At 44.5% G+C, this 117,370-nt stretch overlaps 2 protein-coding genes and 1 pseudogene across 7 annotated transcripts; 2 read left to right on the top strand and 1 right to left on the bottom strand.

The window, feature by feature from the left end:
- Nucleotides 1-3,288: 3,288 nt before the first annotated feature.
- Nucleotides 3,289-4,819, top strand: LOC132239064 (large ribosomal subunit protein eL31-like; annotated as a pseudogene).
- A 6,222-nt stretch (nt 4,820-11,041) lies between these two features.
- On the top strand, nt 11,042-95,279 carry EPG5 (ectopic P-granules 5 autophagy tethering factor). Of its 6 annotated transcripts, none has more exons than XM_059707206.1 (44): nt 11,042-11,176; nt 18,390-19,331; nt 20,589-20,832; nt 22,171-22,307; nt 23,194-23,301; nt 24,675-24,748; nt 26,613-26,718; nt 27,562-27,676; nt 28,106-28,256; nt 30,759-30,914; nt 31,716-31,873; nt 33,645-33,799; nt 36,930-37,070; nt 38,367-38,531; nt 40,913-41,032; nt 41,645-41,904; nt 45,415-45,555; nt 46,164-46,308; nt 46,506-46,703; nt 47,079-47,189; nt 49,049-49,171; nt 50,704-50,870; nt 51,916-52,137; nt 54,723-54,846; nt 59,174-59,318; nt 62,897-63,068; nt 64,761-64,923; nt 69,220-69,362; nt 70,007-70,163; nt 71,217-71,411; nt 72,684-72,897; nt 74,858-75,006; nt 75,876-76,077; nt 76,891-76,963; nt 77,778-77,878; nt 80,508-80,683; nt 83,242-83,427; nt 83,896-84,105; nt 84,961-85,105; nt 88,009-88,251; nt 89,323-89,539; nt 90,048-90,263; nt 91,844-91,958; nt 93,297-95,279. In XM_059707206.1, the coding sequence occupies exons 1-44, from the start codon at nt 11,114-11,116 to the stop codon at nt 93,477-93,479; spliced, it is 7,731 nt and encodes a 2,576-aa protein (XP_059563189.1). In that variant the 5' UTR covers nt 11,042-11,113; the 3' UTR covers nt 93,480-95,279. The 6 variants fall into 6 exon arrangements, with proteins under 6 accessions (XP_059563189.1, XP_059563188.1, XP_059563190.1 ...); XM_059707205.1 differs by having other exon boundaries at nt 77,775-77,878; XM_059707207.1 differs by lacking the exon at nt 83,896-84,105 and having other exon boundaries at nt 77,775-77,878.
- A 4,808-nt stretch (nt 95,280-100,087) lies between these two features.
- SIGLEC15 (sialic acid binding Ig like lectin 15) lies at nt 100,088-116,493 on the bottom strand. The gene is made up of 6 exons (XM_059707204.1): nt 116,442-116,493; nt 106,900-106,959; nt 106,134-106,517; nt 104,697-105,077; nt 103,282-103,312; nt 100,088-103,089 (listed from the first exon to the last, which is right to left on the bottom strand). Exons 1-6 carry the CDS (start codon nt 116,491-116,493, stop codon nt 102,969-102,971), a joined length of 1,029 nt encoding a protein of 342 aa, XP_059563187.1. The 3' UTR covers nt 100,088-102,968.
- Nucleotides 116,494-117,370: the final 877 nt, after the last annotated feature.

Below are 117,370 nucleotides of genomic sequence, written 5' to 3'. Positions count from 1 at the left end.
CCTTTCTATCCTTTTTCCAGCTGCATCCTGAGACCGTGACACATATTAATAAATATGAAAGAATAGTGACCTAGAAGAGAACATTCCAGTGGAGAGAGAAATAAAGAGTGTAAAGGGAACAAAGCCAAATACATGTTAAATTTAGTAACTATGAGCTACTCTGCTGACTGTTGGTATCTTTTTAAAAATATATATATTTTTATTGATTTCAGAGAGGAAGGGAGAGGGAGAGAGAGATAGAAACATCAATGATGAGAAAGAATCATTGATTGGCTTCTTCCTGCATGCCCCACACTGGGGATTCAGCCCGCACCCCGGGCATGTGCCCTGACTGGGAATTGAACTGTGACTCCTGGTTCATAGTTCGATGCTCAACCACTGAGCCACATGGGTTGGGCTGACTGTTGGTATCTTAAATGTATCTGCAAGCAGTGTAGAAGTATCCTATCTAATAATAGAGAAACATGGTAATTAACCATAACCTCGCTACCCTTCCCATTGGCTAAGCAGCAAGATATGCAAATTAACTGCCAACCAAGATAGTGGCCGGCAGCCAGGCAGCTGAAGCGAACAGGAGGCTTGCTTGCTCCAGTGATGGAGGAAGCCAAAGTTCCCCGCCTGCCGCTGCTGGCCTCTGAGCTTGCACTCTAAGCAACTATGTTGCAATTATAGAACCTAAACAAACCCCAGAAACCTGCTTTCAGCCGTCAGAGCTGGAGCGAGCAGGACCGCAACAGTGTTACAATTAACCCAAACAAACCAGATACCTGCTTTCAGCAGCCGAGGTCTCAGAGCTGGAGCCAAGCCTCAGAGCTAAAGCCAGCTCTCTGCTCCAGTGACAGCCATAGAAGGTAAATAAATCCCAGAATAAAAAGAAAAAGAAAAAAAGGAGAGGTTGGGAGCTTCAGTCACTCGCCAGCCTGAAAACGGCCCTCAGCCCCTCACCCAGACTGGTCAGGCACCCCAGTGGGGACCCCCACCCTGAAGGGGGTGTGACCAGCTGCAAACAGCCATCATCCCCTCATCCAGGCTGGCCAGGTACCCAAGCAGGACCCCTATCCTGATCCAGGACACCCTTCAGGGCAAACCAGCCAGCCCCCACCCATGCACCAGGCCTCTATCCTATATAGTAAAAGGGTAATATGCAAACAGCAGAAAGACTGGGAATGACTGGTCACTATGACACACACTGACCACCAGGGGGCAGACGCTCAATGCAGGAGCTGCCCTCTGGTGGTCAGGGCGCTCTCACATGGGAGGAGCTCTGCTCAGCCACAAGCCAGGCTGATGGCTGCCAGTACAGCGGTGGTGGTGGGAACCTCTCCTGCCTCCTCAGCAGCACTAAGGATGTCCGACTGCAGTTTAGGCCTGCTCCCCACTGGCAAGTGGACATCCCCCAAGGGCTGCTGTGCTGCCAGAGGGATGTCTGATTGCCATCTTAGGCTCAATCCCCTGGGGAGCGGGCCTAAGTCAGCAGGTGGTCATCCCCTGAGGGGTCCCAGACTGTGAGAGGGCACAGGCCGGGGAGAGGGACACCCCCCCCCCCAAGTGCACAAATTTTTGTGCACCGGGCCTCTAGTATCTAATAAGAAGTTAACACTCCTCACCCTAGAGTTAACCATTATTAACAGTGCAGTGTACTTCCTTTCACACGTTTTCTACACATGTACAAATATCTGAAACTAGAGGCCCAGCGCCTGAAATCACACAAGACCAAGACCCACCCTGTGCGAGCTGTGGGACCCCAGACCTGCCCTGCACGAGCCACAGGCCCTGCCTCTACCGTGCGAACCACAGGCCCCACCTCTGCCACACCAGCCCTGCCAGCCCCGCATGAGCCCCACCTTGCCGTGCAAGCCGCAAGTCCTGGCCCTGCGAGAGGTGCTCCATGCACCTTCTAGTGATCGGTTGTTTGGTTGTTCCGCCATTACGGCATCACAACTACAGGCCTTTTATGATATAGATAGCCAATGTCTATGCATATATTACTGGTGACCTTTTTTAAAAAAATATATTTTATTGATTTTTTTACAGAGAGGAAGGGAGAGGGATAGAGAGTTAGAAACATCAATGGGAGAGAAACATCAATCAGCTGCCTCCTGCACACCTCCTACTGGGGATGTGCCTGCAACCAAGGTACATGCCCTTGACCGGAATCGAATCTGGGACCTTTCAGTCTGCAGACTGACGCTCTAGCCACTGAGCCAAACCACTTAGGGCACTGGTGACCTTTTCATTTATAAATCTTGGAGATATTTCCTTGTAAGGACAGATAGCTCTACTTCATTTTTCCTTTAATTAAACGTTCCATAACTTTATTTAAACCAACTTCCGATGGTCATTGTTATTTTCAATTTTTCCACTAATAAAAACAATGCTTGCAAGTGACCATACTTACATATTTTTGTGCATGTGTGCTTCTATATGGTAGCTGCCCTTCCCCTGAATCCTACCCTGACTCACCATAGATGAATAATAATTGTGATGCTTTATTTTTTGTAAGTATATTTTATTGATTTTTTTTACAGAGAGGAAGGGAGAAAGAGAGTGATAGAGAGTTAGAAACATCGATGAGAGAGAAACATCAATTCAGCTGCTTCCTGCACACTCCCCACTGGGGTTGTGCCCGCAACCAAGGTACATGCCCTTGACCAGAATCGAACCTGGGACCCTTCAGTCCGCAGGCTGATGCTCTATCCACTGAGCCAAATCGGTCAGGACTAATTGTGATGCTTTAGATTAGAGTTTCTTACCATTCTACTTCCATAAACAGTGAGACCCTTGTTACCATCTTACTGGGAATGAATCTAATTCCAGTATCTGATCCTGACATCTGAGCTCCATTTCTAATACTAACTGTCTTAGTTTGGGTTATCCCAGAAGGAGGCCTAGAGACAAGGACTTGAGATCTAGTTGCTTATCTAGGAAGTGAGTCCAGCGAACACCGGTGTTAAAAATGGGAAGTCAAAAAGGAAAGAGAAGTGAAAAATAGTGGCCACTGTGGGAAATGAATTGACTCCCCCCTGGGAAATAGCACAGAACACATGCCTCTGTTCTTCCACCGGGCAGGTGAGGGAGCCAGGTATTTAGTTTGCTAAAGCTGCTGTACCACAAATTAGGTGGCTAAAATGATAGACGTTTATTGCCTCACAGCTGAGAATTCTAAAATCAAAGTGTCAGCAGGGCTGGCTGCTTGTGTGGGCTGTGAGGGAGGGATCTGCTCTAGGCATCCTTGCCTGGTAGATGGCTGTCTTCCCTCTGTGTGTGTCTCGGTGTCCCAATTCCCCGCCCCCCTTTTTATAAGGACACCAGCCGTACTGAATGAGAGCCCACCCTTATGACCTCATTTTGACTTGATTACCCCTGGAAAAGATCTTGTTTCCAAATAAAGCCACATTCTGAAGTGCTGGGGGTTAGTATTTCAACATATACATATTTGGGGATACAATTCAACCTGTAACTATTTATACGCCAGCTCTCATCTGCCACTGGTTGAGCGTTGCTTTCAGTTCAGGGCAGTGCATTATTCCCCTGGCACTTTCAGCCTGTCTTACATTGGCCAAAGAGAGCGCTGTGGCTCAGAGGGCTAGCTGCTGGAATTTGGGTCTGCATACTCAGAAATAAGTGCTCAGAGGATACAAGCAGGACACCAGCAGTGTCTGATGTTTTGAGGGTGCAAATAACTGTTTCTATGACTCATTTAAACTTTTTTCTTAGGAAATAAAATAGTGAAAGGGAAAATAATAGGAAAATACAGTTTTATGTCTTTCTTCCTGTAGAAGTAAAAGATTAACAAAAGAGATCCCCTCTATACAAGTCTTTTTAAAAAATGTAGGTTGGATATTTTTGTTAATTACTCTCACTGTCAGCTAATTGTTTCAAGAAATGGAAATAATTTAGAAGTAACATGATTTTTAAAAGTAATTTTTAAAATGCATTTAATAATCATGAATGATGAAATAATGCCTCATACAGAATAATGTACAGGAAGTAATTAACTAGAATGAATGACTTCTTGGAAATTGTGTCATAGGAGGTTTCACCAATGGGGAGTTGCCACCAGATGGCAACAGAGATCCTTGGAATCTAATTTTCCTGAGCAAGTTTAAGGTCCGCCCAGGGCTCCTTCCTGGTTCAGCAGCTTTCACTGAAGCCCTTATGACAAGCGCTGTTCCAGATGCTGGCTGACTTAGGAATCATGGTCATATTACATTTGGGGATGCCATAATATAATATGTGAATTATACTCCTTTTATGGATGTCTGGTTTTCATTTTTAATTGATTGGAATTTTTTTCTGAGCTTAAAAATTATTTTAAATTATGAAAGGTGCAATAAAATTAATATAACCCATTGGAGGGCATTTTGATATTTACTAAAATTAAAAATGAGAGCTTTCCAACTTGGCCCTGGCAATAATGACTCCCACAAAGAAGGGCGGTGAGAAGAACAAGGGACATTCTGCCATCAACGAGATAGTGACCAGAGAATACACCACCAACCTTCACAGGCACATCCATGGAGTGGGTTTCAAGGAGTGCACCCCTCAAGCACTCAGAGAGATCTAGAAATTTGCCATGAAGGAGATGGGAGCTCCAGATATGTGCATTGACACCAGGCTCAACCAAGCTGTCTGGGCCAAAGGAATAAGGAATGTCCCATACTGTATCCGGTGCAGTTGTCCAGAACACAATAAGGATGAAACTTCACCAAACAAGCTCTATATGTTGGTCACCTACATACCTGTCCCCGCTTTCAAAAACCTAGAAACAGTTAATGTGGATGAGAACTAACTGCTAATTGTCGAATAAAATTATAAAACTGCCCAAAATAAAAATAAATGAGAATGTCTCTTTGAGCAGCAATGTAGGCATTTATCTTATAGAAGTACATCTATCTTATAGAAGATGCTCAAAAATATGTAAGTATGGTCACTTGTAAGCATTGTTTTTAATTAGTGGAAAAATTGGAAGTAACGATGACCATCAGAAGTTGGTTTAAATAAAGTTATGGAACATTTAATTAATTAAAGGAAAAATGAAGTAGAGCTATCTTCCCTGACAAAGAAATATCTCCAAGATTTATAAATTAAAAGGTCACAGGTAATACATGCATAGAGTATTTCAGAATGTGATATTTGTACATGGGTAGAAAAAATGTGAAAGGATGTATGCTGCACTGTTAATAATGGTTAACTCCAGGGTAAGGAGTATTAACTTTTTATTATTTGTACTTCTACACTGATTGCAGACACATTTAAAAGTATTATAGCCCTAGCTGGTTTGCTCAGTGGACTGAAGGATCCCAAATTTGATTCGGGTCAAGGGCACATGCCCGGTTGCAGGCTTGGTCCCCAGAAGGGGGCATGCAGGAGGCAGCCAATCAATGATTCTCATCATTGATGTTTCTATCCTCCTCCCTTCTTCTTTGAAATCAATAAAAATATATTAAACAAAGAATATTATAATTTAAAACTATTATCCTATCTAATAATAGACAAACATGGTAATTGACTGTACCTTTGCTACACCTCCCATAGGCTAATCAGCACAATATGCAAATTAACCGCCAACAAAGATGGCGACTAATTTGCATGCTGCAGGCGGAGCCAGCAGCGCACGACGCTGCCCGCGGGACCTGGGCCCTGGACCCCTGACCCAGCGAGGCGGGGCCAGCAGCGCGCGACCCTGCCCAGGGGACCCCGGCCTTGGATCCGTGACCCAGAGAGGTGGGGCCGGTAGCACCCGACGCTGCCTGGGGGATCTGGGCCTTGGATCCGTTACCTGGTGAGGGAGCAAAGCAGCGGAGAAGGGAGAGAGCCCAGGTGGCAGAGAAGGGAGGGAGCCGAGGGCTAAGTGGCGAAGGGAGGAAGCAAGGCTTCGCTCCCTTCTCTGCTTCGCTGCGGTCTCAGGAAGCCCTATTCTTGCAGGAATCTTCCTGCAACAGGCCTCTAGTTAAACAATAAAACAATTATAGAAAAATTTGAAGAAAAAAATAAAGCCAATATCCAATAGTCAACATTGTGACTACTATAAATAATCCAGTGTCTTTTAAACAAAATATTTCTAATATTCTTCTTGGCCTCAGTGTATAAGTATAGAGTATTGTAAAAATGGAGAGACCTAGCCTGACTTCCTATCTTAAAGTCCATTTATACTACACAACTGCATTGGCTCAAATCCGAGCTCCACCATTTACTAGCTGTGTGACCTTAGGCAAATAATTCAGCTTCTGTGAGCCTTACTTAATCTCTGCCTATAAAATGAGAACGATAAAAATTATTGACTTTGTAGGGTTGTTATGTGAATTAAATTAGTTATGTGAAAAGTTCTCAGAACAGTTTCTGGCTGATGGTAAAAGCTCAAGAAATGATAATTATTACCATCTAGAAAACAGCAGTAGCAAAGCCCTCACTGCTAATTAGGCCAGTAATTAACCTTGTTTGCTGTTGAAGTGATTTTGTATTAGAGTGACTGAAGAAAGCATTTATGTATAGAAGATATTTATCATTATTTTTTAAAGTAACTTTTTAATTATTTTAAAATGAATCTTCAATGTATTCAAGTTATACACATTTTAAAATTCAGTTTTAAGTTTTCAAGTTATCTTTATAACTTTCTTTTTGTATTTATAAATCTAATACATTTAACTAACCACTTTCAAAGGGGAACTTTAACATTTGGTCAACTCAAATTCAATAGACCAAACTTTGTTAAATGATCATTCCCATTTATGACTTATACTAGAGGCCTGGTGCATGGATTCATACACTGGTGGGTTCCCTCAGCCTGGCCTGCTGTCTCTTGCAATTCAGTACCCCTCAGGGGATGTTGGATAGCCGGTTTCAGCCTGATCCCCGCAGGCCTGACCCAGACAGGAGGGAGCCCAATACTGTGCATTAAGCATCTGTCCCCTGGTGGTTAGTGCACATCATAGAAACCGGCCGTCTGATCACTTAGGCTTTTATATATATATATATATAGAGAGAGAGAGAGAGACTAGAGGCCCGGTGCACAAAATTCGTGCACTGGGGGGTTGGGGGGGGTCCCTCAGCCCAGCCTGCCCCCTCTCACAGTCCGGGAGCCCTCAGTGGATGTCCTACTGACGGCTTAGGCCCACTCCCCAGGGCCTAAGCCACAGTCTGGCAGCAGATGCTTGGAGCAGGTGCCATGTGTGTGTGTGTGTGTGTGTGAGTGTGTGTCCCCGCTGGGGGCCTTCCTCCAGCCGCGTGGGAGGCTTGGAGCAGGCACACCATGTGTGTGTGTGTGTGTGTGTGTGTGTGTGTGTGTGTACTGGGTGCCTGCCCCCAGCCATACCACGGAGGCTCGGAGCAGGCGCCCCTCTATGTTGATCTCTCAGGCTCCCGGCCATGCCTGTGTGTTGTTCTCTACCTTAAGTGGCAGCCAGGGCAGGCTGGAAGCTTGGCTTCCTCAATCACTGGGGGCAACCCAAGCCTCCAGCTCCGTGGCTGCTGTCATCTTTGTTGGGTTAATTTACATAGTCACCCTGATTGGCTGGTAGGTGTAGCAGAGTGACACCAATTTGCATGTTTCTCTTTTATTAGTGTAGATTCCTTCAAACATTTAAACTTCAGTATGAAATATATTTTGATTTATTCTATTGCCTGAACTGACCAATAAACATAACTTCTTACACAATTCTACTAAGTTCTAAAAAATTCAGTTTATAAACACATAATATGCCTGCTTTTCCCCATAGGCTGTCATATATTTATTGCAATTTGTCTGTACATTGTGTCTGCTTCCCAACTAAGCTGTAAAGCATGGGGAGTGAAGGTAGGGCCAGTTCTGTTTTGTTAGTAGTGACAGACACTTAGAGAACTTTGAAGGCCAAAAGGATTTGAATTGGCAGAGGCCAGACAGAATTTTCTAGACCAGAAGAAATACCAGCAAAAATTGTGGGTAGTAATGGTGGTATAAACATTTTTGTAAATATTGGCCAAGTTTTGCCTGTGATAATTTTATATATACTTATACCCCCCCTCTCTCGCAGGGTATACAAAGTGCCTGTATAGTTTTAGTAGCTTTATTTTATATGTTTAACTAGGGGCCCGGTGCACGAAATTCATGCACTGGGTGTGTGTGTGGGGGGAGTGTCCCTCAGCCCAGCCTGCCCCCTCTCACATACTGGGAGCCCTCAGGTGTTGACCCCCTTCACCCTCCAATCGCAGGATCGGCCCCTTGCCCAGGCCTGACGCCTCTGGCTGAGGCGTCCGGCTCGGGCAGCGGGGACCCACAGCTGCAGTGGCCCCGCGATCGTGGGCTTCACTTTAGGCCCAGGCAAGGGGCCCCTAGCTCCTGGGACTGCCAGCTTCGACCGTGTCCAACTCCCATCGCTGGCTCCACCCTACTTCCTGCTATCACTGGCCAGGGCGGCAAAGGCACCTGATTCTCCGATCATGGCTGGGGGGCAGGGCAAAGGCGGCCCCAGGGCTGCCTTTGCCCTGCCCCCCAGCTCTTAGCTCCCCCCTGGGTTTCCGATCACTGTCAGTGGCAGGGGGCTTCTTCCTGCTTTCCCTTTCGCCTCCCTGCATTGTGCCTACATATGCAAATTAACCGCCATCTTGTTGGCAGTTAACTGCCAATCATAGTTGGCAGTTAACTGCCAATCTTAGTTGGCAGTTAACTGCCAATCTTAGTTGGCAGTTAATTTGCATATAGCCCTGATTAGCCAATGAAAAGGGTATCGTCGTACGCCAATTACCATTTTTCTCTTTTATTATATAGGATGAGCTCTTCAACAAGACACTATGCAGGTTGCATCTCTGAAGTCCTTTCCACTTTTCATGCCATATTCCTGGATTTTTCACTGGTGGATGAAAGGGGCCATATGCTAATCTGGCAAGTTCAGGGAAGGCCTGCATGGCAATCTTGTAAACTCTAAGACCTAAAGTAACCACAAGGATGGTCTGAAATTAAAACTTTAACTAAAAGCAGTCATGGTGGGTAGTCACATCCAGAGCCAGTATCTTCCCTGACAAGGTCAATCTTTAACTTAACTGAGCCTATTGTCTTTTTGCATCTATGATAACATATCATAGAAATGTTAAGGCTACCTGTAATTTCCCTTTTTTCTGGACCTCTCAGGGCACAACCAAATGCCCTGGGTGCCAGGACAGATATCACAAATTCCTTCATTGTTATTGTTATCATGTTTATTGTTGACTGTTAACTATCCTGTACCCACCAAGCAAATGAAGTATGTGTCTATCATTTTACTTTTTATCCAATCCCAGAGGTTAACACCCCCCCTCTGCTGCTTTCTTTCTCCCACCTCCCTAATCTATCACCAATGGATTTCATGTAACCCATTATGTCTCCTCCTTTGATTGTAAAGTACAAAACAAGGTGAAATACCACCATTCTCCGGAGCATTAATCCCAGTTCGTTGAGGTTCTGCTTCCCAGCAGTTGTTGAAAGTTTGGCTCAAATAAACTCACAAAAATTCTTTACAGGTTTGAATGTTTTTACATTAACACATTCTAGGGTATGCTACCAGTGAGTTCATAGTTGTTGTTTTTCTTTTCCTCCCATACACACCAACTATCTTATCCCACATCAGACAAAACAACTCACATTCATTCATTTGAATCATCAGATATTAACTGAGCATCTACTATGTGCTGGCCAGGGGTCTAGCAGCCCTTGGGATGCCTCAAGGAACAAAACGAAGAACACTGCCCTTGAGGACTTTATATTCAACCCAGATTAACAGACACAAACATTAAGCTAATTATTTAGTATTTTAAGAATTATTGCCGAAACCGGTTTGGCTCAGTGGATAGAGCGTCGGCCTGTGGACCGAAAGGTCCCGGGTTCGATTCCGGTCAAGGGCATGTACCTGGGTTGCGGGCACATCCCCAGTAGGAGATGTGCAGGAGGCAGCTGATCGATGTCTCTCTCATCGATGTTTCTAACTATCTATTTCTCTCCCTTCCTCTCTGTAAAATATCAATAAAATATATTTAAAAAAAAAGAATTATTAAGGGCTTTGGAAAAAAATAAATTGTAGAACAGGAAAAGGGAGATGGGGCCAAAATTTTCACATCTGGAATTTTAAATAAAGAGGGCGAGTAAAATCTATATAAAGAAATTTTTAGAGAAATGCTCTATTTTAAATTAGGGAAGATATATTGGATAATGTTTTTCTTCTTGATTAAAAATAAGTTCCTGAAAAAAAAAAAAGAATATTTTTATGGCCTGGCCAGGCGTGGCTCAGTGGTTGAGCATCGACCTATGAATCCCCAGGTCACGGGGCACATGCCAGGGTTGCCAGTTCGATCCCCAGTGGGGGGTGTGCAGGAGGCTGCCGATCAATGATTCTCCCTCATTGATGTTTCTTCCTCTCCCTCTCAGAAATCAATAAAAAATATTTTTTAAAAATAATATTTTTATGGTTCTTTTATTGCTTTTTCCTTTGCCTTCCTCAGGACGAATGTCTCTTTCCTGGGAATTTGTATAGTAATGATAATAACTACTATTTATTGACATGCCTGCCACTACCAAGCGCTTTTCACGATTAGCCCATTTAACCTTCATTACACCGGAAAAGGCAAGCACCGTCATTCTCCTCTACAAAAGAGGAAACTGAACTTCGATGGACATCAAGGTGCTTTCCTTAAGCGCTAACCAGAGAATGAGGCTAACTGGATCTGGTTATCAAAATAAGATGAACAGGCAAGCACCTTTCCCCGGGCTCCTTTAAGCCCACGTGGTGGACCTGTGCGAGCGCACCGGGGACCCAGACAGTGTGGCTCGGCAGAGCTCGGGAAACTGACGGTTCGCGCCTCGCCGCTCCCCGCGGCCCAAGGCAATTCAGAGGAATTAGCGCGCCCCTAGGGGCCTGGCGGCCAGAGCACCTGGGCCAGGGGGCGGGGCCTGGGCGAAAGGGGGCGGGGCCACCACATCCAGTGAGAAGAACTCCCGCAGTGGTTTGTCCTACGCGGCAGCCCGTAGAGTCTCCGAGCTGCCGCCCCTGCTCCGGGAGTGGCGGAGATTTGATCATGTGACAGCCCGGGGGGCGGGGCTGGGCAGGTTGTGGGAAGCACAGGGGGTTGACAAAAACAAACAGCGACGCCCGACGCCGTAGGGTCTATGGCTGAGGCCGTGAGACCCGCACGCCGGGCCAAGGCCAAGGCCAGTCGGACTAAAACCAAGGTGAGGCTATCCCTCCGCCCGCACCCCCGCCCCTGCGAGCCCCTGGCGGGGCTGTGTGTCTCCCTTTTCCTCTCTGGGCCTTCCCGGCCAACTCTCCCCATCCCCTGAGTCCTCCGCAGACGCTGCCCCCCGCCTCCCCGTGTTGGATCCCACCGCCTACTGACTCCATCCTGGCCCTCTGTTCCCCCTCCGCGTCCCCCTGCCGGACTGTCAGGAGTCCGCCTTTGCTTTTTGTTTCTCTGACCTCGCTGGGCTCTTCCTGACTTTCCTCCCTGGGTCTGGATTCCTGCCATGCAGCAGCTTTTCTCGTCCCAGCCTCCTCTTTGAACCTGTCTCTTTTCTCCCTTATAATTGGAGAACCTTTTCAGTGAAGGAACCTCTCCTCCACGCACCGATTGTCCCCTTTGGCTGTATGGATAGCGACAGACAGGAAGTAGACTGTAGTGGTGGGCCTCTTCACTTTTAAAATTCTAGGTGGTGGTGGTGGTGCTAGTTATTGATCATTATCCTGGTTGCTTAAGGGGGGAAGGGGCACGAACGCCCAGAAGTTAAACTAGGGCGAGACTCACAGGAATAGACTGACACGCGGTATTGGTGTGTTTGCAGGTTGACTTGTGTTTAGGTGTAATCCGAGTTTTCATTTTGTTCCCATATATTTTCTGAAATGACATTTATTTTACACTGAACAGCTTAAATGCTACCCCTGGATGGCTGGACCTAGGTAATTTTGGCTTACCTGAAACTGAATTTACGTTAAGGAAATCATGAGGATAGTATTACAAGTCCAGGATAGTTTCATTTCTTCAAATGGGTGGTGTTCCAGGGCAGGGGTAACTTAAAAATGAGACCCAGATCTGATTTCCTCGTGGGAACAAGGCTTGAACAGGAGACTAGTGTTCAAAGGTACCATATTTAATAAGCTGTACGTGATTTAGGTGAATCCCTTTCATTATGATGCCTTTTAAAAAGACTCTAGTGGTGTTATGTGCATCCGTGTACCCAGGTCTGTGAGGAGTTACTCTTTGTGGAGAAAGCCATCATGTTACTTAATTGCAGAAACATTTTCAAGAGAAATACTTTTGCAATTAATTGGGTAAGAACTATCAAAACAGAGGAGAAAGAAAAAAGCCATGGTCAGCCCTGCATAAGCTCCCTGAACCGAGAATATAATAGTGTTTAACTTGTAAACATCAGTCTGTAGAGAACACAATCTTAATTAATTCTTAATTTCTATTTTTTTTTAAAAGAACGATTAAACTAAAGCCTAGCTAAGTGAAATGGTAAGCCGAAGGCATGCAGTTAGTGCAGTTAGTGAGAAAACTCAAGTTAAAGCACCAACAACCTCCAAGGAAGTTTTTTTTGGCTAAACTGGCCTCTTCATGTTCATTCTTGCTGCCCATTCTCTGAACTAAAGCTGGATTGATATTTTAAAAAACGGATTACTCTCCTCCTGAAAACCTTTCAAAGCTTTGCTATAGCCCAGAGGCTAGAGTCTGTAAAGTCCTTAAGCATGGACTCAGGGCCCTCAATGATTTGGCTTTTTTTTCCTTTTTTCTTTTTTTCTCAGCTTCATGTCTGTTTCGTGCTCTTGCCTGCCCCCCATCCATCAGTACCACTCTGCATCTTTATGTCATTCATTTCACTTGTAGTTACTTTGTCCACATCTCTATTGTTCCTTAAACTGTGAACTCAGTGAGGGAGGGACCTATCTTGTCTGTCTTGTTCCTATTACCTTTCATAGCTCTTGTAGGCCCTTGGTAATATTTGTTGGATGAAGGAGTAAATATCAGTATTGAATAATATTTCCAAGCTTTGTCACTCAGGAGAGTTTACTCTGGTGGATTTCCTGAGTGGTGTGAGGAAACAAATAGAAAAAGTGCACAATACCTGTAAGGCCCCCATACTTGTCAATCTAGAAAGTTAATTCTTCTTTTAGAGTCAGTAGATTCATTTCTTAGCACTGGTTATGGTTTGGCATTGATCATAAAGTCCTGCATTAATGAAACCTTTGCCATCTGTGCTATAATTTGGCAACTATTTACAGAGTCATAAAGTAGTTCCAAGGCTCATTTCAGGAAGTGAGTAGTGTCATGTGCTATTGTCTTTGGAATACTTTGGGCGGCTTCTGGATTTTACCCAGTAGCTGACCTGCATTCTTCATTGTTAATCACCTGGTAGATGACCTCACATTGTTAGGTTGCGGTTATCACCTGATACCTAAGAGTTAGTCCTAATAACATTTTCATTAAAAAAAAAGTCATCTGCCAAATATATCCCCCACCTCAGAAGACCATGACTTTATTGATCTTGGTAGATTATAGGTTAAGAACAGTAGATTTTTAGATTGGACTTACTTTGTAGAAGCAGTGTATTTTATAGTCATAGAAAGTATTTTATAATTAATTTTAAATTCTGAATGCCAACAACTCATTAATAGTGAGAGTATACGGTGATTGCTAAGGATAGACTGAGATGTGGCCCAGAAGGCTGATAACAGAAAGACTTTTAAAACCCCTATCCCCTGTTGCTCTTCAGCCTAGATGATTTGTACCTCTTAGTCCCTCCCTTTCTTTAGTGATTATGGGAATGAAATTGGGGGATACTGTATATTATTATGTAGCTCCTTTTGTGCCCCTTAAGAGTCATTCATTTGTTGAAGAAACACTCTTGATCACCTACTCCTACTATGTCCCAGAAACTGTACTAGATATTTGGGACTAATAGAAGGAAAAACAAAGAACCTGATCTTAACGGAGCTTGCATTCTAGAGGGAGAAAACAAACAAACAAAAAACCCTATACAAACAAATGAAATATATCATGTTAGAAGGTGATAAGTGCTGTGGAAAGAAGCAAAAGAGCCAGGAAAGGAGTACTGGTGAGATATTAGGAAGGGATGGAATTTTAAATAGCTTGTTAAGGTGATCCTTAGTGAAGGTGACATTTATATAAAGACATGAAAGAGATCAGGCAGTTAGCTCTGTGAATATTGGGGGAGAATGTCCAGGTAGAGGCAACAGCTAGGGCAAAAACCAAACTTCTAAATGTACAAGAGCACATGGTAAGTATAAATATTTGTTGGATAATTCAATAATTTCTTCATATTAGGATGCTGTACCTAGGATGGAGCTCAGCATGTAGTTGGTAGTTAATTTTGTAAATTATAGGTCATCATCACTATCGTCTCAAGAAACATTTATTGAACACAGTGTCGAAAGTCAAAGGCAGATCAGATCCAAAGAAGCATAAGATCCGAAGAGGCATAAAATCAAAGGCAGATCCAGAGCCAAAGAGGCCTAAGAAACATTTATTGAACACAGTGTGAAAAATCAAAGGCAGATCAGACCCTTCAGTCCGAGGGTCAATGCTCTATCCACTAAGCCAAAGTGGCTAGGGCACTCTTTCCCGGTTTTAAAGCTCGTTACACCGATAACGTTACCATTGTCCCTCCTTCTCTCCCTCTGTCCTTCTCTGATCTGCTAGTCCATTTTTCCAGTTACATCTTCAGCTTCTTCTTTTCCCTCACCTTCTTCCCTGGGACGACTCTCTGTTAATTCCTTTTTTTTTTTTTTTTACCTAACTTTCGTATCTGCACAGGTAGAGAGTTTTCTTTGGTCCCACTTTTGAAACCACGAGAAGCATTAAGTTCTTCTCCCAGGGAAAATAAAATCTAAAGGCTTCTGGTTCTTCCCTGGAGGGGCTAGAAGCTTTAAAAAATTCTTTAGTTGATTATCTAACCACATTATCTGTTGCTATTATTGTGGTTATGATTATTCCTTATAAGGTAGATCTGATGGAAGTGGGCAGCAAGTTTGGGAGTAGCAGCTGGAGACTTTATTTTGTTTAGAGAGGGGGAGAATTTGAAATTGCAAGGGCAATCCTGCAATGGGGAGAGTGGAAGCGTGAGGTGGAGTCGGAGTGGGGCGAGAGTGACACGAGGAGGTTAAAAACTGCATGAGGGATGGGCTGGAGAGGAAACATGATGTAGCCTGTGGCTTGGAGGAGGTGTGGTTGTTTTCTGTGCACTTGATCATGTGGCCTGTCATGCGCCTGCTTCCAGCTTATCTTCTCTTCTGGTTAGCATTTATCCTCCCAGAGGTCTCAGAGTTTCAGAAAAGAGAACTAAAATTTTTCCTTCTATTCCCTAGTCCAGTCTCTACTTGCTTACTTTTCTTTATTTCTCAACTCAGTAAGTGTTTAAAATCTCTTAGGTTTGTTTTTAACAGCTTTATTGAGCTATTATTAATATACTAGTACTGCCGAAACCGGTTTGGCTCAGTGGATAGAGCGTTGGCCTGCGGACTGAAGGGTCCCAGGTTCGATTCCGGTCAAGGGCATGTACCTGGGTTGCAGGCACATCCCCAGTAGGAGATGTGCAGGAGGCAGCTGATCGATGTTTCTCTCTCATCGATGTTTCTAACTCTCTATCTCTCTCCCTTCCTCTCTGTAAAAAATCAATAAAATATATTTAATAAAAAAAATACTAGTACTATACAATTCACTTATGTAAAGTGTATAATTCACTGGTTTTTAGTATGATCACAGGGTTGTTCAGCCTTCACCACAGTGTATGAGGATTCTAATTTCTCTACATCCTTGCCACTACTTATTATCTGACTTTAAGTAGTCATCCTAGTGGCATCTCATTGTGAGTTTGATTTGCATTTCTCTAATGGCTAATGATATTGAGCATCTTGTTATGTGTTATTTGTATATCTTCTTTGGAGAAATGTGTATTCAGTTCCTTTGCCTATTTTTAAATTGACTTATTTATCTCTTTATTATTGAGTTAGAAGAATTCTCTTAAAGAAATTTAACTAGTAAATTTGAAGATCTAGTAGGCTTTATTAAGTGATTCGTGAATTGGGAAGTATTCCATCTAGCAACTAGAAGGGTCCTCTGAGGAGTTGAACAAAATGAAAGGCTTTATAGGCAGAAGGAGGGGGGGGACTAAGAAATTGAGAGGATTATTTCAACTCTGGCCCGTGTGACTCAGTTGGAGCATCATCCTGTAGTAGACCAAAAGGTGGTGGGTTTGATTTCCATTCAGGGCACATACCCAGGTTGTGGGTTTAATCCCAGGTAGGGGTGCATGCAGGAGGCAACTGATCTATCTTTCTCTCTCTCTCTCTTTCTCTCTCTCTCTCTCTCTTAATTCCTCTCTCTATAACCAATTTTTAAAAAGGAGTGGATTGCCCTCGCTGGTTTGGCTCAGTGGATAGAGCCTGCAGACTGAGGGGTTCCAGGTTCAATTCTGGTTAAGGGCACATGCCTGGGTTGCGAGCTTGATTCCCAGGAGAGGACATGCAGGAGGCAGCAATCAATGATTCTCTCATCATTGATGTTTCTCTCTTCCTCTCTGAAATCAATAAAAATATATTTAAAAAATAAGTAAAAAGGAGTGGATTATTTCAGGCAGGGACACTGTACCTGAGGGGGAAGACTGAGGTCTTATCAAGCAAATTATCTCACAGTATTGAAGAGGAAATTCCAGACTAATTGATTTGAATTCTACTCCTATGGGAGGATGAAACTGCACTTAGGATAGTTTTTAAGTCTTGATTTGAGATGTGGTTTAGCATTTTGACTTTCTTTTTTTTTTTTAATTCTTTTTTCATTTTGGATATAAACCCTTTATAAGATCACTGATTTGCAAAATTTTTTTCCCATTCGGTGGGGTTGTCTTTTCATTTTCCTCCTGGTCTCATTTTAAGCACAAAAATTTTAAATTTTTATAAAGTTCAGTTTATCTATGTTTATTTTTAAATTCTTGTCACTTGTACTTTTTGTGTCTTGTCTTACGAAGGTTTGGCCTACCTTAGCCAAGGTCATGAAGACTTATTGCTTTGTCTTATCTCTTATACTAGTGTCCTGGTGCACGGATTTGTGCACATTGAAAGGAAATTAATTAGAAGAAATATTTTAATAGTGTTATTTGCATCTTGCCAATGAAAAAAAAATAGGATTCTATCGAGTCTCCTGTCTACCTACTCCAGGACTTCTGTGAGGATCAAATGAGATGAGGCATGGGAAAACACTTCACAGACATTTAGTTAAACTGTAAAATGTTTGCACCTGGCTATAAAGCAAGTCAGGTTCCTGGGCTGAAGAAACTTCAAAGAGGCTAGTCGTCACTAGGGGGAGGAAGCCGGGCGTTGCTCCGTGACGTCATTACCTGGCATCCACAGTGACTGTTTCTGGGCTGGGCTGGGCTGTGGACCGCATTTTGCGCCATGGGGTCTTGGCAGCGTTGGCTGCGATTTGGTGGGTTGTCGCTCTGGGGTGGTGGCGGGGCCTGTGTCCCACTTGGGGGAAGCCGAGTGTTGGTTTGTTGACGCCAGGTCCATGGTGCCATTTATTTTTAAACTAGAGGCCCGGTGCACGAATTCATGCATGGGTGGGGTCCAGCCTGCCCGTTCCGATGGGGGCCCATTGGGCCAGGCTGGCTGGAGGGAGGTGCCACAGGCGGTTGGCTGGCTGGCCCTGCCCCCGATCGGGGTGGGGTGGGGCAATTGGGGGCGGGGCCAGCTGGGAGGGGCGTGGTTGGGGCCTGGATCAGGCCAGTTGGCTGCCACAGTGCATATCATAGCCACTGGTTGTTCCGGTCACTGGGCTTTTATATATATAGATGGCTAGTGCACGGTCATGTCATGGCAGCTCCTGTGTTGAGCGTCTGCCCCCTGGTGGTCAGTACGTATCATAGCTAACAGTCGGACAGACAGACACTTAGCCTTTTATATATATAGATTAGTTGTATGATTTTCTTTGAGTTAATATTTATATATGGTAGGGGTTCACTTTCATTTTTTGATATCAGTTATTCAGTGCCATTTCTCCCCCATTGTCTTGGCATTCTTGTTGAAAATCAATTGACTTTAAAAGGGAGGGCTTATTTCTGGATTCTCAATTTTGTTCCATTGATCTATTTGTCTATTCATGTGTTGGAACCACACTGTAGTAATACTATCGTAGTTGGTTTTGAAATGGAAAAAAAAAAGAAAAAGCAAATTGTCAGTTTTCTAACTTTGTTCTTTTCAAGATTGTTTCGTCTGTTTTGGGTCCCTTGTGTTTTCTTATCAGCTTGTTAATTTCTATTAAAAAAAAAGGCAGCTTAGAATGAGAAAATTTAGATTTTTATATACAAGTTTAAGATTCCTCATTGAAAACATTGGTTACTATTATAAGTTATTTCACTGTATAAATCTTGTTTTTAGGAAAAGAAGAAATATGAAACTCTTCAGAGGGAAGAATTTGATGAAGTCTCCCTTGCGAACAGCTCCAGAGAGCTGGAAATCCCTACTCCAGCTTGTGAACTCACAGGAGACCATCCAAAGGTGTTAACTGATTCCGAGCTCCAGAATGATGCCCATGGACAAGACGAAAGTGAAATGTTTGATGTACAACTCTCCTCCTTAACTATAAATAATGAAGGGTCCCTGACATGGAACGCAGAGACCCTAAAAGAAGGAGAGGAGGTTGGAGCCTGTGTTGGGGGTGATGCAGTCAAGCTGAAGGTTGATCCTGGAGACAATGTTGGAACCAAAGTAGGAACCCCCAAGAACTTTACAGACGTAGAGGAAAGTAAATTGGTACACTGTGGGCCTCCTGAAAGCACACTGCAATCTAGTTTTTCTTATAATGAGCAGGAAATGGAAAATTTACAAGTCAGAGAAACTCAGCATAGCAAAGAAGACAAGCAGGCCTTGAATCTTTCTTCAGAGGTGCTACAAAATGTTGGCTTGCAGAGTTCTTGTGAAGCTGTGCACGTTTTTCAGCCACCTAGAGTGAAAAAACTGTATCCCCAGTTGCCAGCTGAAATTGCTGAAGTGCCAGCTTTGGTGGCCCCGAAACCCTTGCTCCATAATGAGCGACTCTACCCGGAGCTCCCATCTCAACCAGAAGTAGTACCATTTACTAAAGAACAGCTAAAAATCTTTGAGCCTGGTTCATGGTTGGAAAATGTTGAGTCATATTTAGAAGAATTTGACAGCATGGCTCATCAAGACAGGCATGAATTTTATGAGTTGCTTTTGAACTATTCACGATGTAGGAAGCAGCTGCTTCTGGCGGAAGCTGAGCTGTTTGCTCTGACATCTGATTGCCAAAATGCTAAAAGTCAACTCTGGCACTTTAAGGAGGAACAGTTGTCTGTACAGGTATTTTGACTAGTGTTCTGTTAAGCTTTCTGGAGCCTGGGGAACTGCTATTCCTTTGATGCCCTCTAGGTCTGGAGTCTGCTCCCTATTCCCACACTGAGCCTGTCTTAGCTGAGTAGTTTACTGCAGGAATCTAAACTCAGGCACCTGCAAGGGCCATGCAGGTAACTGAGGAAATGACGCAGGCTGAGAGGGGTAGTGGTCACTGAGTAAACCCATGTCTGGTCCAGCAGGGGCAGCTGCTCTTGAGTCCTAGCTGATTATTGCTGTGTGGTTGTGTTGATCCAGCATTGCCACATCTTACGATTTTCCAAATGTGAAGGATCTTGATTTGTTACTGTTACACACACACACACACACACACACACACAGGAGTAGAGGCCAAGCAATCATGTGTCCAAGTCATATTCAGCCTGTGGACTTTTTAGTTTGTGACCTTGGGCATAATGACAAGAATATTCAATGTGTAGAGAGTATCAAGGAGAGGATGATTCATGGAACAAGGTTAAGGGGAGATGAGGAAACAAGCAAGGCAGTTAGATGTGTCCCTGTGGACAGCATGGTGACCACCAGGAAAGCCATTTCCTAGTGGCTTGGAAGGAATGGCAGGGAAGAGAAGGCCACTCTAGACAAGCTTTTCATCGAAGGGAAATGAGGAGATACCAGGGAGAAACCCGTGATTTTCCCTCCCCCTAATCCTCTCGTTCATTGGGATACCTGTGTATCTCTTTGTAGACAGGAAGGAGTCTGTGGAGAGGGAGACATTTGGGGATATTGAAAAGGAGGTTAGAAACAACACAGCAGGCAGTGTTAGTATTGGAAAGGAAGGAGTATCTTCTCTTGAACAGAGTCACAATGAATGATGAGGATGAGTACAGAGATATTTTGAGGTCCCTTGCACTTGAGGGGGATATCACGTGGACCTTAGTGGGTTTGTAAAAGTAGAAGTAGATCATCAATCATAAGAGTCTTAGGGACAAGCTCTATTTTTTCTTGTACCTTTCCCCACCTACTCCTTAGGGTTTCTCTTCTCTGAACTTGTGACTCATTGGTGATTGGCAGTATACTTGGCACTATACTCCTTGGTATGTGATTCTATACTTTATTGTTCTCTGTGTGGTATTACTGCCCCCCTCACCATGATTTATAAGCATGTTGAAGATGGTACTGAAACCTATGCGTCGTATACCTGCTGCCTGATTATTTAAAGTCTAAAGAGTAACTGGTTTGTTATTTTACCCTTTTGTCTACTGCTAGGGTATCTGTGCAGATCAAGTGAAAGTTTCGGGCTATCACCGCTACCAAAGAGTAGAGATGAGTGAAAATGCACTGGGGGAGCTAAAGAAGCTATTTGATGCCAAATCTGAGCACCTCCACCAGACCCTGGCTCTGCACTCCTACACGTCTGTGCTCTCAAGGTTGCAAGTGGAGTCTTACATTTATACATTGCTTAATAGTTCAGCTGTTCTGAGATCGTTAGCAGTTCATCAGCAAGGCCGAGGTGTGTAAGTAATGAAAGTCTCACTTTTGTAGTCTGCAGTTGAGGGGTACAATCTGGTTGAATTGATTGTACAGTAATTGATATTACAAAGTACCATTGTATGGGTGGTTTTACCTTGCCTCCCCAATATAGGATTGTGACTTGCCTTACTAACGTTTTTAGGGAGCAGTGTGAGGTCTACCTTCCCCATGGCTATCATCTCCTTCTCCAGGAAGCCAGCAAGCTCACTCTTTATCCTTAATGTCCCGTATTGTCCTAATTTATGTGCTTGGACCAAGTCAGGTCCAAGTAGAGTTTTTGGTTGTAAAACTGATAATCGAGTACTTTTTCATTCTGTCTCTTGCACTGTATTTTCGTTTGTCCAGCTTATTGGGTTGTTAGTGTATTTAATTTTCATCAGAGGATCTAATGTTCTGAAATTTTCATCTTATTTTGGGTTTTAAGAAATTAGGCTTTACTATAGTGTGTGTACAGTATTAATTATACTAATTGAATCATGTATTTTTTATATCTGGAAGTATAATATATTAGAATTGCTTAAAGTAAAAAATCCTCCCCAACCCCATCTCATAACTAATCAAAGAGCTGGGGCCTGTGCCACAGATCTGCTGCTTTTTAATATATATATATATATATATATATATATATATATATATATATATATATATATATTTTAATATATTTTATTGATTTTTTTACAGAGAGGAAGGGAGAGGGATAGAGAGTTAGAAACATTGATGAGAGAGAAATACCGATCAGCTGCCTCCTGTACACTCTCTACTGGGTATGTGCCCGCAACCAAGGTACATGCCCTTGACTGGAATCGAACCTGGGACCCTTGAGTCCTCCGGCCAACGCCCTATCCACTGAGCCAAACTGGTTAGGGCAATATATATTTCTTATTGATTTCAGAGAGGAAGGGAGAGAGATAGAGAGATAGAAACATCAATGATGAGAGAGAATCATTGATTGGCTGCCTCTTGCACACACCCCCCGTACTGGGGATTGAGCCTGCAACCCAGGCATGTGCCCTTGGCTGGAATCAAACCTGGGATGCTGTATCCATTGAGCCAAACCATCTAGAGCTGCTGCTTTTTAAATAAAAAATAAATTTTAATAAGTTAATTTTCTCTTGCTTTGAAATAGTTAACAAAGTTAAATACTTTTTTGGTTTACATATTTAGTAGAAATTCAAATATTTTTGAAGCAGCTTTTCTTTTTGGATTTTTATCTAAAGTAAATATTTTAAAGAGTAGTTTTTTAAAGTGAAGATAATAAACACCCGCCCCCCCAACACCATTTATATGGGATTCATTTAATTCTCTCTTTAATTTATAGCTTCTAAACAGGCAGAGAGCATTCCCTCTGATCTGTGTCAACTGAAGGAGTGCATTAGTGTCTTATTTATGTTCACCAGGAGAGTTAATGAAGATACTCAGTTCCGCGATGATATTCTTCTCTGGCTGCAAAAATTGGTAAAGCAATAGAAATAGATACAATAGTTTTTCCTTTATTTCCCTGATTACTTAATTATTTCTTCTTTCATTATAGTTTTTCTCCAACAGTTTCTTTAGCTAATTCATTTAATTTATTAGTGACATTGTCTTTGATCATGACACATGGAATTAAGTTACATTTATCTACTGCATTGTTAAACACAAAGTGCTTTTCTCTCTGATAAACTTTATGTTAAATGATTTCTAGCTTCAACTTAGGAAGAAATAGAAATGTGTGAAGCCTGTTACATTTAAGACTAGATTCATATTTAGAATATAGGTATCTGAACTAAAAATTTTCTATATTTCTTTATTATTTTATGTTTAATCTTACACTTAGTCATACTTTAAAATTTTTTAGGGCGAAAAAGAAAGATGTTCGAAAAACGTAGGAAAGATGTTAGGTGTGTTATAGGGAAGGTGATTTGCTTATTGGTTATATTTCTTAATGGGGCTGCCTTGGGTGCTGTTTTGTTTTGGAGTTCATACTGAAGTTCTTAAATATGGATGAGGTTCCAAATATACTTATTTGTATTTGAGAAACTATTACAAACTGAGACTAGATTAAAATACTTGACTTCTGTCTATTCACAGATGGCCAGGAATGTTAGTGATTTGAAATTTGCCAGATGTACAATTTTTGCAGAGAAATTACAGAAGATATTTTTATCGTAGTACTCATAGCTTCATAGGCCTCTGTGTGCCTCTGTGGTGGAAACTTAACCAGTGAATAGTGTATCTTATGCCTGGTTACTCTTTTGAAAGATCACATATGTATAAACATCAGATAAGTGTTTCACTAGACTGCTAGATACATTCTTCTTTTTTTTTTAAATCGTGAAACTATATGTTCTTTGTTGTTCAGGTATCAGTGTTACAAAGAGCTGGCTGTCTTGGAGATCAACTCTTCCTTCTAAACCATATTCTTCGATGCCCAGCTGGTGTTAGCAAATGGGCTGTTCCTTTCATTCAGGTTTGATGAATATCCGTCTGGTTTTGAGCAGCATGGGAGGGAGATTTTGTTAAACATTATTCCTAAAGAAATTGCTTTTAAAAAAGGCTAGTTAAAAAAATATTGATATTTCAGATAAAATTCTTAAAATACATCCAGAATATATTTATGGGAGTTTTTTATGCTGTAAGTTCTTAGGCCACACTAAGAGCATAATTGATGAAATGAAGTAGAACTGCGAAAGTTCTGTTGTAGTCTGGCTTGGTAGGCTCAGTAGTATTTAATTCTGTAAAATTTCTATGTGGGAAGGCTCTCTCGGACTTTTTTTCTGTAATACTCAACACAGCTCTCTAAATTAATCCACTTCACACCACAGTTGGTACAGGTGAAGCAGAAACTACCAGCATCTCAAAGTTTATTAATATTGGCACATGTCCAGGTCTGTGTGATCAACTCTCATATAATTAACTTAGGCGTGGATTCTATGGTTTATGGACTTTCCTCTCTGCTGATTGCCTTTGGGTTGTTTTGTTTCTAGTAGCAATCACTCAGACGAGTAGAAGCCAGGTGTATGCCAAGTTCAGGCTCTTTTTTTTTTTTTTAAATGTATTTCTTTATTGATTTCAGAGAGGAAGAGAGAAGGAGAGATAGAAACATCAATGATGAGAGAGAATCATTGATTGGCTGCCTCCTGCACACCCCCTACTGGGGATCGAGCCTGCAATCCAGGCATGTGCCCTTGGCCGGAATCGAACCTGGGACTCTTCAGTCCGCAGGCTGATGCTCTATCCACTGAGCCAAGCCAGCTAGAGCAAAGTTCAACCTCTTGACATTACCTTTCTTTTAGGATTTCTAGTGGCAAGAAGTTTGAATTTTTTAAAAAATAACTTTTATTTATTGATTTTAGAGAGGAAGAGGGAGAGAGGAAGAGAGAGAGAAAGAGAGAGAGAGAGAGAGAGAAAGAAATATTGATCTGTTGTTTCACTTATTTATGCATTCATTGGTTGCTTCTTGTATATGCCCTGACCAGGACTGAACCTGCATTGGGATGACACTCTAATCAACTGAGCTATCCAGCCAGGGCGAAGTTTCAATTGTTTTAGGTAGAAGGAGGATTTTTTAATTTTTGATTAAAATATCAGTATTGTCCTTTGACCCATATTGATACTGTTCAGGTAATTGATATAAACTGCTCAGCTACCTCTGCTCTTTAAGTACATCTGAATCAGTCCTGCCAGCTAACCCATGAGCTGTGCTCTCACTCTTGTGGGTTAGGTACCAGTTCCATCTTTGCTTTTTTAAAAGCTCCCTTTCTCAGAATTCCTGTGAACTAAGATTATGGATACTTGCATTGTTGGTTTTCTACAGTATATTTTTTCCTTTTTTGATTTCAGATCAAAGTTTTGAATAACCCCTCAGGGGTCTTTCATTTTATGCAGTCCCTTGCCCTGCTAATGTCTCCTGTCAAGTAAGTGGAAGATCTTTTTGAAATGGAAATTGAAATGCTCTTTCTGTCAAAGTATTGACTTCCTAAATTGTCCATATCTAAAGAACTATCAAGGCCTGGGTCAGCATTCCAGAATTTAACGTTGCAGATTTTCTTTGGGTTTGATGCCCTTTGTCCCAAAGTGACCCCATTAACCTTTTTGGGTCTCCCTTTTAGTGGGTTTGCCTCTCCTGTCATATACGTCATTGTGACAGATACTGTGGGGAGAGACAAAAGGATGATCTGTTTCTTAGAAGAACAGCTTTAGTGAAAGAGGAAATAAACCCCACAGAGACTTAAGTGCTGAATTGTGGAGCCATGATTGACGTAAGGAGAATAAAGAGAGTAGCGTGGAGTTGTCAGAGCGGGTCAGAGTGGAGGAGCTGGGTTTGAAGAATGGAATGGATTTCAGTAGGAGAGAAGGAGTAGAAGGCACTGTAGTGAGAACAGTGAGCAGTGGCCCAAAGTGCAGGTGAGGATAGCTGTGCCGGGGACAGGTGGGAGGACAGCTGGCTGGGATGGTAACAGATGAATGGGGTGAGTCAGATTAAAAAAGGCCTTGACATTAAGACAGAGGGACCTAGATTTGATATGGTCTGGCCTTTGTGGCAATCGAGGGTTCTTTGAACAAGGATAAAAGTTATATTTAAGGAAGTTTAGCCTCAACTGGAGGCAGAAGGTATGCAACTGAATTACAGTATGGACGCCTGGCTCTCCTGGTTCTGGACCCAACCCAGCATCAAAAGGACAGACACATCCTTAACTGGGGAGAAGGCAGAGTCTGTGTCTATGTGACCTTGAACAGTGTTACCACCACTGGCTCTCAGTCTTGGAAAGCTTGTGTGCTTCCAGGCCCGAGCTGGGGTAATGGTAGTGGGAAAGAGAAAGAGGGGAACCTAAAGTCATCTCCCTACAGAAGGATGAGGTAGTTGATAAAAGAAAATCTGGGAAAGGAGTGCTTCAGGTATAACGCCATAGACTTCTGAGCTCTCGTGATAGAGAGGGCATTGGCAGCCCTAATAGGCAGCAGAGACAGAAGGGAGGGCTCTTTTGTAAGGAGGAAAATTTGAGGTCTTTGAGGCATATATTCAGTTGGATACACAAGTGACAGAAACCAGTGGACATTCGGAGCTTCAGGACTGGAACTTCTCGAGTTGAAAGGCAGCTCTAGAGCTACAGAGCTGGAGATCATAGAATAAACTTCCTGGTTAAGGGAAGGAATGTATGAATGTTGAGGGTCAGGCCAGAGAGGAAGGAACAGAGGACTGAGAACTGGGTTGTGGTCTCAGAGAAGAAACTTCTCTGGCTGCACCTACTCTCTAATCCACCCACACCGTGTGAAAATCTGGCTGGCAGGAACTCTTCCTGATTACTCTTTCCCTTCCTAGATACAAGGTACATGTGATTTGTCTTAAAAATGTTTTTGCATTTAGATGTATTTGTGTGTGTGTGTGCCTTAAACAAGCTTCTGCATTACCTGCGGATTATCCTTTTTTATTCAATAAAGCATGATTTTTTAAAGTCATCTCTCTGGCAACACTCTGTAAGCCTGGTTAGAGTTAAGGTACTGCAGCAGTCCATGTGTATTGAGGTCCTACTGTGTGCAGGACTGGTACATTTTAACCGCTTTTATGTAATTACTCTCATCTTTAGTGGTCTCTGCACTGAAATTAGTGAGATTTTGGTCTCCTTGAGTTTTAGTCAGTTCTTATTTCTTATTTACTAATTTAAACCATTTGAAGATTGGGTCAATATCTGACGCTTCTTCAGGGTCAGTAGGTGATCCAGAATGTACGCGCGTGGGCTGTCCGTGTTTGTGATTGGAGTGATGTCATTTGTCCTTTAGAAATCGAGCAGAGTTCCTGTGTCACATGAAGCCCAGTGAGGGGAAGCCATCCACCTCGGGGCCTGCGTCTGGGTCGTGGACACTAGTAGATGAAGGAGGAGAAGAGGTAACTCGTCATGTCTGCATTATTTTGATTAACCATTTTTGAGCTCTTTTTATGTGCCAAGTATTGTTCTAAGCACTTTCCACATATTATCTCACTTAATGTGCCCAACAACCCCATGAGGCAAGTACTGCTGTGGTCCCATTTACAGATGAGTAAACTGAAGTCAGAGGGGTGAAAGAATTTGTTCCAAGTCATACAGTTATTAAGTGGCGGGGCCTCTAGGGCCTGTGCTCTGATCTAGTGTGCTATGCTGACACTTTTAGAATACATCCCTGTTGAGCTGAGAGAATAGAACCTGGAAATATTTACAGATTATGTAAACTTTATGTTAGGATTGTATTTTTTGTAGAAACAGTTTTCTGGGCTTGAGATATCACCCACAGATTATGTGAGGCTGTGTCATAAAGAACTGGAGCTTACCAGGGTTCTGCCTTGCCTCTAATAAACTACTCAGTTCTTCTCTTTTGAAAGTAGAAGATGGTTTTCTATTTTTGATGAGACTTTAATGATCAAAATCCATTTTCTCAAGATAACCCTCATTGATTTTTCTTTCTACTATACACATGGTTAGTGGATCTGTAAAGAATTTTTTTTTTTCAATTAGTTATTACTGAATGGACATGACCCAGATACACGTAAATTGTACTCACAATTTCAGGGGATTTACAGCCCATCCATAGAACTCATGCCATAAATCTCTGTCCCAGAAAAGAATTTGATGAAGGCTCATGAGAATACCACACACGTACCATTGAGACCTGTGATAATTTAGCTTCTGTAACTCTAGACCATAGTATGATCTGATCAAATCAGTGGACATGCTTTTTGCATCTTTTCCTTTAGGATGAAGACCCTGAGACTGGTTGGATTCTCCTTAATGAAGATGACTTGGTTATCCTTTTCTCACAGTTTCCATTTCATGAACTCTTTCAACATCTTCTTGGGTTTAAGGCAAAAGGTAGACTAATTCTTTGGTCATATGTAAAATGTGGTAGTGCCAAGTTCAAACACAGGAACTCAGCATCAAGTCTTACCCTCGTGCAGGTTCCTGATTCAGGTTCCCCTGTGCCCCGCCACGCTCTACAGAGGTGATTGCATCATACCTTGATGAGGCTTCCTTCCTTTCTCTGTGCTTGTAATTTCCTACAGAGTGTTTAACTGCAAAAAGGGTGACTAGCGCACACATTACCCAGCTTAAATAAATTGTTTTAACTTTATACCTTGTTTCAAGTTTCCCATTTCACATTAACACAGGAGCCAGAGAAATGGGAATTGTTAATTCTTCTCCTATTGGCTTTGTTTTCTTATTGAGGTATCTATACCTGTATCTTTCAGTGTTTCTTCATAACAATTGTAATTTTTTCTTTTCTTTGATTTTAACTTCCAGGTGATTATTTACCTGAAACAACAAGACCTCAAGAGATGATGAAAATTTTTGCTTTTGCCAACTCACTAGTGGAACTTCTGGCTGTGGGGTTAGAAACCTTTAATAGAGCACGCTATAGGCAGTTTGTGAAGCGGATTGGTTATATGATCAGGTAATACTGCTGTTGCTACATCTTGTCTATTTGCTTTGGTCAGACACAGATACTGCATAATTTGAATTATGGACATTATTGTGTATACTTCAGGTCTTATTTATCATAAAAATAAGAATTGGGGTTTTTTTTTTTAGCATCTACTAGATGGAAATTTATAAAGGCTTCCAGTCAGAATATGTGGTTAATTGTCTCAAATTTAACTGTTGCTTGATAATTGCTCTTGGAGTCAAGATCCTCAAAGCAACTGCTGGGTTGAACTTAGCCAGAGAAACTGAACTTGGTCAAGGAAAATGTAGGCTCTTTCCCCTTCCCTTGCCCTCTATTTTCTTCTCTCTCCTAGCTTCTGCCTGGGGATTGTCACTTAGCTATGGGAAATCAGCAATTGCTCTTTTGTGTCATTGTTTTTGTTTTCTTTTTTACTTATTCTTATCCTCATTCCTGTTAAATATCATTTAAAGAAAATTTTAAAGACTTCAGCAGTGGCTACTCTTTTGATCTTGGAAAGCATATGATTTATTTGAGTGAAAATTTGGTTTATGTTTTTGTTATCAAGCAAGAAGAAATTTTTGAGAATAAGTACTACTTTTCATAGATTTAATTTTATATATTTTCTGCATCATCAATTTTTCTATCTGGGTCATTTCCTACAGCATATAAATATGCTTTTATTTCTTCCAACCTTCCCCTTCCCCCAAAACCCCTTCAAAAAACTTCAAAACTTTCCCTCCCCTCATTTGTTTCTAAAACAACATTGATTTTAATTAATTTTAGATGTGTTATGTATTCCTCAATCCATCAGCTTTATAAAGCCAGCTAAATGATTATAAGATGTCCTGCAAAGGCCAGGGGTCACTTTTAAGGTCTAGAGAAAACCTCAGTAGAAGGTTTAGAAATGAGATGGTGGGAGCAGGGAGAGTTGTTGACTTAGAGAGTAATTTCTTAGAAGCTAAAAACTTACTTACTTATTATCAGAAGTCCTACTATACCTTTTCTGATTCTGTTCTGATAAATCAGGTAAAATTCGCCCTTGGGCTCACACACATTCTGTAGGATTGAATGATTACTGTGTGCCAGGACTATGCCTCCTCATTTTATTCTTGAAATGACTCTATAGGAAAGACATTGCTATTATTGTTTAAAGATCAGTATTCTGTTTTTATATTATTTCTATGACACCTTGTCATTCCTGACTTTTCTCTTTTACACCCACATCCCATCTAATAGCCAATTCTATCATCTCTACCTTCAAAACATCATTTACTTTTTAATCAAATTTAAGATGCCACCAATTCTGAAGATGTATTTTGTGTTCCACTAAGAAGGAAAAAATGCTGCCAAATTATGGCATTTTTATGGCCACCAGTTTTAGTGTACATTCCAGTAGCAGAGATTAAAGTATAAAAGGTGTGCATCGTTTTGAATCAACAAAACAGGCCATTTCCAGAATCCAGCATCTCACCACCTTCACGGCTACCACCCGAGTTCATTCTTAGTTTTTTCTCTCTGATTATCACAGTGGCCTCTTTACTTGTCTTCCTGCTTTTGCCCTTCCTCCCCCGTCACCCGACCCCAGCTTATTCTCACGGCAGCCAGTGTCCTCTTTAAATGGTGAGTCAGCTCATGTCACTCCTCTGCTCAAGTCTTTACTGCTCCCAATCTCTCATTCAGAGTAAAAGCCAGTCTTCACAGTGGCCCATAGGACCCTTCATGCTCTGGTTTCTTGTCACTTTTCTGATTTCCTCGCCAGCCAGTCCCCCTCTCACTCACTTTGCTTTATTTTATTTTTTTGTTAATCCTCATCATGGAAATTCTTTCATGACTTTTCAGAGAGTGACAGGGAGGAAGCGGGGAAGAGAGAGAGAGAGAAAGAGAAACATCGATGTGAGAGGGACTGGTTGCTCCCCACACACTCCCTGATGGGGCAGGGAGAGAACCTGCAACCCAGGTACATGCCCTTGACTGGAGTCGAACCCGGACACGTTGGTGCTCCAGCTGATGTTCTAATCACTGAACTCCATAGGCCAGGGCTCACTCACTTTGCGTTAGCACACTGGCTGCCTGCTGTTTCTCCAACATACGGAACACACCTTACGCCTTCACACTGGCTGTTTCTTCTCCCTGGACGCGCTCCCCTTAGATATCTCTGTGACTTCTTCCTGTCTTCACGCTCACGCCCCTCCTCCTTCAGTGAGGCCTTTCCTGCTCCCAACCTACTCCCCTTCCACCAACTTCAGAGCAACTTGATTCTCCTCTCCTACTTATTTTTCTCAATGTCACGTACAGCCATGTGACAGACTATATATTTTACTTTATTGTGTTTATTGTCCATTTTCCCTACACTAAATGTAAGCTCCACGAGTGTAGGGGTTCCCTCCCCCCATTGAGTTCCCTTCAGAACGTAGAAGATAGTAGGTGTTCAGTAATGCTTCAGATATAATTAAAGCTGGCGACAGTGAGGACATTAATGAAGAGTGCTGTCTTGTCCTTCCTCATGCTCAGGATGACTCTTGGTTATGTGAGTGACCATTGGGCACAGTATGTGAGCCACAACCAGGGCGTGGGGTTGGCCCTGGAGCCCTACTCCATGGAGAAACTACAGGTTGAATTTGATGAGCTGTTTTTGAGAGCTGTCCTCCATGTGCTGAAAGCCAAAAGGTAAGCGAGTATGACTATAAGTGTTAAGAAAGATTGACGTGAAAGTATTGACTGAAGTAGATTCCTTGTAATGTTTCCTCTAGTCCTTATCTTGAGCAAATTCATGGGCTTTAGTTTTCTTATCTATAGTGCTGACTGAAATGATCTCTCTTTCAGGTTTCTCTTAGTCTTAAAATAACTGGATTCTGAGATCTAGTTTTGATGCCCCTGAACTCGTGGGGTAGCTGTGAGCAGGGGATGACCTTTACTTCACAGCGAGGCAGAGTAGGTGCTCAGTGCATGGTCCAGATGATTTTCTGACTTCTTGTTCAGGTTGTGAGAAGTCACTGGAGGGTTTTTGACTCCCCGCTCACCCACTCCCCGTGAACCTGCACACTTGCTCAGGCACATGCATCCACACCTCTGCAGCCTGTTGGTCAATCAGTTCTTAAAAGAATCTTTGGTTCAAAAATCCATTTCTGCTCCTTATTACCATCCTCTCTGTGCCCCAGTAGCCTCATGTGTGAATTGGGGATAATATCAATAGCAGTGCTTGCCTTGGTTTTAGTCAGGATGGAGTGAGTTGATATAAGCATGAAGCAGTGATTACAACAGTGCCTGGCACAGACTGAGTCCTTTGTGCGGATTTCCTGTGACTGTGATCTGTCCTCAAGGTGTTGATGATCGAGACATGTTAGAAAAATTACTGTAGTATGATTTAAGAATTTTTTCCCTGTCAGAGCTGAAGGTTTGTCTACTTTCTCAGTGTGGTGAGGTTGACTGATAATATAAAATGCTTCCTGCTCTTTTTGAAACACACAGACTTGGCATTTGGCTGTTTATGTCGGAAATGCCTTTTGGAACACTGTCGGTCCAGATGCTCTGGAAACTCTTCTACCTCATGCACCAGGCGGAGAGCGGGACCCTGGAGACTCTCTGCACTGCCCTCCTACCCGCGGAGTGCAAGAAGCAGCTCCAAGGTATAGCCCCCTGGAACAGGCATCCTCTTTCCCCACCTGTGCGCCTGTCCGCTGCATTGCTTTCTTCTCTTCACTCTTAGAAGGTCTAAGGCAGGGGTCCTCAAACTACGGCCCGTGGGCCACATGCGGCCCGCCAAAATCATTTATCCGGCCCGCCGGGTGTTTTTGCCGCCGCTGCCTGTTGCTTAGCAGCCGACTAGTTTTTTTTTAAACTATAGTCCGGCCCTACAACGGTCTGAGGGACAGTGAACTGGCCCCTTGTTTAAAAAGTTTGAGGACCCCTGGTAAGGGAATGTTTTACTTTGCGTATTTGGGTGATAATTTTGAAATTCGAGTTTTTGTGGATTTTGACTTACTAGAATGTAGTTTCAGATTTCATTCTAGAATGCTCTGGATAGTAATTTCTGTAGTAAACCCAATTTGGGGATGGGAAATGAAAATGGGGTTGGTAAATGCCCCATGGAGTTATTATTATTTTTAAAAATTATTATTTTATGGATTTCAGAGAAGAAGGGAGAGGGAGAGAGAGAGAGAAATATCAATGATGAGAGAGAATCATTGATTGGCTGCCTCCTGCATACCACCTATTGGGGATTGCCACCTATTGGGAATCGAGCCTGCAACCCCGGGCATGTGCCCTTGACAGGAATTGAACCTGGGATCCTTCAGTCCGCAGGCTGATGCTCTATCCACTGAGCCAAACCAGCTAGGGCCCCATGGAGTTATTTTGAAGATACAGGAAATTTGATGTACTGCCTTCGATATCTCAAATGTGTGAGCATATGAAAGCACTGTTGGCTTGTTGCCTTCTTACTGTGGAAAGGTCTGTCAGGGGAATGTGTTTACTAAGCAGATTATTTTTCTTCACTCTATACAACTTGTCTTTGTAGCACTTAGTTTTCTGTCATGCATTGCAAAGCTATTGACTAATACTGCCCCCTATTGGCAAAATGTAATGTTGCTTACATGGCATCCTCTGAGAAATGGGCAAAACTTATATGGGGATAGCAAAATTAGGTTTATAGTTGTGAGTACGTGAAAGGTTTTATTATTTATTAATTATTGTATTATTTTCCATATGAACAGCTGTAAGTCTACTTTTACCCCACCCTGTATACTGTGTGTCACATTCATCAGTATTTCAGTCATTGTTATAATCGGTTTCTTGCCCCAAATTTTCATTTATAATCAAATCTCTTTAGTTTGGAATGCCACGCTTGTGCTGAGTAGTTTGCCAGTCTTAGCGATTTTTGTTAGCAGGGTTGCCATTCATTTGCCTGGCAATTTTCAAGTAGCTTCAAGTTTGCCTTTGAAGATGTCTCACCGAGTGACAGTACTAGTGCTTTGCAGTTGACAAAGCGCTTTACCAGTGACATGGCATTTAATCTTAAATAAACTTTGGAAGCAGATGCGGAAACTGAGGCTTGAAGATGTTAAATGTCAACTCTGAGGCTACATTATCGTTAGAGTAGGAAATTTATCTGGCCCAGCCTTCTTCTTTGTGCCTGTAGAAATCCATTCTGGAACAAAGAAAGAGAGTTTTTGTTGTCTAGTTTTAGCAGGAAAGAAGTGAAAGTTTAACCACATGTATACCTCCTGTATACACAGGAGAGACCCAGGCACATTGAGTAACTTCACGAAAGAACTTTTGTATCTTTACATATTTCTGAATGCCTTTTAAATTTGATATCTTCTTTCTCTCTGGAAGAGTAATTAAAGTGATATATATTTATTCTTTCCCCATTTTAATTTTTTTGATTTGAACTTACAGATCCAGAACATTTTGTGAACTTTGAGAAGTGTCTTTCTTCCATGAATAGCTCAGACGAGATTTGCCTTCTGACTACATTTGCTCAGATGGCTCAGGCCCGGAGAACTGATGTGGATGAAGACTTCGTAAAAATTATTGTTCTGGAGATATATGAGGTTAGAATACTAAGTTTTAGAAGTCAGCTAAAAAAATATTTTCTTTTGGATTATCCCCTCATTGATTCTTTTGGAATTGCTTTAAAAACTGTTGTGTACTGTCCTCTCTCATGGGAGCTGGTAATCAAAGGAACATTATCCTATATAATAAAAGTCTAATATGCTGTGTTTGGTCGTTCGGTCATCTGTTCAACCAATCAAAATGTAATATGCTAATGATATGCTAAGGCCGCTCAGTCGCTCTGTATGATGTGCACTGACCACCAGGGGACAGCCAACCAGTCGCTATGACATGTACTGACCACCAGGGGGCAGACAGTTGACCATTCGCTATGATGTGCACTGACCACCAGGGGATAGACACTCCTACCGATAGGTTAGCTTGCTGCTGGGGTCCAGCCGATAAGGATGGGCCAAACACTCCCTGGAGCCCTCCCCTGGTTCCTTCCCAGCTGGTCAACTTCCCGCGTCCCTCCCCGGCCCTGATTGTGCACTGGTGGGGTCCCTCGGCCTCGCCTGCACCCTCTTGCAATCTGGGACCCCTCGGGGGATGTTGGAGAGCCGGTTTCAGCCCGATCCTGCAGGCCAGGCCGAGGGATCCCACTGGTGCATGAATTCGAGCACTGGGCCTCTAGTTTTACTATAAGGAGAGTGTTGAAAATATGAATCATTCCCATTCCATTTCCCCCTATTATTTTTTGATATTTGATGCATGAGTTTTGATAAGGAATAGACAATCTGATACAGCCTGATACTCATAGTTTTTTTCTTTTTTAAATATTTTTTTTTATTGACTTCAGAGAGGAAGAGAAAAGGGGAGAGAGAGAGAGAGAGAAACATCAGTGATTAGAGAGATTCATTGACTGGCTGCCTCCTATATGCCCCACACCAGGAATCGAGCCTGCAACCTGGGTATGTGCCCTGACCAGGAATTGAACTGCGAACTCCTGATTCATAGGTTGACCCTCAACCACTGAGCCATGCTAGCCAGGCGATACTCATAGTTTCTTTTCTTTTTAAAAATATATTTCATTGATTTTTTTTTACAGAGAGGAAGGGAGGGGGAAAGAAAGTTAGAAACATTGATGAGAGAGAAACATCAATCAGCTGCCTCCTGCACACCCCCTACTGGGGATGTGCCCACAACCAAGGTACATGCCCTTGACCGGAATTGAACCTGGGACTCTTCAGTCTGCAGGCCAACGCTCTATCCACTGAGCCAAATCGGTTAGGGCTCATAGTTTCTATACTGTCTGTTCTCTCCACCCTCCCTCTCCGTCCCTGCCAATAATATGGAAATCTGGCTTTTAAGTCAGTTTAAAGGAGATGATAAAAAGAATACTGAACCTGGAGTTAGAAGGCCTGGATTTCTTTTCAATTTGCTATTAATTGCCCATCTCATATCAGAAAAGATACCTTACCACTCTTGGCCTCAATTTCCTCATCTATAAAATGACTAGCTGGGCCCTGGCCAATATGGCTCAGTTGGTTGGGTTTTGTCCTGTGCACTGAAATGTTACTGGTTCTATTCTGGTCAAGGCACATGTCTGGGCTGTGGGCTCGATCCCCGGTGGGGGGCATGCAGGAGGCAGGCTATTGATGTTATTAGGCTCTCACATTAATGTTTCTCCCTCTCCTATCCTCTCTCTCTCTAAAAATCAACAAAAAATATTTAAAAAATAAAGATGAGATTCTTGTTTTCTTCACTTTTTTACTGAGCCATCCCTGACAATGGAGGAGAGTGAACTTCGGACCCTCGAATGTCTAAGGACATAACCCTAAGTGGTCATTAAAACTTTCATTGGAGTTTTGTGTATATTAAAATAAAAGTATATTTAATTTAGGCTGTCATTTATCTGTTTATCTTCATAAAAAGTATTTGCTCCAGCCCTAGTCAGTTTTGCTCAGTGGTGAGAGCATCGGCCCTTGGACTGAAAGGTCGCAGGTTCGATTCTGGTCAAGGGCACGTACCTTTGTTGCAGGCTAGATCCCCAGCCCCAGTAGGGATGTATGCGGCAGGCAACTGATCGATGTGTCTCTTTCACATCGAAGTTTCTCTGTCTCTCCCTCTCCCTTCCACTCTCTCTAAAAATCAATGGAAAAAATATTCTCAGGTGAGGATTAACAACAACAAAAATATTTCCTCCAAACTATTCAAGTAAACTCCAGTAAAGTTATGTTTCAAGAAGAGTCTCTGAGGTTATTATCCTTAACCTAGCACTCCAGTTTGAGAATGGCCAAGAGGATGAATTCTTTTCCAGGATCAAATAAGCTATTAAGCTGTACTTATGCTTGTATGTCGTAACCATGCATGAGGCTAAGGCCTGGATGCATCTGCAATTCCAAACTATCTCCATGTTGTGAAAAACTTGGGGTAGAGGTATGTTTTCACATGCATTAAAATTGCTTTAGCAGTGGATCGTAGCATTCTCCAAATCCTAAAGTAACATTTATGCTCTTGAATAATGTTTCAAGTGTTTTGACCAGTACTCACAGTAAAAATTACATTCTGTATTACATTCTGATGCTGTGTGTGCACATATGTAAATTCTTACAAGAAATTAAACCAATACTTAATTTTAAGTGGATGCATGCTCACATTTTTCTATTCTATTTTACTTTACTGTTATTTTTCTGTTTGATTCCATTGTATTTAAAAGGTAAATGCTGGCACCACTGGATTGTGGCTTGTAGTTTGGAAGACATTGTTTAAGAGGAATTGGGAAACATTGATGTTTTAGGAGCCTTTGTAGTTGGGGATCTTATTTTGTAGGAGAGAATATGTATTTCCATGAAATGCATTCTGAATTTTATCATTTTAGTGATTTCCTCAAGTTTAGAAAAGTTTTACACGGAAGGGACTATTTTATTGCTACTTTAGGGTTTACTTTCTGAATCCAGCACATGAAATCATGTTACCTGTTACCTTTCCCCGCTCTTCTCTCCCCTTCCACCTCCCAGCTTCAGGGAACACACTTTGTTCTCTGAAGGTCTCACATGTTTTTGAACCTTGTATGAGTTGAGGCTGTTTTTTCACTTTACTTGAAAACATCTCTAAGTAAATTATGGAAATGTGTTTTGACAGATAATTGGTATTAAAAGTGCCATCTCCACTCTCTCCCACTTTTAGGTATCGTATGTTACCCTGTCCACCAGAGAGACTTTTTCAAAGGTTGGTCGAGAGCTTTTAGGGGCCATCACAGCTGTTCACCCGGAGACAATTTCTATCCTTTTGGATAGAGTTCAAGACACCATTGACCAGGTTGGAATGGTAAGAGCGCTGCTTTTGTTTATTTGTTTGTTTCTTTTAAATCCTGGAGTAATGGAGCAATGGGCAAAATAGTAAGGCTGTTGGGAATGAGTGAGTCATGGGCACAGCAGGACGAAGAGAACATTTAGTGTCCTGGGCTCTGTGCCCTTCAGATGCCTACTTGGGGTCAGCTGCTGCTTATAGAAAGCTGTGATTGTTTTTCTTTAATCTCCTCAAAGTGACCTACCTCCCTCAGTAACAGGTTTTTACTTTAAATAATTATTATAAAGCCTATAGTTTATTAACAGTTTTTATTTCATAATTTTGTTTGGCTTTCATAATTTTATATTTTACCCTTGGAAGAAACAACTCTGATTCAGAAACAAGACACTATTTAAATCAGTCAAAATTAAAAGCAGTAGTTTGAGTTGAGCAAGACACATATAGTTTATTTCTGTATTTTTCACAATCACTTTTGTAATGTTTATATAGTTTTTTGTTTGTTAACCCTCCCCAGAAGATATTTTTCCATTGATTTTTAGGGAGAGTGCAAGAGAGAGGGAAAGATAGAAAGAAACATTGATGTGAGAGAAACACATTGATTGGTTGCTTCCTGCATGAGCCCTGACCAGGGCCTGGGCCAGGGAGGAGCCTGCCACTAAGGTATGTGCCCTTGACCAGAATCGAACCCGGGACCCTTCGGTCCGCAGGCCAACAGTCTATCCACTGAGCAAAATCGGCCAGGGCTTTATATAGTTTTTAATAACAGCTTTATTGAGATATAATTCATATACCATACAATTAATATACCATATATTCTATCTAGAATGTAGAAGTCAATGTATTTTAGTATTTTCACTGAAATGTACAAACATGACCACTGCCAATTTTAGGACATTTTTTCATCTCAGAAAGCAACCACATGCTCGTTAGCTATCATTGCTCTATCCTTCCATCCCCTCCAGCCCTAAGCAACCACTAATCTATTCTGTCTATATAGTTTTGACTATTCTGCACATGTCATATAAATGGAATTATGTACACAGGTCTTTTGTGACTAGCATCTTTCATTAGCATGTTTTCCAGGATCATCCATGTTATAGAAGGTGCTAAATATTCATTTTTAATATTAACATTTTTAATATTAACATTTTTAATATTCATTTGATTTGGTTGTCCATTTCACATCTCTAAAAATCAAACAAAATCCATTTTCCTTTGGAGAAGAAATTTTGCAAGCAGTTTAATGATGTAGTATTATATATAGGATTGTCTCTAAGTTTTGATTTTAATTATTATCATTTTCTTCTTAATAAGGTGTCTTTATACTTGTTTAAAGAACTGCCTTTGTATCTTTGGCGACCTTCTGCATCCGAGATAGCTGTGATTCGGGATTGGTTATTGAATTATGACCTGACAATGGTGAAGAACAAGTTGGCCTGTGTCATTCTAGAAGGACTGAATTGGGGACTTGGTGAGCAGGTATGTGTTGAAACCATTCCTAGAGCAGCGATTTCCAACCTTTTCCATCTCATGGCCCACATAAGCTAATTACTAAAATTCTGCAGCCCACCAAAAACACACTTTTTGCTGATCTGACAAAAAATAGGTATAATTTTTTTTCAATCACACCAGCTGGCTATTGTGTTGGCTGTTGTCATTATTTTATTTGACAATCTAAGGAAAAAGACGTCAGTGCCCCTGACTAAATAGGTATTGCATGTTTAAGATTTCTTGCGGCACACTGGTTGAAAATTGCTTCTGTAAACTGCAGGTTCTCCACACATCCATTTCAGAGAAACATTTTCTTAAAACATTAACCTTTCCGAGTATCATTTGCAAGATCTGCAGATTCTTTTAGCTGTGTCAGAGTTTAGGATCTTCTCTTTCATTCTGTTTTTGCAGAGTGAACATCCTCTGAATGAAGATAAATTGTTACACATTGAAAGTTCTTTCCTTTTTTTAAAGACAATTTGTATCTGTTGTTTTATCTTTGGCTATTTACTGCAGTTCCTCCTAATTGCTCTCCTGCCTCTAGTCCTTCCCCTTCCTGCATTTTGTCTTGCGTGTCATTGTCAGATTTGTCTTCTGAACCACTCTGGGCTGATTGAGAGCCTGAGCCAGCTTGGGTTCTATTCCCTCTCTGCCACCTCCTGGCTCTGTGCTCTGGGCAAGCTCTTATACTCTCTGGGCCTCAGTTGCTCATCTCTAAGCATCAATATTAATAAGCTTACTTCATAGGGTTTTTGTAAGGATTCAGTAGCTTAGGACATGGTAAAACACGACAGTTCCTGGCACACGCCAAGTACTCAGTGGTGGTAGTTTTTATGAATGGTTTGTTATTCTTAAGGCCTTGTTACCTATCAAATGTCTCCAAGATGCCAGGTCAAGTGAATTAAAAACATTTTATTTTTATTTTTTAGTCCTCACCTGAGGATATTTTTTCCATTGATTTTTTAGAGAGAGTGGAAGAGTCAGGGAGAGACAGGGAGACATATTGATGTGTTTGTTTGCCTCCTGCATGAGCTCCGACCAGGGCCGGGCCTGGTTGGGGGAAGAGCCTGCAATCGAGGTACGTGCCCTTGACTGTAATTGAACCTGGGACCCTTTGGTCTGCAGACCTATGCTCTATGCACTGAGCCAAACGGCTAGGGCTCAAGTGATTTTTGACTGTTAAACCTTTCCTGTCTCTTTACCCTAGATCTTAGTAGTAGACTCCTTGATCAAAATATTTAAACATTTTTAAGGGAAAATGGGAGAGAACTTAGCCCTCTCCAGTTGCCTGCCATCTTTTGTTCCGAGCAAGTCATTTAGTCCTCACGGTCATGGTCAGTGGTTTGCCTGAACATGACTCCTGTTGTCCAGTTGAGAACACTGAGGCCAGGGAGCTCTTCCCCTAGGGCAGTGGTCGGCAAACTGCAGCTCGCGAGCCACATGCAGCTTTTGGCCCCTTGAGTGTGGCTCTTCCACAAAATACTGACTTCTGCGCATAGGCCACAAAGTTTCAATCGCACTGTACATGCGTGCCCGCACGTGGTGTTTTGTGGAAGATTCCCCTGTCAGTCTTCTTGCTCCTTTTTAGAGTTAGAAAGGTCATCTTCTATGAGAGGGTTAAAGAATGTGTTTCTTCAGGTGGCAGAGGAAGATGGAAAAAAATTTTTTAAAGGCCTTTTAATAGCTTTTCTTTAAAAAAATATTTTTATTGATTTTAGAGAGAGGAAGGGAGGGGGGAGAGAGAGAGAAAAAAACATAGATGTGAGAGAAAAACATCGATCAGTTGCCTCCTGCATAAGCCCCAACTGGGGTTTGAACCTGCAACCTGGGCATGTGCCTTGACTGGGAATCGAACCAGCAACCTTTTGGTGCATAGGACAACACTCAGCCAACTGAGCTACACAAGCCAGGGCTGGATGGAAATTTGATAGACAACTTTAAACTCCTGATTATTACACCTGTGTTGTTGAGTATTTTTTATATTATCAATGCTTATAGAACAAGAAAAGGGAATATATACTTAATTTATTAAATATCTCCCTGGTTTGTGGCAATGCCCTTAAACTTATAACTTTGTAGAGATTATAGGGAAGGGGAGGAGGATTACATTCAAAGATACCTGTTATGCCTGGAGTCTGGGATGACCCAGGTCTAAACCTATCTAGGTACAGCGTAATGTTTCTTTAAAATGAGATTTAAATCCCCCCCCCCCCGTCATTTTATAACTTAATCATTAAGGAACATGGTTTTTAGAAAATTTAGCTTCTGCATCCAAGATTCTTTTTCACTGTTCAACCTAGTTTTTTGGTTTAAAGGTATATTAAAAAATATCAAGATTGCATATTTGTGCTTAATATTCTCTTTAATAGGGTACCCTTCATCTGGATCAAGCAGTCCATGCTGAAGTGGCTTTAATGATTCTTGAAGCGTACCAGAAATACCTCGCACAGAAGCCATATGCTGGGCTTCTTTCTGAAAGTATGAAGCAGGTATTGCCTTCCCTTATGTATTGAGAACATACATCTCTATTATAAATAGCCTGGGTGGATAAAGTTACCATATTTACCCTATGGTTGGGTAAAAATTTTCCTTTAAGAAGTAGCCCACATATGACCATTTTAATATTGTGGAATTTGAGTTGAGCTACAGAGGTGTGCTGGAGCTGGCCTGTACTGGCTCAGGAGAACTGATTGAGACATTTTCAGGAACTCCGCAAGCCAGGTTAACCTAGTAGTAGCTTGAAATTGACCATGGTGGGAGTGTTTTTAAACCACCTAAATTGGCAAATGTATAAATGTGTTTCCTCAGCTCCAACTGGTTGTTAAACTTATTTCCCAGCACACCATTTTTTTGCATAATAACTTCTATATTATTATTGTTTTGCTTGGCCTGACTCAGATCAAGTTCACAAAATGACTAGCAGGTAAGCAGAAGTGGTCACTTTGAGAAATTGCTTTAATTTAGTGTCACAAACATGAATACCAATAAGTTATATGTTCTCTCTTTCAACAGCATTATTGATCACAAAGGAGATGGATGGGTTAGCTTACTGATTTAATGTGCACATGACTAATCTGGTTTAAAATAAATCATTGTTTTAGGTTTCATATTTGGCCAGTATTGTTCGATATGGAGAGACACCTGAGACCTCATTTAACCAATGGGCCTGGAACTTGATCTTGAGGTTAAAACTGCACAAAAATGATTATGGAATGCAGCAGAATTGTCCAACTGTTCCTTTCTCCAGCACTGTGCCTGACATGACAGAGTCTCCCACGTTCCATCCCCTCTTGAAGGCTGTTAAAGCGGGCGTTCCCATTGGCTGTTATCTGGCCTTAGCTATGACGACGGTGGGCCACAGGTACAGTGTTTGGGCTGAAATCTTATAGTCAGTGATACTGGAATCTCCTCTTTCACATCCCAAAGTCTGAGGCCTCCATTAAACCTATCTAGAGTAATCAGGGCCAAAGCATAAGCCTTACTAGCCTATCAAGGGGAAATGCTGCCCAAACTCATATGATACATTTGTAAGTTACCTTGTAATAGACAGTTACCTTGTTGCGTTATGAAGTGGTGTTGTATGTGTCACCCAGTGTGGAATGTTTATGTCAGCAGTGGATGTATTTAGTCTTTCCCTCAGAATAATCAAATAAAAACAATTGCTCACTTGTACAGAATTTTAAAGTGATGGCAGCCCTGGTTCCTCAGCTAAAGGGCTAACCCTGCCCAGGGGGATGAAATGCTTGATGAGTCTCAGGCTTCTCTGGGACGAGCTCATAGCTGTCTGTATCTCCACCCCTGGAGCATGTATCCTGCTGTATTGTAGTTGTCTGCCTAATTTTATCAGGGGTCTTCTCTGAGGTTAGAACTCGGGAACTGTGTTTGTCTTGTGTTACCAGAAACAATGAATGAATGAATGCTTAGTTGGTTAAAAATCCTTTACTTTAAAGATCATTTTCCTACAAGGTATTCATTTTTTTCTAGCCTACCCATTTTTCTAAAAACCTCTCTGACCTATGCTTTCTGGTTCTTGCATTTCATATGCATTGTAACACTTTTTAGTATTCTGATTTCAACGTCATGTTCCACATTGAGTGTATTTTCAGTGGGATGCCAGTTGTCCTATCAGCTGTTCGTGTTCAGCCTTGTGCTGTAGAGCAGGAGAGATACGGAGCTGTTAGACAGCTGCCCTCAGGTTGTTGACAGTTTGGTGGAGATGGTAGACAGAAAACAATGGTCAGTTCTAAAGATATACTCATGGGTTGCGTGATATGTATAAAGCAGAGGTTCTCAACAGAGTTGCTCTTTAATTCGCTTTTAGATGATTCTAAAAATACCAGTGCAGGGGAGAGGGTGAGAATAATCCTGACCTAATTGGTCTGAGGGGCCAGGTCTCTAGATTATTCTAATATAGAGCATGGATTGAGAACCACCAGTATGAGCAGGAAGAATTTAAGGGAGTGAAAGTCATTAGAGCAGATTACCTTCATGGAGGAGCTAAGCTTTGGAGAGGAGTCTTAATTAGAGAAGACGTCCAAGGAGCAGAGTGGTGACTCACCTCCTCCAGGTGATCAGCACCCACAGTGTTGAAGATTCAGCTGAAGGTCACCCCTCCACCCTGCAGCACCTGTGCATTCTGAGCCGCACACTCACTGTGCTGTAGTGTAAAAGTTTATCTCCCTCTCCCTCAAGGTCAGGGCATTGATTCATTCACCGTTGTACATCCAGAACTTGTACTTAGTAGGTATTGATTGAATGAATGTGAGAAGGAGCACCAGGTGTCTGAGAGGTTAGGAGGAAGAGGCGAGGAGAAGTGATGAAGAAATACTTCTGACTAAAGCCTGTGATTCCTGTTAGAGAATGGAGGTGATCAGATAGGTCAGGAGGGCCAACTTATTGACAAATTTGAAGGTCAGGTTAAAGGGTAGAATTGATCTACCAGGAAGAGGGGGATGTTATATAGGCCTTTTGGAAGGTACCCTGCATTGTTTCCAGTAGCTCTAGTGTCATTCACAATTTACTGTATCTCACGTTCCTTATCTTTAAAATGGAAATAATAATAGTTTTGGATTTTATGAGGCCTTAGTGAGTATTATACATTTAACATGCATAGAACAGTGTCTGGCACGTGAATTCTTTGAATGGTGTTCTGAACTTAATTGTTTCATGATTTCTTTAATTTTTTATAGTCATTTTGGGACTGTAGCTTCTTATTGATCCTGCTACAGGTCCTCTAAAGATAAATACTTGTTTACTACTAATTACTGGATTCTGAATGGGAGTGAGGGTAAAGATAAGGGTTTTTTTTGAGGAGCTGAACTCTAGTGTAAAAGTCCACCATGATCATCTGGGATGTATACTAGTATATACTAGAACTAAAGCCAATTTTATGAGTGGGCTTGAGGTTTGGGGTAGAGTATGCAAGGAGGTAAGTTGTACTTGAATATAACCTCACAGACAGTTCAGAGACAGCAGTCAAAAAAATTACCCAGAATCTTTCTCACCCTAATACAACATTGTTGGGTTTTATTGTTATTGTTTTGATTATTTTTATGCAATTTTTCTTTTGCTCTTTTTTAGAGTTATAAATATACTAGAGGCCCGGTGCACGAATTTGTGCACCAGTGGCATCCCTTGGCCTGGCCTGTGGGATAGGGCTGAAACCGGCTCTCTGACATCCCCCAAGGGGTCCCGGATTGTGAGTGGGTGCAGGCCTGGCCGAGGGACCCCACCAGTGCATGATCAGGGCCGGGGAGGGATGTGGGAGATTGGCCAGCCAGGGAGGGACTACAGGAGGGCTCCAGGGCATGTCCAGCCGGGCTCGCTCAGTCCCTATTGGCTGCACCCCAGCAGCAAGCTAACCTACTGGTTGGAGCATCTGCTCCCTGGTGGTCAGTGCATGTCATAGCAACTGGTTGACCCACTGTCTGCCCCCTGGTGGTCAGTGCACATCATAGCGAGTGGTTGAGTGGCCTTAGCATATCATTAGCATATTACGCTTTGATTGGTTGAACAGACCACCAGACACTTAGCATATTAGGCTTTTATTATATAGGATGCCACTGCAACACAATGAGCATTTTGGTATGATATCATCCCTGTTTTACTCCTCTATATAACTTTTTTACCAGTAGTTGTAGTCAGAAGTATAACATTTTATATTTTTCCTCCCTCTATTGTTATAGCAGAAGTATTTTTTCATGTTGCCCGTGGCCATCAAATGCATTATCTAAAAATTGTGCAATAATATTCCCATTGAATGGGTTTTTCTCAATATTTACATGTCATTTTGGCCTCCAAGTTTGCAATTATAAATAATTCTGAGAAGCACATTTTTACATGGGGTATCTCTCTTTTTTTCTACCTTTGAGATTATTTCTTAAGGATAGATTCTCTGGAGTAAATTTTGATGCCAAAGTGGTTTCAGAAGACCTTTGCCACAGTATACTGTCAGATTGAGCTCACCTTTGAGTCTTCTCTTTGCTGTGACTACCTTGTAGGACTAGCAAATAATGAGAGCCCCTTAACTCTTAGCAGAAGCACCATTTGGGAAACAAAATAGGGTAGCAGCAAGTGCTCTGGACTAGAAATTTGCAAACCTGCAAATTTTGACCCTACACTAGGAAATTATGTAAATTTGGGCACATATTTCACCTTTCTCATCTATAAAATGAAAATATAGATGAATGTTTAAATTCCTTTGTACTTCCAGAGTTCTGATTCTAATACTTCTGTGTGAAGTTTGTGTATGCAAGAATGTGCTGGAGACGTAAGATAATCCTGGTATCATGTAGGCTGACAGCTCATTGGAAGAACATCAGTTTATGAACTGGCTGCCTTGTATGCTCATTGCCTTTTTCTTTTTCCATAGCATTGAGAAGTTCTGTGCAGAAGGCATCCCACTGTTGGGAATTCTGGTCCAGTCGAGGCATTTGAGAACAGTGGTCCATGTCCTGGACAAGATTCTGCCTTTGTTCTACCCTTGCCAGTATTACCTTCTGAAGAATGAGCAGTAAGTAGAGAACAGCTCAGCAGGTACAGATGACTACGTCTCTGGTTTCTGTGTGCTGCTACCATCTGTACAGTGGTGAGCAAAGCAGGCCGGGCATTGCTGTCAGACACAGGAAGTTATCACATCCTCAGGATGTAGTTACTGGTTTTAAGGACCATGAAGGAAAACAACAGGGTGCTATGAGAGAGGTTAATGGGTTAGATGTATTTTAGATAAGTGCCCTATATGTGACCTGTGTGAAGTTGACACCCAAGAAAATATTGTGGAATGATTTTGTTAACATTTCTGCTTTTGTTAGTGAAGTGGGGAATGTAGAAGGGATATTGGGGCACTTTGGAGTGTTTTTCCTCAAATTCTCTTTAATTTGCACGTGTTGTGTGTCTTGAGTCTGTTCATACCCTTCTCCAGGTAAATACAATTCCTTTTAACCCACATGAAATTGGAAAACTTGATTCTTTTGAAATTCTTGAAGGTTTATCAGAATTCCTAAATAAAGCTGGTCTAAAAATGGGACCACTGTAATATTTTTCTTCTTTTTCGTAAGTAATTACCCACTGGAAATTCTGTTGACTTTGGAAGATAAAGTGTGTCACTGTATGTGTTGGCAGGTTTTTGTCACACCTCCTGCTGTTCCTGCACTTGGACAGTGGCGTCCCTCAGGGTGTCACGCAGCAGGTCACCCACAAGGTGGCACAGCATCTGACTGGAGCCAGCCATGGGGACAACGTGAAGCTTCTCAACAGCATGATCCAGGTCAGGGCCTTTCCCAAGCACCCCTAGTGCCAGCGCATCTCCATGTTGGTCATTCCAGAGCTCTTGGCACAGTCCCTTTGGCCAAGAAAGTCAGTAGATTGGGGTTTTGGAGTGGAGGTAGATACTATTTTGTTGGTGTTTTAAAAAATGGGAGGTTGGCTATTACCTTTCACCTCACCTGAGCCCTTTCTCCATAGGCCCACATATCTGTAAGCACTCAGCCCAATGAGGTGGGCCCCATTGCCGTATTGGAGTTTTGGGTTCAGGCTCTAATAAGCCAACATCTTTGGTTCCGAGAACAACCCATCCTCTTCCTTATGGACCACTTGTGTAAAACAGCTTTTCAGCTCATGCAGGAGGACTGTGTGCAGAAATTACTCTACCAGCAACATAAGGTAAACCTTTTAGAGAATTTATCTTTCAGGCCCTTGCTAAATAGTAGCCTTCTAAGAAACTTCCCCTCAAAACACCATTCTCAGCACTACTCTGTGGCTAAAAAAACTTGTCTTACTGAAGTCTTATCTCAGTAACCGCAGTCCATTGGCTCAGATCCCCATAAAGCCAAAGAAATATCCCTGCACTCCCATTACATTTGGCTGTAATACACTGCCTGGGTCTGTGATTGCTGGTGGACTAATGAATTATTGAAATCTGTGTCTTACCAGTATCTTACATTATAGTAAGATAATTGCTGATATTCCTGAAAAGGTCATTGATAAGTTTTTTTTTAAAAGCCTCCTCTCTCTGCTCCAATCCTCTCCCCGGTGTAGAATGCTTTGGGTTACCACTGTGACCGGAGTCTGCTCTCTTCCTTGGTGAGCTGGATCGTGGCCGGCAACATCACTCCTTCCTTCGTGGAGGGCTTGGCCATGCCCACTCAGGTAGGAAACCCTTGGGAGCATTTGTTACCTCAGTGAACTTTAATATCGTTTTCATCCTTACTAGTACATTATTACTAGCCTCCCATAACTAGCATTGACATAGCACTCACTAGGCGAGTACGTCTTCATCTCATCCTCACAGTAGCCTCTGCTGAGTTTCACTGTCGCTGTTTCTGTTTCATAGAGGGGTTAACTGAGGGCATTAGTGGCTGGCTCAGGTTCAGACAGCTCGAGACCAGACCCGGTCTGCCTGACTGCACAGCCTGGCCAGCCGCATGGCAGAGTGGTTAAGAGTGGACACTGGAGCCAGAGGATGCTGCCATTTGCTGGCGCTGTGCCCTGGGCAGCTTGCTTACCTCTCTGTCCTCAGTTTCCTCAACTGTCAAAAGGAAGTAACGATTGCACCAACATGCAAAGCATTAGAACAGTGCTTAGCATGTAGTGCTCACTGGATAGGTGTTGGCTGTTATTATTGCTGTCATCATTATCACCAGCACATTATTTTCATCATTATTACCACCTCTTAGACTTCGTGTTGAATTATGCCTGTTTCATCACTTAAGCCAGTAGTAACATCCTTCACCTCCTATCAGTCTTACCTCCTGCTTATACTTCTTGAGATCTAGCTGAAGCCAACTCCTTGCTGTTACCTGCTCACGTCTTTGCCTTTGCCTAGCTCCGTGGTTGGCAAACCGCGGCTTGTGAGCCACATGCGGCTCTTTGGCCCCTTGAGTGTGGCTCTTCCTAAGCCTTAGGAGTACCCTAATTTAGTTAATAACAGTGTACCTACCTATATAGTTCAAGTTTTTTTTTTTTTAATATATTTTATTGATTTTTTACAGAGAGGAAGGGAGAGAGAGAGAGAGAGTTAGAAACATCGATGAGAGAGAAACATCGATCAGCTGCCTCCTACACATCTCCCACCGGGGATGTGCCCGCAACCCAGGTACATGCCCTTGACCGGAATCGAACCTGGGACCTTTCAGTCCACAGGCCGACGCTCTATCCACTGAGCCAAACCGGTTTCGGCTATAGTTTAAGTTTTAAAAATTTGGCTCTCAAAAGAAATTTCAATCGTTGTACTGTTGATATTTGGCTCTGTTGACTAATGAGTTTGCCGACCACTGGGCTAGCTGATTGTTTTACTAGGCAAGCCTTTTCCTCCAGTCTCTACGTAGAGCCTTCTCTGAACATACCCTCCCTCCCTCTGGCTTCCCATAGCACATTATTCCTGACTCAGTAGTCACCACTACACACTTCCACATTTGGTTACTTACATATTAGTCTTGTCTCCTGTTAGAAGGAAAACTTCTTTAAAAAAAATATTTTCATTGATTTCAGAGAGAGGAAGTGAGAGGGAGAAAGAGATAGAAACATCAGTGATGAGAAAGAATCATCAATCAGCTGCCTCCTGCACACCCCTTACCGGGGATGGAGTCTGCAACCTGGGCATGTGTCCTGACCGGGAATTGAACTGTGACCTCCTGGTTCATGGGTCTATGCTCAATCACTGAGCCACACCGGCTGGGCTAGATGGAAAACTTCTCAAGAGCAGAGCTTGTGTCTACCTCTCTTTCCTGCCTTCCATGCATATAGAAACTGCCTGCTAAATGTTTTTGAGCAAACAAACATCCTGTTTTAGTATAAAGGAATTTGACATTTTTAAGTGAACTGTTTTATCTGAATTTATATCTGTGATAAGAGTATAGATAGGTATGAAAACTGTTAATTTTAGAAACCCTAAATATTTGTTGATTGAGATCTATGATAGGAAAGATATTAGTTTGTGGATTATCAGGATGTATTTTGTTTGCCTGGTGAGCTGCTGATTGCTCTACTGTTACCTGTTGTCATCGTAGGTGTGGTTTGCATGGACCGTCCTGAACATGGAGTCCATCTTTGAAGAAGATTCTCAGCTCAGAAGAGTTGTTGAAGGGGAATTGGTTATAAACCCTTCTTTCACTCCTGACCAAGCTTTGAAGGTGCAAATACCAGTTCTGCATTTGAGTGGGAGAAGGTGGTTTATGCTTTGATGCTGATGGATTCACCTGTAGCTTTTGAACACCTATGGTTTCGTTTGTTGTGAATGTTTGGAAAGCACATAACTAGACCAATGTAGACAATGTTATACTTGAAGTGTATGCGTCTTTCCCAGGGTTCATTGCACATTGAGAGTCACACTGATTATTGAAGGCTGTGCTCATTGCATGTGAAGGAGATCACCAGTGTTTTAAAGCAATTTCCAGTGTGTCCCACGTGCATCAGAATCTCCTGGAGATTCTTGGACTCCCAACTTCTGAAATTCTGAGTTTGGAGTAGGATCAGGAATTTATTTTTAAAAACTCCCTAGCTGATCCTCAGGGTCACTAAAGTGTGAGAAAGACTGGAACAAAGCTTTAGAACTAACTAAGTGCCTTCTCTTTTAGGGTCCCCCAGGCGTGTCAGACTTGTGGCCGGCAGGCCGCATGCCTCATTTAAATGCTGGCTGCAAGTTTGACATGCTTGGACTATTGACTTTGCTTTGGAGTTTCAGAGCCTATCAAACAATTTATGACTCTTGACAGTCCTTTTAAAAATCTAATTTTCAAGAGATTGATAAAGTTTGACAGTAAACTTTACTTTTGGTTTTCATCTACTTTCTTTTTTTTTAATAAACGTTTGGTGTTTTATTTTTATTTATTTATTATTATTCACTAGAGGCTTGGTGCACGACATTCGTGCACTCGGGGGGGAGGGGTCCCTCAGTCCGGCTTGCGCCCTCTCGCAGTCTGGGACCCTCATTCCTTACCACCTGCCTGTAGCAGAGGTGGAAGAGGCTCCCACCACCGCTGCTGCACTCGCCAGCCGTGAGCCTGCTTCTGGCTGAGTGGCGCTTCCCCTGTGGGAGCGCACTGACCACCAATGGGAAGCTCCTGCATTGAGCATCTGCCCCCTGGTGGTCAGTGTGTATCATAGCGACGGGTTGTTCCACAGTTTGGTCAATTTGCATATTAGGGTTTTATTATATAGGATTTTAAAATATATTTTTATTTCAGATAGGAAGGGAGAGGGAGAGAGAGAGAGAAACATCAGTGATGAGAGAGAATCATTGATCAGCCTGCCTCCTACACAATCCGCCCCCCACCCCCCTGCTGGGGATAGAAACCACAACCAGGCATGTGCCCTTGACCAGACTCGAACCCGGGACCCTTCAGTTTATAGGCCGGCGCTCTGTCCACTGAGCCAAACCTGCCAGGGCCATCTCCTACTTTCTTGCACTGTAGTGTTTTATATACAAAGGCATAAAGGCGTGTCAAGGCATGGACATGAGGTTAGGGTAACAGTTGAGACCCTTTTCAATTCTAGGGTCTGTGAAATGTTTTGACAGAAGAAAAGCTACCCCTTATCTCCTGCTAACAAGGAGGTTAAAGTGTTCGCTAGTGGGTTGGAGAAGTAAGTTCTGGATCATTTAGAAAGAGCAAACTTTGCACTTGTGTTCATTTCATGGCTGCTCATAGCTCCGCCTCTTCTGTAGAAAGCCCAGGCCCAGCTGAAGCTCCCCCTCGTCCCATCGCTGCAGAGGCTGCTGGTCTATCGCTGGGCCCACCAGGCTCTTGTCACTCCATCTGATCATCCTCTTCTGCCGCTCATCTGGCAGAAGTTCTTCCTGCTGTACCTGCACCGCCCAGGACCGCAATACGGGTAGGTAGCCAGTACCGTCGTCTGTTTCTGTGAATCCTTCCTGCCTTAGCACTGCTCTGCTGCCCTGAGTTCTCACACTGAGGCAGGTGAGCTAGAGTCTCAGCTAGACATTTCCCTCCCTTCCTGCTTCACAACTGTTCAGGATATCTTGTGGCAGCTCTCTCTTTACCATCTTCCATACCCAACGTGGGGAAGACCACACCCTGGAACCTCTGGAAATGCAAAGGGAGAGAAATTGCCCCAAATAGGCTGCTTGTGACTGTCATGGGGCTCGTTGGAGGAGATCTGTGATGAATTGAGCAGGTGTGGACGAAGGCCAAGCTGTGTCTGGCAGCCTTTGGGCTGGGCCTGGGGGCGTCCAACATTTCCACTGGATATGAAGGGACTGACCAGCTGGAACTGCCCACTGTTACTGACCATTGATCTTTAGCTCCAATTCAATTCCTACCTCATCTTTCACTACCTTAACTTGCTCCCTCGAAACATAAATGTTAATTCTCTGAAACGTCTGTTTTCTACCAGATTGCAAGTTCTTCAAGAGCAGAGACTATTTTTAAAAAATATATATTTTTATTGATTTCAGAGAGGAAGGGAGAGGGAGAGAGAGATAGAAACATCAATGAAAGAGAACCATTGACTGGTTGCCTCCTGCATGCCCCCCGCCCCCCCACTGGGGGTCGAGCCCGTAACCAGGGCATGTGCCATTGACCAGAATCGAACCTGGGACCCTTCAGTTCGCAGGCTGATGCTCTGTCCACTGAGCCAAACCGGCTAGGGCGAGGAGAGACTATTTTTAATCTCTTCCGTACCAGTCTAAGTGGTGATAATATCTTGAATTTGCGTAGCATTTCATTTTTAAAAAAACTTTTCATATATACCATTTTGTTGGAGCCTCATAATAACTGTTATGGTAGAACTAGTATGTATTAATTTAACGCAGTATATATACAGCTATAGTAAATTGACTTGTTATTGTGATTTTGTGGTCACATAGGAGGTACATCGTGTATTGATCTTGTTGTGATCCATGCTTGTATTTCTTAAGGCTACCCATAGATGGTTGTATTGGAAGAAGATTTTTCCAAAGCCCTGCACATACTAATTTGTTGAAAGAAATGAAGAGGCGCCTGACCGAGGTAGCTGATTTCCACCATGCAGCGAGCAAGGCCCTCCGTGTTCCAGCAGAGGGCAGTGAAGGGCCACCCGAGAGCCCGGCTGGCACCCCTGCTTACCTGACTTCACCCGAGCTGCACACGGAGCTAGTGAGGTAACACGTGGTTGTTTAGCCATTTACCTGTTGTTGGCAGCACAGTACTGTGCTGGGGCAGTTACTCGTTCCTTAACTACTGAATGTTACGCTCTTGTTAGAGTCACTAGGGAAGGCAGCTTTGACTATAGGTTTATGTCTTGTAATGTTTCTCTTCTTATGTTTCTTGTGGGAAATGAATCAGCAGTTTGTGAGTACCTGGAGTCTTTCACCTGGAGTGAAAGATCTTAAACCAGAGGCTTATGTCATTTTTTTAAGGTAAAAACAGAAATAAGCCTAAACAATTGGCTGTGGCAGGTGAACAACAGGTGAAGCCTGCTTGGTAGTTTTGTAAAAGAAAGAAATGAGCATGGCAGAGCTCTTCAAGTGGGAGTTCATAGCCTCTTAGGGGATTTCAGGACCCACCTGGGGTGGGATCTAGTGGGATCTAGTAATCTCCCAAAACTGTTTCTAAAATCGGCACAATATTGGCATCCCCAAAAGGTTAAGAACTTTGAAATAAGTTTGGGTCCCTATCCCATTTTCATTTATTTTTAAAATTTATTTTAAAAATATGTTTTTATTGATTTCAGAGAGGAAAGGAGAAGGATAGAGAGATAGAAACATCAATGATGAGAGAGAATCATTGATCGGCTGCCTCCTGCACGTCCCCTACTGGGGATCGAGCCCACAACCTGGGCATGTGCCCTTGACCACAATCAAACCTGGGACCCTTCAATCTGCAGGCCGACACTCTATCCACTTAACCAAACTAGCTAGGGCCCTTCACCTTTCATTTATAAGTTTGCTGTAAACCAGATTTTAGTCTTATAAGTGAGACATTAAAAATGGCTCTTTATGTTAGTCCTGGGAACAAAATGTCTTGGTGTGGGCACCCTGTGCTTGGAGCCAGCAATGAGGCTCGGGCTGGACATCAGAGCCCTAGGGCTGTCTCTCAGCCTCCAAATGATTTCTCCCTGTTTTACTTGCTCAAGGGAAACTGATTATTAACCAGGCTTAACCAGTGGGAAGACTTTATCTTTGAACATTTAGATCAGCGAAGAAAGTCTCTGCTGTTCCCTCTGCTTCTCTTAAATCCCCCTTCCTTTGTCGTGTTGGTAAAGTGTCCATCTAATCCAGCGGTTCTCAACCTGTGGGTCGCGACCCCTTTGGGGGTCGAACGACCCTTTCACAGGGGTGCCTAAGACCATCGGAAAACACATATATAATTACATATTGTTTTGTGATTAATCACTATGCTTTAATTATGTTCAATTTGTAACAATGAAAATACATCCTGCATATCATATACTTACATTACGATTCTTAACAGTAGCAAAATTACAGTTATGAAGTAGCAATGAAAATAATTGTATGGTTGGGGGTCACCACAACATGAGGACCCCCATTAAAGGGTCGCGGCATTAGGAAGGTTGAGAACCACTGATCTAATCGAATCAGAGGCTGGAAGAGAGATCCATACCAGCCTCTCCCCTGCAAGAGCTCAAACCCCAGTCTCAGCTCTCTTCCTACACAGACCACTCCAGAGATAAAGGAGGTAATTTTCCACTTCATTGAGCAAAGCCAAGTCATGCCACCTCCGCCCAGTTCCTCACCCAGTCACTCGTGTGCTGGAGACTACTCTGGTACCTTTTGCTGCAAACAGCTGCTTAAAGTACAAGTGATTTTAGCTAAATGGACTGTGTTCCTTATTAAAACAAAAAATAAAAACAAAGGAAACATCATTAAAATTTATTAAATGTTTTTACTGGAAAGTTCAGATTGTTTTTCTTTCTCTTTATAGCTTGGCTTTGTTTTATTTCTTCTTAATGGGTCTAGGACAGTGATGGCGAACCGATGACACGCATGTCAGAGGTGACACGCGAACTCATTTGTTTGGTTGATTTTTCTTTGTTAAATGGCATTTAAATATATAAAATAAATATCAAAAATATAAATCTTTGTTTTACTATGGTTGCAAATATCAAAAAATTTCTATATGTGACACGGCACCAGAGTTAAGTTAGGGTTTTTCAAAATGCTGACACGCCGAGCTCAAAAGGTTCGCCATCACTGGTCTAGGATCACACATGCTGTGGGTTCTATCTGTGACTCCTGTGGCAGGAGATGCCATTGAGCCTACCGCTGGCAGGTGCTGCCAATGCATAAGTTGAAAATGGCTTTTACTGTTTCTCAGGAAGACAGGAGGTATATTTATTTGGATGTTGTTTAAACTTTTCAAAGCACTAAGGCTCATTGACTGGGTTGCTCAGGAAAGAGCAGCTCCAAATTCATTCCTAGGTTTGTGATAAAATCACCTCTCCAGGTTTTTTTCTGTTTACTGTATTTAATAATGGAATTCCCAGAGTCCTTTCTTCACACCTTGTCTTTTAGCAATAATTGCATTATATTTTATTTGTCTGTAACCTGTTTCTCCCCAGCTGGCTCATGAGCTTTATGGGAGAGTGATGGTTGTTGGGAACATTTTCTGTACCATGTGCCTTCTTTACTTTTATGTTGTGGTGCCATTGTTTCTAGAGATGTAAGAAACTTCATCTGTGTGCACATCTTTTTATATTTTATATAATTATGTTCTTTTCTTTTAGGCTCTTCAACGTATATATATTATGGCTAGAAGATGAGAATTTTCAAAAAGGAGATACCTATATCCCTACTCTACCAAAGCATTATGACACTCACAGGCTAGCCAAAGTGATGCAGAATCAGCAGGTGAGACTATGGCTGTGTCTCTTTTAGCATCTCTGACTGTATTTTGAATTGGTCACATTCATAATCGAAGGGTAAAACCACTTGTAGATATGGAAATCACATGCTCGAATGGTCATTGTTTTTGTGGATTTTGTCAGTATACTAGTGATTGTTGTATTAAAGGGATAGTCCCTCTTGAATTTCCGGCCCCACCATGACCTCACCTGAATGCCTAAAACTCAGTCTAGGACTTTCTACCATCTCATAAACATAGCCTTCCTCGAACTGCTTGTATACTTTCTTAATTTAAATTGTTGGAAGCCAAACACTTTTAGCTGTCATCTCCACTCCCATAAAAAGCACCGTGTGAGAATTTGTTCGGATTCATACATTATATATGAAGTTATGTGGAATAGATGGGAGCTCACCTTTATGTGGCTTTGGGGATGACTCGCAGGTGTCACAGTTTTGGTTGCCCTTCTGGAAGTACTCAGTTCTCGTCTTTACATATTCTAAGCTGTTCTCTCCCTAGAACCCAGAGATGTCTGTGGTCCTTTTTCCGGCCAAAACTTTTAAGTTTTCTCTTACCTTCTGTGTGTGTGTGTGTGTGTGTGTGTGTGTGTACACATTTCTCCTATTCCAGTTCCATTTTTCTAGGTGCTGAACTCTGGTGGGCATTTACCTTGACACTGGGATGGGATTTAGGAACCTCTAAGACTTGAGAGACTTTAATTTGGATTTTTAAACTTATCTGCTTCCATATTATATGTAGTATTTCATTTCTAGTAGGTGTCTTTGATTGCTTTCCTTCTTCCTTTTTCTCTCTCTTTCTTTCCTCCCTTCATTTTTCTTTTTTCCTTCTCTTTCTTCCATGAGTATTTATTTAGTGGTTTTAAGGTATCAGATATCAAATGTCAAATATACAAAAAGAGACCTGGCACAGTCCCTGCCTTCAAGGAGCTTACTGTCAAATGAGGGACTAAACAATGATTACATCTGGTGAGAAAGATTGTGGGAGTAGAATGTACAGGGTGCTGTGGGGACACAGGAGCAGCACCCAGTTCAGACTGGGGCAGGAGTGGTGATCTTTGAGTTGAGACCTGAAATAGGGAAAATAAATGTGATCTTAGTGTCGTGAAATCCTGAGTGAAGTTCCATACCCATTTCTTCTTTACATGCCTCACACCAAGGCCTTAACGTGAAGGTACTTGGTGTTGTAAAAAATTAATCATAGCTCTTTTGGTTCTTTGATATTTATCTTGGCTCTCCAGCATCTACTGAGTTAATTGCTTTGTTTTTCTTAAGTCTGCTTGCCCTTTGCTTTTATAGCTCCTATTTTTAAAAAATATATTTTTATTGAGAGGGAGATAGAAATATCAATGATGAGAGAGAATCATTGATCGGCTGTCTCCTGCATGCTCCCTGCTGGGGATGGAGCCCACAGACCAGGCATGTGCCCTTGACTGGAATCGAACCCGGGACCCTTTAGTCTGCAGGCCAATGCTCTAGCCACTGAGCCAAACCAGCTAGGACTATAGCTCCTATTTTTTATCTGTAATCCAAGTTCTAGGTTTTTCTGTCCTTTTGTGTTTTCTGAGGCATCTCTGCTTAATCCATCACTGATTCTCAGGAATCTTCTCTAATTGTTGGCCTCTGTCAGCAGTTACTTAGCACAGAGGCAGAGAAGGTAACAGTGGCCCCACTTAAAGGAGATGTTTATGTGTATGCACAGCAGGAGGGCCTGGCATGGCCCTTGAACAGTCGGGTGCATTTAGGAACCATCCTGGGATCAGGATGACTTGGAAGCTCCTTCTCTGAGTCTGGAGTGCCTTGTGCCATGGTTAGTTTGGAAATAATGACTTAGGACTTAATGGCAGTGTGCTAATTTGAAGCCAGGGACATTTTCAGGCTCAGAAGGATCCTTTAGACCACTTAAAATAAGGAAAAAAAAAAGGGAATTATGGTGCACAAAACCATAGTCTATAACTGATCATCTACTATTACTATTTGAAGTAGTTTTTAGTGTTCAGTGATGGTTGACTCTTTTTTCTCATTAAAGTGAGTCCGCCATTCTAATTTGTAGTGATCCCCAAAGTGAAGTACATAGAGAAATACAAGAATGTGCAAGACAAAAAAAAATATGCAAGACAGCTCACTGGAGTGTGGGAAAAGAATGCTGGAAGTTCTATTTTTTCTAATTTTTTATTTCATCTTTTACTATGAAAAGATTCAATTGTACAGGAAATAGAATCTATACTAATAATAGCCTAGGGCCGTCAGGACCTAAAATAAAAGACCAGAAGGATGACCAGTCACCAGGAAGTACATGGAGCACCTCTCAGTCCCTCCCCCACAGCTCACAGGCTCCTATCACAGGAAGGCTGGCAGGAGGGCAGGTGGGCAGGTGGGTGGGGTGGTGGGGGATGGGCGGGGCCAGGCAGGCATGGCAGCTGTGGATCAGGCCCAGATAGAGGCTTGGAGAGAGAGGCAGGGCCTGATTAGCAGCTGCTGTGGCTGCTGGCAAGCCCCAGGGAGAGAGGGAGAGAGGCAGGGCCTGATCAGCAGCTGCTGCAGAGGATTTCCCAGAAGAGCCAATGGCTGCCTAGGAGGCAGAGCTTTTGATGCTGACTGGCATAGAAACCGACCAGTCAGAACCAAGTCTAGGTGAACTCTGAGGAGCCAATGGCTGCCTAGGAGGCAGAGCTTTTGACGCTGACTGCCATAGGAGCCAATCAATCAGAACCTAATCTGGGTGAACTTTGAAGGCAGAACCTAAGGTGGGGGCTGAGGCGGGTTTTAAGGGCAATAGCTGTTTGGTGTAAGATGTAAGAAAGCAGTTCAATTTTTTAATGATTGATTTGGCAGTATAGTGCATATGGCTGGCTATCAGTCCAGATATAGGGATTATGTATTTTTGTCTGCAAAGAGCATCTCCTCCTGCTGAAAAAGGCTCCCCCTCCATTTAAGCAATCCTATCCTATATAATCTATCTATACTAATAGAAGGATAATATGCTAATTAGACCAGGTCGACTGGCCATCTTCCAGACCTCCGACTTCCTTCCAGACAAAGCCATGGTGGTGGGGGCTGAGGCAGAGGCCGTTAGGGTGATCAGGCTGGCAGGGGGTCAATTGGGGGTGACTAGGTTGGCAAGGGGGCAGTTAGGGGTGATCAGGCAGGCAGGGGAGAGCAGTTAGGGGCAATCAGGCTGGCCGGGGAGAGCAGTTGGGGCCAATCAGGCTGGCAGGAGAGCAGTTATGGGTGATCAGGCAGGCAGGCAGAGGGGTTAGAGGCGATCAGGCAGGCAGGCAGGTGAGCGGTTAGGAGCCAGCGGCCCCACATTGCGAGGGGGATGTCCGATTGGAGAGGGTGCAGTCTGGGCTGAGGGAACCCGCACCCCTTCCCCCCCCCCCCCCCCCCCGCATGAATTTTGTGCACCGGGCCTCTAGTAGTATATAATAGACATGCCCATTCTCCCCCTCCCCACTTTGTGTACCATGTGTGTAGTTTCATCTGTAGTTCACCCGTACCCCTCCACCATGTTATCTTGTAGCTAATCCTAGAAAGCACTTGATAAATAAAGATATTAAAAGATGAGGATTAAAAATGCACATGGCTTATCATGCTTGCATGCACTTTCTTTTTCCCTGAATCCTTTTTGATGATAGGAAAAAAAAAAGATGAAGATTAAAAGATAACATAATCCAATAGCATTTACATTAGAAAAACAATAATAGGTTATTAAAATCAAGCATCCAATCAGTGTTCAAATTTCTCATTGTCTCATAAATGTCGTAAAAGTTTTGTTGTGCTGTATTTGTACAGTTTCTTTTAATCTGTAGGTCCTCCCCTTAGTCCTTTTCTCCCTTGCAATTTATTTGTTGAAGAAACTGGGTAGTTTGTCCATAGAGTTTCCCCACAATCTACATTTGTTTACTGCATCTTTGTGGTGAAGTTTAATATGTTTTTCTGTTCCTTGTAAATTGTTCATGGGACATAGGGTTTGAGCTAATCCAGATTCAATTATTTTCAATATATTTAAATTTATCTCTGTACAATTTCTGTTATTTACCTATGTCTTATAATTTCTTAGCTCAGTAATATGTATGTATAATTTATAAATATACATTTAGTGGGACTATAAAATTAGTTTTTCTGATCAATGGTAAATATCAAAAAAGTTTTGAGATTCTTGCTAAGATTGTTAGAGTGTCAGTTTTAAATGCGATTCTTCCTAATGCTGGAGAACTTGGAATAGACCAAACTTATTGGTTCACTTTATAGTTAAATATATAGGTTTATATGTGAATGTATCTGGGAAAGTTAAGGTTCTATGTTTTCATTCTAGGATTTGTGGATGGAATATCTGAACATGGAGCGCATACATTACGAGTTTCAAGAAACCATTGGTCTGTGGACGCAGGCCAGACTTGAGTCCCATTCCACATCCTGCAGTTTGTCAGTTCAGCTAGACTTCACTGATCCTTTTTTGGGTGAGTCATACAAGCATCAGCCCCTTTGCATGAAGGATGGAATGGATGAGTGAATCAGAGCCTTTGAGGGTTAAGGTGTACAATAGCGTATTCCTATAGTAAGCATTGATTTTTTAAGGAGTTCATAGTTAACTTGTCTACCACTTAGGATTAGGTTAGGCTGTGAGTGAGAGAAAATTCAAAAATAGTAATGGCTTAAATAAGATAGAGATTTTTTTTTTTTTAATAAGATAGAGATTTAATTTGATTTTTCTCATGTAAAAGGAGTCTGGATGCAGGCCTTTCAGAATGGTATGTAGCTTCATGACCTATAAGCCTTCAAGGACCCCTGCTCCTCCTATGTGGCTGCCGCACTGTTTTCACACATGACATCCACTTATGGTCCAAGGTTCAGATTATGGTCACATTCATGTTTTACCCAACAGGAAGGGGAAACTCCTTCTTTAAGGACTCTTTTGAGAAGCTGCGTACAGACTATCCAATTATAGCTCATTGGCTCACATTGAGACACATGATTCTACCTACCTGAAAAGGAGACTGAAAAGTGACTTTAAAAAGACATTTTAATTGACATCAATGTGTAAAGTGCAACTTTACATTTCATTATTTTGGATTTGCAATTTTACAGTTCAGAAGTAAAAGTTTATAAACTTTTCTTTGTATCTGGAACTCTTACCATACAATACACATGGATTATATTCCTAAAGTTTCTGAGTTGGTTGTTTTCTCACAGTGCATTTTTCTAAAGAAACAGTTTTATAAATTGTCAGTTTTCTATGCCAGGCCACAAAAACTCATTTAACCTGGAAAGTTAATGACATATCTTACAACAAAAATAACATAAAACAATATTTAGGTTCACTTGCTGGTTTTAATTACTGAATACATTTTTTAAATGTAGGGCATATAATACAATTATGAACATAACTTTTGAATAAAATATTGTAATATGTAGTATAATAGAGCACTGAAGTGATTCAGAGAAAGGCAAAAATATCTTCTTGTTCCAGCCCTGCCACTAACCAACTAGTTAGCTGTGTGATCAGAGAAAAAAAGCTTTAGTCCACTCATCTGTAAAAGGAAGGTGCTAGACAGTTTCATCTAAGGCTTTAAAATTTTTCCCTCCAACATCTTTTTTTTTTTTTTTTAAATATATTTTATTGATTTTTTACAGAGAGGAAGGGAGAGAGACAGAAAGTCAGAAACATCGATGAGAGAGAAACATCGATCAGCCGCCTCCTGCACATCCCCCACCGGGGATGTGCCTGCAACCCAGGTACATGCCCTTGACCGGAATCGAACCCGGGACCCTTCAGTCCGCAGGCCGACGCTCTATCCACTGAGCCAAACCGGTTTCGGCCCTCCAACATCTTTCTCCCCACTTTTCCCCTGAAATAATAATAGTTTTTCACCACAACTATAAAAGTTATATGTGTTCATTAAAAAAATTAAACAGTATAGAAAAGTATATAGGGGAAGGTCTAAAAGTTGCCCTCAACCCAGCCACATTTAGTCTCATTTTCTATTCTTTAAAGTCTGTTAAGGAGAAAAAGAAATATGTTTGTAGGTCTGGAAGCTGGTGGATACTGCTCTGTTAATGTCCTCCCATCTGTAATGCTTTCACATGGCCTTCACACCGCCCCAAAGGCGGATTGTTTTCTCTGGAGTAAAATGAGCAATTTGTTCAGCCTTCAGTTTGTTCCAGGCTCTGTCCCAATACTTTATATGCGTTAATTCCATCCTCCCAACAACCCTATGAGGTTTATCCCCACTGAGCAGATAGTGAACCTGAGAGGTAAAAAAGGTGGTTAGTGTGCACATGGCTTGGACCAGTTTTAAATGTAGGGCATATAATAGAATTATAGATTTAGTCACTTTTGGTCCAGAGTGGTGATTATAGTTAAAAATGCTCTGAATTTATTTTTGCCTGTCTTTTATTTTGCACTTAAAATATCCTTGATTTTTCTTTTCTTGTTTTTATGATAAGTGATACTGATTTTGAAAAAGAGCTTCCAGTTTTCTTTAGAGTCATGTCCTAAAATGTTGCTGGAAAGAAACCTGAACATACTCAGCAGTCTTATCCAGTGATGAATATCCAACTTCGTTACGTTCTGTGTAGGGAGTGGTAGTTCTAGTGGAAAAACCCCGGCTATAAGGGACGATCCTGTACTTGACCTGTTTGGAATGTTAAATTCCATCTGTTTGGGGTACAAATAGTACAAGTCTTCTTATGCCAAGTAAAGTCACATCTATTAAACTTAGTTTTTCTTAACAAGAATAGAAAAACTATTGAATGCTACATTTGGAATGAAATCAGAAATTCATAGTAGTCCCTTAAGTACTTGTTGACTTGACACTCCCATGACCTCTCATCCCCTGTTATCTTACTATGGAAAAGAAACAGTGATGTGGCAGCTTTTCTTCATGTTCTTCAGTTCCTGCCTGCACTCTGGTATGTGTGTAGTGTAGTAAAGAGAGAGGGAGGGAAGGTAGGATATATTGGATACCTACTGTGTTGTCTTCAGCTGTGTAGTAGGTGTAGAAATGTAAACATTTAACTTGGACTCAGCAATATGAGAACATGTGCAATTTACTGCAAGGTTAACAGTACAGATTTACCTTTATTTTTCTTATATGCCACCTTATTTCTTATTTGGGCTCCATAGATTATTTGTTGAGTGAATGAATAGTAAGTGAATGAATGAATGACTATATGACTATGTAAACATAAGTTCTGTAGGAGTTTGTGCCCATGTTCTTACTCATTTTAACTCGACTACTTTCAGCCCTCTTGTCTAAACCTTGGCCTATTTAAGATTTTTCACTTAGCTGTATTCCATGATGCTCATTTCTTTTTCTCCCATTCCTATGAAGTTATCTGGGTGATTGCATTAAACTTTTAACTGGGCTACCTGCCCCATCCCCCCAATCCATTGTCTGATGGTAGCTACCATCTTTCTCAAGCTTACTTAGAGCTGTTCACTAGATCCCCTTTGTTGTTTTTTGTGTTTTTTTTTTTTAAATTTATTTTTAATTTAATTTCAGAGAGGAAGGGAGAGGGAGAGACAGAAACATCAATAATGAGAGAGAATTATTGATCAGCTACCTGCCCCCTGTTTGCCCCACAATGGGGATCGAGCACGCAACCCGGGCATGTGCCCTTGACCAGAATTGAATCTGGGACCCTTCAATCTGCAGGCCAACACTTTATCCACTGAGCCATACCAGCTAGGGCCACTAGATCCCCTTTGTCTAGCATAAGTCCAAACACCTTAGTGCATCATGCAAGGCTATCGAGGGTAACAATTTAAGATTGTGAGCTTTAACTCTTTAACTATCATTAAGACTTTTTGAGTTAGGAATTCTATTCAATCACACCCGGTGCTCTTGATCTCCCAGCTCCTGGGAGAGTATTAGTAGGCCTGTGTGGGTGCTCCCTCAGAGCTTATAAATGATAAAAGATTTAGGCCTCTGAAGTATCTATTATGATGGTAGCAGGCCAGGGCTTTGCACCCTCTTAGTAAGTTATTAACTAGTTGTAGCCATTACTCAGTAAATATAACTTTATTTTCTTTCAGCTAAAGAGAGGGTCTTAAGTAACTTGCGGAAGCATGACGCTCCCCAGCCTCCCCTTGCTCTGCACCCAGTGAGGCCTCCTGTGCCGGTTATTTCCTCTGATGTGCTCCTGAGTCAGAAGGACACCACCCAGCTGGTGCGCACAGACCTGAATCTGTTGCGACAGCAGGCCAGGTAAGCCCAGGAGACCCCGGGGTCACGCCTCCCTGCTTGCTGCCTTGACAGCTGGGTGACTTAGCACCTGGAAGGGTCCTCATTAGCGTTCGGGCCAGGCGGGTAATGGGTGGAGACGGACCCAGACGGTTACTTTAGTTAACCAAGTTGTGACAAGTCTTTTAATTTCCCATGGAAATTATGTGGTGCTTTCATGGACTATAAATTTGTACATGTTTCCTGTGGTGGCATTTCTGAGTGTCAGCAGTGCCAGCTAAGTGTTTCCTATGCTTCTCCTGAGGAACCTTCTGATAATGGAAAGGTTGTGTTTAAAGGGGATGAATTGAGATTTACTTTCTTTTGTCATCGCTTTGTTCTCTCACTCTCCATACTCTTAAAAATCGGCACAGGCATTGATCGATGTGCGGGAAAGGCATTTAGTGTTCTGTGTTCACGAGAGAGACAGAATGATCAACTCTTTAAGGTTCTAGCTTGCCATCTTGTGAGAAGGAGCGTGTGTGTAGCAAGTCTATTTTATAAAGTAAATGAGTCTATTTGGCAAATCCCACAGGAATCAACCTCTCCTTTTTTAAAAATTTATCTTTATTGTTGAAAGTATTACAGATGCCTCCTTTCCCCTCATTGACCCACTCCACACCGCTCCTGCCCCTGGGAATCAATCTCTTATTGGCCTTTGTTTCCTTTGCTGTTTTTGGTCCAGTTATGTATTTGCATGTGCACACAACTCATCTACATATGCACACACATACTGGCCTGCACGAGAAAGTAATCTTAACTACATTTAGAATAGTATTGACACCATGTAAGAATTAACTTTCTCCATTTAAAAAAATATATATTTTTTTGCCAAAACCGGTTTGGCTCAGTGGATAGAGCGTCGGCCTGCGGACTGAAAGGTCCCAGGTTCGATTCCGGTCAAGGGCATGTACCTGGGTTGCGGGCGCATCCCCAGTAGGAGATGTGCAGGAGGCAGCTGATCGATGTTTCTCTCTCATCGATGTTTCTAACTCTCTATCTCTCTCCCTTCCTCTCTGTAAAAAATCAATAAAATATATTTTAAAAAAAATATATATATATTTTTTATTGATTTCAGAGAGGAAGGGAAAGGGAGAGAGAAACATGAATGATGATAGAGAATCATCGATTGGCTGCCTCCTGCATGCCCCTCACTAGGAATGAGCCTGCAACCTGGGCATGTGCCCTTGACTGGAATTGAACCTGGGACCCTTAAGTCTGCAGGCCGACGTTCTTATCCACTGAGCCAAACCAGCTAGGGCAACTTTCTCCATTTTTGAAAATTTAGTTTGAGTTACTAATACCTAAGAAATCAGTGATACTTACAAGTAAGGGCACCCCTTTAGGATAGTTAAATTAGGATGAAATTCTCATTTGTTCTTGTATATTTAAGGGTTCATTTAAAAAGCATTGCTAATATAACAGATTCTAAGTGGAGTTTTATTTCTGGCTAAAAAGTTGTCCCACTTTTTCTTGGTTTCTTAATATTCTGGTTAGCATGACTGCCAGGGTGAGAATTTGGGTGAGTCTTGGCACACACACCTTTGGCCTTTTTACTGTGGAATCCTTATATCTTGCTCTAATGCAGGCTTGGGTAACTATAAGCCTTTATCACTTATTATGAAATCTTTCTAAGACTTTCTTTGACCTCCTGATGATTTTTTTTTTTTTTCCCAGAACGGCTGCTCTTCGGGAATGTCAGCAAGTTGCCCTGGATAGTGAGCTGTTGGACACAATGCCCAAACAGTATGTTAATCGAAAAGAACAGACCACACTGCATTTGGAGTGTAGAGGCATTAGTGGTAAGAAATGCCAAGGAGCAGCAGTTGTAACAGTTCAGGTAAGATTGTTTAAATTCCTTTGTAGTTCAGAGAATTTTAATTGAGCCCTTAATTGGCATATCATTGAGAAAGACTGAAAGAAGTATATAGCAGGTGAGCCATGTCTCAAAACATGTAACAGTTTTTAGGGGAGTGAAGACACACACAGCTAATCACCTGTTTCCATAAGTGCTGACAAGTCATATAAAACAGATAGAAATTCAAAGAAAAGGAGAATCATCGAGGAGATTGTGAGAGTGGGGGCCTTAAACTGATCCTTACAAGATTTTGATAATGATAGTTTGGATTCAGTAAGAAGCAGTGTGGGAATGGAGTCAGCATGACTTCATCTAGGGGTCAGGGGCTGGCTGTGTCAGTGTGTTTCAAGTTGTTGTTGGAAGTGGTGGTAGGAATCCACAGTGGGGAGGTTGGAGTTCACGTTGGAAAGGATGCGCATTGGGAGCGCTGGCTGTGTGCTGTGGACAGTTGGGGGACACTGAAGACAAACATGGGAGGGACCTGTGGAAGACAGATCAGCTGGGTAGCACCTGCCAGCAGGCAAATGGGGAGTTGTGCAACAATGTGTATAAAAATTAAACTACCTCTAGAGTCACCTTCTTGAATTGGAAAAATAAAATTAAGTTGAATGTGACTTTGGAAGGACTTCCAAATGGAAGTTTAGCTTTAGCCAGCATATCATAGCATTTGCTTCATGCCAGCCACTGTCTGAACACTTTACAGAACTGATTGTTATCTTCACCACAACCCAATAAGAGGGTAATTTTATTATCTGCATTTCCAGATGAAGAAATAGAGGCATAGAGAGGTTAAGTTACATACCCAAGGTGACACACCAGTGAGTGGCTAAGCCAGGAAGTCCCAGGCAGTCTGGTTAGAGCACATGCCCCTTAATCACCTCACCTCACTCTGCACATGAATTCAGGATTCCCTGAGCTGGGGGAGAAATGCTTAAAGAGAGGCCTACTTACTGCCTGACTACATTTAGACAAAAATAGCTCTTCTATTTGGTTAGCTTTTAGAAATTGGGACATTTTATTTACTGACGCTTGGTTGTCTTTCAATAATTTCTCCTTTGTGTGTGTGCCAATCCCCATTTTTACCAGTCCAAATGTATTCTTTTTCTTTTCTTTTTTCAAATTTTCTTCTGGTATTCTAATGTATTCTTTTTAAAAAATATATTTTCATTGATGTTTAGAGAGAGAGGAAGGGAGAGGGAGAGAGAGAAATATTAACGTGAAAGGGAGACATCAATCTGCTGCCTCCTGCATGCCCTAACTGGGGATCGAGCCCACAACCCAGGCATGTGCCCTGACTGAGAATTGAACTGGCAACCTTTTGGTGCATGGGACGATGCCTAATCAACTGAGCCACACTGGCCAGGGCTCTAATGTAGTCTTTATCTCCTTGGGTGACTGTTTTATCTAAAATGTCTTCTCAAAAACAACTTTTATATTTTGTAGTTTTCATTACCTTCAAAGTTATTTCTGGCAAAGTAACATATTTGTATGCATCTAAAGTTAGGAAATTCAATCTGGAATGTGATCATTGATTAGAGAATTCATGGATCGGATCATTTTTTAAAATCAGCTTCATGGAAAATGATTTCATATTTAAAATATAAATTTTAAAATTAAAAAACATAAATGTTTTAATATAATTTTAATGCTCATTTATGAAGATTTCAAATTATATCATGAAAATATTTTATTGCTTGATAAAACTTTTCTGGGAGGGAACGCCTTGGAAATTTCCAGCCATCTGCAAGTGTTTGAACTATGTATAGCTTGTTGGGGGTATACAAAAGCCAAATATATTTTATGGGAATTGAGACGTGCTTCTTCTGTGGTTGCTTCTCCTAATAGAAGCCTAATAATTCAGTGACATTCCCTGAGGACATGGGGTGATTTATAATAGGGTTCCTTGTGTTGTACTTTGTTATTGTGGGGCATGTTTGCAGGACTCAGAATTGATTTATTGTCATGTGAAAAATTTGTTCATTCCTAGAAATGAAAGATGGAAAAGACCCACCGAGGGCCTCAGCTTATTGTGAAAGCTTACTGGAGGACCAGCTGTGTCCTACTTTTAAATTTCTTTGTCTACTTCAAGTGACTCAGGAGGGGCTTCCATCAGGCTGCTTTGTTCTATTGTCTACGACTTCTTGTAATTATGAGCTGGTGGTCATTCAGTCTCTCTCACCCCCATTCTAGGAAGAAAACTTTCAACAGTGGTGGGAACAGTAAACAAAATAAGTAGACTAGGAAATAATGAGCATTTTGGGAAAGTGGCAAAACTTTCCTACACTAGTTGGTTTTCTTTTATTCTTCAGTATTAGTAGTTTCTACGACATGGATGGAGGTTTTAAAGTTCAAGTTATGAAATGGACTTGGTCTCGTCTCTACATTTCCCAGTGAAGTGAACCTCTGTTCTTTCTCTCTTGTCCTTAAGTCTTTCCACTTTCCTTCATCCTCACTGTCTTCCTTCTCTCACATTCTCTTTCACTCTCTGTCTGTTTCTCTCCAGGCCAGCCCAGCGCTGTGGCCCTCAAAGACCAGCTCTAATTGCAGTTGCTGACATATTGGGCAAAAGAGCTGACTGCACATCATATTCCTAATCACATCTTAAGCTATTAAATTTTGGCCTATTGTTTGAAAGTTTTGAAATTCAATATTTGTATTGGTTCAGTAAGTGGTTTAATGGAAGTTATTTAATTTTTTATCTTTCATTTCTCTAGTAGTAAAAACGAAAGTAATTATTGTTAACATATATTATTGGATAGTCGCTTTTGTGGCTTTTGATCCATACTAACAGCCTATGTTTTTCTTTGAAACAAGAAGTTTTGTAAAGATCTTTACCACAATGGTGGTGCATGTTATAGAAGAAAGTTGTCATTATGATCATAAAAAGTAGGTGTTGAGTGTATTGTCAGAGCTGTGCTGTGCTGGGTGCATGTAAAGCAAAATAGGACCATTGCCCTTCAGGAGCTTTTGATTTGGAATTTATGTCCCCTGACATAAATAAGTCTCGATTAAATAAGTTTGTGAATTAAATGTTCACATTATTCACAGACAAAGGATACCTGTAACCATTATAGTGGTGGCTGAAGATTGGGTTTGGGCAGGTGCATATAAAGGAAAATGTAGACCCTACTGCTCACCCAGGTGATTGTGGAAAACCATCTAAGGAGAATGTAGGATTTAAAACTCTTGCCTCCTAGATGTTCTGGTCTTTTCAGCATTCTCCACCGTGCCTGCAAAATAAGTCCAAGTTCCCCAGTTTGCTTTAAAGGCCTCTTCTGCTCCCCGGTCTCATTGCACTGCACCCTTCAGCCCAATCCCTTGACCCCAATCTGCCTGGCCAGCCTCCTCCTCAATGTCCTGTCCTCCTGTCCTCCACATCTGCCACTTGGTTCTGTCTTTGTGTTGCAGCCTGGGCCAAGGATCTTTTCTGCAACATCCACATCCAAAAAAGAACATTAAAAAATGCAGAAACAAAGCAGTTATTATATAGGTCACCATCAGTTAATTAGAAAAAGGGTTGTTAGCCCCTCAACTAGGAAAGACATAATCTTAAAGGATAGTCTTTTAAATTTAAATGAGATAAATTTAGTTGTGTTTTTTGAAGCTTACTAAATTCTTCTTGTTTTTTATATCTTTACTGAAATACAATAAAAATTTAATCAAAGATAAGCTTTCAGGAACCATTGAATTAGTCAATTGCTCTTTCCAAGGCATGCAACTGATTTGGGCACGTCCCGTATTGTTTGCTTTATAAGTATATGCCATTTTTTTCCCTTTCAAAATGGCAAATGTTTTATTAACAGCATCCATGTCCTCCTTTGTTTATGCTGGGCACACGTGAGATGTGCAGCCTCTGTCTCGAGTTGAATTGTATGTGCTGCTGGGTGGGAGAGCAGAGGGGTTAAGGCTTTGTGGACAGATGATCAACAGAGGAGGGCCTCGTGGAGGAAGACATTGAGTCATCTTTTTATGAGGATTGCGGCATCAAAACATAAGTGACATAGAGCATATCCTACAGAAGATTTTGAACCAGCGAAAATGAATTCAAGTCTGCTTAATTCAAGTCAAAACTAATTTCCCCTTATGAAAAATTTGGAGATTCTTGAATATTTTTTTGACATTTCCCCCCCATCCCTGTCAGGTTCAACCAAGAGTCTTGAGCTATCATATTAATTGTAATAATAATCTTTTATCATATGCCAGTATATATGTAATAACATATCCGCTCTAGAAACATTAGGGGCAAAAATATCTGTTGACCATTTTAATTTTTGTTAGTTTAAAGGTATGCACAAGAACGAAGCAGTAAGCCAACAGCTTCATATTTTGTGGAAAGAAGTGAAGCAGTTACAAGCAGAAGCTACTAAACCACCACCGCTTAATATTGTGGAGGCGGCTGTGCATGCAGAAAACTTGATTACGTAAGTTGTAAGGACATTCTACTTTAAAATACTCTTTTGCTATTGTCGATAGTAATAGTCTACTACACTCCCCCAGGCATCCACTAATGAAATTAGCATAGGGATTGGCATACTATGGCCTTTGGACCAAATCTGCCCTACCACCTATTTTTATTTTTTTAAAAAATATTTTTATTGATTTCAGAGAGGGAAGGAGAGGGAGAGAGAATCCAGAATCGAACCCTGGACCCTTCCGTCCACAGGCCAATGCTCTATCCACTGAGTCAAACCGGCGAGGGTGCCACCTATTTTCCTAAAGTTTTATTGGAATACAGCCATGCCCATTTATTTATTTTTTAAAAATATATTTTTATTGATTTTAGAGAGGAAGGGAGAGAGAGGTAGAAACACCAGTGATGAGGGAGAATCATTGATCAGCTGAATTCTGCACACCTCACACTGGGGATCAAGCATAAATAATTTTTATGTACTGAAAGTAAGATGTTGGGTCAAGTTGGAAGATAACCAAGAAATATTTCTAAAGTGACATTTGTATGGGATTTGAGCACTCTTAGGAATATTGCCCGAGAAATGTAGAGTATCAGAAACCCGAGTAAGTTTGGATTCTCATACTGCAGACCACTTCTTAACCTGTTTTCCTACAGAACCTTAGTGAATGCCTATAAGTTGCAGCCGACGCCTGGGGTTCAGAAGGTTGGCATTAGCCTCTTCTTTACTGTTGTGGATTCCGTCAGCAATGAGACTCAACGTCACCCTCCCACAAGGCAGTTCTTTACTTCCTGCATTGAAATTTTGGGACAGGTAAGGTTAATCTGTGTTGCTAGCCTTTTTCAGATATAATGAAATACACCCTATTGTATTCTTATTAGATATGTGACTTCAGACTTATATTTCAGGTTCAGAAGCCCTTTTATTTATTTATTTATTTATTTATTTATTTATTTATTTATTTTAAATATGTTTTTATTGCTTTCAGAGAGGAAGGGAAAGGGAGACAGGGATAGAAACATCAATGATGAGAGAAAATCATTGATCGGTTGCCTCTTGCATGCTCTCTACTGGGGATCAAGCCTGTAGCCTGGGCATGTGCCCTGACAGGAATAGAATTGTGACCAGATTCATAGGTTGAAGCTCAACCACTGAGCCACGCCAGCTGGGCTTAAGTCATATTTCTTTAAGTATTTGTTAAGTTGCATAATTTTTCATGTTTTGGCCATTTATATCTTTTTGGTGATTTGCTGGTTATTGTCCTTTGCACATTTTCTGTTGGAAAGTTTCTTTTTTTATTGCTTTTCAAAGAGCAACTCAGACTATTAACCCGGTATCTGGAATTCTTTATAAATTAATTTTTCTATTTCATCATTCTTTAATTTTATACACTTTGTTTTATGGAAGTTATCAATTCAAATCTGTCAGTCTTGTCCTTTATTATTGCTGCCTGTGGTCAAGTTTATCAGAACTTTCCTGACCCTGAGATTATTTAAATATTCACATACATTCTAGTACTCTTAAACGTTAGAACCAAGTTAAAGCAATGTGAAGTTTTCCTGATTATACTTTAATTGTAAAAAGTTAGCTTTTTTAAAAGTATTGAAGTCTATAACCTAAAAGTTTTGTTTTCTTGACATAATGCAGGGTCACTCTGGGTACTTAGTAATCATGGTAGGTACATTGCAGATTGTTCATAATGTCTACAGCAGAAGTGATATGTTCATTTTAGGTTTCTTTTGATTGTTTTATATTTTCATTTAGAAAGAACTGTTTGCCTTGTATACTACCCCTTAAAACTTGGTTCCTTAAATAACGGTTGGGGAGTGGAGAATTGATGGCATTTTCCTCTTTTATTCGTTCAAGGTGTTCATCAGTGGCACTAAATCAGAATGCAGAAGAGTGCTGGAGACCGTTCTGAAGAACAGGAGGCTCTGCTCTCTTCTGTCTCCTTTCTTTACTCCCAATGCTGCGCCCGCGGAGTTCATACAGCTGTACGAGAAAGTGGTGAGGTTCCTGAGTGAGGACAACAGTGACATGATTTTCATGCTGCTGACCAAGGTGAGATGTGATCCCATCTGATGTCATCATTGAAATGTAGAAACTATGGTGTTTCCCACTCCACAGGCATGAAAGGCCTTCCAGAGTCCTGCTTCCAGGTGGACTGTAGGCTCACAGGCCTTTTCCAATTTGGTGTGGTCTTTAAGCAGCCCAATTCCACAGCTTCCTCTTTTGGGGTGTCATTTGTATTGTGTGGGACAGTCTAATTTCACTAGAAAAGGACCTAGCTCCCAAACTCTCTTTTAAAAACTTAGTACAGTTTTGAAATATTCATTATAGTAATTTAGTACATCCTTCTTTTGAATTTATCCTGAATTAATGCCTAAATTGTGTTTGATAAATGGGTTGTACTGTATCCAAGTCTCTTATATTTAGAACAAGCCAGATCTAAGCAAATTGCGTTTGTCATCATTCCAAATAGGATGTTATTTAACTCAGACCCAGGCAATGCATTTACTTAACGAGTTGGGAAATTTAGAGCCTCAGCTATTTTGTCTTCAATTGTATTTCTCTGACATCTGTGAGTCATAAAACCTGGTGATTTTTTAGGGTCTAGGACTGATCTCAGTTGTAATGGGAGAAAACATGTGGTATAGTGTGGGATTGTGGAAGGTGACCTCAGCACCCTGAATTTTTATTAACTGAGGTAGCTAACTGATGCAGATTCAGAAGCATGGCCGTTCGAGGGAGACAGTTCCATTAAGCGCTGCTTGTTTGCAGCACTGTGACCAGTGAAAGAGAACTATGAATCCTTATAGGGAAAACTTACCCACAAGCTTTTATTTTAAATATTTTTTTAAATTGACTTAACAGAGGAAGGGAGAGGGAGAGAGAGATAGAAACATCAATGAGAGAGAATCATTGATTGGCTGCCCCCTGCATGCCCCCCACTGGGGATCTAGTCCACAACCCGGGCATGTGCCCTTGACTGGAATTGAACCCAGGACCCTTCAGTCCACAGGCCAACTCTCTATCCACTGAGCCAAACCACCCAGGGCCCCAAAAGCTTTTTAAATTGCAAAAAAGCATGCGGAGCTGAGAAAACTCTGCCTTTGCAGGCTTTAGAGATGGAGGCATAGCAGCACCCATCAATCATTGAACTGCCCAGATTCTTTTAGGTGTTTGTGTATAAACTTCAGTTTGCTTAAGTCTTTATGAAAATCTAAATGCTAGGTAATCTTTGATTTTTAAATTAAATCGTACAGACTTTAGTCTACTTCCGTTAACTTTCTAGTGTCAATAAAATTGCTTCTTGTGTCTGTTCCGTTTTAGTTCCATGTGAAGCAATGGTTAAACGCCACCAAGCCTCCTCTGTCCGAGCGCACCAGGCTTCTGGAGTCCGTTCACCTGGCACTCACTGCCTGGGGCCTAGAGCCAGACGAAGACATTTTGATGCCGTTTAACCTTTTCTGCAAGCACTGGACTTACCTTCTTCTCTACCAGTTCCCTGACCAGTACAGTGACATTCTCAGGCTGCTCATGCAAAGTAAGTGACAGGTCAGACTGCAGTGAATAATAGGACGCCATCCCACAGACGTCAGCCACAAATGTGAAAGTAACACAAATGCGCAGGATTAGCGTGACTGACTTTTACCTGAAGAACTCGATAAACAATGCCCAGGAGATGGCTGCTTGTAAAAATGGTCATTTATTGTCTGAAATGCTGGAAAGGGCCCTAATTGGGCAAGGCAGCACCTAGCCTTCGGTGTTGGAGTCCACAGTTGTGCACCCATCTCTCTCCCTTGACTTGGCAGTTGTCTTGAATGGGGTAGAAGTGAGCTTGATTACTCTGCTGACTACAGATTTGGTCAGAGAAGGAAGTTGCTCCTTACTTGACAGTTGGTTTCTCTGTAGTTCAAAATAGTGAATAGATTTTAGGGTTTTTTTCCCCTCAATTTTTTAATTTAATTTTTTTGCAACTGCATTTTATCCCTACACAATGACAGACTGTACTTATATTTGTTAAGGAGAGGAGCAGCATTAAATTCTCCCCATTCCCACCATTTCTGTCCCCCTCCAGCAATTTCCCATTGGAGTGTTGGAGACTCGAGGAGAAATAAGGAATGTAGGCTTTTTATTTTTGGAATTTCACTAGGCAGGATTTTCACTTGAAAAATGAGATAGTATTTATTTTTCATACAAACTTCATACTATTTACAGATGTAATGGAAAACTAAATTTTGCTTTATGCCAAATCTTTGTGTTACTTATCAGAGATTATTTAATGAATAAGTTAATGCTCTTATGTATTGGACTGCCAGAAGAATACGGAAATCTGTGGCCTCATTTTTAAAGCCCTCCGGCTTTCATTGTTTCCTATGGAGGGAAGTTGCAGGGCAAGTAGAGAATACTGACAGGGAAATCTATTTGTACAATTTTTGATGCATATTTACGTAGCTAATTTTTGTTCTAAATTTTCAAAATTTGATCAAGTATATATTGTCCCCCCCACCCCCAAAAGCTTTTAAAGAGATTGTACACTGTTTATGTAGACAACCATAGACTTGCATGTAGCAGAAAATGTATACTTCCCAGGGGAGGTAACTCAATGAAAGGTTTGGGAATAACAGTACACCCCTGTCAGATTCCATGACCTCCAGCCTCCTGGCTTCCCATCCCTCCCTGGCCACCATGTCAGTTCCTAGCATCCATTCTTTGCTCATCTGCTGTCTTCCTTCGCCCTGGGGAGCCTGTTTGATTTTTCCTGGCTTCACTGCTCTCTTGTAGGTGTGAATGATCCCACACTTGTAGCGTGGCTCTAGACGTCTGTCCTAAGATCAGACCACAGGTAGCAGTTGGACACAAACCCTTTCAATATAGTGCAGCTGACCCAACATCCTCCCCTCAGACCTGCACCTGTGAGCCTCTGTTACTCTGTTTGACCCTCGTGCCATCCCCGGGAAAAGGCCTGAGGAGTTATTCCTGTCCTCTGTGATGTGAGCTTTACAAGGAGTAGGCTGTTGGTTGGTGGTCCCTACTTTTGCATGATGTCTGTGTTGCTTTAGGTTTTCCCATTGTAGGAGTGGAATTTTAGGGGAACTTATGACACCTTTTGAAGATAGCCCAGACTCTGCTGTTGCTTCTGCACCCAGTCTTTCCTGCCCTGTCACCATTATTTGTCTCACATCATCCAGCCAGGAGAATGGCACCTTACCACTCCCCAGTCAGGTCTGTAGGTGGGGTTCCCCTCCTGGACTCCAGCTCAGATGGCTCTGGCTGTCTTACTCCTAGCAGGGTGGCCAGGAACAGGGAAGCCAAGTGTTCAGGTGGATAGTTTAGTTCTTTTAATGGGTTCACTTCACTTTAGTCTCTTCACCACAGATCTTATGAGTTTGTTTTGGATTTTTATTTAATATTTATTCCTTGATAAAATTCTTGTGTTCTTTGATTCATATTTTTGTTTGTGAAAGATGCTGACTTGCTGTCCTCTGTCCTTACCCCATAAGGCTCTGCTGAGCAGCTGCTGAGCCCTGAGTGTTGGAAAGCCACTCTGAGAGCCCTGGGCTGCTGCGCCCCAAACTGCCAGCAGGGGGCAGCTCTTGCCGAGAGCACGGTGCTTCAGAGCTCTCCGGATGTCCTTTTGTCAGACAAGCAGGTGTGTAGCTTTTGGTGTCTGACTTTTTTTTTTAGTCTGTGCATTTCTTTTCCATTTCCTTTGCTATTTAAACAATTGGAACACATTTTACATTTATAGCTAAAAAGTTTATTTTGCCCTAGCCGGTTTGGCTCAGTGGATAGAGCATTGGGTTGTGGACTAAAGGGTCCCAGGTCTGGTTAAGGGCACCTAGCTCGGTTACAAGCTTGATCCCTGGCCCTGGTCGGGGCACATGTGGGAGGCAACCAATCAATGTGTCTTTCTCACACCAATGTTTCTCTCTCTCTTTCTCTCTCTCTCTTTCTCTCTCTCTCTCTCTCTCCCCTCCTCCCTCCTCCCCCTCCCCCTTCCACTCTCTCTTAAAAAAAGGAAAAATATCCTCGAATGAGGATTAACAAAAACAATTATTTTTTATTTTAATTTAGAAAGTTCCTTTTTGTGCATTATCTTTTAAGAGCTCTGAGCTTTTCTTTGTCATTCACTTGCTTCCCCCCACACCCCCTCTATCGGATCACCTTTCTTTCACACCTCAGTGATTCTTGCCTATCTGATCAAGAGCAGCCTGGGCCTACTCCCTCCCCACCTTAACCCACCTATTTCTTAACTTTATACCACTGGTTCCCTCGGCCAGGATTTCAGGTAATGTTCCACAGAGCTCTCATTTTGACACATTTTCTATGATATGGTCCACATGAAAATGTATTTGAAGTAAATGTTTCCTCTATTTTAGAAACAGTTTGAAATATGATGATTTACTTTCACGTGCTATATAACTTGGCAACAATCTTACAAAGTCAGTCACAGCCTACTGTGATACTCTTGTCCAAGTAGCATCAGTGAGCAGTTTTTAACCAGTCATTCTCTTCCAGGTAATGGAGACTATACAGTGGCTCTCAAACTTTTTTAATAAGCTTCGCTTATCCACATTGGACTTTAAAAGTTTCGGGTTATTCTCAAAGTGGAGTCCTTACATGGGTGATATGCAGACACTCTTGGGCTATCTTGTGAAAAGGCTGCTTGACTCAGAAATGGAATGCTTGGCCCAGGACCCATCTGCCAGCAGCAAAACAGGTAATATGCTTGAGTGTAACATGGAGGTGGGTGTTTTGACCTTCCATTAGGAAGTGGCTTGAATAGACACATTAAGAGGTTTAAATCTTTGAGATAAAACTATCAAAGTGTCAAGCAGGGAAATATATAGCAGAGGTGTGAACCCATGGGCTGTATGTGTCATACCTGCACCTATATTCAGTTAGACAGTAGGTGCTTGCTTCGGCTTGTCTCTGCCCCTCCTTTGTAGGGTGGGGTCTGAAGAAATAGGTTTCAATCTCCATCTCTTTCTTCCTATTACTTATATCGCTAAGAAAATGGTTCTGAATATTTAAGCTTATATCTTTACACAAATGTATTGTTACAAAGTTATTCATAACATTTTGTAATAAAAATTCCATTCAGGAAATTACGCTGTAGTAAATGAAAATGTACTTAGTTACATTAAACTTTTGTTTTTATACCAACATAAACTTATGAGTATACAGATATTAAGTAAATTATTATTATTATTTTTGTTAATCCTCATCCGAGGATATCTTTTCCATTGATTTTTCGAGAGAGTGGAAGGGAGGGGGAGAGACAGAGAGAGAGAAACATTGATGTGAGAGAGACACATGGATTGGTTGCCTCCCCGGTGCCCACCCCAATCTCAAGCCTGCAACCAAGGTATGTGCCCTTGACTGAACCCGGGACCCTTCAGTCTACGGGCTGACGCTCCAACCACTGAGCCAAACTGGGCAGGCAGAAGTAGATTCTTTTATATAGTGTTATCAGTGATATTGACAAAGGATTTGCTTGTTTCTTGTCTCTAAAAGTTTTTGTTTGTTTCAGTGCTGAGCTCCCTGCACTCAGTGATCATCCAGCTGTTTAAGCCATGGATCCTGGTTTTAGAGGACAGTGAAAGGTACATCATTTTTCGGATATTCAAGTTCTTTTGAAATTGATGGACTTAAAGTTCTGATGTTGTTTTGGCACAAGTGATGCACTGACAGATTTAATTTTTTTAAGTTAGGACCATATTTAAATTTAGAAAAAGCTTCTTTATGAAAGAAAGTTAAGACATTTTCTGCTTGTAGAGTTAGGTTAGGTTGATCAGAGCTGTTATCTTGATATTTTGAAGCAAAACTGGACACTCATTTCTAGTTTTCCATGATAAAGTTGAATGAGTTTTGGTACTTAATTTCAGAAAAACAGATGCTGCTCTCCTTAATTAGGTTTGGATAATATAACACTAAAAGATGAGACTAACTTGATCTTATTCAGTACCTCAGTTATTTTTGGAACACAGTTGGCTTTCAGATTAGTGGGTGGGAATTACCCTTTTAACATGAACTCTACACTAGAATGAAAGCATTATTTTGTGAGCACTTAAGAGAGAGAGGTGTAAAGCTGTCCAAATACCTCTTATAAGTCTTTTTCCCCCTAAAAGCATACAGACAAAAACTAGGTGAACTTGACGGGAGTTTTGTAAAAATTACAACAGTGGTAGACATCATAGTATTGAAGGTGTTTTCACAAATACTGATTCATCTGATTCTTAGACTCAGAAAAATTAAATATCTTGCTCCTGTCCCACAGCCTGGGAAGTGGTGTAAATGTGTTTTTGGGCTACATAACACAGTGTTTTCTGTGACTTAGGCAAACCCCAAACTCTGGGACCTGGAGTAATTTTAATCATGGCATTTCATTTCTATGTGCATTTCATCTGTTTAAAGCAGCCAGCGCCATTACCCCTGGCTGGAGAGCGATGCTGTGGTGGCCTCAGGCATCGTGCAGCTGTTCACTGACTGCATTGGCTCGCTGCATGAGAGATTTAAAGGTAGGAAGATGTTCTATTATGTCACTTTGTCCCTAAGTCATTCAGGTAATCTTTTGCCTCTGCTTCCCTACTTTTTTAGATTTTATTTTAATTAGTATGCAGTCCTCTTTGACTAAAGGAAGTCACTGATACAGTATTTAGTGTAGTTTGTAGCCTCTTGTTTGTGAGTAGCTGTTAGTTTCATCAGCTGTGGAAAGTATACAGCCTCTCTCTTTCAAATATTGTCCATCCCCCTTCTATCTTCTAGGACTTTGACTTCTTTTTCATGTTTTTCTATTTTTCTGTATTTCATTTTGGGAAAATTCTGGAAGTTTATTTTTCAACTTACTCAGTGTCTCTAACTATAGCTATGTCCAGTTTTTTAAAATATCTATTGAATTCCTCATTTCAGTTTCTAGAATTTTTATTTTTCAAATCTACCCTGATAACTTTTTTTAAAAAATATTTTTATTGGTTTCAGAGAGGAAGAGAGAGGGGGAGAGAGAGAGAGAAACATCCATGATGAGAGTAAATCATTGATTGGCTGCCTCCTGCACGCCCTCCATTGGGGATCAAGCCTGCAATCCTGGCATGTGCCCTTGACCGGAATCGAACCCCAGACCCTGAGTCTGCAGGCTGATACTCTATCCACTAAGCCAAACTGGCTAGGGTTACCCTGCTCATTTTTGATGGGATCTTTTTTCTTTTTTTAAAATTCTAGTTTTCACTTCTTTAAAATGTTTAAACATGCCTCTTTCCTTTATGATCTCTATGCAACAATTGCATTATCTGAAGTTCCCATTGCAGGGCGGATTATGCTGCTATTGGATGTTCTTTCAAATTCTTATTTTGTGTATTTTGTAATTTTGTGTCCTAAGCCCATGTTTAGAGAGATTTTATCTAGGGAGATTCTGTAAAGGCTCGGATGGGATGTGCCTCCGGAGAAAATCTGCATTTGGCCAGTTGTAACTGTGTACTTTCTTGGCTTGGGGTTTCTCACATCACACACTTCCATGAAGTCCAGGTCCAAACTGAACTTGCAGGCAGTCCTCAGTTCTCACAGTAAACCTTTTTTCTCTCTAAGTCCCAGTCCAGGCCAAGATAGGGAGGGTGCCTTCCCCTGAATCAATGACAGTCTAGTCCTCGGAAGATCTTCTGTCTCCTGTGCTGTTAAAACCAACCATAAGCAAAAAGTCCAGGCATCTGTGGCCTCAGTATCACTTTATCCCCCTGGTTTCCTGGCCTCTCCTTGCTTTGGCTCCTGGCGTTTTCTTCCATTGAGTGTACTACGCATTTTCAAAGATATTAATATTTTCTTAGTGTATCAAAATGATTTCTATTAGTAGGTTTATGAGGCCATTAGGTCCAACCAACTCAGATTCTTGCAATAGCCACCTATTTTCCTGTCCAGTTTCTGTTCCTGTCTATTTATTCTTTTCTTGCCCAAAATACTATTTATGTCCTACTCTTATTCAGAAACTTTTAAGTATAATGTTATAGCTTATCATTCAAATATGTCTTTTCCAGTGCATTTCAACATTATGTGATGGTTTTTAAAGGGAAGCACTCTACTCCAGCCACACTGCTCTGCTCCTTGTTCTCTAAAGTCCTTGGACCTTCCTTCTGCCCTCACTTGTGAGGTCACAGAACTTACTGTGTTTGGGCTGGGACTAGCTCACTCTTAACCTAAGGGATTTCCTCCCAGAGTCTTCTACCTACATGTCCATCCTTATCTAAACAAAACTATCTTTTATCCATATTTAAACAATGCTACCCTTCATGTCTTAAAAGGTTAAACCATGGGTTAATGATTCATGCTGTGGAGTAAGGACTGGGAATCTAGCACAGGGTTATTAGGAATGATAAATGGATGGGTACCATGTGTTATGCTCATGTTTTTCAAAAGTGAGTGTTGAGAAACACTGTCAGGTTCCTGCCCTTATTGTGTGTGGCGCTCTCTCCTGTGACCAACTATGCTGCATTCCAGTGCATAGAACCTGAAGGCTGAAACCATTTGTTTTAGACTAAATGCTCCTTATGTTGACATTAGCTCTGGAGGCACTAAAGCAGTTGATTCTTGTGAGAATAATACTGAGTGATCCAGGTTGCAGAAGAATGTGAGATTTCTTTTAGAATGACTTACCTGAATGACAGTTGATAGTCTGGTTACATTTCTCTTTGAAGAATATTGGATTCCTTCAAGGTTCCAAAGGACCAAAGTGCCTATGCAAGAGACTGAATCCATGCTGAGGACCACAGACTAAAGGGACACCTAAAGTGCTTAGGGCTGTGGAAGTGTACTTGAGTAAAAAGCCATCTATTTAGAAGTTTTGAAGGAAAACTGATCACCCCTGCTAGCTACCACACACCAGCTACTCATTTTAGTTACCCAAGTAATTAAAGTACCATTCTTTATTGTTAATATGTCTCCAGGATTTTCCCCCTGGCATGTGAAAATCTTTGATTAAAAAAAAAAAATGAATTACATATGACCATTTATGCCAATAATGCTGGCTGAAAATCTTTGAAAATGGGTAATTATTGGGAACCTTAGGTTTTAGACTTTTAGTTCAAATTGGTATTTTATATCATTATTATTTTAAAAGGTAAATCAAGAGGTCTTGAGCTGTATTTTCTTTTTCGGTTTTAGGTTATCTGTTGCCGGGTGATGCAGGGGCCCTTCGGTTACACCTGATGCATTATTGTGAAGCGTGTACGGCACCCAAAATGCCCGAGTTCATCCTGTATGCTCTTCACAGTGCCTACCGGAAGCTCCCGTGGAGGGACCTGCACCCCGACCAGGTGCTCATGGAGGCCCTCTTCAAAGTAAGCCCTCACTCACGGCCTGGAGAGCATGGCTGCCAGGCGCAGCCTCTGCCCCTTCACTGTGGGTTTTCCGCACAGTTGCCAGGCGTGCCGAAGTGGAAAGCATCTTCCCAGGGAAACCATTTTATGCTGTTGGCACATGATTGGAAGCATTTATGGGACCGTGTTTAAAACCCAGAGACAGACTCTGTCTGTCATAGGGCAGTTGTCTCCTAGACTTCAGTAATATTGTCGTGTGAGCACACAGCTTAATGACAGTGCCACACTCTGTAGTGCTTTCTGTGTATGTATGTTTTTCTGGGATAGTATTATTACTACTGACTGGCAGATGTTCTGTTAAAGCAAAATGTAAATTGTTGGTACTCAAGCCATTAGTTTCTTTAAGCAGTTCTGCAGGGATAACTAGGCTGGAGGAGAGAGAAGTGTCTTGTAACACCGGTCGACGATGCAGCATAATTACGTGAAGCCCGGATGACCTGGAAGAGCGCCCTCGGTGTGTGTGAGCCTGTGGCAGGAGCCGTAGTTACAGAGCCAGGCACAGGGTGCCACTCACAGACCGGTCGGGCGGTTTTGTTGTTAAGTTTCTATTTTTAAAAACCGTTTATAATCTTAGCTTTATATGATTGTTTCAGTCTATTTGTTCATAGTCATCAGTTCGTTTGTGTTTACTCTTCATGTCACATTTACTATTGGAGCATCTTACATGCTTTAATGACCGTAGGCCCAGTTATTTGTGGCAGTTAGTAAAGTGTCCTGCAGTCTCTTAGTGCTCTAGATGGAAACCCGCCCAGAGCTGCTCTTGTCAGCCACTCCCCGTAGCTCTGGCAGAAGCTGAGGACAGTTGTCTTAGAGAAATACAGGGTTCAGAGTGAACTCACAGGGAGATTGAGCAGGGGAGACAGGCACGAAGTAGATATTCATTATCATTAGGATATGGAAGGGCATGTTTGTTTAAAGAGCTGTGAGGTAGCATCTGAGGGAGAGAGCAGCCTTGGCTGTATGAGAGATGAAGTAGCAGAGTGGTCTGAAGGGATGATGCCGTAGACTCTGTGACTCCAGGAGTTTTAGTCTAATGATGACCTTGACCTGCCAAAAACGGGAACCTTTTAGTTCTGTGTTCTTTGCTGAGGGGGTTGAGGGTGAGGATAGAGAGCAGGTTATAAAGGAGGATTACGAATCATTTTCCAAAAGGAAAAGGAATAAGTAGTGAGCATGGTATAACGATGGTGGGAATGGAAGGATGTGACTCATTACCAAAATCCATTGATTGTGATTTTATAGGGTAGAGCTTTTTTTTTTTTTTTTTTTTAATATATATTTTATTGATTTTTTTAACAGAGAGGAAGGGAGAGGGATAGAGAGTTAGAAACATTGATGAGAGAGAAACATCAATCAGCTGCCTCCTGCACCCCCCCCCACTGGGGATGTGCCTGCAACAGAGGTACATGCCCTTGACTGGAATCAAACCTGGGACCCTTCAGTCCGCAGGCCGACACTCTTTATCAACTGAGCCAAACCGGTTAGGGCAGGGTAGAGCTTCTTAATCTTTATTGGGAAAGGAAAATTTTATAGCTAGCCATGTTTTATTTTAAACAGACTGGAAATAGGCTTATAAGATAACTTTGACATTGATAATATACTATATAATACATTTGCCACTCCCCTAATCCCTAAATTTTATTTTTTTGGACCCGGACATCTTTTCTTTGGGGGAAGAGAATGGGAAGGGTTTTTTGTTTGTTTGTTTGTTTGTTTGTTTTAAATATATATTTTTTGATATCAGAGAGGGAGAGATGGAAACATCAATGATGGGAGAGAATCATTGATTGGCTGCCTCCTACACACCCCCTACTGGGGATTGAGCCCACAACCCCGGCATGTGCCTATTCTAATAATTTTAAATAAGATTTAATTAAATATTGTACCATCATAAAAAATTATAAAGACTAATGGAGACATTTTTGAAACATAACATTACACTAAAAAGGAGTTTAGCGTAGATACACTAGTATAGTGGTTCTCCAAGTGTGGTTCCAGGACCAGCAGCATCAGTACCGCCTGGGGACTTGTTAGCAATGCAGACTTCTGCACCACCCCCTGACGTAGGAAATGAATGATTCCAGGGGTGGGACCCCGCAGTCTGTGTGTTAGCAGGTCCTCCAGATGCTTCTGACACATGCTCGGCTGTGGGGGATATTGACTGGTAGATCTCACCCTTGTCTGACCCAGCGCACGTGAGGACTGAGGTGGGCCCTCAGCACCAGGGCCCTGGCAGGGACTCCTGCCGGTGAGAGCTAGGGACACGCTTTCCTCACCTGCTGAGAAGCAGTAAAAGTAGCAATGAACGCCAGTCAGACTGCAGACTGTACACTCACTGCACGTGGGAGGAAAGACTGTCAACGCTAAAACTCTGGGGGGCAGGATTATGGGTGACTTCTATAATTGGGAAAAAGATGTTATTTTTAAAAATACAATTGAGTAAACATTGATTTATACACATTTCCAAGATACACAGATAGCTTAAAGCAAAACAGTGGTTTTAATTTGTTTTCTTTCAGGTGGAACGCGGAAGCCCCAAGAGCTGCTTCTTATTTTTGGGGTCTGTCCTCTGTGAAGTGAACTGGGTCAGTGTGCTCTCTGATGCCTGGAGTCCCAGTCCCCTCCCCGAGACCCGGAGCATGGTTGTCTGCCTCCTTTTCATGATGATTTTATTGGCAAAGGAAGACCAGCTGGTTGACCAGCCGGTAAGTTTGGAGACCTGGGATACAGCTAGGCAGTCCCCCGGATCCTGACTCTTGACGAAGCTGTCATTTGTTGCCCTGATGCCTTCCTCCCTGTGACTGTGCTCAGCACGCGGGATGCCCGATTTTCTTGGATAATCCGTAATCCAATAGATTATGAAGGGAACTACACTGAGTCAGAATATAAAAAGTAATGTGATTTTACATCTCATTAATTGCTAGTTCTAACACCAGATCAGAGAATCCCTTTGAAAATTGGGTTCTGAATGCTTAGAGATCTTGTATTTTTGCCCCGACTTTGGCTGTTACTTTCACTAGTGCTCCTAACTTGAGTAGATACTTATTTGACATCTTAACTGTTCTGTGTTTTCAAATAGGCCATCTTAGTGGTCACTTCCGAGACTAATTAGAAACACATGTTTCTGGAAAGTGGGAGCTCTGGAAATAAAGAACTGTGTGTTTCGTTTTTAGGACTCGCCTCTACTTGGTCTCCTGGGGCAGACGAGCTCCCTTTCGTGGCATCTTGTGGATATGGTGTCGTATCAGAGTGTGCTAGGTTATTTCAGCAGCCACTACCAGCCCTCCATCCTCCTGGCTAAGGAATCTTCTGCTGAATTAATCGTGAAGCTCCTAAAAGTGGCTGCGGGCCTCTCCATTCCTACTGACAGCCAGAAACATCTTGTAAGTTGAGGGGGTGCTTTAAAAGGCAGAGTGTTCCTCAGGGCTGGCGATGGCATGAGTGCTGCTGAGGACAGCCTTGAGCTCTGTGACAGCCCATCTGAGAAAGTGGGAGGGTGCTGAGCACGTGTGCTCATATTTTGGCCTCTTGGATCTTTTCGTTTTGGTAAGCCTTTACTTGCTAGCAGTGTCACATGCTCACAAGAGGCCAAAAGGATTATGGTTTAGTGGTCTGAATGTCATTGGCAGCAGAATGTCAGGGAAGTGATGAGTTTGGTCCTGAACTCACTGTCATTCTGCTCTTGGTTTTCTCATCTGAAATAATACCTTGCCTCAAAGTGTTGTTGTGAGGATTAAATTAAATAACGAACATAAAAATTTTTGGAAAAGCTCCTGGCCAGTATATAGTGTGTAGTTAATGTTTTAATGTAGTAAAAAAGGAAGAGTGATCTACAGGAATTTGGGGGAATATAGGCCCTAGTCCAGTGATGGCGAACCTTTTGAGCTTGGCGTGTCAGCATTTTGAAAAACCCTAACTTAACTCTGGTGCCGTGTCACATCTAGAAATTTTTTGATATTTGCAACCATAGTAAAACAAAGACTTATATTTTTGATATTTATTTTATATATTTAAATGCCACTTAACAAAGAAAAATCAACCAAAAAAAGAGTTCGCGTGTCACCTCTGACACGCGTGTCATAGGTTCGCCATCACTGCCCTAGTCTAAGTGTTACCACAGATTTGCATGTCTCTAGACACAGGGCCCTTAGACACCCCTGCTGCGTGGCTTCCTGCTCTGTCCTCCATTCACACAGCTTGCATGGATTCATTTGAATGATTCTTTGTTTTATTGTCAGGATGCAGTTCCAAAATGCCGAGCCTTCATTCATCAGATGGTTCAATTCCTCAGCTCCCTGGAACAAAATGGAAAAATCACCCTAGCCATCCTAGAACAGGAAATGTCTAAGCTCTTAGATGATATCATTGTCTTTAACCTGCCTGGTAAGTGACCACTGGAAGGTTGTGTATTTATTCAGTAAATGAATTCCTGTTGTCTATAAGGCATTGTGACATCAGAAAGATGGACAAGATACAGTCATTTCTGTTTCCAGAGAATCAAAGGCAAACGCATGAAGTGAAAATTGACAGAACTGGGAAGAGAAATGTCATATTCACTTATAGTGAGAGATTTTGACACATGCCTCACAGTAATTGATAGGTCAAATAGACAATCAGTAAGACTATAGGAAGTCTGGATGTGCTGGCATGTAGTGAATGATGAACCTGTTTCATATACCAGGTGTACCAGTTAATAATGCGGATTTTGTGATCAAAGAAAACATGACAATTTCAAGAGAAACATCAAAAGTGCTTTATTCAAAGTAATGTCTATCGCTAGCTACACATTTCCCCCATCTTTCAGGTAATTTGTGGGTACCGTCCCAATAGAACTTTTCTCGTTTTGAGGCAAACCATTCAGAGACCCAATTTTCCACTTCTTCGTATGTTTTGAAGTGCTGCTCACAAAGTACATGTGCCATCGATCGGAACAAGTGGTCATCTGAAGGAGCAAGGTCTGATGAATACAGCGGGTGGGTTAATCCTTCCCAGGCAAGATCTTTTAACGTGTCTTTAACTGGTTTTGAAGTGTGTAATGATGCGTTATCATGAAGCAAAATTACTTTGCCATGTCTTCTGGCCCATTCTGGTCGTTTTGCAATCAAAGCGTGGTTCAATTTGATTATCTGTTGTCAGTAGCGATCAGTATTAGCGCTTTCACCTGGTTTTAGATGCTCATAATACACCACACCTTCCTATCCCACCAAACGCAGAGCATTGTCTTCTTTCCGAAAAGATTTGGCCTTGCAGTCGATGTTGATGGTTGACCTGGATCAACCCATGATTTTGTGCATTTGGGATCCTCAAAATAAATCCACTTTTCATCGTCAGTCACAATTCGATGCAAAAAAGACTTTCTTTCGTGCCTCTGAAGCAACATTTTACTGATGACTTTTCGGTTTTTCATTTGTCTTTTGTTCAGTTGATGTGGCACCCATTTTCCTTCCTTTAAAATCTTTCCCATTGCTTGTAAACGATTGGAAATTGTTTACCGAGCAACATTTATCTTTCTGCAAGTTGTTTTTGAATTTGACACGCATCTTCATCCAATCATGCTTGTAATTGTTGGTCTTCAGACTTTTTTGGTTGACCTGGATGTTCTTTGTCTTTCACATCAAAATCATCACTTTTAAAGTGTTTAAACCAGTGTTCACAAGTATCTTGAGATGGAGCATGTTCACCATAAGCTTCCCGAAGTATACAATAACTTTCTTTCAGCAGCACTTTTCTTCAAAATAAAGTAATGAGTTAAAACTTCACGCAACTGCTCTTTTTTTGGCGCGAAATTTGACATTTTTAAGTGTAAAAATATCTATGATGTTAACACCTTCAGAAAATTTGGCATATGAAGTTTTGAAGCTTGTTGTCAATAAAACAAAATAGCATACATATCAAATCGCATATATATCAACATATGTGTAACTCCATCTACTGAAAAAATCCGCATTATTAACCAGTAAACCTGGTAGATCTTGTAGGTATGGAATAAGATGATGCACCTAGCATTTAACACCAACTTGCAAGCCACAACATTCAGAGACTATTAAAGGAAAGAAAGGGAATTTAGAAAGCTGTACTGGAGAAGCTGTTTTAGAGGTGATCCTGTGATTGGGCCATGAAGTTTGAATAACAGCTTACCAGGCAAAGGAGAGAAAGGTATTCTAGAAAGATCTTAATCAGAAGAATGATGGGATCACATCTCATTTTTAGGAATGTGTTTGTTGGCTCAGTTGATGACTAATAGAAGGGGAGAGGCTGAGATCTGTTAGGAGGCTTATTGCAGTCATTTTTTATTCCCATGAGTCATAATTAAAAGGTAAATTAAAATTGCTGTTCAGATGAAATTCAGAGATAAGCCTTTAAAGTCCTTGCTTGATGATAAGTAGGTCTTATAGTGACATTAAATTAGGGTTTATTTAATGTTGTGCAAGTGGGTGAATTTGGTCGGATGGGTGTGGTGAGTAAGATCTCCATACTCCCATTGACATAAACACTGAAACCGTGGTGTGAGAAAGCCACAAGTCTATCATGTACAAAAGTGTGTACCCAACTCCAGGAGCTAGAAATGGCAAAGACTGTGCCTAATGAATATTTTCTCCATCTGTTTTTTAATGTAAAAAAGAAATCTACCTTAGTAACCGCCTCATTGGCAGTTATCTTGTAAAATGAATTTGCTCTTTTTCTTGTGTACTATTCTCTTTTTGCATCTTAATTTTTTTGAGAGCCATTTATATTACCAGCCTATTTTTATTATTCAAAAAAGCAAATAAATAGAAGATCTGCTATTAGGAAGTTATTTTTTTTAAAGGTTTTTCCTCTTTTGTATTTCATTTTAAACTACAACTACTCTGTGTAAATCCCTGTAGAATTGACAGTTTTGGCATTGCAGACGGTACTGTTTCTAACTAGTTTACCCAGTGAGAGCTGAGATCTATGCATTTGGTTTTCCAAATGAGTAAAGTTGGGGAAATAATGGCTAATTAAACATGTGCTGGTAAGTGAGTTACTCTTTCACACCAGCTTGATTTGTCTGTTTATTAAAGCATTGCTTGGCCACGCTGCTTAACCAGGGACCTTGCCGCAGTTCCTGCCCTTACAAAGCACTCACGTGCTACGTTCTGTCCTTAAAAGCTAAGTCCTGTCCACAGTCTTCTTTCTGCTCTGAGGTCAGCCACAGAACCGTAGAACCTGCCTGGAGAGCAGCTTAGATGAAAGCACTGTTTCCCTGGGTCACGTTCATACGCCTTCCAGCCGCCTTTCTCAGTGTGTGTCTCTGTCCCTCTCAGACGTGGACAGCCAGACCCGCCACATGGCCCTCAGCAGCCTCTTCATGGAAGTCCTGATGATGATGAACAACGCGACTATTCCGACGGCGGAGTTCCTCCGGGGCAGTATCCGGACCTGGATTGAACAAAAGGTGCACGGGCTGGTGGTCCTGCCCCTTTTAACAGCCACCTGCCAGAGCCTGGCTTCCGTCCGCCACATGGCCGAGATGACGGAGGCCTGCATCACTGCCTACTTCAGGGAAGGTGAGGAGCCACCTCCTGCTCTCTGTAAAAGTGTTGATGTTTCAGAATGCTTTTGGTCTTTCTCATAAAGATCTGCACTTAGCATGAGAACCTGTGACCAATGTCTGTTGGTACAGGCGTGTTTCAGGGGAGGGAACATCTCTACTCCATTTTACTAGTGGAGTATCAGGCCAGCCTTTCATGGTAGACACATCGTGTGTGTCACAGGCCCAAACATAGTCCTCCAAGAAAGTGCTATAAACCAGAATCTATATAATAATGACCCACCATATTAATTTCCTCTATTTTGTCACTTGTTAAAATGAGTTTTCATAGGACTCCTTTTATTGTTTTTTTGTTGCATCTCTCAAACTGTTATGAAGAGGTCACCCTCTCTTCTCCCCACACCACCACCACCTTCCTTTTACCTTTGTCATTCTCTATCTCTGTCACATTCTGGAAACAACCTGGTCTGGTTAAGAAGAGTTGCAGAGAGCACCTCTCCACTCACACCCAGATGCACACCGTGGTGTGCACGAAGGCGAGATAGGAGGGAACTGGAGGGAGAATGCCAGGAAGAGCTGTATTCTGCCCTTTTTGACAACCCGTGAACCCCCATGGGAGGTGGTATGCACATCACCATGTCACCCCATGCTAATTCCCCCCAAAGAATTCACAACCATTAGGATGCCATCCCTGCTCCAAATCATTTGTGTACTAAAATAAAAATGCTTTTTTTTCATTTTTGAAACATTTTGAAGGATTTCTGTTGAGATATGAGTCAAACTAAGCATGAGTAAAAAATATGATGGATAGAATAGTTATAATCTCCCTTAAGATGAGAAAGGTGGTTTATAAAAATGCAGCACCGGATTCTGATTTCTTGGCCCTCTCTGGTGGCTGGCCAGGCACGGGCATTTTGCAGGCCGGCTTTCCAGTCTTAGCTCAGGCCCGTTTTGCTGTTGTGGCTCTAGCGCCACAGTGGGCAGTGCCTTCTTGACGTGAAGCTTAAAGGGAAGAGACTCGCTAGAGTAGTTCCGTCATTTGAATCTGGCGTTGACCTGCACTCTCCTCTTGGTGTTCTTTTCGTAGGCTCCCTCCCTCAGATTGTAGGATGGGGCCCCATCCTGGTGTCCCTTCAAGTTCCCGAGCTCACCATAGAGGAGTTTCTGCAGGAGTGCCTGTCCCTCGGCAGTTACTTGACCCTCTATGTCTACCTGCTGCAGTGTCTCAATAGCGAGCAGACCCTGAGGAACGAAATGAAAGTGCTGCTCCTCCTAAGCAAGTGGTTGGAACAGGTGTATCCCAGGTGGGTTGGCCCTCTGGCTGCTGGTCAGACTCATTGGGTTTGATCACTTGGAATGTAGGGTTGAAGTCAGTGTTCATTTAAGTTCACAGAACCAAGTGAAACAGAAACAAGCAAGGCTGTGAGGTACAGGAACACTTGTTTTAGAAAGATTTTTACTTGCCTGGGCTAGTTTTCTGAGCAGGATTTTTATGTCCTAAAACAGACATGTTGAAACACCAGCCTTTAGCTTCCTCATCAGTTCAGTAGGGATAACAGTGTTTACCTAACAGGGTTGTTGTGAGGATTCAGTGAAGGAACATAAAGCTCACGCACAATGTCTGGCATGCGGCAAGTATTCAATAAACGGTAGCTGTTACGGTCCCCTGACTTTGTTAGCATTGTTACTCGTTAGCTTAAGCTTTAGAAGTACTAAATGCCCCTTGCACTTAAAACTCACAGGTGGACTTTCAGTTAAGTGGGAGTAGAAAAAATCCCCTTCTGATGTTCTTTCCTCCTGGCCTCCCGCCAGGTCTGCTCAGGAAGAGGCAAAGCTGTTTCTGTGGTGGCACCAAGTCCTGCAGCTGTCCCTGATTCAGACGGAGCAGAACGACTCGGTCCTGACCGAATCGGTCATTCGAATCCTGCTCCTGCTGCAGAGCAGGCAGAGCCTGTTGGCCGAGGAGAGGCTCAGCTCGGGGATTCTGGGGGCGATTGGCTTTGGCCGGAAGTCGCCCCTGTCTAACAGGTGAGGAAGCGCCTGCGCTGCTCTCTGAGTGGCCTCAGCGTCGGCACCCACCCAGGGTTGTGAGACATGAGTAGGTTTTTGACTTAAGGGACTAGGTTTCCCTCAAAGACTAAGGGAAAATGATCAAGGCCTGGTCACATCTCCTGATTTTAAAATCATGTTTATATTTTTCTCATTTTAAAACAATTTTGGTTTTATGTTCAAAGAATTTTTTTTTTTTTTTAAGTAATGTCTCCTGTTGTATTTTGACTTTGTAACCTGACCACACTGCTGATATCTTCTTGCCTTGGAGCCCATGATAGTTTGTGGGATTAGGTTAAAATGCCCTGTCAGCTGCCTCACTGAGTGTACTTTCTCAGGGTAATCCTGGTCCCAGCAGGGACCCCTCTGCTAGGGCTGTTAAGTCAGGATGAGTTAAAGTTAATTGAGAAGAAGGATAAGCAGTGAGAAACAAATCTAGACTTTTGCTGCTTAAAAGTCCAAGGTCTGAAAGAATTTGCATTAGCCTCCCATTTTATCTCCTAATAGGTACCTCATGCTGGTTTTTCTTTAAAGCCCTTATCGGTGCTGGGAAGAGTTCTCATCCCATTCTGACGTCAGCATTCTTGCGGACTAGCTCATCCTGTTGTTGCAATTTTGGGGACCACTTAATCCAAACCAGTTAGCATCCTGTTTCTTTGCTTGTGATAGAATTTATCAGACCGTGTGATTCTGATTCGCTTAAATTCTGGTGAAATACACATAACATAAAATTTACCATGGTAACCATTTTAAAACGTATGATTCAGTGACATTTAGTATATTCACAATGTTGTTGCAACCATCACTGCTAATCTAGTTTCAGAATATTTTCATCATCCCAAATGGCAGTCCATTAAGCAATCACTCCCTATTAGTCCCTGTGTGTATCCTATTCTGCGCGTCTCATGTAAATGGAATCGTATAGTACGTGGCCTTGTGTCTAGCTTCTCTCCCTTAGCATAACATTCAAGGCTCATCCATTGTTTAGCATGTATCAGTGCTTCATTCCTTTTTGGGACTGAATAATATTCCATTGTATGGATATACACCACCAGGTTTTGTTTATCCATTCATCAGTTGATAGGCATTTGGGTTTTTCTATCTTTCGGCTATCGTGAATAATGCTGCTCTGAAATTTGTGTACAAGTTTTTGTTAGAACAAGCACTCCTTTTAGGTTCATTTGGGTGTATGTTCCCAGGAGTGGAATTGCTGGGCCACATTGGTACGCTGTGTTTAAGTTATTGAGGACCCAGCAAACTTTCCCACAGCACCTGCACCATTCTTTACATCCCCACCAGCCCTGTCCGAGTTCCAGTTCTTCTGCATCTTGCCAACACTTTCATTCCTGGTCTGAATTATGCCTACATTGTTTGGGCAGTGATAGTGGAAGGGAAGACTAAGGCTCCTTCTTAATCATATTTAAGAGTTTCCTGAAGAGGCTAAAAACAACAGTAGGTCCAGAAATGTGTTAGTCTTGATTTTTAATAGGAAATATGTTACTTGTTTTTAAATGGTTACTTCAGTAGTCATTGACTTCTGACCTCTCCCTACGCCCAAGGTTCCGCGTGGTTGCCCGAGGCATGGCCGCCTTCCTTTCTGTTCAGGTTCCTGCCGAGGATCAGATCCGGTTGAAGCCTGGCTCTGAATTATACCTCACCCTAAAAGCTCAGCAGGTCAGTGAAAGCAGCTTTCAATGAAAGGGCAGGTGTTTTCCGCCAGGTGGGGAGGGGGGGAGGTGGCGCTGTGGTCTTTTCAGCACTGGTGTGATGGCTGCAGGAGCCCAGCATGCCCTTAGTACTCTACCTGTTGGAAAAAGGGTGCATGTGTGCTGCCCCAGATTTTCTACCATGTTCTGTAAAGGTTCCTGCCTGGAGCACTGTTATCACCATGTGGAAGAAGCAAGGCGTAGGCAGGCCGGTCTGGGATAGAACTTGGGGGCTGAGGACTGGCACCGAGGAGGGGCCATGGCTGAGAGTGATGGGGGTTAGCTGAGTTGTCACTTGAACCAAGAAAATGGGTCCTGTTCTGTGAGTCTGGAGGTTGACCACTGTTGGAATAACCCAACATGGAGAGAATGGTAGCTGTGAGAAGTTATAGTGTGTTCTAAAATGTGGAAGGTCCCATTCCTGTCACTGTGTCACCTGTCACCAGGCTGGCCAGGTACAAAGGTGTGCAGTATAAAATGGTGTGCATTCTTGAGTGCTTACTGCATGCTCTGGCTGGTCTACATTGGAATCCCTTGATGCTGATCCTCATAACAACCTGGTAGCATAGAAACTTTCATTATCCTCATTTTTATGGATGAGGAAATGGAGAGAAAGAGAAGCTAAGTAATTTGCTGCAAATCTCACAGCTAATGAGTGCTGGAGCCAGGATTGAGGTTCACTTGCCAGGCCACCTCGGGGCCCATGCTCTGGCATTCTGCAGTGTCTCTGTTCGTGGTATGTGTCGCTCTGTGGTTAGCTTTGTGGTATCTCAGGCAGCCACGTTCAGGATGGTATCTTGGTTCTTAAGAGCGAAGGTTAAGCAGTACAACCAGCAGGTTTTTCCCCAGCATCTCTGTTTTTACAATGCCCGGCTTGTGTCACCAACTGACTAGACAACTGCTGCTTGAACCCCCGTGTCATGTATGAACTGTCACAAGTCAGCAGATGAGTCTCTGGTTGTGAAGTCAGTGTCCTCCGCCGCTGCTGGCACTGGAGGGTGGGGGACAGGCAGCAGGCCAGGTGGCTGTGGCCGCGGCTCTCTGTGGGGAAGGGCTGTGCAGCAAGCAGTGCAGGCCAGGAAGAGGGGAGGCTGTGTGTAGACATGGCAAAAGCCCAGAAGCTGGAGCAGCGGCCTCCTTTTGTATGTGGTTAATCAGTGCCTGTGTTGGGACTTCTGATTCCAGTTCTGTAGCTTCCCCAGAGGTCCACGGTTGTACGAGATGACAGCGGTAGGTGTGCCATACCTGCTGGACTCACTGTACAAGCATCCAGGTGGTTAACCCTCTTGCCTTCCCTGTCTTTTAGGCTCTGAGCGCGCTTGAATCTTTGACAATAAGTAAGCAGTATGTTGAATACCAGGAGCAGATCTCTCAAGCGGCACAATTCATAAAGCACCCTGGCCATTGCCTCCATGATGGGAAAAGCTTCCTGGCTCTTCTGGTGAACCGCTTCTATCCGGAAGTGCATTATCTGGACAACATACGATAGAGACACTGGCTCCTCAGATACCGCTGCTGTTTATGTTTACATTTACCTTTGCTGTTGCACAAGTGACTGCTCAGCTTCCCTGTGGAGCTCAGTGTGGCCAATGAAGTAGTTGACTGAGATGCAAGTCAGAGGCACTAGAGAATGCTTTTGTGCATGTGCACGTGTGTGTGTGTGTGTGTGTGTGTGTGTGTGTGTGTGTGTTAGCTCTTAAAACTTCCCTGGACTTTTTAGTTTTTATGTTCATCCAATGAGATAAACTTACCCAGTTCCACTTGGGGACAGGGCTACTCTCAGTTGCCGAACATCCAGGCCATCTCACAAGGACTCTCCTGTTTTCTTTCAGTGTCGAGGCTCCTGTGCCAGATCTAACCACTTTGGGAATCATGTAGAACCCTCACTTTTGAACCCCATTCATGTTTTTTCAAAGTAAAACAAGCTTTGGAAATTTCTGCATTTCTCAACTGTGGGAAAGTACATCAGCTTAACAGTGTTGTTTATTTCTCTCAGAAGGGAGAGAAGATGCTGAATTAAAGTAAGTCATTGTCCAAGATGTGATCACTTGATCCTGATTCTAGTGGACAGCAGGGATGGTGACCAGTACACTTCATCCAACACGTGTCCTCCTGGAGAGAGGCCATCCGTCTAAGTCGGGGTGGCACGCTGGCAGTTTGCGCTGAGCCTGCTGGGCACAGGTGTGTTTGTTTGGTCCACATGTGGAGAGTGTGAAATGGCTTCCTCTCTCCAGTCCAGTATAGGTATACATTCTCTTCATCCTATCCCAGCCCTCCCTCCGTTCACATCACTTACTTGGCCTCTGTAGACATCTAAATTAGCAACTCTTTATAGACACCAAGTTAGAACTCTGAGTGCCCTATTAAAGCGGGGGGGGGGGGGGGGGTTGGTTCTCTGTTCCTGCTTAGTTCTTCACTCCATTTTGAAACTGAAATGAAGTTAGCAAACCTATTGAAACACTGGTCCGTGGAAACTAGGTCAGGTCAGGTCAGGTCAGGAGACAACTGAAGATTGGCTTTTTTTTAGTAGCCACGTGCCTTCTGTTACAGTTCATGCATTACCAAAGCCCATTGTACATCGCCTTGTTCTCTTGTCATCTTTTTGCTCTTGTCATTTCCCCCAGGAATTGGCCGTCTGACTCCTTCAACCATACTCATAATCCCGTTGGCTCCAAATTGATTTTGGTTGTCCACTTGCATAATGTGTCTTTTGTTTATGGGTTATCTGTAGCCTAAGGAAATTTACCTGAAAATGTCTAACCGTCCCTGGGCGCTTTTAGCAGGGGATGGGGACATGGGTTAACAGAGATACTTTCTGTTCAGACATCCTCCTGCAGTGCTTCCCCGAACATGTGCAAGCCTACGGTGGTTCTTTTTTAAGGGGACAGAGCATTCTGCCTCACAGACGTGGCCTGAAGAAGACCACCCCTGAGCAACCTGCAGGTCTGTAGGCCACCCATGGCCTTATCAGATGGGCACCACTCAGAGCTGTCCTTGCTTCTGCTCCTCTCCATTTTCAAAACCAGTCATCTTCCTGTGCTGCGGATGAGAAACTTTTAGAAGCTGTGGACAGTGTAGGGGCAACAGACTTTTTTTTGACAGGAAACACTTTGCTGTTTTCTTTGAGGAGGATGTAATTATTGATATCCTAGACTGTGAAAATTTTGTGTGACAGTATGTACATTTTAAAGAAAATTATGACTAATCTGTTAATTTTTGAAGGTTTATAATATTTATAATGTATTTGATCTCTAAAAATTATAAAAAATAAAATCATTCTTTAATTGTAGCTGGTGAGAATCTGTTTTTATGCTGTCGAACTCTCTTGTAAAATTTTTCAGTTGTTAAGGTTGATGCCGATTTTTATGCCTGATGTCTTCTAATTTATTTGACAGTGTGCCTTGAATATCAGAGATGTTTGGTCAAAGTGCTTCCCCTTTAACTCCCTCGTGCTTAACAGAGGGTCTACTCACGGCATAGGGTCATCTGAGAGGCTCTGGACAGTGCTTTAAAGAGCGAAATAAGCGGTCAGAGAAAGACAAGTATTCACATGGTCTCACTCATATGTGGAATCTAATGAACAACATAAACTGGTGAACAAAATAGATCCAGAGACACAGAGAATGGAGCAGAAGGACAAATCATAGAGGGAAGGTGGGGTGGGGGGTGGGGAGAGATTAACTGGGGAACTTATATGCATACTAGAGGCCCAGCACGCACAAAATCCTGTGGCAGTAGCTCACTTCTGCCTGCCTCAGCTAGCCGCCCCACCCGTGGCCGCTAGTAGCTCGTGCCCCACCCCGCCTGCCGTGAGAGCCGCTGCTCGTTTGGTCGTGATGGTGTGACAGCTACGGACCTTTTATATAAGAGACTAGGGGCCCAGTGCACGAATTTGTGCACCTTGAAAGAAACTGTGGGCTGCAAGGCTGTGCTGGGCACAAGAGTGGGTCTCAGCCCATCCTCTGTGCCCTTGCCGGGCCCCTCCTGCCAGCAGCCCCACTCCTGCCGCCACCACTCCCACGCTCTGACAGCTCCAGCCCTGCTTGCACCTGCTGATGGTGCCAGAACCGCCGCTTGTACTCATTGCTGGTGCCAGCCCCGCTCACACCTGCAGCTGGTGCTGGAGCTGCCACTTCCACCCACTGCTGCACCTGGCGCCGGTCCTGATTGCTCAGCGCCTTCAGTGGGTGCGAGTGGCGGCTGCTGCACCGATCGCCTCTGAGGAGCAGGGGGAGGTGGAGAAGCCCTCAGGGGCAATTGGGGCCAGCAGCCATTGCTCACACCCACTGACAGTGCCTAGCAATCGGGGCCGGCGCCAGGTGCTGGCAGCGGGTGCAAGTGGTGGCTGCTGCCCCTGATCGCCTCTCAGGAACAGGGGGAAGTGGAGAAGCCCTGAGGGGCAATCGGGACCGGCGCTGGGTGCAAGCAGTGGGTGTGAGCAGTGGCTCCGGCACCAGCTGCAGGTGTGAACGGGGCCGGCGCTGGCAGTGGGTGTGAGAGCCAGGCAAGACCATGATGTGCAGGAGCAAAGAATTTTCAGTAACCACCAGAGCTCTCCCTGATGACAGCAGTTGGCACCCCACCTTGGTCTGGCATCCCCATGTACCTGCTTCACCATCCCACCTTGGCCAACATGCGCCATGTTCCGTGCATGCCCCCTGGTGGTCAGCGCATGTCATAGCGACTGGTTGTTTGGTTGTTCCAGTTCTGCTGTTAGGTCTATTTGCATATTAGCCTTTTATTATATAGGATATGCATAGCCCATGGACACAGACAATAGTGTGGTGAAGGCCTGGGAGGGGCAGGTGTGGAGTTGAGGTCAGTGGGGGGTGATGGTGGTAAGGAGGGCACTGTAATACTTTCAACAATAAAGATTAAAAAAAAAAAGATCCTGAAATAGCCAGAAGGTGGCAATGCTGCTATGGCCTAGGAATGAGGAGACCCAGTGTGGCCAGTGGCTTTCGGGAATAGGGAGCCATTGCTGACAAAAACAGTTGCAGGGCCAGTCCCGGAGACAGTCCTGGTGGTGCATGTGGAGGCCTGGACCAGGCAAGGCCAAGCCCCTTTTTCCCCAGCAGTGTTGAGGGTGACCTGGTACAGACTTCTCCCCACATGTGGCCATCAGTGGTGTCTGGTGAAGACGTGCTTTGTGCAAATGTGTCCAGCAGCTTTTTGGTCTTGTGAAAAGCACCTTTGCATCTCCACTCATCTCCCCACTCCACTCCACAGTGCAGAGGACGGTGAGCTGGGAGGCACGTAGGCTAAGGCCCGGAGGGCCTGCTTATGTGTCTGCTCAGCCTGATGGGGGCAGGACGCACCCCTACATGTGTCCCCAAGTTACCTGGGGCTCAAATTTAAGCATCACTCGCCTGCAGATGCCAAGAGTGTGCCTCTTACATTCTGTGCCCTCGCCTGGTCCCTGCCCTGGAGGGTGGTCACACTAGTGTGGACCAAGCAGCCAAGTTCACTCCCCTGGACTCACTGGTGGCATCAGTTCTCAGCAGCTGTGCCCTGGGGTTGGCACATTCGGTTAGTGCTGAGTGCAAACTCCAGGCCTCAGTTTCACATCAGTTGCTGCCAAAGACTGGCCTCCTTAGCCATCTGCATGACGGGTCCAACAATGAGGCGCTTTGTGTGTCACCTTTAAAGCTGCCCGCTCTTCATTTTGGGCCAACATAGCAGCTTATTTTGAGGCAGTAGTTGCTTTTTTCCTGCTCAGTTAACTTTGTCTTCTTAAGCAAAATGTTGGAAATAGGTGTTTTGCTTTTTAAAGAAGTTCCTCTGCTGTGATCTTCCATGTGCCAAGCTGCGTGAAGTTCTTGGCTTACAACCGGCTCAACCTTGTTCTCATCCAAGATGGTCCTCATCACTATAGAGGCATCCACATCCTGTAGAAGCTGGAGGTGAAGTTTCCGTCAGTCTGACTGGATTCCTCATTGCTGATGACAATTACTTGAAAAAAATGAACTACTGACCCTATTTGAGGATAATGTCATTTATTATATAACTTTTATTTTTTAATGAGAGATGTACTATCTCTCATAAGCACTGGGGGTTAGAATTTATTTTTCTTTCCATGGCTTAAAATCACCCATGTTTTCAACTCTTTTTTTCCTTCCCACATGTCTAGTATGGCCTTTAAAAACCCAACTTAATGCCTGGCTGGCGTGTCTGAGTGGTTGAGCATTGACCTATCAGCCAGGAGGTCACAGTTGATTCCCAGTCAGGGCACATGCCTGGGTTGGGGGCTCGGTCCTCAGTGGGAAGTGGGGAGGACATGCAGGAGGCAGTCGATCAATGATTCTCTCTCAGCATTGATGTTTCTCTCGCTCTCCTCCTCCCTGAAATCAGTAAAAATATATATATTTTAAAAACCCAACTTATTTTGGTCATTAAATGTGCAATATTCACTTCTTCATTGTTCAGCATTTTACACATTGTACAAAGGACATGTTTTTATATAATGACTAGAGGCCCAGTGCACATTATTGTGCGGTCCCACCCACCTGTGCGCCCCCCTCTCCCCCCCCGCCCGCCCACCCACCCACCAATTTCACAGCAGCGTTTGCAGCAGTGCTTGTAGCCGCCCACTGCCTCGCCGCCCTGCTGGCCCGCCGGCCACCAGCCTTGCTGCGATTGGACCCTGTGGGCCACGGGGGAGGGCCCGAGAGGTGCTCCATGCACCTCATGGTGACTGGTTGTTTGGTTGTTTTGGTTGTGATGCCTCTTGGCATTTTATTATTATGATGAGAAACAAGAAAAAATGAGAATTGGTTAAGTAAACTGCAAATAAACTAGACTCAAATTTAACGTATACATGGTGGACATGGCTCATTTTTGGCAAGTTGGTTGGCAGGTCTTTTCTTCCAGAAATCACACTAAGGAAAAATGGGAAAATAGAAAGCTTGTAGTGGGTGGAATCTATGTTCTGTGGCATTTCACTACAATGGGCGAGGCCTCTAGTTTCAAAGAGAAATTAAACCTTGGGGGTTTAAGAATTGGCATTGACAGGAGGCCACCTGGTGATTCCAGAGACTCAGGAGCACCTGGAGGGCCCATCACATGGTTGGGACTGTGGTAGGAGGGACATGAAACTGCACAAAGGCTCTCAGCCTGAGTTCCTGGGTGGGGATGGGGGAGGGCGCCTCTGGAAGGGCAGAGCTGCCAGGGGAGGGTGGTGTAACCCGCTTGGTCATGGTTTGTCAGGAAATCACTTCAGCTTTGGAAAGGTCTTCCTTGGCGTTTCTTTTCATTAACATTTGTAGGACACACTCTGAATGGGCCAAGTATGGTGGGAGGGCAAACACGCGATGCTGGCCAGTTCACTTTCCCACCTGGGACTTTCCCCCCACATTAAAGTGAGAATTCTTGAAGCCTTACCCGTCTCCTGGGTTTTTAGTGAGAACTACCCGAGATCACAGAGGCGAAGGGGCTTTGAGGACACAGGGACCCCAGAAATTTAGGAGCTGTTCCTGTGGAGGGGGTGGGGCTGAGCCTAAGTGGCCAGGGATGGAGGTAGGTCAAGCCCAGGACCCCTAACCCTTGGCCTCAAAGGTCCCTCTAGCCCAGCCGTGGGCAAACTACGGCCCGCGGGCCGGATCCAGCCCGTTTGAAATGAATAAAACTAAAAAAAAAAAAGACCGTACCCTTTTATGTAATGATGTTTACTTTGAATTTATATTAGTTCACACAAACACTCCATCCATGCTTTTGTTCCGGCCCTCTGGTCCAGTTTAAGAACCCATTGTGGCCCTCGAGTCAAAAAGTTTGCCCACCCCTGCTCTAGCCTGAAGGTAGACACCTGTCTCTCATCCACTCTGGGCGTGAGATATGTGTGAACACTCTGCTCCTCACCCCCACCCCAGTGTCATTTCCATCTGAAGGCACGGGGACTACCTCCATTGTAGATTATACCGTGTAGTCTCATGTAGCCACATCTTGATTTAAAATCTAGGCTATTAGCTAGCTCTTTGAGGGCAGGGAAAGTGTGTTGGGCTCTTGGTGCATCTGGGCGGGCACCCGGGCGGTTGTTGCCTCTTCCATCTGCTGCCCATGTCCAGCCCCCTGTGCGTTGTGAGCAAGTTGTTGGCGTGCCAGAGGGAGCCTCCTTTGAGGAATGCTGCTGCTTCCGTTTCAAAGTGCAAAGACACAGGAAGGACCACCATCGGGGAACTGTGAATGTGGGTTGTAAGACCATATTATTGAATTATCAATTTTCTCAAATGTGGTAATGGCATTGAGGTTATGGGGGAGGATGCTCTTGTTCTCAGAAGACACAGTATTTAGGGGTGACATACTGTGATGCCTGCAGCTTACTCACAAATGGTTCGGCCACACACACACACACACACATATACACACACACACAGTTGAATGTAGGTAGTAGGTACCTGGGGGAACATCTTGCTTTTTCAGTTTTGCTGTGCATTTGAAAATGATCACAGTACAAAGTTAGGGGTAAAATCACCTGGAGGATTTGTGTAAAATTCCAGCCCTGCACTCAGAGCCCGTGATTCCGGAAGTCCAGGTGTGCTCAGAATGGGGATCTGAGCAAGCTCCCCAGGGGTTCCTGATGCAGGCGCCCTTGGAACCCCCTGGGGAGACACAGCTCTGAGTGCCAGGGTTCCAGGGTGGAAACCCAGCCCCAGAGCATTGTGGGGCTGGAGCAGGTGCAGTGATCAGACAGGTGAGAGTCGTCATGCTAAGCGGTACAGGGAGCTTAGCCCCTTGGGTTCACTGACGCCCTTCCGCTACTTGGAGCCTCCTCTGCAGCCTCTGCTAGGCCTCACCCTGCCCCACCCCCACACTCCAGAACTTTCAATTGTTTAAACATCATGCTGTGTCTAACCTCCTGGCCTTTGCTCAGACTGTCCCCTCTGCTTAGAATGCCCTTCTTTCCTACCTCCCAACCTGCATTCTCCCCCATTTTCATGGCTAATGTGTACTCTCTCCACGCCCCCCTCTAGGAATCCTTCCCAAGTCTGGGCCAGTCATCCCTTTGGATGTGCTCCCACACCACCCCCAGCATACTGTTGCCCTTAATAATTTCCCATTCACTATGGAGTCCTCAGGGCTGTCCCCAATGCACTGCCCAGCCCTTGAGGGTGAGTGGGACATGTACTTATATATGGCAAATGGGAGACCCTCTAGAGCAAACATGTCAAACACAAAGGCTAACATGGGCCAAATAAATGAGGCATGTGGTCCATGGGCTGAGAGTTTGACATGCTTGCTCTAGAGCTTTCTTTTTACCTCCAACCCAGAAACCCACAACATTAGAGATGGTGGATCCCTAAGTAAGAACAATGAGCAATCCCCCCCCGCCCCGCCCCGCCAATCTGTGATGGGCATGTAGCTTGGGTGAGAATAAACCCTAACTATTTTCAGCCATTGTGATTTGGGGGTTTGTTTGTTACCACAGCCTGCCTGATACACATACCTTATTCATTTTTGTACCCCCCAAACATTTGGCCCAACTCCTAGCACAAAACAGATACATAAGAAATAATTCCTATCACTATTGTTCTTGGCTGTGAGACTGGCCTCAAAGACCAGGCAAAGGTTCCAAGACCAGCATCCTGTGTCCTTCATTTCTTCCCTGGTGATACAGGACCCTCCGTTGAGGTGCCCCAAAGCATCCCCATTCAGGGAGGTACAAATGCCAACTCCTCTCACCCTTTAACAGCTTGGACAGGCTCCTGGATGGATCTCAGTTAACCATGAGCCTCCTTCACCCACTTGCCCTGGCGAAGGCTCTGGGGAGGAGGGGACCTCATATCACTGCCCTGCTCATTAACTTGTAAAATCCCTCAGCCTTCAGGCCAGCTCCCCAGGGAAGCATGAGAGAGAGGACGTGTGCTTACTCTGGGTCACCATTTGAGCATTTGAAAAAGTCCTGAAGGAACGGAAGTTTGTTCCCTTTGCCTCTTCAGTCCCCTGTGGGGGGAATCTCTGTGGCCCTTTCCTCTTGCCAGCTCACCCGGGCCCCAAGTCCACCTCCTCCCCTCTGCCTGACCCCAAGGAAGTGATCAACAAGTTCACGCAGACGTGTGAATGTGGAAGGCGGGACCCTGCAAGTCAGCCTGGCAAACGGGTTGAAACTGCTGGTGCCTTTGTGCATCCTGGGAGGATGCAGGTGGTAGAAAGGTCAGAGCTGCAGCTGCTTTATCCTCGGGGTCCTGCAGCCCAGTCCCCGTGAGGTTTCCCAGCCTGAGGACAGTGGATTCCAGATGCTCTGAGATGATGGGTGTTGGTTTCCTTTTCCCAGGAGTCCCAGCTGGAGGCAGTGCAGAGGAGCTGATGGGGTAAGAGGTGGGCAAAGCGGGTGGGGCACTCCCAGAGGAGACAGCAGGGGGCAGGGGCACCAGGCTCCTCCTCACCGCTGACTCGCTCTTCCTGGGACCACCGCTTTGCACGGCCCCAGCCCCACAGCCCGGGCCTCAGGCTGGCTCTCCGGAACTTGCATCCTCAGCGAGGCCGCATTTGTCCGAGAACTAACTCTGCAAGTCCCAAGGTTGCGCTCACATATGTAGACAGCTTGGCACTTCCCCAAGTCCCTTCACATCCTCAGACCTTGAGAGTCCTCCAGCCAGGAGGGAAAAATATTACTGTCCATGTTCAACAGTAGAGAAAAGTGCCTGGTCCACACAGCAAGTGAGTGATAGTCAGGGTGGAGTCTGGGCCTCGGGGCCCTATGGCCAGTGTCCTGCCTGCTCTACTGTGGTGTTCTAGGTAAGAAAAGGGCTTTTCCAGACGTTTCACATGGAGCTCACACATGCACAGACATATACACACTCTTTCAAAATGCTGGTCCCACTGACGTAATATTACCGGGGCTCCGAGACAGATGTCCATGTAGGAGACCACTGAGCCCCTGTGTGGGGTCTTGACTCTCAGCGGGTGCCCGGCTGGGGGCTGCCAAGGTGCCTGAGAGCCAGGAAGGGCCGCCCCAGCCAAGCCTCACGCCGGCCTTTGCAGCTCATGGTGCACAAGTGGATGCGTGTGTCTGAGAGGCTCCCCGTGGTGGACATGTGGCTGTGGGTGGACTCCGTGGGCTCCTCTGGCTCAAATTCTCATAATTGGACTCTTGAGCCTGAGGCCTGTGGGCAAGAGAAAGTTGGCTGATCAGCCAATGCTGGAGGTAGGGGTCCCCGACTTCCCAAACCACTGCCCAGCCAGGGGCAGGAAGGAGGGATGAGGTGGGTGTCGGGGCCCTGATCCAGGGCCTGGACACTAGCTGAAGGTTGGAGGCAGGGCAGCGCAGAACTGGTGGGGGTGGGTAGCTCACTTACCGTGGTGGGGTGTCCTGATTGACTGGATCCTCTGTGTGAGGGATAGGGAGAAAGAGAGAGAGAGGGCATGAATCTACAGGGCGGCCTCCAGACTATAGGCCTGGCCGTCCACCCCACCCCACAGTGGACAGTGGTCTGAAGGGAAAGCTGGCAGGGTGTGAAGGGTCACGTGAAGGCTGAGCAGGAGTTACCGAGGAGAAGGGTGGAGTGAGGGGCGGTCCAATAGAAAAGCCTGCCCTCCTGAGGACCCGGAGCACAGAATCCTGGATGAGTTTGAAGAACCAGCAAGAGCGACAGTGTGGCCGCGGCAAAATGGCAGCTGGGGCAACGGTGACCAGTTTTGGAGTTCATCCCAGGGGAGTGTGAGGCTGGTGCTATTGGCCTGGGTGGCCTGAGTGGCTCTGGGAAGTCCCCCCTTTGGGGCACAGAAGTAAACTTCCCCTCCAGCCCAGGAGCAATGTGGGGCCCACGGCAGCTCCCTATTTACCCTCCTACTCTTCTGTGCGTGCTGTTCCCTCCGCTGGGAACACTCCAGCCCAGTGATGGCGAACCTCATGAGCTCGGCGTGTCAGCATCTTGAAAAACCCTAACTTAGCTCTGGTGCCGTGTCACATATAGACATTTTTTGATATTTGCAACCATAGTAAAACAAAGACTTATATTTTTGATATTTATTTTATATATTTAAATGCCATTTAACAAAGAAAAATCAACCAAAAAAAATGAGTTCGAGTGTCACCTCTGACACGTGTGTCATAGGTTCGCCATCACTGCTCTAGCCCCTTGTCTTCCTAGCTCATGCCTCCTTACAGTTCACCTCCCTCTGGCCTCACTTGTATAGTGCCCTCCTTCCTGGCCCCACCGGATGCCCCCCAGAGGGATGCATGTGTGCCCTGAGCTCCCACAGTGCCCCGACTCTAGGACACACTTCTGAGGCTGCAAGCATCTCCTCACTCCTCACCCCATCCAAGGGCCGGGAACCGCGTTTTATTCACCTCTATTGTGAGAACCACACAGCGCCAGCAGGTCCTCCCAATGCCCCAATGCTGCTGTAACTAGTGGAATGGTGCTACTCGCCAAGCCTACCTGTGATCAGAGAGCTCAGGGAGGAGTCCTTCATGGGGGTGGTAAAGGGGAGCGCTCCAGAACTACACTGACTGGTGTCTCTCTCTGCGACTGGAGGCTAGAGGTGAGTCCCTTAGCCTTGCTGGCCTCAGCTTCCTGATAGTAAAGTGGGTTCACGCTGGTTCCCCGCTCCTGGGTTTGATGCAGGCAGCGGAAATGGAGGGGGTGCAGAGGCGCAAAAATGAGGTTTTGGTTGTGTCATGCCAGGTGGTCAGCCTGATGGTCTTATCGAAAAGGACAGCCCCGCCCCGCCGCTCCCCTAGCGCCCACTTGGGCCCAGGCGCACCCACCGAGGCGGCGGCGGCGGCTGATGCAGGCGGCCAGCGCGCCCAGCAGCAGCAGCGCCTTGAGGCCCAGCGCGCCGAGCAGGAGGGCGATGGTGGAGGCCCCGGAGGCGCCGTGGAAACGGAACAAGTAGACGCTGGCCTCGGCGCGGCCCAGGCTGTTGGAGGCCGTGCACGTGTAGCGACCGTCTTGGGCCAGCGCGGGCAGCTCGGCGGTCACCTGGTGGCCAACACCCTGCCCCGGGCCCGGCGCGGCGGCGGAGCGGTTGCCCAGGGCCGGGCCGGACCAGGTGAGGGCGGGCGGCGGCTCCCCCTCGGCCGTGCAGAGGGCGCGGAAGGCGTGCGTCGGGCCCGGCAGCACCGATATATTGATGATCCGCGGGGCAGCTGCGGGCGGCAGTCAGCGGGGCGGGGAAGAAAGCGAAGCGCGGTCAGAGGGTGCGGCCGGCAAGGAGCAAAGGTACCCTCCGGTGTCTCCTTTTCTCGCCCTGAACGTAGGGAGAGGTGGGAGCAACGCGTAACGGAGGGAGGGAGTGGGCACTTGGGCACCAGCCTGCCTGGGTCCTGGGGCCCTGGTCCAACTCTCCCGCCGCGCTGTGCCTCCGTTTCTCCAGGGGTAAATGCGGCTCACTTACCTGATGGGTCGGTGGGAAAATTTGGCCAGTTAATGCGTGCAGGGCGCTTGGACTAGGGCCCGGCCCACAGTAAGTGCTCACTAAATAGTCCTTGTTATGGTGGTGGCGCAGGGTGGGGGGGTAGCCTGCCGGTGTGATCTCAAGGGCACCTCCCGGCACCAGGCCACCTCACCAAGAGCCAGAGTGGAGACTGATGCTGAGTCCCGGGCCTGTGTTAGGCAGGCGCCCCCCCCCCCCCCCGGAGGAAACTGATGTGCTCTCAGAGGGGCGCGCAGACTCCAACCCCAAACTCCTGGACGACCCCGCCCAGGACCATAGCAGGTCCCGGCTTTTTAAAGCTCTACAGGTCATCCCGATGCGCCGCCCCCGGCGAACCGCTGCTCTAGGGACAGGCACGCTGGTTCCCACATCTTTATACCCCAGCGCCTCCCCGGGGACGCGGTGCCCTTCAGAGCCCACAGCGCCCACCCCATGGCAGCCCTGTTGCCATATTTAGGGGTATCCACCGTTCACTAGTTCTTCGCTCCCCTGGACTTGGAGCTCCTGGGGACGTAACTCTCCAGGGCTTCTCTACAATGCGCATTCCCGGGCCCACCTAGCCCTTCGGGGCCGCGATTTGCATGTTTGACAAAGTCCCAGGTGGCCCCATAACCACTGCCAAGTGTGAGGCCCCGCCCTGGAGAAAGGAGGGTGTATGGCTCCCCGTCCTAACTCAGCGGCGCGGCACCTGTAAGCCCCCCAGAGGGGCGGGGGGGGGGGCGGGAGGGAGGAAGGCTGCCGCCTCGCCCGCAGCCCGCCCCGCGCTCACCGGTCACGTGCAGCCGGACGCCGTGGCGGCTCTCGTAGCGGTCGTGGATGTCGCCCGCGAACTCCACGCGGCAGAAGTAGCGGCCCTCGTCGGCCAGGGCGAGGCGCTCCACGCGCAGCGAGAGGTCGTTGCGGCGCGGGTTGCCCAGCAGGCGGAAGCGGCCGTGCAGGCTGAGCGCCGTCTGGCAGAGCTCGCTGCCCCGCGCCGCCGCGCAGCGGAACACCTGCGGGCCCGCGAAGGGCTCGCCCGCGCGCCAGATGGCCGTCAGCGGCCCGTCGTAGTGGCGGTGCGGGTGCGTGAAGGTGCAGGGCAGCACGGCCGCCTCGCCCGCCGCCGCGCTCACCTCGGCCGGCAGCTGCATGGACCAGCGCTGCGTCGGGGCACCTGGGGGGGGGGGGCGGGGGGGGGAGCGGCCCGGGGTGTCAGCCTTACCCGCCCCTGGCCTGGCTGCGGCCCCCGCCCCCATTCCCAGGATTCCAGGGGGACCCCTTGGAAACCCATGACTCAGGAAGCACCCCTGCCCTGGAAGAAGGGTCTGGAAACCCACCGGGTGCCTAGAGACATCTCCTGGAACCTTGACTCTCTTAACCGGGAGGTTCCTGGACCCTCCCCCACTTCCCTGGGACTATTCCCTCTCTTTCTCCCCGAGGTCCCACCTCCCCGACAGGCCCAGTGACTCCAGCACCTGCCCTGCTGCAGAGAAGTCCTGGATTCTGTGGTTACTAGAGTCCCAACCCCTCCAAGATGGTGAGGATAAAGCACTTACTGTGCACGTCTGTGTTGAGCAAGTTCCCGGTGGTATCTCTCTTAGTTCTCACGAATGATCCTAGGGGTAAGCATAGTTATCCCCCGTTAGGCACAGAGGGTGAAGTAGTTGCCTGCGGTCACACAACCAGCATGTGGCAAAACCAGCATTCAAACTCAGTCCCGCCTGACTCCGCAGCAGCACTCTGTTGCACTAAAGGCATGGGGCCTCGGGTCTCATCCAAGGACACCAGCACTCCCATTCATAGACGGGAAACTGAGGCCTGGGAGGGGTGGTATGTTTTGAAGCGAAAGTGTTAAGTTGGTGGATAAGATTCCTCTAGAATCCAGGCCAACTCAGGTGGGCTTCCCAAGAGGCTGGTGCCCCGACAGGGAGCTGAGAGGCCCTGCGTGGTGGGCAGTTATGCTGCCCCCTTGCTGTGTGCAAGCACCCCTGTCTGGACTCAGTGTCCTCACCTCCTGGGTTGTGAGCCTCTGAAGTATGGCCAAGCGAGAGCCAGAGGCTTCACTCTGCCTCCAGCTCAATGAGGGCTAGTGAGTGACTCCTGTGCAATTGAACATGTGCTTTGAGAGAGGGGTGGGCTGGGTGGGTGGGTGGCTGTCATGTGGGTCCTCAGAGGATCAAACCAAGGGTTGTGCCTCCCCAAGGAGGGAGGGCAGGCTTAGCAGCTAGTGCCCAGCTGCAGTTCACGAAAAAAATATTTAGAGAGAATAATATAGCAGCCCTTGTATTTGCAAAGGGCTTTGCAATTTACATAGTTCTTTCACACACATCATGTCACATGACCCTCAAGACACCCAGGGGAGAAAAGCAGGGCCAACATTGTTATAGATGAGAAAATGAAGGCCCAGAGGCACACAGGCAGAAAGGGGGAGAGACCCGGCTTTTCTGATGCCAAGTCCAGTGCTCTTTGCTCTTCAAGGTAGCCTGACAGAATCATCTCTCTGTGAACCATCCATAGGTTAGAGCAGTGGTCGGCACACTCATTAGTCAACAGAACCAAATATCAACAGTACAACGATTGAAATTTCTTTTGAGAGCCAAATTTTTTAAACTTAAACTATATAGGTAGGTACATTGTTATTAACTTCATTAGGGTACTCCCAAGGCTTAGGAAGAGCCACACTCGAGGGGCCAAAGAGCCGCATGTGGCTCACGAGCTGCAGTTTGCTGACCACAGGGTTAGAGCATTCCTCCTGCACAGAATCCCTGTCTATACCACCACGTGACTCCCACTAATGTGGGGAGCATTGCGCATCCCCTCCCCGTGATAGCCCTTCCAGAAGCCCATCATGGCTACCAGACCCATTAAGCCTTCTCTTTTCTGGTGAAGGTCCCAGTCCCCCCACTGCCCCGCCCACTCCCACTGCCTGCTCAGTACTTTCCTGCAGTGTCGTGTCCTGACCCGGGCTCTTGGTGTGGGCTCCGGGTGCGCTGGGCCTGCAGAGTGGGGTCCGAATCGGATTCTGTGAGTTGTGCCTCATATACAACCTCACTTTGCCCTTGTGCTGAGCTTGCGATCAAATAAAACCACAAGTTCTTTTTTTCACATAATCTGCTAAACCAAATCTCTTTTCTTCCGGACAAGTGGAATTACGCTTTTGAACCCAAATGGAGGACTTGACAATTATCCTGAGTAAGAGCTTGTTTGCTCAGTCGTTAATAACCAAATTTGAGAAATCTTCTGAGGTTTGGCTGGTTCACTCGGTACTCCCAGCTGCAGAAAGCATCTTCCCGCTCTTGAGACTTAGCCCCTGCCTCAGTTTCCCTGCATTTCCTACCCTCTGTAACTTCAGCCTCCTCGGACCCCCTGCATCTCACAGGCAACCCAGATTCCCCAGGCATTGTTCATTCTTGTCCATTTATCAGTTAGCAAACATTTATCAGACACGTCCCCACTCTAAGCCAGGCACCGGGATTGGAGAGGGGGTTACAAAGATCAACAGAAAGATTTACCAGCCTGCTGGAGCTCACAGCTCAGAAAGGGAGGCGGATCTGGGAACACATAATTATCCCTGCCTGCCAGGTGCTCTAATGAGAGACAGTGTTCCCTTTGTCTGAGCGTGGTTCTGGGCCCTTTCACTCACCAGCTCCCCCCTCACCACCCCCAGGTCTCCTCCGAGTCTGTCTTCCTTGAGGCCCACACCTGGGTATGGCACCCCTACCCTGTGCCCCAGGGCTGGCAGAGGTACTTCCTCTGCATGGGCATTGCCTGTTCACTGTGTCTCACCCAGGTACCTAGAAGCTCTGGGAGGGCAGGGCCCATGTGTGTGTGGTCACACTTGTGTTGTTATTGCCCAGCACAGTGCCATGTCACATAGTAAGTAATGCAATTGCCATGACAGTGGGAGGGTGATCCGGCTGGCAGGAATGGCTGGGCACATCGTGGGGGAGAGGCATCGTGCAGACAGTAGGCAGGCAGGGAGTGGAGGACCCATGAGAGAGGAGACACCATTTCAGCAGAGGCTCGAGAAAGGAGTGGGATGTTACTAAGCCTCAAGGTGGGTTGAAGGCAGTCTAGACAAAGGGGGCAACAGGACAATGCAGAAGGCAGGGACATCAACAGAGAGGTTGCAGGACATGTGGGGTTTAGGGGGCCAGAGTTCACAGTACTTTGGGGGCTCCTTGAGGGACATACCTCATCTCATTTCATATGCACAACAACCCCGTGAGGGACTGTCATTAGCCCCTTGTTATAATTTATTTTTTAAAATATATTTTTATTGATTTCAGAGAGGAAGAGAGAGGGAGAGATAGAAAGATCAATGATGAGAGAGAATCATTGATGGGCTGCCTCCTGCATGCCCCACATTGGAGATCAAGCCAGGCATGTGCCCTGACTAATCGAACCATGACCTTCTGGTTCATTGGTCAACGCTCAACCACTGAGCCACACCAGCCGGGCTAGCTCCTTTTTAGAGACAGGGATGGGGGTTCGGGGAGGGTGGGGATTGGGGCTCAGAAAGCACAAGGGATATGACCAGGTCAGCTGACTAACCAGAAGCAGAGAGAAGCAGAGCCTGAGGCTTTGCCCTCAGGGGTTCAGATTCACCCTGAAGTGTGACACAGATGGGGGGGGGGCCTTCCCTCCCTGGGGTTCTGCTGTAAGAGCAGAGAGGGCACACAGAGGCCTTTACCAAGTGTTACCCTCTTGGCTCTGGGTAGGGCTGGAGGCCGGAATCTGGGTTTCCTGTTTACCTGCTGTAGGACTCCCTCTCGCACGGAGACCTTTGGATGAATCCCCCTACGGAACTCAAAGTTGGCAGGAATTGCCCAGGTGCAGATGCATTTGCTTTGGCAGGGATCCAAGCTCCCAGCATCCTGTGACATTTAACATTCTCTCTGGAGCTCACACACAGTCTCTTGTCTCTTAGGACAGGGGAGGGAAGACACCACCCTTTCTTATAGGATCTCTAATTTCCTTATCTTGGTTTTGTCAACCTCTGGGGTCAACAGGAGGCCCATATTCTTCTGGTGGGCCACAGGGCATGGTGGAAAGTATTTCAGCTTTGGCACAACTAAGCCTAGGGGGACAATCTTACTTGGGGGTCATTCTCTCTTCAGATGTGTATCAAGCACCCAGTCTGTACCTGGCACTGTTCTAGGCTCATTCACGTGTAGTAAGAGATGTTTGGGCAAGATTCTTACTAAACGGCCCAGGTCTCACTCAGGCTTTTCTGTGGCAGAAAGGGGAACACAATACCTTTCTCATAGGATTGAGGATTGAATGAAATCTCTGTAGATCACAGTGCCTGACACTCAGAAAAGACTCAATGGCTGTCAGCTCCCTCGATTCACTAGCCCTGCAAAGGGGCGGGGTTGAAGGGGGCAGGGTGGAGAGTGCTGAGGAGTCCCTCTCTAAATCAGGGACAAGGGTCCTCACTCTGCAGGGTTGTGGGGAAGAGTAAATGAGCTGCTCGTCCAAAGTCCAGCACAGGACTCCCTGAGGATGACAGCTGCTGAGATTGCGAGACGCACTTATCAGAGATTTGTGGACCGACTGGGGACTTTTACAAGGCCACCCAAGTCGGTCAGCACTCTCCACCCTGCCCCCTCCGCTGGTCAGCACTCTCCACGCAGGGTGAGGCGGGGTGGGGGGGGGGGCGTTAAGACACATTGATATCCTAACATTGCACCATTTGCGACTGGATTTGGCATCTTAGACCACAGGAAATTCGATAGCCTCGCTCTTGCCCATAACTCACCTGGTAGCCAGTCTTTTCTTTGTGTATTTATTCACTCAATAGCTACTCATTGAGGGCCTATTGTGTGGTAGACATTGTGTTGGGGATGCAATTACTGCAACAATTAGCGGCCCTCCTCGGTATGTTTATAGTTTGGCCATTGCTCAGCCACCATTTGTTTTTCATTTATACGCAGGCCTAACAGGTCTGTTTGCTTAGCACCCCTGCCTAGGGAACTAGAAAGTGAAAAGCTGGAAAGTGGATTCTGTTTGCAGGCCCATTGAAAGCAGCAAGAAAAGACAGCTGACATCCTGGGAGGAAGGAGCCAGTGAACATGATGAAAAGACGGCTCAGGACCCGGGACCGAAACGGCAAAAGTTCAGCACAGAAGAGACCTTTAAAAAGGAGTGAGGGCAGAGGGTCTTCAGGCACAGTGACCTGCAGCAGGCTGTGTGACAGATGCTTGCAGCTGTGACCCGAGTCACCTTGGGAAGGTTCATTACTATGAGAGGTGGGCCCCCAGGTGGGGGATCAGGCATCTGTTTTGGGCTCTAGCCCAGGCCAGACTGACCCTGACTTTGTGACTTTAGGCAAGTCCCCACAGCTCTCTGGCCTCAGTGGGCTCATCTGTGAAACGATGTCTCAATGTTTACTAAGGTGATTTTCAGTCTAAAAGTCTATTCTGAAAATAACATTTGGAAAAAAGTGATAAGGAAGTCAAGTATTTTAGAAATATGTCTGTTTAAATTAAAAGACTATACCTAATGGCTTACTTAAAAATAAGCCATTAGGTATCCAGAAAACTTCGCTATTGACAGTTGCATCTGGGCCTTGATGCTCCTGCACCATCATTTACCAAACTCTCCACATCGTTCCTCATGGTGACTGGTGCTCAGCTGGGAAAGGCTGGGCTGCAATATTGGGCACCAGCTCCTGCGTCACCATAACCACGACTCAACTAAGGGGTAGTCAAGTCACCCTGGACTTGTTATCCCAAAGCACCATGCATATCTGCAGAACCTGGATGGGCAGAAGGGGTATCTGGATGGATCAGAAGTAGAAACCTTGGTTTTGGCTGCCTTTGACCAAGAATTCTACCAGTTCCTTGGTGAGGAGGGAGCAGGAATGTGCCTGGGGCCTCTCTGGAGGTCACTGGCAGTGGGCTCTGTGTGAGTCTGCTCATGTGAACTATAGAGAAAACCGCTTATCGGTCTCATCATAGAATGCGGGCCAGTTGCTGTCTGTGGACCACAGACAGGAAAGTGATCCCGGGGTGGTCCTGGTGGGACGATGGCCAGTGGGGTAAGCACCCTCACAGATGGGGCCTTAACAAGAATAGGTCTGCTGGGTGGGTTTTATGTTACATTTTAAGAGGAAACAAGTTATGGACTTGGGAGGGGGAAGGATGACACCACGTGGGCAGTCAGCATGGACCTCAGAGGGATAGCCTCGCGGCACTTAGAGGAACTCAGCGGTACTGCTCCCATGGCGGCTGGTCAATCTGATGAGTCAGCTGTGTGTGCAGGGCTACCCTCCCCAGGGACACCTGGGCACGTCAGCAAGGGTGTTCTCAGGGAATGACTCTAATGGTGGCCTCTCAGGCACGGTGACACCTGGAGGGTCAGGTGAGGGCGTTTTGGGAGCAGGGAGGGATGTTCATTGTGGCCACCAACCTCACCAGTTAGGTGTGTGGGTTGAGCTGGGGAATGCTTTCTTTCTTCCAATTCCCTCCTGCCCCTCGGTTTGCTGCCACAGTTCTTTCTGAGCCTGCATGCTGTCCAGATAGGTTATCAGTGGAGAAAAGATGAGAAAGGGGTGGAGTCCAGAGGGGAGAGGAGGGAGTGGAAACAGGAATTCCATCCTTCAGTGAGAACCAGATCCAGAAGGGTCTAGGGAAGGGGTGAGGCACACTGATGTGTGAGTGCAGGGCCTGTGGGTCTCCAGCTGCCCTCAGGTTATCCTGGCTTCCCCCTACACCCTGGCCTCTTTGGCTGCTCACCTGAGCTGAGTGAGATGCAGAGCCACTGTCCTGGGGCCCGTGTCCACCACAGGACGCTGCTCTTCAGAGTTCTGATTCAGCCTGTCCCTGTCCTCACTCCTCGCCTCCTCCAGGGCCCTGCTCTCCTTCACTCCTCCTCCTCCCCGGGTAGGACTTCTCCATCCAGCTGCTGGCCAGAGTAGCCACCACCAGCAGCAGAAGCATCCTGGCTCCCTGACCCTTCCCATTCCTCCTGGACCCATGATGCAGCCACCTCCTCCCTGACTCTACCTGCATCCCGCACGGGCACCCCACAGCCTGGGTGAGTCTGCGATGGCCTGGCCTTTGCAGTTGGTTTTTCTTCAGTGATTCAGAGCTCGTCAACCGCATCCCTCAGAGCGCCAGGCTTTGGCCCAGGCTCACCACCACTGCACAGAGGCGACTCCAGTTCACATCCAGGCTGACATCCCAGAGTCACCTGACCTCCCCAAATCAGGGACAAGGGTCCTCACTCTGCAGGGCTGTGGGGAAGAGTAAATGAGCTTCTCGTCAAAGGTCCAGCACAGGACTCCCTGAGGATGACAGCTGCTGAGATTGTGAAACCCGCTTATCAGAGATTTGTGGACCGACTGGGGACTTTTACAAGGCCACCCAAGTGGTCAGAGCCCAGACCAGTGTCCACCTCCCCCATTCCTTGGCATCTCCCACTTTCCAAAAGCAGATTTGTGGGGAGAACTCGGGGAAAGACAAGGGAGAGAGTGTGGGGACCGCCTGGAGGTGAAGCCCTGCCCAGAGCACTGGGTGCTGAGTGGGTGACGTGAGGAGGGAGAAGGGCGGGGGAAGTGGAGGAGGGGTTGTGGAGCAGCTTCATCCACTTCACTTTTGCCCGCGGCCTGCCCTGGGCCCCACACTCAGAGTGTGGACAGGATGTGACTGTGACCCTGGGCGTGCGGCCCTTTGGGCTCTCACATCGCACCAGGCCCAGCTTGGTCCAGGAGCCTCCTGCCCAGTCCTGCTGCCACCTGGGGGGGGGGGCTCACTGGTGGCCGTCACCAGAGGAGTTTCAGAAGGTGGGACCCCGTGCACCTCAGCTACGGACCTTTGGGTTTTAGCAGTGAGGCAGCTGCCACTGTGAGAACAACGGGGTCCCTCCCATGAGGCTCACATATGTGGCTCAGCCTTCTGCGCAATCTTGACACACAGCTGGAGCACTGGTGTGGGTCGGGCTTGTTCTGGAACATGTGACCGCGCATGCTTCCTCCAACTCTTGTGTTTAACTGACTCATAGCAGCTGACCTTCAGCAGGAGGGAAACAAACCCAAAGCAAAACACAAATACCCCCATACCTCGCTGCTCTCCAAGCTGTGTGCCTTCTGCAACCTTTCATGCCATGTATTGCATAACCACCGAGGGCCAGGATCTAACTGTCCTTCACATCACCACTGTGAGGTGGCAGGGACCCCACTTTATCGGGGCTCAGAGAAGTTAGGAAGCCTGCCCAGGGCCACACAGCCAATAAATAGCAGAGCCAGGATTTAAAGCCACATCTGACATCAACATTCAGGTCCTGCACTGCTGCTATCCTATCTGCCCCGGGTCTGGGCAGGGCCGCCTCTTCCAGCTCTTACCCTCTATGTGGGACCCAACCTTAAAGCACCCCAGAAAGATGGCTGAGTTCAGCCAACTTGGGAGAAAGGCTCCTTCCCCATTAGCCCCTGCCATAGGGCCCTGTGCAGGGGACGGCGGGCAGTGTGTGTGTGGGGTCTAGTCCATGGTTCTAACCTCAGCTCCACCCCGGGTCACTCACCAAAGTTCTCTGTGCACCAGTTTCCAGTCTATGAAAAGGGAATAGAATAGCTCCTTCCCCACAGGGTTCTGAGGCTCACATGAGTTATGAATTAAAGTGCCAGCACTTAGAGTTGCGTGGGCACTTCCTGTCCCTGTTCCTGTTCCACCCAGACCTGTCTGGGCTCTGCTAGAGAGGAAGGGAAGGAGCCAAAGGGGTGCGAGTTTATCATCCAGTCCTGGCGGCAGGACCCCACACAAGGAATGTTGTTGAACAGCTGAGAACATCATGAGGTCAGCGAAGTCGCCAGCAGCATGTGGCAGCAGGGACCGGGCTCACAGACACGGATGCAGAGTCCAGGGGTCACGGGAAGGACCTCCCAGGCTGGGATCGAGGAAAGAGCTGGGGCCCAGACAGAGGCCCACAGAGGATGGCCTCTGTCATTTATCCCAGTTCCCTCGATGGCCCTGGCCATCAGAATCACTCAAGGTGATGGTGGAAGAATGCATATTCCTGGGCCCTGCTGCCTGATCATGTGATTCCATAGGTCTAGGGAGGAGCTGAAGTATCTGCATTTTAGTGTGTGTGTGTGTGTGTGTGTGTGTGTGTGTGTGTGTGTGTGTGTGTGTTTAAGCCGGACCCAATGATATTTTTTCCCATTGATTTTTAGAGAGAGTGGAAGGGGGAAGGGGGGACAAAGAGGGAGAGAAAGAGAGAGGGAAATATTGATGTGAGAGAGATCATCGATTGGTTGCCTCCTGCACAAGCCCTGACCAGACCTGGGATCAAACCTGCAACCTAAGCATGTGCCCTTGACTGGGAATCAAACCCACAACCCTTTGGTGCGTGGGTCTATGTTCTAACCACTGGAAAGCCTGGGCTAGCAGTATCTGCATTTTAACAAGCATCTCACGCCTCTGGGATTGTGATGCAGATGGTCAGGGATCAACCTGTGAGGCACACTGTTCCCAGGGACACTAACTCACTGAGCTCAAGGACCCAGATGTCACTGTTACTTGAGCCTGTCACAGAGAGTTCCCGCTCACCCTTTGCAGTTCCTGCTGGGAGGTCTGGGTGCCCTCTCTCACTTGCTCTATTTCCCACGTGAAATCATCTGTATCCTTACCCCAAACCTCAGTGTGCTCTCCTCCGCTCCCCTTGGGGCGTGCAAGTGCCCATCACAACGTAAAACACTGTGTGGGGCGGGGCTGGCTTTCCCACCTGAGAGAGTGAGAGGTTACAACACCCAAAGTCTGTTCGGAGCCTGACTCTCCTCCCCATTCCTTGTCCATTATCTCCCTGGATCCCCACAGCACTGGGTGGGCCAGGCAGCCTTTCTACAGGTGGGGACACAGGCCCAGAGCAGTCAGGGGCTGCCTCAATCACTTGGAACCGAAGGCAAAGCCCAGACTTGAGCTTCTGGCTTCCGTCACCCCAGCCTCCCAGAGTGCAGCTCTTCCTCCTCCACAGGCCTGGAGGCTCTGGGTAATTAATCCCAGCTTCACTGAGTTTAAGGCGAGAAGACTGTACCGAGGGTTTTGTGAGCGCCTGTTCTGTTCCCAGCGTGGGCCAGAGAGAAGAGTGGGAAACTCACCCATCGGGAGGATGCACACCAAGCAGGCCAGGAGTCGGACGGACCCTTCCATGTTGTGAGCGCCTGGAGACCAGCCCCCACATTCGGCCAGGCCACCACGGAGAACGCTCCTTGGCGTGGGTGTGAGGGAAGAAAGGTGTGAGGAGGGGTGGGCGGTGTGCCCAGGCCTGCACCGTGCAGGGCTCTGTGGGTGCTGGAGGAACTGGGGAGAGGCGGCCAGGCAGCCCGAGGTATGATCAGATGAAACCCGTGGGGTTTAGTCATGTGGAAAACTAAGAGGGGAACCACTCGGATTTTTCAGGACAGGAAACAGAGAAGTGGATGGGGAAGATTGCAGGGCCCTTTCTGTAGCCTGGTCCCTTTAACAAACGACTGCTTCCTTCCTTCCCTCCCTCCCTCCCCTTCCCTGCCTCTTTCTTCCCTTCCCTCTCCCTTTCTCTTCCTACATTTTTAGTGTCAGGATGGGTTTCCTCTCCCTCCAGTCCCTTCTTTTCTCCCCTTCCCCACCCGCTTTGGAAAGGAGTTGTGACAAGATGACGAAAGAGACGTTGGGGAGGAGCCTGCCAACATAACTCATCCAAGTGCAGCCAGAAGGCTGTCAGTACCTCCAAGGAAAACACTGTTCACAGATGATCCACCTCCATGACCAGAGCCCTCCAGAGGGCCTGGGGTCCTAAACCTGCACCCCAGATTTTGATGGTCATAAGGATCACCTGAGGATCTTATTAAAATTTAGGTTCTGACCAGAGTCCCTGGTGCTGCTGCTGGCCCATGAGCCATACATGTAGTACATCCAGTATGGAGAGCTGAGACCCCCAACCCCATCCCTGGGCCACTGGGTAGAATATCAGATGGAAATGTGGACCCTGGGGGCGGGGGGGGGGGAGGGAAGCTCTCAGAAGCTTACTTGGTGGACTCTTATGGGGTGA

The sequence above is a fragment of the Myotis daubentonii genome, chromosome 8 (assembly GCF_963259705.1).
Source record: "Myotis daubentonii chromosome 8, mMyoDau2.1, whole genome shotgun sequence".
NCBI classification, from domain to species: domain Eukaryota; kingdom Metazoa; phylum Chordata; class Mammalia; order Chiroptera; family Vespertilionidae; genus Myotis; species Myotis daubentonii.
This window is presented reverse-complemented; position numbering and strand designations above follow the sequence as displayed.

Bases quoted from the DNA above. Each gene is read 5' to 3' on its own strand.
- EPG5 (XM_059707205.1), top strand. From the start codon at position 11,114: ATGGCTGAGGCCGTGAGACCCGCACGCCGGGCCAAGGCCAAGGCCAGT. The intron at 26,719-27,561 runs GTAACTCGTCAT...CTTTTCCTTTAG, and splicing joins TAGATGAAGGAGGAGAAGAG to GATGAAGACCCTGAGACTGG. The intron at 41,033-41,644 runs GTATTGCCTTCC...TCATTGTTTTAG, and splicing joins TTTCTGAAAGTATGAAGCAG to GTTTCATATTTGGCCAGTAT.
- SIGLEC15 (XM_059707204.1), bottom strand. From the start codon at position 116,493: ATGGAAGGGTCCGTCCGACTCCTGGCCTGCTTGGTGTGCATCCTCCCG. The intron at 106,960-116,441 runs GTGAGTTTCCCA...GCTTACCCCTAG, and splicing joins GGTGTGCATCCTCCCGATGG to GATCATTCGTGAGAACTAAG. The intron at 105,078-106,133 runs GTGAGCGCGGGG...TGCCGCCCGCAG, and splicing joins CGTCCGGCTGCACGTGACCG to CTGCCCCGCGGATCATCAAT.